At 47.0% G+C, this 118,912-nt stretch overlaps 5 protein-coding genes across 5 annotated transcripts; 3 read left to right on the top strand and 2 right to left on the bottom strand.

Annotated features, from left to right (window-relative positions):
- The first annotated feature begins 7,226 nt into the window (after positions 1–7,226).
- Positions 7,227–13,997, top strand: LOC144119567 (uncharacterized). Its single transcript, XM_077652147.1, has 5 exons — positions 7,227–7,349; positions 8,576–8,793; positions 8,941–9,072; positions 11,811–12,012; positions 12,902–13,997. The coding sequence occupies exons 1-5, from the start codon at positions 7,268–7,270 to the stop codon at positions 13,972–13,974; spliced, it is 1,707 nt and encodes a 568-aa protein (XP_077508273.1). The 5' UTR covers positions 7,227–7,267; the 3' UTR covers positions 13,975–13,997.
- Positions 13,998–22,410: 8,413 nt separating this feature from the next.
- Positions 22,411–55,564, bottom strand: LOC144119568 (glutathione hydrolase 1 proenzyme-like). Its single transcript, XM_077652148.1, has 13 exons — positions 55,360–55,564; positions 50,985–51,193; positions 47,033–47,155; positions 45,142–45,239; positions 41,376–41,568; positions 38,434–38,600; positions 35,061–35,211; positions 31,892–31,954; positions 29,814–29,883; positions 28,642–28,829; positions 26,656–26,893; positions 25,515–25,643; positions 22,411–22,810 (listed from the first exon to the last, which is right to left on the bottom strand). Exons 2-13 carry the CDS (start codon positions 51,167–51,169, stop codon positions 22,631–22,633), a joined length of 1,785 nt encoding a protein of 594 aa, XP_077508274.1. The 5' UTR covers positions 51,170–51,193; positions 55,360–55,564; the 3' UTR covers positions 22,411–22,630.
- A 3,126-nt stretch (positions 55,565–58,690) lies between these two features.
- LOC144118372 (glutathione hydrolase 1 proenzyme-like) lies at positions 58,691–85,631 on the bottom strand. Its single transcript, XM_077651323.1, has 12 exons — positions 85,404–85,631; positions 83,203–83,325; positions 80,172–80,269; positions 77,302–77,500; positions 73,972–74,135; positions 70,789–70,945; positions 69,807–69,875; positions 65,421–65,490; positions 64,320–64,507; positions 62,428–62,662; positions 59,826–59,951; positions 58,691–59,137 (listed from the first exon to the last, which is right to left on the bottom strand). The coding sequence occupies exons 1-12, from the start codon at positions 85,586–85,588 to the stop codon at positions 58,955–58,957; spliced, it is 1,797 nt and encodes a 598-aa protein (XP_077507449.1). The 5' UTR covers positions 85,589–85,631; the 3' UTR covers positions 58,691–58,954.
- Positions 85,632–99,717: 14,086 nt separating this feature from the next.
- Positions 99,718–108,573, top strand: LOC144119569 (scoloptoxin SSD14-like). The gene is made up of 6 exons (XM_077652149.1): positions 99,718–99,900; positions 100,987–101,188; positions 103,446–103,599; positions 105,815–105,880; positions 107,529–107,598; positions 108,382–108,573. Exons 1-6 carry the CDS (start codon positions 99,718–99,720, stop codon positions 108,571–108,573), a joined length of 867 nt encoding a protein of 288 aa, XP_077508275.1.
- Positions 108,574–110,561: 1,988 nt separating this feature from the next.
- On the top strand, positions 110,562–114,794 carry LOC144119571 (glutathione hydrolase proenzyme-like). The gene is made up of 3 exons (XM_077652150.1): positions 110,562–110,784; positions 112,308–112,433; positions 114,636–114,794. The coding sequence occupies exons 1-3, from the start codon at positions 110,566–110,568 to the stop codon at positions 114,792–114,794; spliced, it is 504 nt and encodes a 167-aa protein (XP_077508276.1). The 5' UTR covers positions 110,562–110,565.
- The last annotated feature ends 4,118 nt before the right edge of the window (positions 114,795–118,912 follow it).

The raw sequence follows: 118,912 nt of genomic DNA on the forward strand, positions 1-118,912 counted from the left end.
CTGTGCTCCAAACGTAGCGTTAAATGTGTCTCCTTTGTTGGAAAGAATTAATGTTTCTTTTTTAAGGTCACAGCTTGTTAAGAAGTTTGCTTGTTTTAAAAATGCAAAAGAAAGAAAATGTCAACAAATGCACTTTCTCCGAGAAGAAATAAGCTGCGGTGAGAAAAGATGCATCCGCCATAAAAACTGTGAGAAATGTTCTTTCTTAGTTACTACAGCATGGAGCATGACATTAATGTGTCGTTTATGGCGACCACTCCACGACATAGCTCGTACGTAGTTTGCTCTTGCTTTACGAGAATAAAGCTGTGTATAAGATGAGTATGCCAAATACGAGAGACACAGAAAATGACTTCAATGAAACGTTCTTGGTCTGTGTATTACTTCCATTCTCATATGATGAGCTTTACCAAGTAGCGTTCCTCTTAATTATTTAGTGTGCTTCCCCAGCCATGCATAGCAATTAATTTATGGCTCGAATGCTTGAGACGGCAAAGACATGTTCACAATGTAGTTATTAACTGCAGATAAAAACGCGAAATGGGCAGTGAGAATAAAAACATATACCGAGCCTTGTCATGCCCTTCAAAACGGCTACGCGTGAAACAATGAAGGACAGAAGAAATAGGATAAGAAAAAAAAAATAAGCTCATATCTCATGTTCCGATCTTCGCATGCAGTGCCTTCATTTTTAATTATGTCCGTGGTTAACATTTTTAATCAAATCAAATCTTTATTTTCCTTTAGATATTATTCTCGCCTGGCAGCTTCAGCTGAAGTTTGAAGCAACCATGCCTAATTTCTTTCATGCCAGCAGTCAATTCCGACCACAGGGCAGTCGTCACTGTCGGATATTTTCCAATAAAAAAAGGACGTATGGCTGGATCCCTTTGTAACTGTCATAATTTAAGCAATCAGCGTTTACCGTTTTCCTTCAAGACAAATTTGCCTGGCCTGCCTATGAGGTCTATTCAAAGTGGCACGCATTATCCGTTTACACCTCTGAGGTGTGGATGCTTCTCATCTACTTTAATTCTACCCAGCAACGAGGCCGGTAGAAGGCTCTCCACAAGACTTCAGCGTCACGCACGAGTCGAGTATGGGTCCTAGGCACTTCACAAACCATCGTATCAACAGCCTTCGCGCTGCCCCAGAGAAAGGGAAATTGTACACTTTTGGTGACTTCCAATCGCAGAGTTGGAGCACTTCTGGAGTAACGTTTGCAGCTCTTTTCGGAGCAGCTGTATTCCAAACGCAGATCTGAGGCACAGATCGCGTCTTCCAATCGTAGACAGGGAGCGGTTGCCGAGCCGAGGTTGCTCCGTGGAGCAGTCGGGACTGCTCCGCCGAAATCGGCGGATCCGGCCGGAAGTTTGCGTGGCGTTCTTTTTCAGCGGCGACAGCGGTGCCCTACATGCTCTGGCCAGAGCAAGTGTACTCCAATCGCAATTTCGGGTCGCGCGCTCTGTGCCGGATTCAGGCGCTCTGTCACAGAGCGTGCAGACCGCTCCGGGCCTGCGATTGGAATTCACCATTAGTCACTCAATTTACATACGGCTTTAGGCTATACCTTATGGAAAATCTTCTAATTTGAAGTTTGCAATCCTTAAGTTTTGGGAGACCTAATCACCGCTGAAACAGTCAGTAAGACACATCCGCATTAGCTCAGTCAATAGACGGATACTGATTTATACTGAGTGTTACATCAGCACTACGGGATGCGCAAGGTGCAGTTAAAAGGCTCAACGTTTTAAAAACGAGTTTTCAAACAATGTTTCGAATCAAAGAGCTGCGCCACGGTAGAAGACAAAGCTCATGCTCGCGCCGCGCGCTTCACGAGCTGGCTTGGAACCGTGCAAGCCGGAGTTCTGCGCAGTTCCTGAAGGCGCAGCTCAGGGAACATGGCCGTGAACTTGCTGGGAGCGCTCACCGTGGTCACCTACTACCTGACCGTCGTCTACCTCGGCATTAGGTCGGCACGCAAGGTGCACTCCAGTCGCTCCGAGCTCTGGCAGACCAGGTCCGGCCTCTCGACCAGCAGACTCAGAGAGGCGGAGAGTTCGGGCTACTTCGTCGAGCTGTTCGTCGCCAACCGAAGCGTGCCGCTGTTCATGAGCGCAATATCAATGACAGGTTGGTGTCGGCGCTCATCTGCTTCCGCTTCCGCCCATCAGCACTTACGTCAGCAACAGAACGACCATAGAAGTGCAGCTGTGGAAGAAAGGGAGTGAAATGAGGAGAGGAAGGGGCCGTTCTTTGACCTTGCGGTATAGCATATCCTTTTCACCAGGCTATGATACGAGCTGCGGCGCGTAGTTGAGGGCCCACTTGTGGAGCTTCTTTGTAGTAGATGTTCTGTAGAAGGGCTTGTCAGAGCTCGGTGCCTTAAGCGGGTTGAGTGTCTAGCCCGCGGTTCGTTGATACCGTTAATGACGTATACTTGGGCGCTGTTCTCATTTACCTGCAACTTATAGGCTTCAATTCCGGGTGCTGGTGCAGTTCCACAGCAGCTTTTTTCAAGACTGCTTGCGTTTGGTAGCATCGATCGCACGTGTATTCATTGACTTCGGCCGTTAAGAGTTATGTCCTGCAGGAATTAAGGGGACTGTCCTCGATAACGTTATCACTGACCAGCCGTTGAACGTCGACGTAGTTTATCCGCACCCAAAATAATCCTAGATACAAATATCGTAAAAATCAACCGCACCATTGCGTGGCTCTTACCTTTGTCTAGTGTTCTGCCACTGGCAACGAGGCAGAGGTGGGAGCCGCGAGAAATGGACAGTTCATGGCAGCGCTGGTCTTTATACTTCAGCCGCTAATTCAAAGTGATTGCAGTGGGCAGGCGCACATTTGATCCATGTTCTTGTTAATGGGCACTAGTTGACATTACGACATTACGAACCTTCGAAAATGTAAGAAGTGTTTCCTGTTTGCTTCCATCGCGCAGCAACCTGGGTAGGAGGAGGCTACATCAACGGAAGCGCGGAAGCAGTTTTCAACTATGGCATCCTTTGGTGCCATGCTCCGCTCGGCTACGCGATCAGCCTGTTCGTTGGTGAGTGCATCGCTGCGCCGAGTCTTTAATGTCGCGATATTGTGCTCATGATATCACTTGGTCGCTCCGCAGAAGCTTTGTTTCATAGAAACGGCATCCTTCGCAGCCAATGATAGACTTGCAAGCTATTTGGTATATCGGTAAAGTGAAACCTTGTGCTCCTCCTCCCTTCCACTGACGCGAGTATAATGCTCCTGCTTCCAGGGGGACGCTTCTTCGCCGGCAAGATGCGATTCAGCAGGGCACTGACGATGCTGGACCCATTCCAGCAGCACTACGGGCCCTGGATCGCAGTCATGCTCTGCCTACCCGCCGTCTGCGGAGAGGTCTTGTGGATGGCCTCCATTCTGTCCGCTCTAGGTGAGGACCAACGCGGCGTGAAAGTCAACCTTGACATTTTGATTTGGACGAGTCCGTTGTACGAAGCAGAGTGGTGCTTTCTAAGATGAACAACTTCAAACAAAAAAATTATTTAAATCCAGTTTCCTGTGCTTCGCACGCACACTGCTGCTGTTCAGACTAATGCGTGTAGGTGACAGAGAAAGGACTTTGTCTTCCTGTACGCCTGACTACTTTTGAGGCTCTTTCGGTTCGCGAAAGGCACCGTTTTCTTGCCGTGTGCGCCAAAGAGGAAAGAAGGAGCACAAATTCTCAAAGCTTAATTCTTGCGACATGGTCATTGTGACCAGAACTGTGCATAGCTCAAATAATTCCTCTTGGGCATAGAGTCTACACGCAAGTGACACTCTAAGCATTGTTCTGTAACGTAACGTCTTGCCCCGCTCGGCGTCTGAATTTACGCTGTGATGTAAGTGCAGTCGTCCCCAGGTGGTAGAAATATCCGGAGCCCTTCACTACGGCGTCCCTCATAGCCTGAGTCGCTTTGTGACATTAAACCCTCATAAACCATAGGCCGTTTTCTTTTGGTTAAACTATACCGCACGGCTATAGGATACACGCCATGTCTCGATGTGGCACAATGCATTTCAAAGCAACAACAAAAAAATTGAGTTGCGGCTCTTAATAATGAACTGCATTTCCTTGTGTGCTCATTTGAATGCACTATACCAGCTTGCAGATCTACTGCAGTTTGGAGTTTGATTTCGACATATACGTCGAAATCAAACACACCGAGCAGCCCTTTCCTCAAAGTGTGCTCGCGTTTGGGCTCGTGCTCTTCGAGAGCATAGAAAAAGCACTAAGCTAAATTAATTTTTTTTCGCAGGCGACACGGCGCAGTCACTGATTGAAGTGAACAGCACTGTGAGCATCATTGTGTCCGCGTCGCTTGCCCTGTTGTATACATTGCTGGGCGGGTACTACTCTGTCGTCTACACTGACGCATTCCAGCTGATGAGCACTTTCATAGGCCTGGTGAGTAGGTGACTTATATAAAACGGCGACAAGCTACAATCTTTCACGTAGCTGCGTGCACACAAGGGAAGCGGCTGCGTTATTTTATCTGCAGTATAGAGCATATACCCCGAGGGCATTCCTCAACAGTGTCACTAATCAGGAAGCTACTACTCCATAGAGTGAAGACGAATCAAGAACAATCAAGTATTCAAATGACATTCACCTTTACGCTCCTAATATCTATTTCAGAATAAATTTTCCCTCGTGTTTTCTTAGCTGCACATATTGCTTTCGGTATGCATGTGAGCAATGAGGACGGCGCTAGCGTTTTGCAGCACTTCAAGTAAAATGTGCTGCGAAACGGAATTTAGTGAAGAAAGCGCACACTACGGAAGCATTTGAAGTGACCGCTGTTAAAGGTACACCCGGCGGCCATATGCAAAGCTAGTTCTTAGGCCGCGTTTTCTACATCTTCCCAAAAACCATCCACGCTATCATCTTGGGATTCTTTGGATCTTTGAGAATCGTGGTGAAATAAATGTGTCACTGAAGAGCAATGATTAGCGACGATGAGAGGGTATATGGCCATCCTTAAACATGAACATGAGGATAACGATTGATTCCTGCAAAGATTTTTCGGAATAGTGCCTCTGGACTACATTAATCTGGCTCTTAAAATCAATACAGCTGCAACATAGGTTAGTATCTAAATGAAGCAATGTGTCCCAGTTTTCCACTTGCAAACAAACTCAAGAAGCACTCTGTACGAAGTCTGGGTAGGGACAACGGTAAGGCACCCTCTTCGAAATTTTCTTCTTCGATTCTCTAAAGGACGTTGTAATCATAGATTTCAGCTAATTTCTGCATATGATTGCAGTTCAGCTTCATAGACACCAAATCATTCCCCGGATCTTCACTCATTCAATTCATCGAACCTCGCTCCGCTTCATAAAGCACGAAATTATTTCATCGTCATCACCCCGTTCGTCATCAGCCAATTATAGTCCACTCCGTGCGAAAGCAGCAAGGATTCTTCCAATAGCTTCAACCTAATTTTATTTAGCTCTGCTCGAACCATGTATGTGTCAACGTCTGGTTACACGGTAGACGAACAAGGCTTGACCTATCGAACCTAACCGGATCTAACTATCACCTTTAACGTTATTTCTTGCTGCATGCAATTCGATATCATGGAGAGTATCACTTGATTTAAAATGCACTCCATTTAAACGTAGCCGGTAGCTGAGTGTTCGCTTTTTGACCACTTCAGTCGTATTCACTTTGTGCGTATTGTTTTCTTTAGTGTGTTTGTGCAGCAAATTCGTATTTCAAGACATTATTACCAACGGGTTCTGTGCCACTTGAGCTCTATCTTATTGCTGCAACACCTTTCCCCTCATTATATAATAGCTCGCACAACTCACGGATCTTTACCGTTAATTTTCCGTCACCTATTTATAATCTCAGCACGTGTTATGCTCGTCAACATTTTTATACACAGCTTCTCGTCAAGCTTTGGCAAATATGAGGGACATTTAAGGTTAAACTCTTGAATTTCCCGTCTCTGCCTGCGCAGTGGGCTTGCATGCCCTATTTCCTGACAAACAGCGCGGTAGGACAAATCAAGCCTCCCCGGGGCGACTGGATTGGCGTCATCGATAATATGGACTTCATTCAGATTGTCGATCAGCTGTGCATGACCATCTTCGGGGGCATCCCGTGGCAGGTACGTATGCGGGCAATTAAGTGCTACTGTGCAGTCTTAACTAAGATGATCCACTCACTCTCAACAGAACGGCGCGTGCCCTCAAATACAATTTGCGCCAACAGCGATCAAAACTAATTTTGTGCGTTGCGTTTGCGGCTCTTATATGCGTGGAGTGAATTAATAAAATGACGGCGTAAACTGTAGACAATGAAAAAAAGAGCAAAAATCACAAGATTTCCATTATCGATAAGTTCATCACTGACTCTTCATTCATGCGTTCCGGAATTGACACACAGCTTTCTTTAGATCATCCTATGCACTTATGGAACAAGACAACTTTTGTAGGAAAAGCAGGATGTTTCCAAGCAGCATTTTGGGAAATGCACAAGGAATACAAATCAAGGGGACACAAGCATACAAAATTACTGCAAGAACAGTACTCTCTTGTGCGTCGTGATAAAGGTCTGTCACGCTTTCATATGCAGTTAAATTTCACCTATTACTTTGCTGAAGTGGTGCATTTGTGAATTCCGAGATGTCTTAAATCTGATGGGTTTTTACTAGTCCTTTTCATAACATGACATGCCAGCAGTGAGGACAGCAAGTTTAATACTTTCCATGCTTGAGGGACAAAGCATGAATGCACGTTTTGCTTTCTTGGTATGCCTCATGCAATTATCTCTGAGCTTGTCTTGGTGACTAAAGCCTACTTTAATCAAGAAATTTACAGCACCAGTGATTTTTTTTTTTCACGCCATAGCAGCTGAACTTCAGGCTAAGTTGCAGTTGAACAGGAAAACTCCGTCAGTTATGTTGCTTCCAATCGGTAAACTCGTTTCACTACTGGGATGTGTCTACCTTTACCGCCGCATTTACTTGAAGAATGCCGCATGTGCGTAGACCTCCTGGCTTAGAATTAAAATGTCCTGAACAGCTCGGAAGAGGCTTGTAATGGTGGAAGAGGAGACTGAAGTGGTGCATTTGTGAATTCCGAGATGTCTTTGAAAAGCGGTTATTGTTGGGTCAACGCCGAAGCAACGCTTAGCGTTTCCATGGTCAAGCAAGTTTGTTCAGCAGTGGCTTCGTACGCGACGCAGGTGTACTTCCAGCATGTTCTTGGCTCTGAAACCGTCTTCGGCGCCCAGATGCTCTCCTACTTGGCCGCCATCGGTTGCTTGGTGCTTGCGGTACCACCCGTCGTCATTGGAGCCATTGCCAAGACTACTAGTAATATTTGTTTTGTTCCACTATTGCTCAACACTCACCGCACATAAAAAGCCTTAATTCTCATTCACAACGCTCATCCAACTTTCAGCGACTCATATTTCACGAAACATATCATGTACAGCGACCGGCCAAACTGCTCTTATCGGCAGATACACATAAGCATTACGTTTGAGCGCCGTAGAAAGCGTGTGCACTGATTGTACTATGTGCGCAGGAACCCGTCCGCTGCGAACGTCGGTTATTATAAAATCATACTAATTAAGCAGCTAAGAGCAGTGCAAATACTTTTTGATAACCGCAGTCGAATGGTTAGGGCCAATAGTGAGTCAGTAGCCACGGACAATACGGCGGCTTATCACTTTTTGAAACAAGCTGAGCCTATGGATAGAAAAAGCCGCACCCTAAACCCTAAAGCGCAAGTGGACTCGGTTTTGTAGCGATAGCTACATTACGCTAGCACTTGAAGTCTTCAGCGTGGCACCCCTTGAGCTCCGTGGCGGCGCCGTGGTTGGTCACGTGGTGCGAAAACGAGCGGGTGGGGGTGTGGAGATGGGGGAGAGAGTGAATGCACGTCCAAGGACGAAGGTGAAGTCGAACGACCAGCGAAGCGGAGCGGCGAAAGACTGACTTTGCAATTCGACTGAGCAAGTTCCACTCACCCAGGCGTAGCTATCGCATCACTCCAGGTTTAACCAGAGCTAAACCACAGCCATTTTTCCCCCACAAAAAGGAAACCCAACAGGAAGCCCAGTGCAAAGGCGATGTTCGCTGGCGACGTGTTGCCATTTTGAACCATTTTAAACCACCGGCCGGTTACGGATTCCTCCACTGACGTCATATCCTCCCCGTTCCATGGTCACCACCTTCTGAGTGGTTCCCATCGCAACGCACCCACGAGTTACGCCGACTACTACGACATACTACTACTATACTACGACCCGAAACCCAGTAACGGGTGCATAACAGCTGTCGCTGTAAAAAGAAACGAGCACCGCATTGTGTAATGGCTTTTACATCGGTGCTGGATCAGCTGCGCAAGTGCCTTTATGCGAGCTCATGCGCGTGCTCAACATGATCATAAAAAAGAAAATAGCTAGCGACCACAAAGATAACTCTGTTGTACCGATAATGGTCAGTTAACGCTATAATGACTTTCCAAATGAATTGTGTCACTTGTTTAGGTGACTAGAGGAGGGACGTGTCCTATGCTCGCATCTTTCCCGCAGACTTCACCGCGGCTGGCTATCCCGGCCCGTACAACTTGCACCGGGAGCACCGCAAGGACGTCCTGGCCACCGCCATCCAGTACATGACGCCTCCTTCGGTCTCCACCCTCGGGCTGACCGCCATAATCGCCGCTGTCATGTCGTCCGTAGACTCGTCCATGCTCAGCGCGTCGTCTCTCATCACCCGCAACATCTACCACTTCATATTCAGGCCCACGGTGAGGACACTCGTGCGAAACAAATAGGGTGGCCACGTGCGCGTGTGCCATCATCCCTTTTTTTGGGGTTAAGATTCCGTACAGTGGTAACTCCAGCTAGAGTCACTGGCAGATTTCTTGAGCTCAAAATCTGACCTGTGTGCTCAGCTTGAAAACTTGCCAGAAGAGGTCGAAAACCTTGTGCCAGAAGAGCTCCACTCCTTAGAGTACCTGTCAGGGTACATCGCAAGGAACATCACCAAGAAGCACAAGCTTTGTGAAGACTGTAGAGTTGCATTAGTAGATGAGAAAGCTGAAAACAGCAATGAACATTTAAGTTTGCTGCAGTTGAAAAAATATTATTCCAACAAGGAGGAAAAGGACTTTAATGGAACAGGAGACGTCTGCCTGGTTGTCGGCCTGGCATGCTACTCCGGGTCCTTCCAACAATATGTCACTGTATAGACCTTTCAAGGCTGTTGTAGGTTTGCTTGGGACAGCTGAGAGTTATTTTAGGTCAAATGAGAACTCGCTATTTAATGGGAACCCTGAAGATAGAGCAAGTTGAAAAACTGATGGCATCAATCCAGCAAAGATTTTGTGAGTTGCCAGCTTGCCATCATGTCGCCGAAAAAACTGTGCATTAGTTCCTGTTGTGCAGGCTGCCATTTTCACTGCGCAAGAAAAACGAGGAATTTTCACGAAAATTTCCCCAGTAGCCAAAATGTGGATCCAAAAGCACCGGCAAGCGTGCAGCGGCTGCTAGTGTGAAATCATTCGTTTTTTTTTTTCATTTCATGCCATGTAGATGTTTGTAGGCGGTTTTGTGTATGTCTGTGATAAGAGAGTAGCAATGAATATGTTTAAATATTGTCTCCGGCTTCTGTACAATGCAAAAATAATGTGCCGTCGTGTAATCCTTTCTTTGGGTTTGGCTACATTTACACTGTGTTCTTCCTGGGCGTTTCTTCATTAAGCGCCCAAGTTGCAGAATTTTTTTTGCAGGAAATTCTAGAAATCTTGAGTATGTATTTCACAACCAGGCTAATTATGACTATGACTACCCGTTATTGGAACTGCCATGCGGGACCTTTCAGCTTTCGTTTTCCAGTCAAAGTTTAATCCACCAAGCAAGTTCGCATTGTGGGACACTATTGAGCCAGACACTGGAGCATTCTTGTGTCGCCTCTCCCGCACAGAGGAGTATTAATCTCGCAAGATCTTTTCTGAGCCTTTTCACGCTTTTTTAGGCTTGCACCATCCAAAAATATTGACAAGAATCAAGTCAACTAAAATGTTGGACGAGGGAACAGTGGATGCTTTATTATCCTCGGCACAGCAAAGCAGTTTTGCATCGATGCTCATGTAAGACGGAACTAATTCGCTCCAAAGCGAAAAAGTCACGTAACAAAAATAAAAAGATCGGCTTCCTGTAACCCAGTTGTACAACATGGTACACCGGAAAGTAGATATGCTCATAGAAGGTCACCCGCCGCGGTGGCTCAGGGCGCTCGACTACTGATGCGGAGTTCCCGGGTTCGAACCCGACCGCGGCGGCTGCGTTTTTATGGAGGAAAAACGCTAAGGCGCCCGTGTGCTGTGCGATGTCAGTGCACGTTAAAGATCCCCAGGTGGTCGAAATTTTTCCGGAGCCCTCCAGTACGGCACCTCTACCTTTCTTCTTTCACTCCCTCCTTTACCCCTTCCCTTACGGCGCGGTTCAGGTGTCCAACGATATATGAGACAGATACTGCGCCATTTTCCTTTCCCCAAAAACCAATTATTATTATTATTATTATTATTATTATTATTATTATTATTATTATTATTATTATTATTATTATTATTATTATTATTATTATTATTATTATTATTATTATTATTATTATTAATGTTATTATTATTATTATCATCATCATAGAAGGTGATTAGAATGCGCACGCGAGTTTGTTTCCGTGTGTGTGTGTGCGCGGACATGTGTGGCGAGTTCGTCAGCAGCTACGCTGCCATCGGGAATTGCTCGATATGCATCTTTTTATGCTAACTTAGGAAGGAAAGAACGCCCAAGAGACAAACAGCACCAAAATAACATAATAATCGTGGGGGTGCAGGGTTAATACAAAGAGCTAATTGGCAGGGCTGGAAATGTCCTCACGAAAACTGCCGTGCAACGTTCCAATACAAGCCTACCTCATACAGTTAGCAACTTCTACTGTTTTACAAGGAGAAGTTGAACTCCTTAAGGCCGTAGCATATGCAAATGTCGTTGCTGCATTCATATTTCCGTCTACTTTCGGCTCGCATGTAGCCGCACCCGACGTGCGCTTCAGGCAGTTTGGAAGCTTCATGGGCGCGCCGATCACTGTTGCCAGCACAAGGTGGGACCTTCGCGGTGTCCTAAAGTTATCCAGTGACTCCGACGCGATGCTCGCGCCCCTCGCGGCAGAAAGGGCAGATCGGTCGGGAGACGCGCTGCGGATCGCGCCGCACTGATGCGGCGAAGCTGCCCGGGCGTGCGTCCCTTTCTTTTTCTTTCTTTCTTTCTTTCTTTCTTTCTTTCTTTCTTTCTTTATTTATTTCTTTCTTTCTTCCTTTCTTTCTTTCTTTCTTTCTGTCTTTCTCTCTTTCCTTCCTTTCCATTTTCCCCCTTTCGTTCTTCATTTCTTTCCTTCTTACTTTTTTATTTCTTCCTTTCTTTTCTTTCTTTCTTCCTTTCTTTCTCTCTTTCCTTCCTTTCTTTTTTCCTCCTTTCTTTCTTTCCTTCTTTCCTTCCTTCTTTCTTTCTTTGTTTCTTTCTTTCTTCCTTTCTTTCTTAGCGGCACTCTGCGGTCACACACAAAATGTTGCGCAGCAGCCTGAAATAGCACACACTTCAGCTTACATGACAAGGTTTTTAGCAAACCCAAACTTGCTCGACGAAGCGAAGTGACGAGCAAAGTTTCTTCGAGCTGCACACAGCACTTATTTAGTTTCGCCTTGTTCAAAGTTGACCGACACCGCCAAAACGCGAGGACTCCCCCTCGGACTTTCGGCCGCAGGCGTCGGACGGAGAGGTAGCGGCGGTGCTTCGCTTCACGCTCTGCCTCGTGGGCGCCGTGTCGACCTTCGCGGCGCTGAGAGTGAACTCCGTCTTCACGCTGTGGACTCTGTCCTCGGACCTGGTCTACGTGTTGCTTTTCCCGCAGTTCGTGTCCCTCTTCTTCCTCAGAAACGAGAGCAACGCTTACGGCGCTTTCGTCGGTGAGTCCGCGTATTATGCATCTTTCGCCTCGCGAAAGTCTACCTTCATCTTTCTTCAAAGTCTTTCAAGATGCATCTTCTATGCATCTACTATGCATCTTCTCGCGATGCCTCACCCGTCCAGCGCCCAGCAATGCTTCCGTAACCTCCTCCCCCATTCCTCACCGCTCTCGATTCAAAAGGTTACCGAAAAAAATTTCTGGCTGCGTGCCTGATACCACACCATACCATACCATACACAATACACCATACGCCATACGCCATACGCCATACGCCATACACCACACACCACACACCACACACCACACACCACACACCACACACCACACCACATCACACCACACCACACCACACCACACCACACCACACCACACCACACCATACCATACCATACCATACCATACCATACCATACCATACCATACCATACCATTCCATACCATACCATACCATACCATTCCATACCATACCATACCATACCATACCATACCATAACATGCCAAACGGCTTCCCTAGCAGTGCCGCCCACATAAACGAGCTATAGATAACCTCCGCCCAGACCTAAGCTGCATTGTACTGAAGATTTCAGAATCTTCAGCCCCATCCACCTAATGTCCGTTCATGGCAAAAAAAAAAAAAACCCGGTACCATATATACTTTTTGTAATGATTCATTTCTCTATCCATTCGTCTGCATTTTGCCTCCGCTTTTGCAAACGTAGCCGGCGAATGATATAGCTCGCTATAAACTGAGTTCGCAGGTTGCAGTGATGACTCATGAGTAAGAAGAAACAAAAGAAACGGGCCCTGTTTTAAACTCTCGGAACGAAAAGAAGGGCGACTTGAAACTAAACACTACAAGTAAATCAACTCCTGTCCGTCTCGCCGCAGGCTTCGTGGCCGGCATCGTACTGCGCGCCCTCTGCGGTGAGCCCAACGTGAACGTGCCGGTGACTATCCGCCTTCCTCTCTACGACAGCCAGCGGGGCCAGCAGTTCCCGTTCCGCACGCTGTGCATGCTGTTCAGCCTGTTCACCGCTCTAGTGACGTCGGCGCTCGCAGCTGCCGCGTTCCGGCGCAAGCTCATTCCTGAGCGCCTCGACGTCTGGAGCTGCTTCGTGACGCCGTGCGACCAGAGGTCGACGGTAGGCGACGCGCAGCGCACAGTCGGCCTTGGGCCCAATGGCCACGACGACGGACACACCGCCGGAACCGTCGACTCGAAAGGTGCCGCCAGGACCATCGTGAAAGGGGGCAATCTGGTGACCATCTTCCCCAGTAGTTCGAGTCTCACGAACCCCACGACTCACTCGGACGTGAGCAGCGTGCGGAAGGAGCTGGCACCTCTAGAGGACGAAACAGTCGGAGCGTTGCCCGGGCAAGAGTACGCGGAAATCGAGAGCAATACCGACTCGTCATCTTCTCGGGCGCCTGAAGACCAGAACGCAGCTGTGGGCTCGCAGACGCCGTCTTCACCATCTTCCAAGGATGACGCCCCCGGAGTTCCAGGCGTCAAGCCGCAACGGAGGCGCCAAAAGCGCGCCAAGCCAAAGCGCTCTAAGGTGGCTTCCAGAGATTCTGGAGGAGGAGGCATCGCCAGCGTTGATAGGAACATCGAGACAAAAAGAAAGCTAGGCAGAGCAAAAGCTGACAAAGACGGTTCCAGAGGGCATAGTAACAAACGTTCCAAGGTGACCAGGTCGATGTCACCGGATGCAGCGGTCTCATCCACCGAGCAAGCCAACAAGACACCGAACATAGAAACGCCAAGGGAAGAGACCACCACCGCTTTACAAGAAACTCCGCTCATTATCCCGGGCAAACCAAAGGTTGAGGCAAGGTCTACCGACGCCCGCGTGAGGCGGGAGGGCGTAGCTGGCTCCAGAGAAGGGGCAGAAGATAGCGCCATTGTGAGCAAGGACACGTCAGCGAGGCGGCGTAAGAAGAAGCGCCTGCAAGCTTAACAATTAGCAGGTGGCCTAGAGTCATCGGTATGCCCTCCTGCGCGGGCTGACGTCGCTGGAATCGCTCATATCGTCGACCTGTGGGCCCTTAATGCATTATTGGCCGACTGCTTTCATATCAAATACCGCTGCATTTAAGTGAAACTATGTTCAACGCATGTCAGATACTCTATGCGTGTCTTGCATTGTAGTTTAGTTCGTTAGTCAAAGGAAAAACTGCGCGGAACCGGTTCCTGCATTTAGTTTACTATATTGAGAAGCAAATGATGTGAAACTACTTTTAACGTGATTAGTTGCGCAAACGCCTTAATTTTAACTTCAGCTTTCGCCTGCTGAAACCATTCTTTGCAACCTTAAGGAAGTCGAGCATGCAGAGCGTTAACATAGACGCCCAGATGCAGATGGATTGATCTGCTGATCGAGAACATGTCCAATATTCGGCTTCTGATTAATTTTTGCCCTCACTTGAAGCCTCATTGAAACATGTCGATAATGTAGACAATTGTCACTCAGGACCTTCGCCGTCATGCTAATTTATTAGCGAAATTTGAAGCGCTCGCATTTTGAGTGTTCTTACTCCACCTAGGCACCGCATAACTGTATCTCAGTCCAGTTGCGCTATGGCAGCACAGTTATCTTTACGCACGAAAATAGCAACGAAACTGCCTTTATGCGAATTTTTCTTGTGTTTACTCGATTCTTCACTCTCGTACTTGAGTCCTTGTAATCGGAAGAACACCATGGCTCCTGCAGCGCCTGCCCTCGGCATCAAACAATATACCAAGGTGGTTTCGGAAAAAAAAACACGTTTCTGGGAGGCTACAATTTCCGTGTAGCGAGCAGATTCGAGGACTTTGCGTGAACCCAGAGTCCTCGCGCTCGAAATATCGCATCGTGTAGGATTAGTGTGAGCCAGAAATGTTCCACGCTTCAGTAAATGCGTATAAATCGGTGCGATTCAAGAAGGTGGGATGCTAGCAGCCTGCTGCATTAACGTCATATGTCCACTACACAGCTTTTAACAGCACAGCGTCCAGAGGCAGCTGTGTGACTCGTTTCGTGCTGTGTACAGAAGAGAACTTTTATTCGGCTTCTCCGCATTACGGGCAGTTAATGATGCAATGCACGCTTTACAGGCATTGTCGTTGGTGATCCGATTCGATGAGGGGGAAGCAGCATCAACCATCGCTGTCAATTCTGCAGTGTGCTGACAGCCCCAACACACCCTTCGACTGCACGCGTCTAAGCGCACCGTCCCTAACCGATTTACTCCACATTTCAGCCCGAAAACGTGGCCAGTCTGGTTAATCCTGGGTATCTATACACATATTAGTATAGAGAGGAATTTTTATCAGATGACTCCGCTCCGAGTGATTTAATCAAGGTGGTCTAATAGGCTGGAGTTCGGAGTGGTATGGAAGTTGTGCACTAGGCTTAAAATTTTGAATATTTTTTTCGCTCTAGATAACGTTAAACTGTCCACCCTCTAACGTAGTTGTCTTCCTCTTTCCCTCATCAAGCTTAACGCTGCGTTCTTAAATCTTTGCTCCGCTGCGATCCTCTGAAAATATCTGACGTCAAGTGTACATAACACGCCTGGGCATCCAAGCTGCTAAGCCAGTGGGTAGGACAAGCGTCGAAAAGTCGGCAAGAATGGCACAACATGACCACAAGAATGAAAGGATTTTATTGCGCGCACCAATGTGTGCACACTATACTTGCCACTCAAGACAGGTTGGGAACAGCAAAATGGCTCAGAAGGTGTAGGCATGATAGTGATGTACTGATTTTTTTTATGAGAACAGCGCAGAACAAGCGTGAACAAGACGCGCCTGCACATACACAGGACAAACAGCATTGTGAATGTTCTCTCCCTGTGCCTCTGTGCTGCGCCGCCCCCCGCCTTCATGCTGCTGTCTGTGGTTATTTGCGCTACTCGCGTTATCGCATGGTGGTGCTGCTTCGCCGTGCTCATAGGGGGCCAAATCATCATGTAGGATGTCTTCCCGCCAATGCCGCTTTTCAGGGTGCCGACAGGTTGTCCGGTTGTGAAATGCAAGTTTTGTGCGCTAAGATAACGTCATGGACCAATGCTAGAGACATAATTCATTTTCGAGGTAGGAGAACCCGATAGCTTCGTGAAAGCGCTAAACATGCTGCCATCCGAAATACTGTGGCGGTGCAACATTCTTCGTGTCAAAATGCCGTTACTGTCTCCAGCCTGAAACGGAGAGTCTGAGCATCCAGGCACCCTAGATCTCTATGAAACAAACATGCGGCAGAAACGTGGTAGGGGTTTAGCGTAGTTACGCCGAGAACACGTGCGGAAGCAGAGGACAATTAAGCTCCACCTAAAGGGCTTTAGTGGGTTAATTCCCAAATGTGAAGAATTGGTCATTCTCTACTTAACATTCCTAGATCGCGACGAGTCATCGTACCACTAGCATCCAGAATTCAAGCGCAACAGGACAGCACGCATAAAGAAGAATGACGGGACATGCCCTATACTTGCGACACTTTTATTCACTTCAGAAACAGCCGCTAAGATACCCTGGGGTGAGGGTGGAAACTAAAGGTGCCTGCTCATGAGCGCGATCTCGAAGCCCCCAAAAGAGGCGACACAGGTTGGACACACGTGTGTCAGCGGAAACTAAAACATATCTAAAAACTTATCTCATGCATCATGAGCGAAATGATGCTAACACAAGCACCCAAACTCTAATTTGGCGACCCTCTATCAATTCACCCACGATTGTGTCTTTGCTCTTCTTGACAATGCTGATTTCTTGTAGCCTTGGTTCACAGGTCTTCTTTTCTTCTTTTTCGCATTACAACCTGTTTCGTTATTCAGTGGCAATTTTTTCTCTCTCAAACGATCATTAATACAATGGCCTGTTTGACCGATGTAAATTTTTCCACCCGTCAGTGAAACGCTATAAACAAAAACGACCGCACAGTCCACAGAAGAGTTAGCATGCTTTGTTTCACACAATTTGTTCTTAACAATTCTCGAGATAATCAATTGGCACATTGATGCGAGTTTCCTGGGGGCAGAAGAAACGACGAGAAATTTATACTTGACGGCAATATGCTTCAGATTATGTGCCACTGTATGGGTATACAGAACTGCCACTGGTTTTTGGGGATTCATCTTGTTCCATCTTTATTCCTTTTCGTTCTTTTCAACTTCTTTAGTAATGATTCGCTGTTAAAACAAATGAGGGAAAGCCCGCCTGTCTCAGCCTACGAATCTGGCCGTTTCCTGCATTTCGTGATTGCACGACTTTTTGAGAGAAGATTTTAAGCACATTGTGGCAATGGCCATTTCTACCGTTTTCGAGTGCGTGGAATGAAAAGTCAATTCCTTACGGGCGCGAGGACAATATTTCCAGCAAGTACCTTCGCCAGTAATGGCAATGTAAATATCTAAAAACTGCAACTTATTTCCCTCGGAACGGAATGGATTCCAAGAGGAGAAGTGTAGTAGGGGCGACAGAAGGTAGAGTTAAAGGTTTTCGGAGATAAGGTCGCGGCAGCTGTACAGGACAGGGTTAATTGGAGAGGTATGGAAGAGGCCTTTGTCCTGGAGTGGGCTCGGTTATGCTGCTGGTGATGATGACAAAAGGTAAGTCGAGCCAGAATGACCAGTTCCATTACTACGAATACTGCCCAAAGCTGTTAGTGTCACCGACTGGTGCCCGGAAAATGCAAGCAGCCTCGCTCAGGGCGTGGCGCAATGCGTCTAAACGAGCATAAGGCGTAACGAACATTGTCTAGACACCTTTGAAGATTGCCTTCCTGACGGAATAGAGGCGCAGTAGACGCCCGTGTTCACGCCCTTTAAATCAAGAGGTGAAGACTGGAAAAGTGTTTAGCCCTGCACCGGAGCGACCAATAGATGTATCTTTAACGCTCGATACCAAGCGCAGCAATAGGTGCTACGAGCGACAGTGAAGCGGGGGTGAAGGGACTTTTTCCTTAGTCTTCTTAGAAGCAAGGTATACGTGCGATTCCACAATTCGCTTCTATAGACTTGCGACGGGAACCTGCTGCGACGAGTTAAAGCAGTCCGTGCACGTTGCCGTAGGCCTTTAAAAACGCTTCTGCTGCTTACTCTAGGGTGAGAAAGCATGACTTAACGCCGGGAGAAAAAAAAATGCGGTTTTATTTTGCCACGGCCACTAAACTGAAGAAACGTAACCTGCGGTAGTTATTAGAAACCCGTACAAACAGCGAAATCCCCTCATCATCCACTCTGCTATACATTTCATTTCATTTCATTTTATTACCTTAAGGGCCCCAAAAGAGTGGTGTTACATAACGGGTGGCAACAATTAAAAGCACAGATTCACAATAACAGGAAAGTTTTTACATTTTCAGCGAAAAGACTTTGGCAAGTGATGATGGCAACGTTGTTTGGAAGGCCGTTCCAGTCTGCGGCTGCACGAGGAAAGAAGGAATTTGAAAAAGTGAGGGTGCGTGAGCGTGGACGGGCAACTTGTAGGTGATGGCTGGTGCGATGAGATATGCGTGCTGGGGGAAGAATATAAGGTGCGACGTGCATAGGGCTGTGGAAGAATTTGTGGAATAAAGACAGGCTGGCAATGCGACGGCGGAGCGATAAGGGTGATAATCCGGATGCTGTTTTTAAGGAGGAAACGCTGATGTCATAAGAGTACGATGAATGAATGAAGCGAGCAGCGCGATTTTGAACAGATTCGAGGGCATTGATCGGGTAAGCTTGATGAGGATTCCAAATGGGCGGTGCAAATTCTAGTTTGGACCTGACGAATGATTTGTAAGCTAACAACTTGACATGTTTTGGAGCATGGTGAAGATGGCGCTTGAGGAAACCTAGCGTCTTGTTTGCTGACGATATTATGTTAGTAACATGCAAGCTCCAAGAAAGATCGCTAGAAATTGTTATGCCTAGGTACTTGTATGACTGAACTAGTTGTACGGGAACTTCTGATATTTCGTAAGAGAAAATTAGAGGATTACGGCGGCGGCTGATGGACAAAAGATTACATTTACGTGAGTTAAGTTCCATTAGCCACTTATTACACCACTCCTGAACAGCAATGAGATCATTTTGAAGAGAAGATTGGTCAGCAGTGGAGAGAATAGCACGATAAAGTACACAGTCGTCAGCGAACATGCGTACGTTAGATGTTACGGTTGAAGGCAGATCATTAATGTACACGAGAAACAGTAGTGGGCCAAGCACAGATCCCTGTGGAACGCCGGACGTTACTAGGAGTGAGAGTTCTTATTGTTAACGGAGACAAACTGCATACGATTAGTTAAAAACTCTTCAATCCACTTCAAAATATGGGGGTGCAGATTTAATTGGGAAAGTTTTATCAGGAGGCGTTTATGGGGTACTTTATCATAGGCTTTTGCAAAATCTAAAAATACGATGTCAGTCTGTAGATTACAATCAAGATTAGCATGCAGACCGTGAATGAACGTAGCAAGTTGGGTCTCGCAGGAATAACCCCGACGAAACCCGTGCTGAGCAGGTTGAAAAAAGTTGTTCGAATCAAGGAATGCCATGATATGGGTATAGATGACGTGTTCCATGATTTTGCAGGGAATACTAGTTAGAGAGATGGGAGGGTAATTAAGTGGCGAGTTCTTGTTACCTGATTTGTAGACTGGAACGACCTTCCCAATTTTCCAGTCTATGGGCAGTTGACCTGTGAAGAGTGACTGAGCGAATAACAAGCACAACAGAGATGAACATATATCTTTGGTATTAATCGGTATTTTAGCGTTGATATTGTCAGTTCCTGCAGAGGATGAAAGTTTAATGTTCTCAATTAGTGACGAAATTCCTGCTGAAGAAAATGTAAGCGAAGGCATAGTATCTTGAATAACTGGGGCGTTTGGAGGAAATGTCGGATCTGTTTCATTAGTAAACACGGAAGAAAAGGCTGCGTTGAACATGTTGGCGCATTCTGTTTCGCATACAGTTTCACCCGAACCATCGGTGAGGGAAATAGTGCGTGTGTGCTGGGGGTTAATGACTTGCCAGAACCTACGGGCGTTAGTTGACAACATTTTAGGCAGATCGGAGTTGAAAAAGGTGCGCTTGGCTTCTCGAATACTTGATAAGTACGTTTTTTCGGCTGCATAATATTTGTTCCAAGCGTTCTGACTGGGAAGCAACTTGGCCGATCGGAAAAGACGCTTCTTTTTATTTTCAAGGCGTCTGAGTGTATTTGTGAACCATGGGTTTGGAGGGTTAGTTCTTATATTTATGTTCGGAATAAACCTGTCGACCAAATCGTCGATTTTCCTCTTAAACAAGGACCAGTTATCATGAATGGATCTTTGATTAAAGTTAGATTGAAATGCTGGCAAAAATGCGCGAAGTTCATTATTTATTGCTGTATAGTTTCCTTTATCGTATAATCGAATAGTTCTTTTAGTTGTTGCGCGTAAGAATGGTTTAATCGTGAAGCCCGCATGTATGACGTGATGATCGCTGACGCCTGGTAGATACGTGATAGAATGAACGCATTCAGGGTTATCCGTTAGTAATAGATCTAGAATATTTGCGCAGTCTTCGGTTACACGACTTGGCTCGGATACAGTTTGAATGAGATTAAAATTAAGGCAAACGTCTAGAAATTCATTAGCATCCTTATTACCTGTAGCGGTTAGATTATTCCAGTCGATACTCGGAAAATTGAAGTCTCCGAATAGGAGAGTGCATGTGTTAGGGTGTTTAGCTTTAATTTCATTCAATGCGTTATTAAGTTTTCGCGGGAAATCTGGGATGTTAGGAGGCATGTAGCAAACGCCGATCACAACTGATTTAGGTGAAGCGTGGCATAAAACCCATATTATTTCTATATCTGATGAAAGGTTAACGGCTGAGCATGATAGGTCTCGAGCGGTGGCAATCAGTACCCCTCCTCCCCTTCGATCTGGGCGATCTTTGCGAAAAACACAGAAATTTGGCAAGTCAGCAAGCACTTCCCTATCGGAAATATCGCTGTTAAGCCACGTTTCTATCAAGACTAGTATGTTACTGGCAGATGAAGTGACGATATGGGAAACAGTGTCGCGCTTTGAGATGAAACTTCGCACGTTAGTAAAGATTGCTGACAATGAAAGGGCTTCTTGTTGTACATGCCGAGAACGATCTGTCGACAGGGGCTGAGATGGTTGCTATTTTACCTCTTTGACTGTTTGTGATGATTCATCGAGTATGTAGCGTTTAGGACCAATGTGTAATGTTTTGAAGCGCAAAGAGAACTTATCGGATACCGATTTGGCAAAGGCTACAAGGTGTTTGCGGGCGTTACGGACGGGAAGGGAGAAGTCTTCGCCAATACTGTAGTTGGTGCCTTTCAGCTTATTTCCTAAGGAAAGGATGCTTTCTTTAGTTTTCGATGACGTGAATTTAACGATGATTGGCCTGGTGCGATGAGTAGAGCGGCGCCCGAGGCGGTGAGCACGCTCGATTAGATTGGGTTCGATGGCAAAACCTAGCTGAGTGGAGCAATGGCGAATGACTGTTTCTTCCGAGTCTGCATACGTTTCAGTGGGGTTAGTGTCAGGAATATTGTAAGAAATGAGATTGTTACGGCGAGACCGATTTTCTGCATCGTCCATACGTGCTTCCAGTTTGTCGACCTTGCAGGTAAGTTCAGTGTTTAAAGTTTTCAGGGCGTCGATTTCAGAATGGAGAGTAGAAAGTGTGGCGTAGTGTGCTTCTAGTGTGTCCATGCGCTTGTTTAAGTTGGCCAAGGTTGTTTCGGTAGTTTTCAGTTGATGTTAAATGTCCTGCAGATCTGAAATTAATGTAGCTTGTCCGGTAGTTAGTTTATAGAGCTCGGAAAGTATGCTGTCGTAACGTTCGGGGCCTGGGTTAGTTTCAACATCGCCTGACAATAGTAAGAGAAAACGAAGAACACGTGAACACTCGGAAGCAATACTACAGCAGCACTGAGGGCTCGGCAGCTGCATTAAAAAGTAGTTACTGGTTTTTTTAGCAAATAGGGAAAACTTATTACTAACCTGCATTGTGAAAAGTATCGGATTAGTAGCCTGCGCTGATGCACAGCTACCGAGCCCACAGAGCGGCGGCGATGACAGCAGGGGCTTTATATGGCTGATAGAATTATCAGATGATGTTCTTGGTGATGGGACTGGCCACTGATGGTCCAAAATGACGTCCTCTGGCGGCGATGAGGGTAGGCGATGGGGCAGCAATGGTGATGGGGCAGGTGGATGAAAAATGCCTTTTTCAAGGAACTTCGGGGCGGCGGTCAAAACTGATGAACAGGAGGCAGACGGTAGAGCGGCGAAAAGCAGTTGCACAGCGAAGGCAAACACCTGCATTGTGAAAAGTATCGGATTAGTAGCCTGCGCTGATGCACAGCTACCAAGCCCACAATAATCTACATGCTTTGAGTGCCCCGTGCTCTGTGTCGCTGGTTTATTATGTTCTCAGCGCGTCTGTGGTCTGTGGATATGTGGAATAAAGTGTGCTTGATGTATTCTATGTTTTGCCGGTGGTCTGTTGCTGTGGAGTTGATGTGTATGATGCGCTCCACGTTCAAGTGGCAGTCCATTCAATGAAGTGGTTTTCGGGCGCGTATTGTATGGCTGTGGCGTCTGCGAGGTATGTGCATTATGTGGATTAGTCCCGCTTGTTTCGAAAAATAGGGTGTACGTAGTAATCGCCGGCGCTGCCGCCGTCGACCAAAGTCGTGTCAGCGACGCCCAGCCAGGTACCACGGCCCGACGCCATAATCCCGTTCACCGTCGAAGTCAAAGCTCCTTGGACTACGTTGTGGCCAAGCTCCTGAAGGAGTTTGCCCTGCACCAGGACAAAGCGAGTGCCACAAGCGAGGTTCGCGGCAAAGGAGCAGAAACGTAAAAAGAAGCTTTAATGTAAAAATCATAAGAAACTGACGCTTCCCCACAAAGTGCGGGGCGGTAGCAGCTGCTGGAGTCGCCGCCCAATCGTCGAAGGAATTCAAGTGAGCGATGGCTTCGAGCGCCTATCATTTGCTGGGCCGTTCACCGCGTTATCCTCGTGAAATTCACCGCGAAGTCAGTGTTACTCACTAAGCGCACGCATGTAACGTTGTGTACAGAGGGCAAAACGCTTGTCTAAAACCCGCTCTGGGCGTGTTTCGGGCTGAGTACGCGGTATCTGGTGATAACATTTGGTTAAGAATGATCTGTATGTAAGCACGTGCTGTTAAACTGATAAGATTTAATCGTCATTTTTTACCTACCTCGTAGCAGCGACTTTGGGAGCTGCGAAACTCGCAGTTCGGTCGTTCTAGATACGTGTTTTTCCCTCTGCACATACGCGCAGCGCTTATATATATCTAAGCGTTACTCTTATAACGTTTACACAGGTAACGCTTAGCGCACCCCCGACTATATAGTGTAGGTGCTGCCGCTCACTGGAAGATATCTCCGATGGTCGTGAGGGGCAGTTGTAGGAGCCCCTAGCTGCCCAAGGCCTATTGCGCTTTGTGCCGTTGGCGCCAGGCGTAACATTGTATGTAATGATTGAAATTTTTGCATTAAACAAAATAAATATGAAAGTACGCATATCCTGTCTTTGAATTTCGGCTCTGACCGAAAAAGGTCAGTACGCTTCGCATGTAGCTACAGCTGGCTGTTGAGTATGAGTTGCACTCGGTGAAAGTTGAAAATTTACGAATTAGGGAAGAGAGGGGCGTGATGAGACGGTGCCACTATTGGGTAGGAAGAGCATTTGAGAGATGTGATATATTACCCCGCTACCTTGCACGCCACATCCTCGCCGCCCGCTAGCTAAGCGCTGTTTGTACACTACCATCACGTGCTTAGAGAAGTTAGTCGGTTAAGTGAATTTATAAACTGCCCGTGAGGCACGAAACCGTTCATGGGGGCCACGAGAAAGCATGTTCGGGCTACCGGGACGACCGAGCGGCAATTCTATAGGTTTCATCCACACGCAGACCACGAGATTCCCCGTCCCGTCTCTATACTCAGCTTGTCAACCCAACGGTAACATGTCAACCTAGTTCTTAGAGGTGAAGATCCATTTGCGTTTACGTCTGCCGGTTATTTAATTTAACTTGCGTCACTATTTAATGCGACAACAATAGAGGTTCCGTTTCTGAGAAGAGCCAGCGTCGTGGCACATACGGCCCATTGGTCGAGGAGGTCGTGACGTAGTGACGCCAGTGCACTTTCATTGGCCGATAGTGTCGTTACGTCATTCAACTACCAATGCGAAGTGTCCCGGAAGAAAGAAATGCGCTTTCACCGAAAAGAAAAAGCGATCTAGTGAGAATCGAACCGCTGCCCATTGGGTAACTAGCCAGGCACGCTTTAACAGCTTGTGCGATCACCTCATACCATAGATAAGGCAACAAACAATTAGTTAATTGGACTCACAGTTATCGTCGCTAATTAAACGCAGCCTATAAGCACTGAACAAACGGAAGCGACGTGTGGGACGTGTCATGCTATCGCAATGTGCTAAGGTTAAGCGTCGTCCAAGTTTTTTTAATAATGACAGCAATTTATGCTAGGTAGGGCTTTCACATGTAATATACATTGCTCTGTTGCTTAACAGTTTTGAGTGGTGACAAGGACAAAACGAGCCGATTGGACGTCTCGGTTTCTGCAGAGCAAAACAATGCAATGCCAACTAGCCTCTTTTCGTCGCCTTGCTATGAAATATACGTGACTCCTATCAAACACATCACAGAAAGCAATATGAGTTTAGACTCTGAGTGAGTTTTGCCACGAAGGACCGCCGTATTAAATCATCAAAAAAAGTCAATCATTCATTTGTCGAAAATATAATTACCGAAAAATATGAGCGTTCTGAAATAAACAAATGAAAAGGTCCGCCAAGTTTTCAAAAGATAAACACCAAAAAAATTCAGGGGGCACTTTGGCGATCTAAGTTCGCGATAGCGTTCTGAAATAAACAAATGAAAAGGTCCGCCAAGTTTTCAAAAGATAAACACCAAAAAAATTCAGGGGGCACTTTGGCGATCTAAGTTCGCGAGGCGAAAGCTTTTCTGCGCCCACTTTGGCCGCTTCTTTTATTTTTATTTATTTTTCAAAATTTGTTTTTTGTTTTCTTTCAGTTTTGGTTGTGAATTTTGTATTATTTATTTTTTTTACATTTTATTTAGTTATTATTTTCATTTTCCATTTTTAAATTGTTATGTATTTTATTTTTCTACCTTTTTATTTTTCTTAAAATTTTTCATCCAGATATTTATTTTCATTTTTAACGCTTTTGTGTATTTTAACCTTTTTGTTATTTAACTAATTACTGGTTAATTATTATTAATTAATTACTCATTAATTAGCAATTGCTAAGATTATATGGGCATATCAGTTATGTCATTCATGACGTCATAGTGTGACAGACTTGGCGGACTGACGGACGGACTACGTTGAGCCATTAAAGGCTTTCGCCTTAAAACTCCAGTCCCTAAGAGAACAGTACCGATGTACTGTAACGTTGTGCTCAAGCAATGAAATCAACGTGCTCGCACCGGGTCATAGTCAGCTACCGAAGGTGGCGCAGTCATGACATTGAACCCTTTTTCTCCCGGAGCCACGCGTATTCGCACGTTGTTTCGGACACAGCTGAACAGCGGATAGCGGGTGAGGCAACTGAGGAGCTGAAAGACAAAGGCGGAGTTTAGTCGCATCGCCGCATCGTTCGTTTTTTTCATTGCGATATCAGAGCTGCCGTTCTCGAGTCATGAAATAGCAGGTGGCAACCTGCACACCATGGCAGGTGGCAATCAAATAAACTCAAATAAATCTATCTTCCCACCGTGGCACTGCACATCAGCTCACTGGTCGTTGACAGACAGCCTCCCGAAGCACTACCTGTGCAAAAATTAGCCTTACGGGACGCAAGCTGCGTCTCACAAGCCCCATCGATTGTTGTGTTTGAAACAGACGCCTGCCGGGGCAGTGGGCATAGCTTCGTCATTTCATTCCCTTCCTCCTTCTTCGGCCTATGCAGTCCACATGGAGTCTCAGGAGGCCCTCAGAGCTTTCCGCCGTAGAACTCTTCTGTCAGACTTCTGCACGGCACTAGATGACACACTAAATCAATTGAAACAATACCCTTTCAACCTTCGGTGGATTCCTGGCCGTGCTGGAATAACTGACACAGAGCTAGGTCATCAGCTCACCCGTGAAATTTCTCACCGGGCGCAAGTTATCCCACGGTCAGGCCCACCGCTGGTCGAAGAGAGGGTGGTCATCAAAAAAGTTAAGCTACACCACACATGCATGCCATCACACCTGGCTTATCTTTCTTTGTTGCACCCATCTCTCACGATCTGAAAACTCGCGTGTACCGCAGTATTCAATTCAAATTATTCCTAACCCTCGCTAGGCTATACCTGTGCAAACTTGTATAGAATACCCACTGCTCTAATCACCCTTAAACTTACGCCTACCTCCGATGCTGTCTCTTCTCTTGCCCCGTCGCTCTCACCAAATTCTCCTTCCGCTAAATGGGCCACCTGTACCATCTGGTTAGCGGACACCAGCGAGGACCTACAGCGAGCCGTGGTACGGCTTGCCATCGATATTCTAGGCGTCTAGATTAAGACTGCCAACAAAAATTTTTCCCCCTCCTCTTCCTCCTACCTGTGTGCCTCCGTGGAGTCTCACCTGCCCCATGGCCGAGATGGATTCTAACCCTCCGGTTGTGCCCAGGACTGCGAACAGCTCTCCAAGGTCTTTGGTGAGCGTGACTATGGTTGGAATCATGGAAGTCTGCGGCCTCTTCATCCGCAGCAGCCGGTTGTTCTGCGCTTCCTTGAGGCCATACTTGCCCCCGGGTCGAGAGAACACGTCCATGAAGTTGTTCATGATGATGCCCATGTTGGTCACGTATAGGGAGCCGAACCTTGAGAGGGTACAGCGCATGTCTGGACTTTTGTTTGCTCAACTACCGCAGTGGATTTTCGTGTCGCGCAGATGCGTGGATGGCAAGCAGGAAGATTCGTTACTTAAAAGACTAGCGCATGTAACTAGGACACAGACATAGAAGAACATAGGACTGTTTTCTTCTGCGTATGCGTCCTAGTTGCATGCGCTGGTCTTTTAATTAATGATGACGCCAACTAGCCCAGCTTTTCGCCTTGAGAGCAGCAAGAAGGGGTGACTTAAAAGTGTTGGTCATGATTTCACTCGTTCGAAGAGCGTGTTGCAGTTGTATTACCGTGCAACGCGTCCCCGATAAAGGCGACACTATTGTCTCTAAGAGCATGGACTCATACGGGAACAAACAGACGCGAAATGATAAGACAGGCTAAATTTGGGCCAAACTTGCGCAGACATATCAGCCGACAAATATAAAGTAACCTACTATCCCGAACTATACAACCCACCGTGATATTCAAAGAAGAGGGACAGGCCTGCGCATGGCAGGTCTTTCTCGTCTGGATAATTTTCTTGGTATTTGGAGCATAGATATTTTTTTTTCTTTCAAAGCCGTGCCCGCAGTGACGCTACGAGATGTACAGCTGAGAGGATCACGGTCGCCATGGCCAGAATGACGAGAAGAACAAAACAGAGTCCAAGAATAAAGTTTGTTGCATCAGGCCAGCCCAGCGTTTTACACAAGCCACTCTGTATACGCTAACTGAAGGGAACAGCGCAAAATACAGGAACGTAGCACGCCTACACAGACGCTGAACTAACAACTACGGTGTATTGTCAAAGAAAGGGGGAATATATAGGTCACACAAAGCAGAACACAAAAGTGCATCAGCCGGGCTTCTATCAACTGATAAAAGGCATAAAGGGAAACTTTAACATGGCAGACAGCATAGCATATATGGGGAAATTTTGAAGTCGTGAGCTAAGTTCAAACTGGCATTCGTCTCTTTTTTTGCGATTAATGTCACTTTTAACTTTGCTCACGGCTTCTAACTTTGCCCATATATGCCATCTGCCGCGTTAAATTCTCCCTTTATGCATTTTATCAGCTGATGGAAGCACGGCTGATGCACTTTTGTTTTCTGTTTTGTGTGACCTACAAATTCCCTCCTTGTTTGACTATGAACCTAAGTTGTTAATTAGTCCAGCGCCTGTGTACTCGTGTCACGTCCCTGTCTGGCGCGCTGTTTCCTTCACTTAACTTCACGCAACAACTAGTTCTCCAAAAAGCCCTATTGGCTGTACACGTGTCTGGAAAGATGTTTTGACATGAGAATTCTTCTGGAAACGTTTCAAAAGTGACGCTATAGCACTACAGGAGACATCAGAATGAACAAAAAGTCTGCGGGACGCGTAGTCGCGAAAAACAAAATGTACTCTCGTCGCTTACTTAGCTAGACTTGTACAAGAGGATGGATTGTGCCCGTTATGCTTTCACGAATTTCAGCGAATTGGTTTTACCCAAATATATATTTGTTTCCGAACTGGAAGAAACAATTTTTTTTTCTTCCATCGCCCCGCATCCCGTGATCTTTTGTCCATGGCCGGACGTGTTTCTACACTGCCTGAAAAGCGCTTCGTTTGATACATTCATCCAAAAAATTACAGGGGCCCAGAGCTAGCCTATGCTGACCGGGGCCCCAAAGGCTTGACTTCTCGATTCTAGAACTCCTTACAAACGTGTACTAGCCTTTAATTGTAAGCGTCACTCACTCCGCATTCAGGCTGGACACGATGGACAGCGCATTGCCGTACTTGTCACGAATGCCAAGGAAAGCTCCACCGAAATCTTCGGGGAAGGATTCGGTGGCTTTGTAATCGGCGTAGGTTTTGAGCGGAGCTTGTTCGTTGTAGAGGCTTTGGAATGCGGCGAGGATGTCCTGGGATACGAATTCTTGCTTCTGCGAGGCGCGCGCAGCGCAAGGATTCGTGAGCGCCTACAGCGAGGTGAAGGGGCTAATCACAAGAAAAAAAAAATAAGAAAGCTCTAGACTTTTGAAATCTGGATGGATTAACACAGTCAAGCATTAAAAAGTTGATTCCGATTTCGTGTTCTATTGTGATTTATGGAGGAAAAACGCTAAGGCGCCCGTGTGCTGTGCGAAGTCAGTGCACGTTAAAGATCCCCAGGTGGTCGAAATTATTCCGGAGCCCTCCACTACGGCACCTATCTCTTCCTTTCTTCTTTCACCCGCTTCTTTACCCTTCCCTTACGGCGCGGTTCAGGTGTCCAACGATATTTGAGACAGATACTGCGCCATTTCCTTTCCCCTCAAAACCAATTATTATTATTATTATTATTGTACTATTGTGATTGGCCAGCAGAGTAATACAGCACGCCGCGGACCATGGCCCAGTGTTAGAAACTGTTGTTTTCTAAAGTTGTAGCCTACTATAGTACTCTTTATGGTCGGGCAGTTCCGGTTCCCCCCAGAATTGCTCGCGATAAAGCAGTAACAGTTATTCCTAAAAAAATTAGCTATCCAGTATTACTTAACAAGTCTGCTAGCTAGCACGTCGTAGCTGCATTCTGATGCACTAAACCGCTGACAATACTAGGAAGAAAAACGCGCTGTTCTAACTCAGAAAGCCTGCTTTAAAGAAATTGCTGACAGACTTAGGTGAAATACCTCACAAGGAGTCTGCTCCCATACAAAGTAACAGAAAATGCTCGCAATGGTAGTTTACACGCGCACACACACACAAAGAAAAAGAGTTCAAGGATTTCAAGCTACTAGTCCTCTAACAGGCTTGCACACGATACTGCGCGCCCGATTTTGTAAAGAGGGGACTTTATCTCGTGCACCCCAGAGCGCGGCATAGTTCTCGTGGAAAAAGGCTGAGAATCCGAGATTTGCAAATGGGCATCACACCAGGCGCCTTACCGTTCTGCCTTCTTTCCTGTCGCCAAGCACGCCTAAGCCACTTATGGTGAACTTCAGCAGCTCCACTAGCCTGGAAGAGAAGCAAGAAAACGCGCAGCACAAGTTATGCTCATTACGACGAGTATAAAATTATAACAAGCAGTTATGCCCTATACAGGTACAATAGCAGGAACTGTACGTCAAAGCGAAGCGCCAGATTTTACAGGTACGCTGATCTCGTACGCTCATAAGTCTACCAAGCAGGTTTCCCGTAGCTACCTACGGCCAAGTAACCACAGACTTAGCTTCATTGCCTGCGACAGTGCTATCAGCTTCTTTCAAAATGTTTAACATTTACAAGAGCAAACCTCAACACTTTCCTGTTAGACCTCCGGAATTTCTCCGAAAAAGGGATCCATATATTAAGCACGGGAAAATGCCACTGTTTTCGTGGCGTAAATAGCCTTAGCTCCCTTTTTCCCCAGTCTCATTCCAACATCGTTCCCAAATCATGACGAAGTTGGCTTCAACACTAACGGCGTAATTTCCGCATGCCGGTTCCGAACCAGCGCTGGCGGCACGGAGAGACCCATAGAGTTTCTCAGGGTTGCCTATAAAGGGAAAGCTGGCGCCCCCGTCTACGTGAGTTTCTTAAAAAGCTCGTCATTCACCCCGAGAATGCCGGGAAGACGAGGTTTTGGACTTGGCTAGTTGGGCCAAAAACGTGGATGCTGCTACAGAATCGGCTGCTGCGCCGCTATACGCCGCGAAGCTCTCCTCAGCGCGCAGATGAAATTTTAATAATGCGTTTTCGCTTCTTCAATAAATTTAACACGTGTTAGGCTGGTATCGAAACTTCCACAGCATTTCTTCCGGGTTTGTTTGCCCGGAGAAGAGTCGTATGGTTTTGACAGAATCCATGTTCCGTGCCCAGCAGTATCCAAGCCACATACGAAATCTCATCTTCCCGGCATTCTTGCACTTTTCAATAAGCTAGTTCATATACACCTCTTCACAGTGGATAAAGTGCAGCACCGCGAGCTTTAACTCTAGGTCATAGTGATGAACTCTATGGAAATGGCCAGCTGACCTGATGCCACAGACTACCCCCGGCCATCGTCGTGAAGGTGTTAAAATTAGACACAAGTGTCTCTGGCACATCTTCTGTCTCATACCATAAGTTAGGGAGGCGCACCGACAACAGATGGCGATACAAATATCACACCGGTAATTACTTACCAAGCAAGGTTGCGCTAGCCGCCGCCCCGAATCAAAGACGATGCCAATAAAACCCATTCATCCATCCAGTAGCGGCTGAATGGAGAGACTATAGAAAGGCGTACTGAGCAGAGGTGGAGCTAGGTAACACTGGCAGAGTCTGAGAGTTCTTATTCACTGCAAAAATTATCCGCGTATCCAGGACGACATTGCCAGTCTCCTTGATGTTCTCGCTTTTAGATGCAGTGAAGCCAAAATTAACACAGCACCAATAGAAACGAGCAAAAGATGACTAGAGAATTGGTGGCGTAAAAAGAGAATGGAAAATTGTACGAGCCATCACAAGAATTACAAATAATATAGCTCAGAACATAAGGAAGATCAGAATAGGACTAAGAGTAAAAAAAATTCGAGGGCACTCAAGTCTGCTTACGTGCAGGAAGGCGAAAGCATGGAGCTTTCAAGAACGCGGGGTTTTTTTTCCACGGCGCCTGTAGGCATTGCATTTTTGTTTTTATTTTTTTCTGTTAATTTTTTGCTTATTTATTTCTATTTCTTCTTTCCTTTCATTGATATTTTCTTTTTGCTTTATTTCTAGTTTTGATTATTTTAATTTCTAAACTTTTTATTTTACTAATTACCAATTAATAAACAACAAACTGATTACTAATCGCCCACTACTTAGTAATTGCTAAGATTATATGGGTTATTGCAATTATGCCACTGATGACGTCATAGTGCAAGAGATTGTGTGTACGGACGGACAACAATGGACTATTAAAGGCTTTCGCCTAAAAAAAGATGGACGCTCATAGCGTGCTGGAAGAAACCGCTCGGCTGGTCGCCAACGGAAGCTTCATGCTGCCGCACGCAAGACTTACCTGTGCAGCTCAGCGGCAGTAAATTCTGGGACTTGCAGCCGCTTCGCCGTCAGCACAGGGTTACTGCGAAAGAGAATTCGCACGCTTTCGAGTGCGTAAGCGCCAATCCTACGGGTGCCAATCCCGAGCAAAATTGTTCGCTGTCTGCTTGCAGCTGACCTACAAGCGCTCCGTCCCGCGGCACTGCCCGCCCATCGTCGTCTTATACGTAGCATAAATCCGTACTTTTGCACTGAATCGAATGTAGTAAAAGTTCTCTGAGGATTTTGAAGCAAAAAAAAAACTTCACTGCGCTAGGTAAAGCAGTCCTCGCATAGGCGAGAGAATGACCTTGAACGACCTTCAGCCCAACCACGTTAGCCGTGTATGACCATATGTGGTACAGTTATGGTGCCGAACCCTTGACTCCTGACCTTGACTCATGACCTTTAGTTTACCTTTGACATTGGATGACCTTTGACCTTAAGAACATCCGATGGGGTGATGTGAAGCCACGTGAAGACATCCGATGGAGGTGTCGTAAGACCATGCGATTCCATGTCATAGTCCCGTGGGGTCGTGTGGGTATATATATAGATCTGCTGTCTCGAGTGTGTAGCAGAGCTGCCATGAACAAGCCTTAGACGCTTAGCAAGCGTCCTTGATTTTCGCTGAATTCCAGTGTTAGCCAAGTTAAGCCACTGCCAATATTTAATCGTGTTCAATGCCCCGTCACTCAGAAAACCCGGCGTCGGCGTTGAGCGAAAAATCACGAGTATGACTCTGACAGGTGGTGCCCAGAGAGAAACCTAGCAGGCAGGTGGGCGACCTACGTCACGTGACCATGTGACGTCATGCCAACCTGCCTACCGGATAGTGAGAAAACTGCCCACCGTGGCAGGTGGGTGTTAAATTAATGACTGGTCGCTCGGTGCCTGGTACCGCACAAGGCCCACCGCTGGGAGCAACTGCCATTGCAGGACAGCGGCGCATAACTTAACCGCTTCACCACAGCGCCAGAAAGGGTATGAGGACTCCCAGGGCTCTATGAATGCAAAGTAGAGAAATGACCTTCTGCCTATATGGGAATTAACCCATTACGCTATCTCATTGTACCCTTAAAATGGTACCCTTAAAACGCGTTGTACCCTTAAAAAAGTGTCCCTTCCAATTTTCTTCCGTACTTTTACTGGACGCTGGGCGCTCTACGCAGTTGAGTGAAACCCAGTGACTTGTTCGCAACAGCTGATTACAGTCCGCCGAAAAGCTCGCCATGCGCAAAAAGAGGCGGGCAAAGAACACCGCACCAAGGACTACAGCCACGGCGCCTTCAGGAGATGCAGTCAACTTTAGATGCCTTTTTCTCAATATAGTTCTCTGGCTTGTTGCTGCATTTATGCAGCCGCTTATTTTTCGAATGATTCGTTTATTTCGACCGCGCTTGCTCTGTTGCGCTTTTTGAACCACACTGGATTTCAAGACGTTCTTGCTTTACCAATTTCTTAAATTATAAATTTCATGTATGCATATATAGAGAATGTCCGCGCGAGTGGTCCGGTGACGACCGCAGAGTGGTCGAGGAAAATCGAGCCGCGTCTATATTGGAAACGACGTATTTTGCTTGCGAGAAAGTCACGAAGTGTTGTTTCCCAGATTCTCTGAATTTTCCCACTGCATGTCGATCAGAACCTGGCGAACCACGCCAGAAGCCACTCTGATCTAGCAGAAGGCGCGAACTTGAAAGAAAATTGTAGAATACGAAGCAGAATGATTTCATTAGCTCAGTAGATTGAGCGTAAATTTTGTTTTAGGTTTGAGGAAAACACCCGTGTATGCGCTGGTGCAACTCTCCCCCAAAGTCAAGAGAGCAAAAGGGGAGAATTCTGACGGACATCACCGCTAGAGCAAGACCACGACTCTCACCACAAATCTCTGCTCCATCAGGCAGAATAAAGCATTTAAGTTCGCTGCGAGCTCGACAAAGTTCACACACACAAAAAAATCGCTTTTTGCCTTAATCATCAAAGTAAATGTATGACTTCAGTGTTAAGTGATTTCCACGTTCTCCGGTGTGAAATCGCTCGGAGAAAATAGAAAAGTACATCGCTAGGTTCGATCCTCATGTAAAAAAGCTGCTTCGCGTCGTTCCGGTTTATGCACTAGAAATCGAGTATACTCTATGGATGTGGAAGTTGTGAACTGTAGACGATGTTTCCCTCTTTCCTACGCGCTTTCTCGGTCTAATTTAATTAACCAACGTAGTCGCCCCCATGTCAGCGCTGTACTTGCTGCCAACTAGGAGCGGGGAAGGAATCCGATAGCGCTACGCCCAATAACTCCGTCCGCCGAAGAGGCTGAAAAAGTGCAGTACTGTACTGTACAAGCACCATCAAGAACGCTTCTAACCGCAAGCTACGCGCACGCATTCTCACACGCCAGTTCGTTTCGAAGGCAGCATCGATCCACGCCTCTGCAGGAGGGTACTCCCGGAACCCGGCAGTGGTCTCCACAGAAACCAAGGAGTGCCAGCTTAGACGGCTCCAAACCGGGTATTTCTTAAATCCCGCCATACTAAAACACGTGGACCCTACATTCACGGGCAAGTGCAAGTTCTGCGGGCAGCATGCTGACCTATACCACATGGTGTGGATCTGCCAGTATATAGCCATTATAACCCAAGCAGCACAGGTAATTGGCCCAATATTGGAATCGCATTGGCAAAAGTCGGCCCTACAAAGGACCAAGATGGAACCATCCTGTTGCAATATTGGGCCGATTACCTGTGCCGCTTGGGAAGTCAGCCAACTAGGGAGGGCTGGGAGGCGGCCCTGTCCAGCTCGGACCTGGAGACCCAGCGGGCCCTGGTTCGGAGAGCACGGGCAGCAGCGGCGACCAATGGCGCTCCGGAATAGGGACTGCAACCCAGCGCGACAGCCAACCCCACCTCCCATTTCCAATTCCGTACAGTGCAGCAATAAATGTTTTCTCCTCCTCGTTCTTCTTTGGCGCAGCGTAAAATTGTTTTAAGAGCGTTAGCTCTTACTAACCGCATTCGTACGCTGCTTGTCCATCCGAGATTTCAAGATGGCGGCCGGAAATCTCGGGACAGCAAAATGTGATCACTCATCACGTGACCGCGGGCGCAGTCTTCGGGTCGGCAGAGCGGACGGTTTGTGGGTGTGGCACTTACCCGAATGGGTATTCGGCGGCCAGCGCTCCCAGCAGGGCTCCGGCACCAGGAACGGGAGCCGAGTAGATTCTCTTGTCCCCGACGTCATGCTGTATGGCGGGAAGCCACTGTGCCCGGTAGTGGTACACGTCTTCATGTGATATGAAGCCATCTGCGACAAGGCGGTGTGCAGGGGTACGCGTTCAAGCGGGAAGTTTCACCGCAGCGCACATCGTCAACCTAATGCGCATGGCAGGTGTCCGCGACGGGCAAGATGTAGGCAAGGTGCAGGCCACTTGCGAATGCACTTGCAGCCTCGTGACCATATGCGCGTGCTTATTTGAGGCCGACGGTGACTCTACGCTAAAATTTTCTATTACGAGTCCCTCGACGAAAAGATTGGGCAAGCATTTTGTCACGTGACACGGACTGCGCGCCGCAGAAATGCGATTCGATCTGTCGTGATTTCTCGTTATGTGGAACTTAGATACTTACAATTATACAGAATTAACCTATAGATAGCGCCGCTAAGCCTTGTAGCTTATGGCGCCTAGAAGAGAATAGCCGTGTTTTGCGGTATGACTAGAGTCCTTCATTTCAATGACTCTGGAACCCGCCGCGGTGGCTCAGTGGTTAGGGCGCTCGACTACTGATCAGGAGTTCCCGGGTTCGAACCCGACCGCGGCGGCTGCGTTTTTATGTAGGAAAAACGCTAAGGCGCCCGTGTGCTATGCGATGTCAGTGCACGTTAAAGATCCCCATGTGGTCGAAATTATTCCGGAGCCCTCCACTACGGGCACCTCTTCTTTCTTTCTTCTTTCACTCCCTCCTTTATCCCTTCCCATACGGCGCGGTTCAGGTGTCCAACGATATATGAGACAGATACTGCGCCATTTCCTTTCCCCCAAAAAAACAAATATTATTATTATGACTCTGGTATAACTAATCGTACAGATTACGGACTTTGTTTTTCCACAGGATTTAGGCTGTAGATTATCTCCCTGCACGTCAAACGCAGCGGTGTTTCGTTGCTTTGCCCAACATTTGTTATAAAACCATCTTGAGTGAGAAAAAATTTCATGCAAGAAACCTGAAATTAAAAAAAAATATAAACAAAGAATGTGGTGACCTGCGCCCTATGGCTCTAGCAGCGAAACACCGCAAAGGGGCTCAAAATAGATGAAACAGTCGTGACAATATCTGCTCAGGAAGATGAGTATCTAGGCGGAAAACTGTGGCGGAGAAAAACGCTTACTGCTCAAACGTATCTCCACAATGCAGAGCCGCCGTGTATCATGAAACAATTTTTGTAGAGAACTTCCGGGCCGACTTTAGCAGTGAGACTTCGGGACAGCATAAAAAGAAAGGAGGCATACGAAAGGATAAACCAATAATGAAATCAATTTTTTGGTATTTGTTTGGGGATTGCAAAGCTGCTTCTCCTAGCCTCCCCCCCCCCCCCTTTTACATATTTTTTCCCCTTTATTTTTTACTCAGACAGTGCCTAAGAGGAGGCCAAGGCTAAAGGCTAAGAGCCTGGCGAGGCCTTGGCCCCTTGTACATCCGGTTGCACCGATGAACAAATCTCGCAGATACACTTGGGTCAGTACAACGATTGCGATAAAAAATACAAGTTTTCAAAAGGCAAAAAAAAAATGTACCACCCTGTATACATCAGTCCGAAAAAATTCAATCATGCAATACAAAACAAGACTTCAGGTTACGCTCGCAAGTCGGCACAAAAAGCAAAGGCAACATTATGCATCAAATGCGAAACCCGCAATAAAACATCAGAACCATATACACCATGAAGGGGAATAATAATAATAATAATGATAATTGGTTTTTGGGGGAAGGGAAATGGCGTAGTATCTGTCTCATGTATCGTTGGACACCTGAACCGCGCCGTAAGGGAAGGGATAAAGGAGGGAGTGAAAGAAGAAAGAAAGAATGAGGTGCCGTAGTGGAGGGCTCCGGAATAATTTCCACCACCAGGGGATCTTTAACGTGCACTGACATCGCACAGCACTCGGGCGCCTTAGCACTCCGGATCAGTAGCCGAGCGTCCTAACCACTGAGCTACCACGGCGGGTAAAACGGGAAAAAGCAGAATCTCAAAATAATGCGGTTTTGGAACAATGTAAAACACAATACATGTAGAGTGGCAATACAATTTTCATGTAGACACCCCGAAAAAAATCTTGAATATGGTTATTCAACCGTTAAAGCAAGCCATTGAGCCGTGTATGAAATTCCGGAGTTAACCAAGATGCTTCTACATTCACTTTTAAAAATAGCAAAGGATTTGTTGAAGTTGACGTCTACTTCAGAGCGGTTCAACAGTTTAGTGGACTGAAGAATCATCGTTTGCCTACCGTAAGTGGTTCGTATCTTTGGCGCTCTCCTTTTAAGATCGCGGATCGGGTATGTGCTCATATTCTCTATCGGAGGGACATGCAGTTTATTTCGGTAGATCCATTGCACTAGTTTGAAGTAATAGATCTGGTTTCCTTTTAGCACACTGTATATAATGAAAAGAGGCCCGGTTCACAGGTCACGTCTCTCGCCTTTGTAATTCTCACACAAGCGTAGGATCTTTTTTTGAGCAACAATTAACTTATGATAGTTATAGATTGTGGTGGTGCCCCAAACTAATATTCCATAACTCAATCTGGAGTAAGAAAGGGAATAATATAGGATCTGTTTTAAGGGTGTAGGTATAAGGTTCCGGATTTTGTAGATGCCGCCAGTTATTTGCGCCAGTTCAGCTGCTAATTTATTAATGTGCGTGGTCCATGAAAGCTCTTCACTGAACCATATGCCCAAAAATTTTTGTTCTTTTACCTGCTCTATCAAATTTCCGTCATAGGTTTTATTTATTGTTGTGTAGTCTCGCCTATTCATGGCCTTGAAAACGTTCATGTTATTTTTGTGGAATAGGGTGCTGAAAATACATACACTTATGAATTTTCATATTGTTCTCGATTGTTTAGAACATAATGCGTATCTCAAAGGGTTGAGTTGGAGCGCAGGCGAGTAGTAAGGGTATAAACCGCGCCGTAAGCGAGTGGTCTAAAGCTAAATCGCACAGAGAGGTTCTCACACACAACCGGGCTACCACCAAGTATGTTTTTTTTAGCAAAAAATACAGCCGTTTGTTTCTTCTCATGAGCCGTGCAGTGGCACAGGAAATGAAATACAGACCGCTGTCCCGAACGGTCCAACGCGATACCTGGCGTATGGTTTTAGTCAGGCAGCAATTAATGCATTTTTGGCGACAAAAGACGATAAATGATAGACGACAGACGATAGCCGATAGACAACAAACAATAGACGACAGACAATAGGCGAAGGACCAGCGCACGATACAAGTAGGAAGGGTCCGAATGAGTACCATCTAAAGCAAGGTCGGCCACCATCTCCACGGCAATGTGGCTTGAATAGAAGTATCTCCGGTCCTTGGCTTTGGACATCTCTGCTAGCACCTCGGCGAGCAGCGGCTCCTGTAGTCCCTCGTTTGGGTTCTTCAACCTCCCCTCAGCGTAATTCCAGAACACGTGTCTGCAACAGAAATCACACACACAAAAAATTACTGGCCAGGAGAACGAGCGCACGGCTTGACACGTAGCCTGCACCGAGAGAGAAAAGGCTGCATATCAGGTTTAAACTAACGTGATTTCAGTTCTCGAAAAGCGTGGGCATGTAGGCGAAGATTGCTGCGACATTCGGCAATCTCCGATCGTCAAGCAACAAATTGAGATGACGTAGCCTCACTTAATATTGGCCAGGAATTGCTTAGCAAACTCTTTTTGAGAAAAATTCAAACTCTAGGAAGTCTTTCTTTTTTCTTTATGCAGTACGCACTTTATTTCTACAACGTTACTCTGTTGAAAAAGCCATGGCTCAACTACTGCTCAACGCTGAACGCCAGAAGTAACCGCCGTCCCCCTCCATCTGTCAAGGCAACTTAGGAGCTGTATCTAATTCCAGCGCACTCGTATAAGACGCAGCAGAGAATGCGGCGACAGCCCTTGTCAGGCATACTACGTCGGCCCATGCTTCCACTAAACTCTTGCGGTTTGCGGCTAAACCTAACCCGAAAGACTTGCAAAGGCAAGTCAGTCAACTCGTGCTGGCAAATCGTGGAAAATTAATATGTCTTTGGAAATATGACCACGGACCGAATGCACTAGACAGGGGAATACGAGTATCTGCAGCGAATCCGCAAAGCTTGTAAGGTTTGGTTTGGTTTATGGGGGTTTAACGTCCTAAAGCGACTAAGGCTATCAGGGACGCCGTAGTGAACGTCTCTGGAAATTTCGACCACCTGGGGTTCTTTAACATGCACTTACATCGCACAGTACACGGGCCCCTAGAATTTCACCTCCATCGAAATGCGACCGCCGCGGCCGGGATCGAACCCGCGTCTTTCGGGCAAGCAGCCGAGCGCCGTAACCACTCAGCCGCCGTGGCGGCACAAAGCTTGTAAGGAGCAAGCATTCTACAAACAGCCAATATACCATAAATTAATCGGTTTTCCGAGCTGAAATTCGTGCATTTTAAACGAGCACTGAAACATAGTCGTCACTACACTAATCGGTTTCTCGTTATACCACTAGACCAAATACTAATACTAAAACAAATAACCCTTATGCATACAAAATGATTGTATTAAGTACTCTTCGATTTCAAGGAACAATCCCTTACAGGAATAGGTTCACTAACGATGGTGTTTGGCAGCCAGACCTGACACTATTTTCTTTACACCTCACCTAATCGCAGCTGTTGATCGAATGCGATATTAATTTTTCTTCGCTGTACTTTTTGTTTAGTTTGTGCATTTTACTATTACCTTGATCTATGTGTGTTGTGTAAATAAATACCAGGCGTTTCAGGGAAGCCCGCTACTATTTTGTAAAAGTAAAAACTTTTTGAATTAGGCTTCTGCGTCAGAATAATACCAGCGTCAGCGGACGTCAGAAAACAGGTGAATAAAGTTAGCTAGTTAGCGGGTTAAATAATTTCTGACAATTCTTTAACTATTACAGTTAGGATAACTGGCTGCATTTAGATGTCCGTAGCTGGTCGTTAGTAGTAGCCATATCAGTTTTTAGAGTTTAGAGAACTCTATTACGCTCGGCGCAGTGGACCAGCAGATTTTGGCTAAATCGCCCAAAATCGCCCAAATCGACCAGTATTCACTGTGATTACCTCTTGTTTTAATTACAAGCCACTGAATGCCGCCAAGTGTTAAGGCAAGTGCCAGTGGCGTATAGTTAAGCTGTCACAAGACAGCTTTTACAGTGAACACCATGCCATCAAGTACTGCATGGTGGCGAAAACAAATATTATTATATATTATTGTTATTATTAAATTGAATTGGGCGAAAGCTACCGGAACCAGACTTGCTGATCCACCTCGTGCCAAGCAGGCTAAACCGTATGGGACGATCGCGCGTCGCAGCAGCAGCGTCGACGATCCCAGGTAACACCGAACATTAGAATAGTGTTATATAAATGTTATGCAAGTTGGAGTAATGTTACCTGTCTGATTGGAATGTTACCTTAACGTTAAAAATTAACATATAACATTGTGTGTTATATAGAAAACGCTATTTTAACGCTCAAAAGAAGATTGCTTAATTTAGTCTTCGTAACGTTAAATATAATATTAGAGTCATAACTATCGAACAACATTACAAATATATTTGCAGCACTGATTTCCAGAATCTTTCTCACTGTTTTACAATAAAGATGTTTTTCAACTAGCAGTTCTTTGCGCTCACATCCCTTAGATAGTACTCACCATATATTGCGACCACAGGCCCAATATTTTGTCAGAAAACTCTTGTTATTACCCATTCGCCGCTATCACTCATGGGACATCCCTTAGTAATGGGTATATAAGCTTGACTCCATGATATCCGTTCCGAGGCGAGTGATTGCGAGATGTATGTTGTGCTGTATAGTGGAACTGAAGTGTCGCCCTCCTTGCTTGTTCTTGCAAAGCGCTGTAAGTTGTGTGCCAGTACAGCCGGCGGGCCTGCATGCTTGTGCAGGGCCGCGTCACCATTTTCGAGAATGTTACATTTGTGTTACATTTATGTTGTTTACATGTTTCATTAATGTTCGGGGAAGGTTATTCTAACGTTCATATAGAACATTGAAATAACATTTGTCCATAACAAAAATGTCGTTACGTTACGTTACGTTTCGGTGCTACCAGGGAGAGCAGTAACAACGGCTGCGGCTTCAGTAACTAAATAAGACTACATGTCCAACAGGGCACAACTGCTGTTACTGTTACTGTTTCAGAAGACTGCTTGAGAGGCGTACTGCAGCTTGGGCTCGGTCCAGAGGCGCCCGTTATTCCTGATCAGAGCGGCAGAGAGCTGGGGACTAACGATGAATCCCTTCGTCGCGTAGTCGAGGGCCGCCTTTAGAACAACCTTCCACTTCAACCTGCCCAGCCGCCGGTGCAGGGACCCCCAACCGGCCACTGCGCCAGGTACTATGGGCGACATGCGACCTGCGAAAGCACCGACGGAGAGCTCGGAACAGGTTTCTTACGCGCGAAAATGAGCAGCTATAAAGTCCGAGTTCTCATCGCTTCACTAGAGAAACGGTCCCTTTTCAGAGATATTTCGATCTAAAATTAGGCGCCAAAGGGAATCATATCCCAATAAGTTCCCTAGAATGAAGAAAGTTCAATGGTGCGGTAACCTCATACAGGCTTCGCCATACAAATGTCATACAATTTGTATTATACTGTATGACATTTGTATGACATATGTACGGTGTTGCAAAGATGAATTATATTTGTATGACAATTGTATGATGATTAACTGTATGACATTTTACGGTCAAATGTATGAGGCTATCGCACCATGAAGCTTTTTTCACTAGGGATTAATCTGCACGGAATTTAAAGGATTTGTAGAGAAATCGGGGGAAATTTTTTGGAAGAAAATACTTTCGGCTGAAGATGAAGATTACGGCCAGATTACAAACACGGCTCCAAATGCGACGGAAGAAGGGACCGCAGCAATCGATGACAGTGCGGAACTTCATATACGCTTTCTCAAGTACGACAGCTGTTACTATACAGCTAGGTGGGAAATGTTTAATGCGCCTTCTGCTTTTTTTTTCAATTTTTTTACATTTAAAATGCGTTTTTAAATGTTCAGCATTTGCAGGAATATATATACCAGTAGTGAATCTCCGGTCACTGACAGAGCGAGAACGGTGGTTCATGTTCTGGCTTTGTCTGTGAAACAGGTATTGCAGTAGTGTACATACGGAAAGGAGCAGAACACTCCGCTTCGTCGCTTCAACAGACGCTATCACAGGAAGTTTGAAAAATGCGCCACTGAATACACCCAGCAACTGAGTTGGTGTATGAAATGGCCGCAATTTCTGGTGTGCAAAATTTAAAAATTTCCTGAAAATTCTGACATCTCTTTGAAGGATGTTCATTTGCGCCAATAACCTTAATTCCAGTCGAGTGAGCAAAGCCACGCATAGAGGTACTTGAGAAAAATCTTTTATGACGCCCATGACGGCAGGGAAGAACTCGGAAGAGGCGGTTACGTCACAGTTGTTGAGGCCGTCTCCCCCCTGCTTGGCCGCTGTCTCAGCGCGTTTGCGCCGCTACGCCCAGCGTTCCCATTGGCTGCGGCAGCGGCCATAGAGTTTCATACTATTAACTAGAGGGAAAGCTGGCGGCGCTGCACCTGCACCTCCATGGGCGCGCAAAGCATCATGGGGCGATGAGCAACTTGGTGCAGGACAGTAGGTTTTACTCAGGAACACAGAGTGGCGTTTCTGAGATGTTCCAATCCGTATCCACGGGGCGCTCTGCGCGCAGACTTCAGCGTAAAAGTAGTGTGCAAAGGCCATAGTAGCAAAAACGCAAATGCACACGACGCCAATAAAAGGTTTTTGTTTTCCGAAATGCCGAGGAAAAACATTTTAAAATGTAAAAGCGATAGCATTTTTTTTTCAAGAACATATTTCTTTTTAAAAATGCGCCTGTTAAGCACGAAATATTGGCTTTTGTGGTCTGTAATGCTTGGCCAACAGGAGAGCAAGCCATCGCTTATTTTGATCAAAATTCGCATTTACATGTTTTTCTGCTCGTTTGTTAAAATTTATAGACATGATATTTAACGATAGAACATTCCTAATTATCAGGCAACGTTTGTTTTTCATCATTTTTCAGCCAAAAGTTGTGTTCTGCAGTCGGTAGCTCTCCGCCCCATGATGCTTAGAGCGCCCATGGGGGTACAGGTGGTCTCGAGGAAGCTTTACGCAAACTCCCATAGGCGAGGCGCCAGCTTTCCCTCTAGTTAATAGTAAGAAACTCAATGGCAGCGGCCAAAGACTCAAAGTAGTCCTTGCGAAAGCGCGTGACTTACAACACACCGCTTCTGGTGTGCGGCTCGGATAGCGAGGGCCCCTCCTGTGTTACCCTTCCTCCGCAATGCTCTAACGCCCTCAATGTGGTCGACCTGCACAGTCAAACGTACGCAGCGCAGTTTGTTTCGGAGACTTTCTTGTACAGGGCGTGCGAATGTTCGGAAATTTCGAATACCGAATCAAATATCCTCTTATTTACTTAACCCAACGAATCAAATAGTGTTATGGTCAAAATTATTCGAAATGAATCCCCCAGTGCCGCCGGGTACCCACCGGTTATACAATGGGTACAAGCTTCCTCTGGCCTGGCGCTCGGCTTAAAGGGTGAAATGCTTGGGAAATTGGTCTTTGACCCCACCGTGAGAAGACGAAAATACCTTGTGTCATGGCGCTCTTTGGCCACAGATGACCTTGCGCCATAAAAATTCACTATCATCATCATTCGAAATGAATCGAATATGTCCTTACTCTTTTCGAATACTTTTCGAATAACTGGCACGAAGCTCCAATAAGGACTGCAGTATTTTACTTTTTCAATAACATCGCCCATACAAGCCGCGTACCATGTTGCCGCGATCGGTATGCTTGGGACGCATGGCTCAGAGCCGGGGTGCCGTCTATTCACGTGGCGGTGTTCGTAATCCTAATGCATGGCCTCAGAGATTTGACGACGCGGCAGTGCCCAGTCAGGTTCAGCTTGTCAAGCTCGGAGGCCATGCCTCATACGTAGTCATCACCCGTCTCATGCACTGAGACGTGACGCTAGTTTGTCATATCCCGTTAAGCCAAGCAAAATATACTTTCCCATGTGCATAACATGACAGTGATGAAGTTTATGCACTGACTTCGTGTTGCAACCCCTCGAATGGAGATCAGTGTTGAGTCTTTTGACACATACAGCCATAACTGCGAAAGTAGTGCTTCACCGTTTCTCGCGATTTCCCATTGAACGTTCGCACAAGTAAAGAATATTCGTAAAAAATATTCGATTCGTATTCGATTCGGTTTGGAAAAAGTACTATTCGCACACCCCCTACCTTTTTGTACGCACCTCGTGGAGGCTAGCGATGCTTCGTGAGGCATAACCGATTGAAAGCTGCTATAATTTTTAGTGCGAATCACTTGATGCATTCTATGGAGAGCAGCTTGTCAAGTATTGATGCAGTAAATAGGCATCAAATAAAATCTAAGAATCAAATACAAAATGAAATAACCGGAATGCGTGGCACCTGAGAAAACAAAGGGCAGATTATGCTACGCGTTCTTATAAGCTGAGCAATTATTCCGCTATTTCAGCTTTTACTTTGACCGTGAAGAATTTCTCAACTCCGCACAAAATGACCTAAATCATAACAGAGAATGCTATGAATATACAAGTTCGCGCATTTTACCTAAACATTGCGAAATAATCAGCCATAAATTCCGGAGAACACTTTAGATGAATTATTGTAAAAATATTTATGCGTATTAGTAGCATTGTGTTCGCTCTCTTCCATCAATAATAATGCCAAATAGTCTTACACACTGCGACTGTAAGAACAGCAAGCAACAATGCCTGGAGTATATCAGCAGGACAGCGTACCCCAGCCGCCTCGTTTACTAGAGAAGATGGGGAACTAGTGCTAGATAATATTCTTCCACTAGGCATAAAAGTTGCAAGAGCCAGAGCAAGGGACATACTCACCAATACTCGCCAGTGATTCGTTTCTAGCAAACAATGCCGCGCTTGCGTTGATCGACGACAAACCTAGGGCGTCCAGAGCCTCCACCTCGCGGCTGGAACTGCAATCATAAGAGCGACGGAGTGTACACAAAAGTGTTATTGTACCACTATGTGCCACTGATGCCAGATCTGTGTGTGTGTGCTGAGTGTGTGTGCTGTGTTGCCCTCGCGGATCCCTCCTCCCCTACTCCCCCAACCCGGCTCTGAGCAGTGATCTCCGCAGGGAGCAGCAGAAAAAAGAGCCGTTAATCCCCCTCAACATTGAAGCGACCAACGTACACAAAGAGCCGCACGACGCGCCAGCGATACGACACAGACACAACGCAACAACGCTAATGGAGCGTATTTCGCAGCCACAAAGCTCTACGTAGCACGTACTATGGAAGCACTCCGCGCCGTCCGACGTCGCAGAAACTGTCACAGTCAGGTGACGGCTAAGCGACCACCGTCATCATTCGCTAAATGTGTATCGCGTGCTCCGTACACCCGTAGCGTTGAATAAGAGCCTTCCTTCAGCAACACACGGCAGGAGTGGCTATAGTACATCTTACGATAGGTATAATCTAGGGTCCTCAGTAGAAAGTTATCGCATAGCGCGATGAGCTACTGTGACCCGCTTCCGCGGGGCATCCCTGAGCGTGCGCAGAACGCCCGCCAGATGGCGTCACGCTCCCGTCAGCTGCGCGCGCCCCTGCCGCGTCGGCATTAATTCGCACGTATACGTAGTGGTGCCCATTGGAAACGTATCACGGTAGCGGATCGTGGATCGCACTGTACTAGACACCGTGTACCGTGTTACCGTTACCGTGACCGAAATACCGGGAGCACGCGCGCCGTAGGAACTAAAACATGTTTGCCTCGAAGCAGAAGACGCTTATCCTTCCTAAGAAAATTGCGTTTATATAAATTTTCCCGCCAGCCGATTTAAACTCGCGACGTCTAAACATATATAACTCCGGCATCATGGTACTGAAGTGTATGGTGGCGTAGCCTACCCTCTGGGATCCGCGCCCAAAAATATGCGTCGACGCCACCAGTTTTCTTGCGAAATGGACCGGTGGTGGTGACATCTGTCAATTTTTGGCCAGTAGTGGCTTATAATTAGAGCTCCTTAAAATAGAGAGTGGCGTCTTTGTCGTTAGAACGCGGTAATTTATCTAAATAGGCCAACTTCAGTTTTAAGAGCGTTAGCTCTTACTCATCACGTTTCTCGATTTCTTGGGGTCTGCTACCACCACCCTTCAGCGTGAAATTTTCAGTCCGAGGAATTCAAGATGGCGGCCCCCATAGTAAATCGATATAGCAACCCACTTGGTGATTGATTGGTGACGTCATTAGTGTATCGAATTGGTGATTGACTACTGACGTCACTGATATATCCAATTGGTGATTGATTGGTGACGTCACTAATAAATCCAAGATGTTGGTCGATAATGACAATTAATTGAGATGTCATTAATTAATCTAACATGGCGGCCGACTTGGGCCACCACGTGACTAAGACGCCATAATCAAAGATGGCAGCCAAATTCGGGTGCCAATGATGACGTCAAAATCCAGTGTGGCGGACAGAAGTGAAAGCACGTGATTATGACGCCATACAAATTCTAGTAAACCGAACAGCTAACGCTCGTGACTTCGTCTACCAGACGGTGGCGGCAACTTTTTTTTTTAACGCCGTTCCTTTAACGCGCACCAAAAGAGCATCACACGGAGCAGTTGCGTTTCACGTCCACCGAACTCGCAACTGTCGCGTGCGAGTTCGCGCGAGCCCCTGAACGGTGCGAGTTCGTCGCGGGGGCACTCTCTCCGTGACCGCCCTTCGATCGCGTTCGAAATGCGTGCTGCTCACTGGTTGTAGTAGAGTGCCACCAATCCTCCTCCGATGCCTGACCGATGGGGAAGCACGACGGCCATGCAGGCCAAAGCGGCCACGGCGGCGTCGCCCATGAGGCCTCCGGTTTTGAACATTTCCCTGCGCCGAGAGAACAAACGTCTTCTAGAAGTACACACACGAGGAAGCGCCTTTTGAAGCGAAAGCTTCACCACGCTACGTCGTGGGTTCGGGTCCCACCGGCGGCTTGGTATATATATATAGGTTCGGGTCCCACCGGCAGCTTGGTATATATATATATATATTCGGGTCCCACCGGCGGCATGGATGTTTTTTCTGCTGCTTTATATAAGTCATTTTCTTTAAGCGATTTATTAATCTAAGTAATATTACCCCACTGAAAAGCATAAAACATTTAAAAAAAACGTTCCCCTATGCACCTTGGTTTCGGTGACTGTTGGCTCCCTTCATAAGTTTGTCTAACGGGCCCCTCATTTCCTTTACCTTGTCTATATATATATATATATATATATATATATATATATATATATATATATATATATATATATATATATATATATATATATATATATATATATATATATATATGTGTGTGTGTGTGTGTGTGTGTGTGTGTGTGTGTGTGTGTGTGTGTGTGTGGGTTCGGGTCCCACCGGCGGCTTGGTATATATATATATATATCATAGTATTTTGCACATTTTTAGTTATGTAGCTGAGTACAAAAATTGAGCTGCCTTCGCTGCCTTTTGCCCGACTTCGGCATACCCTGAGTACATGCCTAAAGGCTCACTTCACCGCAGGACATCGGCCGTATCGGACCTTGCGTGCTTGAGGAGCAAGATTAGCGCCGGTGGGTTTATATTTATGCGGATAACGAACTGCACTGCTGGCTACTCCCTAACGACGCAAATTTGTAAGAGACCTTTCTCTTGTTATGACAGCTGCACCGCAGCGCACCGGGCTATAGCTTAATGGCGGAAAAGCAGACAGTATGCATACGTACTCGGGTGGCGCGTTTTATTGACAGAATTATAAGCGTGACGGAGGGGGCTGAAGTCTAGAGTCGCACGAAAACACCTCCGGTTGGGAACTTTCACTAACAAACGTGAAAACGCCGACGCCGACCATAAAATAAGCAAAAACAAGACGTTTAGGCTCCCGCACGGGAGCTGCGAACGCGATGAAATGAAACGAGTTGTGCCATAGGGTTTGGATACCTTTGAACAGAGCGTAGCGTGTGTTAGGTTTTGAACGGAGCGGAGCGGTTAGGTTTCCATCGCCTGCATTTAGCGTGCGATTGTAGTTTGCACGATTAATGATGCGCATGCCCAAGCTTCAACAAGCGCTGGTGAACGAACGACGTCCGTTCAAGACAAATACCCTGGCGTCGTTTACAGCGTCTCACGGTCATGTTCCGGCACCGTCATCGTCACCGGATTTTCTGTAGAACGTTAAAATGTCCACCCTTGTCTAACGCTGTTTTTATTGAATCGCATAGGCCAGTGAGAGCACAGAATTTATCGTAGATCATCGTCGTTGCACAAAGAGTGTCAAACAACCAGCGCCGGTGTGTCAGCCGGGCTTCAGCAGCGGATTCTAAATGATTCCAAGTGTGCATCTCTTCACGCGTCGCCAACTTCCGACACCAGTTTATTTATATTTAGATAGCTTTCTCGATGTCAAGCAAGAAGTGTTCATGAAGCAACGCGCGCGAGCTGGCTGATAACGGATGTAATATTACGCAACAGTCCTTCGCAAAGAAACGTCTCAATCTACGCCTCGTCCTCTGAAGTACAATTTTATCCAGCTATCCAGCTGGCACAGTTGTCTTCAGTTTAATAATAATAATAATTGGTTTTTGGGAAAGGAAATGGCGCAGTATCTGTCTCATATATCGTTGGACACCTGAACCGCGCCGTAAGGGAAGGGATAAAGGAGGGAGTGAAAGAAGAAAGGAAGAATGAGGTGCCGTAGTGGAGGGCTCCGGAATAATTTCGACCACCTAGGGATCTTTAACGTGCACTGACATCGCACAGCACACGGGCGCCTTAGCGTTTTTCCTCCATAAAAACGCAGCCGCCGTCTTCAGTTTCAGTTTAATAATTGATACTCTATTATAGCGATAGCATTTTGGTTGTCTCACAAAACAATATTCGGCTTCTCTGTCACGAAATCCTCTGATTGGTCTAGAGAGTGCACGTGACCTCGTGACGTCATCACAACCTGTCCATCATGGCAGATGGCAACCTGTCCCTTGGACTGTGAGCAGACTGCCCACTGTGCGGCGGTGGCTCAGTGGTTAGGGCGCTCGACTAATAATAATTGGTTTTTGGGGAAAGGAAATGGCGCAGTATCTGTCTCATATATCTTTGGACACCTGAACCGCGCCGTAAGGGAAGGGATAAAGGAGGGAGTGAAAGAAGAAAGGAAGAATACGTGCCGTAGTGGAGGGCTCCGGAATAATTTCGACCACCTGGGGATCTTTAACGTGCACTGACATCGCACAGCACACGGGCGCCTTAGCGTTTTTCCTCCATAAAAACGCCGCCGCCGCGGTCGGGTTCGAACCCGGGAACTCCGGATCAGTAGTCGAGCGCCCTAACCACTGAGCCACCGCGGCGGGGCGCTCGACTACTGATCCGGAGTTCCCGGGCTCGAACCCGACTGCGGCGGCTGCGTTTTTATAGAGGAAAAACGCTAAGGCGCCCGTGTGCTCTGCGATGTCAGTGCACGTTAAAGATCCCCAGGTGGTCGAAATTATTCCGGAGCCCTCCACTACGGCACCTCTTCTTCCTTTCTTCTTTCACTCCCTCCTTTATCCCTTCCCTTACGGCGCGGTTCAGGTGTCCGCCGATATGTGAGACAGATATTGCGCCATTTCCTTCCCCCAAAACCAATTATTATTATTATTATTATTATTATTATTAAATACAATGCATTTGCCACCTGGCCACCAGGGCGCTGCGCACGAGTTTTATGGGAGCTCAGGAAAAGCAAGTCCCAGCGGTGTGGCTGTGCTAGCACCTGCCGGGGCAGTGGCGCGTCGCCGCTGCGCCAGTAGTGGTTCCAGGACTGTCAATGCGACTGAGAGGGTCGTGACGTCATCAACACTGCGTGACCAGCAGTGGGCCAATCATAGGGCAATGCGAGATTTGAAAATCTGAGGACCCCAAGATTTGAAAGTTGGCGCGAAAGCCACAAGAACGTGAGACACTCATTGTAGACATTCCAGAAGGAAACCTAAATGCTACCGCATTCTCTTCTTTAAAATTGTGGTTAAGAAGGCTTCTAAGTTTTTAATACGTGTTGAATACTTCTACAATGAACAATAAGAGCACAGACGAGGGTTAAGGAGTCGCACACTTAAATGGGACTCTGCTGCAAAGTGCGACATTTTCATCTTGATTTTGGCTGGTACAGATCTTTTCCACAGACCGCTTAGTAAGCGGCCATTGGTTAAATGCACATAGTTTGTTCAAGAAGAGCGTTTGAAAGCAAGCTGAACTGAACCAAGCGCACCAGCAGCTGCGCGCCGCTTATGCAACAGGGTAGGTGCCGATTATTAACATAATTAAGGGCCTGTTCAAGGTATAATGTCTACCCTTCGGTGTCTCCATATTAACCCCTGATTTTCCAACAATTCAAGGACGCTCACATGCTTGGGTTGGATGGTATCGTCGCCTATGTGGACGATATCCTGAATCACAGATTTAAAAGCTTCTCTGTTAACACCAAGTGCACTGCGAAGTAACGATCACGAAATTTAATACGCAGTATTCGCCCATGAAAATATCTATGGTACTGCTAAGCAGACACCACTAATGGAGCACTGATAGGCGGTACTCGTGAAAAGGGTGATAAATTTGCCGTGCTGAAGGCACCAGCCTCTGTGGCACGCCGCATGCGAAATAATCCACAACTTGCGTTCAACATTTCACATCTGACTCACCTGGCTGCTTGGGTGCACTCCTTGGCGTCAGAGACGACAACCCAGTCTTTGTACTCCCACTTCTCGAGCGGGAAAGTGAGCCACACGTAAGAGTACACGTAGGTATAGAACGAGGAGATGGCGGAGGATATGATTATCAGCAGTAAGATGAACACAGTGAACAGGAAACCCGAGGTCGTTTCCATCCTTCCGTTACGAAGTCGAAAGCGCTGGAAAGAAACGACGAAAAGTTTGGCAGAAACCCGCATGCTTATCACAACCTAAGAAAAAGGGAGTAAAAAGAGAGGCGCAACATTTTTAACGCTTAATCAGTTCTCATAAAAACAAAAATCAGTGGGCACTTAATGCTGCTTACCCGCGGTGAAGGCAAAAGCATTATTCGTTCGACCTCGACGCAGGTCGCGCCCTCAGAAATGAAACGTAGACTCGCCTCCGACCCACCGCTTTGGTGGTTCAGTGGTTAGGGCGCTCGGCTACTGATCCGGAGTTCCCGAGTTCGAACCCGACCGCGGCGGCTGCGTTTTTATCGAGGCAAAACGCTAAGGCGCCCTGTGCTGTGCGATGTCAGTGTACGTTAAGGATCCCCAGGTGGTCGAAATAATTCCGGAGCCCTCCACTGCGGCACCTCTTTCTTCTTTCACTCCCTCCTTCGTTCCTTCCCTTACGGCGCGGTTCATGTATCCGCCGATATTTGAGACAGATACTGCGCCATTTCCTTTCCCCAGAAACCAATTATTATTACTAGACGCGCCTCCGAGTGAAACTCTCGGACACTCGCTTCGAATACCTGTCGCAAGCTAGCGTCTAACTTGACTAGAACATTCATAAAACAACGAAATGGAATATGTAAGCTATACGCAAACCGAAATCGCATGAAACCACCCGGAACACTGTACGACGAACGGTTCCTCACAGTTTTGGTACGAATGCGGTCTGCAATACTCGCACGAAATTGAGGTCTGCCAGTGGGGGATACATAGGAAGGATCAAAGTTATGCGATCATCTGGAATTGCGGCGCTCGGCTTGCTATGTGCGTCCTGTGGCTGCTTGATGACGTCACTCTATCTTGTCATCTCTGGGATTTTCTTTGCCTTCTACGAGTTCACACACAAGCTAACATGCCGCTGGCTTTTCTCGTAATAGTAACAGTAAGGCATTCGCCTCAGTAACTCCCTAATTCGAGAAATAGGGTCGCGTAAGAGAGCCGGCACTGTGCTGTCTTCAGCGATTGCGCTCTCTGCTAAGCCTCGCCCCATCACCACAGCTCGAAAGAAAATAAAGGGTCCTATATGTGTCAGCGCCATACTTTCGCTTGCAATGAAAAGCCATAAGCTGCCACACATGTGAAGTTTTGCAGAGATGCTGCGGGACTCACCTTTTCAAAGAATGCGCCATATCGATTCTCTTGAGTGACCCTTTTTGCTCCATAGACTAGAGGTTAAAGTTAAGGAGAAAGTGAGGATCAAAATGTTTGGGCTCTTTTTACTTCATTTAAAAAAAGGCAAAACAAAAACAAACAAGTAAAAACCACACACCCGGGTAAGTCGCTGGATTATGTAGCCATCGCACACAGGATCTAAACGCGGGAAATCTTTTTCACAATCGCGCGTAGTTGAACAACATTTGCAAACGATCAAGCCACGAGGAGTCGAGTGTGGTTCAACGTAAGCTTTGAACCACACCTTTCCGTGAAACTTTCAACGGTGGTGGAATTAAACGATCCCACTTCAACGGATCGAATACTTTCCGAATATAGGTTATAATCTCAAAGTGGCACTGGCAGAGCTTTGAAAAGCCCAGTAAAAAACCACGTCATGCAACAAAGCCCGCTGCGATGGCAGAAGACATATATTGCCTTCGACCGGGAGCTGTGTCCTTCACCGTTAAAAAAAAAAAAGAAACTGAATACCTTCATAGCGCGTGTTTAAGTTCCTGTTTTCCTGTGTAAACTTATGGCTCGACTCGGCTGTGTTCTTTCTTTGTCTAGCAACAGTGCATTGCCACGTAGTCTAAGTCTATATATATATATATATATATATATATATATATATATATATATATATATATATATATATATATATATATATATATATATATATATATATATATATATATATATGTCCCTGTTCCGTCCAATAAATACTTTTTTCGCTGTCATTCCGCTAATGAGTCTCGGCTCTCATCACTGAACACGCCACGGGCCGCAACCACAGATACCATCAGTTAAAATGACTTCAGACCTCTTTATTGCGCGATGGTTTGTGCGTATGTGTAAAAAAACTATGGGGACGCTCAAGTCACCTATAGAGTGGAATGCGATAGCATCAGGTTTCGCATAAGTCGCAGCTTATTTTCGATGAGGTAACAAGGCCACGTGACCTCTCTCTACCAATCAGGATGGCCCATCAGGGCAGGCTGTGGTGACGTCATAAAGTGACGTGACCTGTCATGACCAATCAGCGAATTTCGTCACATCGAACGACGGATTTTATTCCTGACGCAAACACTATCGCATAATAGTGCACACAGCTCTACCGTTGCCTTTTCTTACTATCGCTCATATCCATGTCGTCCCTCCGTCTTCATTCTCTCCGTCCATTCATTTCCGCCAGGCGTAGCTCGGCGCCGAAGATAGTAGATTGCAATTGCAGCGGCCGGCAACACGCTTTTATTCTGTCACTTCCTTTATATTATCAATAAGACGTTAGTGATACAACTACCGCTTGTTATGGCTGCTCATCGAGCCGTGTGTAAAGGAAATCAGAAGGCGGCCGCGGTGGCTCAGTGGTTAGGTGCTCGACTACTGATCCGGAGTTCCCCGGTTCGAACCCGACCGCGGCGGCTGCGTTTTTATGGAGGAAAAACGCTAAGGCGCCCGTGTGCTGTGCGATGTCAGTGCACGTTAAAGATCCCCAGGTGGTCGAAATTATTCCGGAGCCCTCCACTGCGGCACCCCTTTCTTCCTTTCTTCTTTCACTCCCTGCCTTACCCCTTCCCTAACGGCGCGGTTCAGGTGTCCAACGATATACGAGACAGATACTGCACCCTTTCCTTTCCCCCCAAACCAATTATTATTATTATTAAGGCCGGCTTTCTGGCTTTTGGTTTTTGGGAAAAGGAAATGGCGCAGTATCTGTCTCACATATCGGCGGACACCTGAACTGGGCTGTAAGGGAAGGGAAAAAAAAGAGAGACTGAGAGAAGAAAGGAACAAAGAGGTGCCGTAGTGGAGGGCTACGGCACCATCGAAACGCGGCCGCCGTGGTCGGATTTGAACCCGGGTACTGTGGGTAAGTTTCCGAGCGCTCTCACCACTGAGACACCGCGGCGGGTGCTGACCGCCCCCAAATCTAAATTTCGCACTCTTGGATGAACTGAAGCAAGCAAATTTCAGTAAATATAAACGAACTGGACATCTGCTAATTTGTAGTGCGAATGACCCAGAGTTAGCTGGCTCGTGAGCCTGAAGGAATGAAGACACATTACAAGGGATGCTTTAACTCAGCATCGCAAGAGTGGCTAGTGGCTACCGCACCCGCATCGTATTCGGGAGGTGTGCGAGGTACTGGGTTTTAATGATTTTTTTTTCGGTGGGATACCCGAAGGTACAGTTTTAACCATGGGTTCTGCAAGCCTCGTAAGCAGGAGATGAATTTTTACCGGTAGGTTCATTTTCGTCGGCGGGCTGTGAGGACGGCGCCCAGTCGGGCATTTACGCCGGACCCTGACATTTCCGCGGTAATTACTGGAGCTCATCTTATCGCCTTCCTCCTATTCGTCGCGAAGAGATGGAGACATATTAGGCCTGATATGCATTAGCCGTGGATGCTCTAACGACTCGCCGACCGAAGCGGAGGCCTCGAATTCGAGAGGTTCTAAGAAGAGAGGAATGTGCCGGATGCTGGTGGGCAGCTCCGCCCTTACAAAAATTTTAGACAGTCTATAGACTGTTCATAGAATTCTTCCTGTAAAGTCTATAGACTATAGACGAAGCCTAGAGAACTGTCTATAGGCAATACAAATCTTATAGACAGTCTATAGACCATGTTTATGGCCATACACTTTTAGTAGACATTTGTCTATAGACAGTGGTAGACTGAGTAGACAAAAGGAAATATCTACAGAAAGGTCATAGAGTCTATAAGAAGTCTATAGCCTGTCTATACACTATTTTTATAAGGGCGTTGCGTGCAGCCCGTAGTGGGCGCGCTGTGCGGATGCCGCCAACGCTACACATTTCAGTAACGAGCTGATAACTGGCAGCGATATAAAATAAATATAAATAATGGGAAAGCCTACTTCCACACGTCAAGCGGGTAAGCCTTGTAGGCAGCGCTCGCCAGCTAACACCTCGGATCGAAACCCCAGGCTTACCTGTCTGGTAACCGGGAAGAGGTAGAGACGAGAATTTCTTCACGCAAAGCGCCCCAGCTGTTGATACTGAGCTGAAGTATTCCAGGTCGAGGAATGTGCCGGCTGAACTTCAGACTCTACGAGACCACGCCGTCTTTCTCCCCGGATCGCTTCTTCCACTCAAGATTCGCAGCTTTTCGTTGTCGACTCAGCGCGCGGACGCGTGTCCACGAGCCATCGAATTGGATTGGATTAGATTGGATTGGATTGTATTGGATAGTTCCTTGCAACACGGCAGGCATGCGGAACAAAGAAAAAGGGATGTAAGAGAAAGAAGTCAGGATTATGATGTTTTTTTTCCAAAAATGCTCGATTCTATGGTAATTCATATTTCTTTAATTCATTCGACTGTTCCAATTTTTATAGTGATTTAGTCTTCTCACGCCTATTTTTCCCCGCGTAAATACTTTATTGCGATTATATACTGAACCTTGGCCAATCCACCTGCGTGGGTATGTGCCATGCTTACTAAGGAGAAGAAGAAGAAGAAGATGTTTTTTCATTGATGCATTTTTCAAAATTCACGCTTGGCGCTAATATTTGGTCGTAATCTCCAATGTAAAATTCCTTGTTTATGCCACTACATCTTGGCCAATGCCCCCATGGAGAATGTGCCACGTTTGCAAAGGAAGAAGAAGGAGGTGGCGGAAAAAATTCGGTCGTCGGTCCAAAAATCCGACAATACCATTTGTTGGGCGAGTTGGTGCTCACGAAGATCCATAACAGCGCGACAGACAGGACAGAGTCCTCTCTTCTCTGTCCCGTCTGTCGCGCTGTTATGGATCTCCCCCATTCCGAGAGTTCGTTGGAACTTGCAGCCGCTCAGGTCTTTAGGTAGAACAGTACGCCACTGAACTCTAAATAAAACACGATGTGTTTGCACGTGCACGCCGGGAAACATCAGAATCGCCGTTATTCTCTGCCGCAACCTGATAATGAGAGACAGCTGCAGTAGTTTTTATTGGTCCGGCAGCGACCTGCAATCGGATAGAACTAGAAGGAAGAAAAGGCAGGTGGGCCCTGCAACGATGACCATCCAACCAATGGTGTGGACCGCTTACCGTGACGTTGCGGTTAATCTCCTTGCAACCGTAAGTGCGATATCACAAGAGGCTGGTGAGTGCGAAGGGATTCAACGCAACTTAATGGGAATCGGTCGGCGCCATTGGCTGGAGGTCCCCTGGGACATTTACTGCTTCGTTCCTGAATTGTATAGCATCTGAAGCCTACTGTGTAAAGGCAGGACATCTGGCCTTCTTAGAGCCTCACTGTTTTCGGTCATCATCACTTGTCGTACTCACTTTCTCGCTATTCATGTCTCTGCCCTGTCTCCTGACTCGTTAAAGCATTTCTCACTTTACTCAAACATTAAAAAATTTCTCTTGCCCTCTCACTATCATAAAAACTCTGCCATCACTAACGCTTGATAACCATTCCCTGTCTGTCTCTGAAACTTCCAAATTTCTAGGCGTCACTCTAGATAGGCACCTAAAGTTTAATCGCCATGTTCAATCGATCCTGCAAAAAGTTTCCTTCGGCATTCATATCATAATCAAAATGAGAGCATATTTTCAACCACATATCATTCGTTCATTATGTTATGCTTATATCCATAGCCACCTTAATTACTGTTTGTCTTGCTGTAAAAATACCTACTTCACACACCCTGAGAGACTTCAGCGCCTTCAAAATCAAGCCGTCAGGCTCATGACATTCTCCTCATTGCAATCGCCCTCTTCATCGCTTTATCAGAGCTTGAACATACTTCGCCTCCAACAATACATAATTATGTACAAGTTAATTCATCATCACGCTCACACTGACGGTGTCACTGATCAACTTAATACTAACCCTACTAGGTTTCAACAGCGTAATAATTTCCTTTTACCTAAAGTTAGGACTAATTATAGAAATTTACTACCGTGTTTGCTGGCATATCCCATTGAAAATCCTTACCGTGTTAAATTAAAACATCCAGTACCGTTGCTTTCTGTAGGTTGTATCTTAACAGTAATTACGTGCTTCACTGCTTCCCATTATTTACTCTACCCCACTTTTTTGTTCTAGGTGTCCCCCCCCCCCCCCCCCCCCCCGACAGTCATGCACTATGGGACCTCCTGCTGTACTACTTTTATTGTATTCATCATTTTCACATGCATTCCTGAATAAAATTGAATTGACTTCCTTCTTTCCTTGGTGAACCGCAATAAAGGCGCCTTGGCAGACGCCGAGTAAAGTACATGCACTATCGGCAAAATTCACGCTTGGCGCTTAAGACTACTTACTTACGTAGTAGTTTGAAGACAAATTCATTTTTTATGGTTTAGATCTTGGCAAAACGGGAAAACAGCTGGTGAGGTTCAGGTGACAGCAAATCTGTTGGACGGAGAGGAGATTGGGCAAGAAAAACTAGCCGCCTTGTATGCGTAACGCCTTATGGTCTCGAGCGTACCAGAGGCTTGGAAGAACGCTGTCATCATCTTAATTCATAAGGAAACGAAACGTGAAGAACTTCAATAATTACACCTAGTCAGCTTACGATCAGTTGCCTATAAGGTGTTTACTAAGGTAGTCGCTCATAGAGAGAGCACATCCTTAGACTTAAGTAAAATTATCAGGCAAGCTTTCGTAAAGGATACTCAACAATAGACCATATTCACACGGTCAATCAGGTGATAGAGAAATGTGTAAAATATAACCAACATCTATGGACCCTTCACAGATAACTAAAAAGCATTCGACTGAGTCGAAACTTCAGCAGTCATGAAGGAATTCGGAATCGGGGTGTAGAAGAACTCAACTAAAACTAATTTTTACAATAAAGAAGCTACAAGAAACAATACTCATCCATAGAGTCAGCAATAAAATTCCAATAAGGGCATCAGGCAGGCAGACGTGATCTCGCCAATTCTATTCACCGCCTGTTTACAGAAGGTATTCCGAGGCCTGGACTGGGAACAGTGGGGCATAAGAGTTAATGAAGAACACCTTAGTAATATGAGATTAGATGATGACATTGCCTTGCTGCAGGATATGAGGACCAGATTCAGTTGGTCAGGGCGTGTTGTGGTCATGGAACGTTCACCCACATCCATTTTCAATACTTGTTTTATTAGACTCAGTTTACCGCATAGCACAGTGCTTCAATAATAAGCTTATAATCACTCCTTATGATCCTCTTAACTGCTTCCTCTTCGTAGGCATCACTGTCACCCTCAGCATATGTAATGTCTCATGTAATGTCTCAACCGAGACCTTTGAGGAAAAAAATAAAATATCGCATTCATGCATTTTAACTGCTCACTCCAAAGTGTTAAAAAAAGCATTGGGAGAGTAAGATAAAAAATTGTCGCAGAAAATAAAACAAGCATCGAGGGATTACTAAATACATAATTAACGAATATCACTCTGGCACAATCATGCCTCCAATACACGCCCAGTGAAGGTCGTTGGGCGCATCAGGCATTAGAAAAAAAGAAAGAAACAAGCGACAACGCCGACTGCACTGCGCGTCCATACTGCAGGCGCCGTCCGGCAGCGTGCATAGCGTGCGTGTTCAGTTCCTGTCGTTCTTGTAAACCGGGTGCACGTATCCGACACCCGCTGAGCTTCCATCGGTGCGCTTGGTGTCGGCGGGCGCCATCCACGAGTCCCGAGCGGTGGTCATGATCGCCGTGGCGGCTGACGTGAAGCTCACGTGCTCAGTGGGCTGTTGAAACCTCTTGGACAATATTTCCCCCTGCACGCAGACCCAACAAGGCACCTCGTAATAGACCCGCCGTGGTGACTCACTAAGGCTCATGACTCGCCAGCGGGGATGTTCGCCGAAAAGTGTCCCACTATAGCTGTCAATCAAACGGGGTTGAGGTGTCCACCGAGATCTGAGAGAGACTGCGTCCTTTCAAGAACTTTTCCTTTCCTCAAAACACATGTTTTCGCATTCCTCCAAGTAAGCAGACAAGTGTCCTCGCAGTTAAAGATTAATTAGTTATTCAGTGATTAATTAGCTAGTAAATAATTAGCAATTTGTTGGTTGGTAATTGGTTAATTAGTAAGTTAGTAAATAGTTCATTAGTAATAATACTGATTAGTGTAGCATGTCGCAACTGGGAACTCAGTGTATGACAATGCACCTGCGCTTCAGCCTATTGCGCATGCATGTATCTCCAGCAACCAAGCGTGCGCGCGCTAATGAACATCAGCCAAGGTGTCGTGAAGCGACCAATCGTGTAGTCCTTAACATCTTCACCCCACATCAGCGACACAAGCAGCAACACCGCGCGAAAGGCTTTCGCCTCACCGCACTTTAGGTCAACAAACTGCCCCCCCCCCCCCCTGAATTTTTTCATAAGGGGCGAATTTGACGCCGAACGCCCGTGTGTCAACGAGACAGCGTGAGAGAGAGGCTACAACCCCGTGGCACGTACCGGGCTGAAGGCGGCAGACGCGTGGCCCACCTGTACCTTGAAATTGATGGCGTCGAGTTTCGTGTGCACGGGCACGTTGTGCACCACGCAACTGATGAGCGGGAATTTTTCCGCGCACTTGAACATCTGAAACAACAGCGGCAACTTTTAACGAGCAATTGCGCGCACGGACGGTCCTGCAAGCTTGAGAGCATACACGGAAAGTATGCTCCTTCTAACGCAAGCGTGTCATCATATTCATTTAATGCGAAAGCGTTACTACTCCAATTACGAGAAAAGCTAGCAGCGGGAAAACGTGTGTGTGTTATGTGTACTAGTAGCGGGTACAGAAAACCCTTGCGATGGCAAGAAAAATAAGATGACGTCATCAAACGGCCGTATGACGCATACAGCAAGCCGAGCACCGCCACTTCAGGACAATCCTATACATGTTTCTTCGTTTATATATACTTGCCACTGGCCATGCCCTTATAAAAATTTCTTTAGACAGCCTATAGACTGTCGATAGACTCTCTATAGAGAAAACCCTAGAGAAGTCTATAGGCAATACAAGTGCAATAGACAGTCTATAGACAATGTATAAGATTTATGGCCATACCCTTTTAATAGAATTCTCTACTGGCGGTCTAATAGACTATGAATATACAAAAATAAATATCTATAGGAAGGCAATAGAGTCTATAAAACGTACATAGACTGTCTATAGACATTTTTGTAAGGGCAATTACAATGTAGCGCCAGTTTTTCCGACATTTGGAGCAAAATTGTGACGCAACCGCACGTCGCACAGGTGTCATACGGTTTGTCGTTGCATATAACTCACTCGTGCTCGGTCAAAACTGGAGGCTAGCTTGCGACAGGGATTCGAACCGATGACACATACACCTTTCTACTTCATCCCTTCTAACACTTTCGCATCAAAATTGCGATGCAACCGTTCGTCACACACCGTTCCGTGTGGTGCCTTGCATCGCGCCACCCGAAAATGGCGCAGACTGGAGAGCATTGCCTCAGCTTTCGCATTCCCACACACAAGAAGTGTTGCGCCCGACTAGAGACCTTTCCATCGGCCAGGGAGATGTCGAAACTCCTGCTTTCTGGGCTGTTGCAAATCAGTTCCGCTGCTGCTTCCACCGCGTTGGCGCGGGCTGCACACACTTATTAATGCGAAAGCATTTCCAGGCTATGTCGACGGGGTCGTGTCACCAAAGCGTGTCAGCAAAACGTGTCCGCAGAGATTGTGACGTCTTAGAAGGGATATCATCAAACTAATGATTGTGGTCGATAGAGGGCGATGCGAGGATGATGCGCAAAGAATTTGATGTCAGTAGGATGATTCGTTAATTAAATTAGAGCCAATAATGTAAAAAACGTCGAAATAGTGCGGACGTTGATGTCGATGTAGTGAGTGGACGGGAAAACAGCTGTGGACGCAAATATGGAAAAAAATAGGCAAAGAAATGAAAATAAAGTTCAAACGAATTGAAATGTGTTTGATGAGTGTAATTGATCGAACAAGAAAGTTTGACCAACATAGATTATTAATTAATTAAAAGCAAATGTCAGGGGAATCAAAGGGGGCAAAGAGATGCGACCAGTGTCGAGAAGGCGTCAATGCTTTCGCATATCTGCAATGTGGGTAGCCGCAGCGATCTCTGACGTTTTTTGGAGAAATCTATAGAGATGGAGCATGTTAGCGAGAGTATAACGAGAGAGGAAACAAGGGAGGAAGTGTCCAGTGTTGCCAGATGAAGATGCCGTGCAAAAAAAAGAAACAATCTCTCTACAGCACACCACGAGGAGAGAGTCGTTATGCTGTCTATATCCGGAGGCTTCTGTAATACCGTGAGTTTATATGCCCTATCCAAGTGTCTATATGCTATATATAGGCGAGACCCGCGTGGTGTGGGCAATCTTGCCGGATTACCTACCAAAGCAAAGCAATGACATGACAGGATGCGTGACCGGCATCCTGTCATGTCATACAGTGCTGTGTTTTTTCGGCTGAGAAATTTAATTCTAAGCAGGCCTCAGCCTTCACGGCAAATGAGGCATCCGCAGGCTGCAGCCTGCAAGCCGCCCTTGCCCACCGCAAATCAAATCAAATCTTTATTTCGTGCTCACACGAACATGGGTGGAATGAGAAAAAAGCTTAATAATTAATAATTGGTTTTGGGGAAAAGCAAATGGCACAGTATCTGTCTCATATATCGTTGGACGCCTGAACCGCGCCGTAAGGGAAGGACAAAGGAGGGAGTGAAAGAAGAAAGGAGAGAAGAGGCTCCGAATAATTTCGACCACCAGGGGATCTTTAACGTGCACTGACATCGCTGTTTTAAGAAGCTTGACGAGTTCCCATGGTTTGTTGGTTTTGGGGAAAGGAAATGGCGCAGTATCCGTCTCGCATATCGGCGGACACTTGAACCGCGCCGTAGGGGAAGGGATTAAAGAGGGACTAAGAGAAGAAAGGAAGATAGAGGTGCTGTAGTGGGGGTCTCATCCAATCATGTACAAAGGACAGGAGCGGCGTACACAGTGAAAAGCACTATGCGCACCCGAAGGCTTCCATCTGAGCGCTAGCACAAGGTCACTGATTGCGCACCTGGGCGAGGGCCGATATGGCCGCCAGTCCTCCGCTGGCCCCCAGCACGGCGTGCAGATTCATTTTCTTGCTGGTGTTGGTGACGATGGCGGGCACCATGAAAGTCAGCGGCCGCTTGCGTGGTCGCAGCAAGTTGACCGGCGACTCGGTCCGGCCAGATTTGCCGCCAGCTTTCCCGAACGCATCCATATAGTTGTTCATAAAAATGCCCGACACAAAGTACTTGCCGCCGAACCTGTGGCAGCCGAAAGGGCAGTCAGTCAGTGACACACGGGCGTATAAACAACACAGCCAATGCTGCTCATGGCAATTATAATGTAAGGCAGTTGGTTGACTAGAACAGAGTTATGAAAGCGGCGCTGAAGCTCACAGAAACGGCAAAAATGACGCAGAAGCTGCAACTCATCTATTTGTGCGATAACACAGCGCAAGGAACAAGGAGAATATAGGAGACACCAGTGCCTGAAGGAGGGGATTTAGGAAAAGACCAAAGACGAAGACTACGGTTCCCATGGAAGCGACATAATGTCCTTGTTCTTTGCTCCGTGTTTGCCCACAGTGGAGCCCCAGTTAGCCCATCATCTCACTTTTGTATACTCGCACACAACGGAACGTAGCTCTACCATTTTAAAATTCTCGATCTAGGCACTGGGGACCCTCCCACGCTCTCCTTAATATTATTCTCCCCTGCATTATGGTCAGAGCAAGTAGACAAAAGGGACCGGTTAAAAGACCCGCTTAGGCTGCGTAACAGCGCCTCTAACTGTCGCTTTGTTGGGAAGATGATTATGACTATCTTCTGCTGCTCTTTGCGGGGATCGCATAACACCGTCTCTGCTGCCTATTCCAGTCACGCAGATGGACGACACTAGTCCATGCAGCTCTTCGAAGTCGCTAACACGCGATGTAAGTTTCTGCATGCACCGAGTGCTTAAAGTCTGGCTCCGTCTAAGGGGGTCTTAGTGAATCGAGCACTAATGGAGAGAGAGAAAAGAGGAAGAAAGAGAGAAAGCAGCTGGCAGGCTGTTCTACACATCGTTTTATACGAAACTGAGAACTAATGATAAGGCAGTTTTCTGCTCCGTTTATGTCACAGAAATGAAACAAATGATCGCCAAGCTCTGCCAGTGTGCTGGTTGTTGTGTATAGTCTTGGAGCTGAGCGGCCAGCTCTGAAATGACTCGTGGTGTGAGGACAGGAGTTTCAATTTTTCTTCCACCTGTTGCGATTGCTGCCAACTGTGTATTTTTCTCCGTCTCGGGTTTGAGAAAATATGTTAAGGATTCTTACTAAAAAGCACAGCGAAATTTTCGAAACGGTAGAGAAGAAACGCTTCGACCAACACTGATAACAAGAATACAAAATGGCTGCTTGCTTCAGATTCATGCAGCATATACATTACAGCACGGGGCTCTAGTCTGCAGACTAGTACGTTGTTATGCCCAGCAAAAATGGAGCGGGCCATGCAGACACTACGGAGAAGTTGCTGACAGCTTTCACATGTTGGGGGAATGCCAACAGAACCCCAACATTCCCTCTACTTCCAACTCCACTCAAGAGAACTGGAAGGCGACCCTGCTCAACAGCTTTCGACTGGAGGGCCAAAAAGCTTTGGTCCATCGAGCGCGAGTGGCGGCTTCTACCAATGATGTCCCGAACTAAGGATGTCTCCCAGCGTAATGGGGCATTGCGCCCCGCCATATCAAACATGTGTCAATAAATGTTTATCCTACATATAGATTCCATGGCAATATTAAAGGGGTGTTTGAGAACCCCTTGACTTTAAGCACTGATGACACCTAACAGCGGATCACAAGAGAAGTAACCAGAGGAGGAAGAAATGCACATTAACAAGGGCCGCTGTAATCCCCGTCCAAAAAATCTGCGCTCACTCCGAGTTTAGGCCCGTAGTGACCGAGAGCGCGTTGCCAAGGTGGTCCCGTATTGAGAGGTGTGCTCCGCCGAAGTCTTCACCCACGTCATGTACAATGCCGTAGTCCTGGTACTTCTTCTTCGGGTAGTTAGAGTTGGGTGCGTCTTCAAACCGCTTCAGTATATCAGGAGAGACCTTGGATTCTTTCTGCGGCGACGCCGGCGAGAAGAAAGCAGGGCTTCATTCAGAGGAGAACAAACAGCCGCTAGTTGCGCTGGAATCGCTAGTGGGCGAACATTCATGACGGAAACAAGACCACCGTACCAAAGAGAAAGGACAGCCAAGAGGAACACGGTGGTATGTTTCAGTTGCCAGTCATTTTTATTCAGAATGCAGGTTTTTTTAATGCGAAAGCATTTCTAGGCTAGGTCGACGGGGTCGTGTCACCAAAGCGTGTCACCAAAATGTGTCCGCAGCAGTTCTGGCGTTCTCAGAAGAGATAACATCAAACGAATGGTTGTAATCGATAGAGGACGCTGTGAGGATCTTGCAAATTACAGCGAAAAATTTCGCAAATGTAGAGAATAGTTTTGAACATATATATTGAAAGGTTGTGAAAACAAGTAGGTGGGCGGGAACGATCCATGACGCGAAATTTCAAAACGAATCGTGACGCCAAATTTCAGAACTCAAAATGGGCGATCGAAATTAAAAGAGGATATAATCAGAGTAAACATGATTAATTAAGGCGATTAATTACAGCAGTTGGGGAAATTCATGAATTATAATCGAATCTAGATATAACCAGAGAAAATAAATCAATCAATAACTAATCAATCAGTGGATAAGGCAAAGAGGGGCAAAGAGTGTCTGGAAACGTCAATGCTTTCGCATTGTACAATGCGGGTTGCCGCAGTACCTCTGACGTTTTTTTCCCCCGCCATGTTGCTTATCACATCTCGCCCGACGAGTTGTGAGCATACCAGAGACAGTGCGGCATTTCTGGAAACAAACTTTGTTGTTGACCGCAAACACAATAACTGCGGACCCAATCACGGACCATGAGAGAATATTTGGGCCATGATAGCAGGCGGAGTCGAAGTCGTTATTTTCAACTTACTTTTATGGCCTCTTCACTGTCCCCAAGCTCTGCTCTCCCGGCGAAGATGTACTTCAGCTTTTCCACGAACCTAACAGGGCAAACATTTGCCGTCAGTGAATACTCGCTCAGAGTCTATAGTCACATGACGAGCAGGAACATACAGCCCCAGCAGCGGAAACAGGCGAAAGTGGTCATGGAAAGCTGGTATCAGGGTAATAGAAAGCATGCGCAGGTGATGCAGCTAAAGGAGTCGCAGTATGGCTTGACTAAAGACCCCTCGACACGGAACTATAGCTCTCCGAATCGCTTTTTCGGCCCAGAGGAGGTCGAGCTGATGAACCCTGGTTTTGCGTTGCTCGGTAAAGCGCCCCGCGGGTCAAAACGCGAGACAGTTCTCAGCTTCCTGACACGTCGATTTGTCACAAGGTCGCCACATCCACCACAGGTTATGCGGCGAAGAGTCCACCGCAGAAGCAATTGAAAGAAGTTAGTTTCAACTTTCATGTATGCAAGACAGCTACTGAAACACCTGATGTCAGTTTTGTGGAAAAACCTGCTTCCCCCTCCGTCTCTACGCTGCTGACCATCATCAGGGGGACAGCACCGGCTGGGCGAGGGGTAACCTCCCTCTTGGGGGAAGTCGCGGGAGTCGCGACGGGAGCGCCATCTAGACGGCTACGCGGAACTCCGCAGAGCCGCGGAGGCTCTTCGGTGTCCGACCAGCGTTGCGAGTGGCTGTAGTCGCACGCTCTCTCCGCCTCCCCAAGCAAATGTCCGGGGACTGCATTGCACCAAGACTGCGGCGCGTACGGGAAGACCGGGCCGCCATACTCAGCGCGTGCAAACGTTAGCCGCCGATATTGCCGAAGTCGCGGTTAAGTCGGAAGCCCTTCTTACGCAGCCTTCTACTTCCGAGGAATGTCTTGTTGATGTTTTGTAACAAGCCGGCCGACTCCGTGTATTATTTCCAAACGTAATAAATATCGCCTGAGTGCACACGGTCTGTCGTCCCTTCCTTTGTTCCAGTCGAGCACGAACCCTTCAGCGGTTACCGGGCGAAGACGCTGTATCCGCGTAGTTGTAGCGCGGAGCGGAAGATTGCCCCTTTGTCACCACAGTTTTTATTAACAGAGAACGCCGCCCTTGAATGTATATCGCAAATCATCTCTGCATTTACAGTCGCCTAATAACTCGGTACTCGAAGGGTATACCAAACGTTTGCGCGGACTTCGAATTAAAGGGCGCTTTCTTAACAAACTATCTTGACGGGAACTATGCCGGCAGCTCGCATTGTGTGAACTAAAGCTTCCGGTTAATTGAAGCCGATGCCTCAGTTCAATTCACGCCTGTTCGAATTTAAACGACAGGAAACGCACTCTCAAGAGCGTACGCGACGGTTCGAACAGGCCGCGCAGCCGACTTGCACCGCGACGCGGGCAGCCCGACAGCGCAACAGCTTGCCTCCTGGCCCAGAAGCAAACCGCCACGCACCCGTAACCATGGGAACCGATCACATGACTGCCCGGACGGCCCCTCACCTCGCGACACGGGTTTTATCGCGCGCACACGCCTTGTAGGGAGAGAACGAGACGGGAGAACACGTGACCATGCCCTGACGTCACTCTTTGAGAAGCCGGAAAAGCAGACATCACTGGCGTAGCATCTGCAGGTATACAGCATACAGCGTGGCAGTTGCTAAAAGCGCGTGCACAAGATGAAGTGGTAGGTGTCTAACGTAGTGAAAGCGAGGAGACGTGCGAAAGGAGGTGTTCATTCTTCAATTGCAGGGGACCCTTAAGCTCCGACTTAAGGGTATGACACATTATATTTAGTGGGTTAATGCCCATATATGCAGAATTGGTTATTCTGTACTTAACACTCAAAGATCGCGGCGAGTCCTCATAGCACTATCAGCGCAGTGGCACAGCGGTTATGCCAATTCGCCACTGCACTGAAGGTGGCTGTTTCTATCACAGCCGCCGGTAGGGATTGTACAAGCCATGTTGCTCTTCCAGAGGTTAGAACTGCCACTTGCCAGGACAGCTTGCGATGACGTCACAAGGTTACGTGACCGAAATGGCGAAACGCTCTCCTCCCATTGGCTAAAGGTGGCGTGACGCTTCTCCGAACATACCCGGGCTTCCTCCCATTGGCTGCAGCTTGCGCGACGCTCCTTCGAACTTACCGGGGTAACTCGGGTCGGTCAGCTGGGGTTAGTTCGGAGCGCAAGACAAGAGCAAAAGTAAAGACAAGATGTTAAAACTAGTTTTTTTTTAGTTACATGAGTGTTTCTTCGGCACGCCATGGTCAGCGGTGTAGTACACCACAATACAGCTAGGACGTTCTAACTAGCAGGCTGGTTAACTAAAAACTTCCTACAGTGGGTTTCAGCTAAGACTTACACAGTTTTTTAAAACTAGGTTTTTTTAGTTACAAGAGTGCTTTCTTCGGCATGCCATGGTCAGCATTAATATTACTGTTAGGATCCTTAATCATTGAGAAGCGCGTAACCCATCATAAGTAATATCCATATCAGTTCTTAGAATATTGAAAACGCGGTTACACCAGGCGCTCTGGCCCAACAATTTTTGGCTATTTCGACGAGTTACGTGCTGTGGACAGGTTGCTTTGATTCCAAGGTTCTCGAAAGCGCATGTATTTTGGTGCGATGTAGCTAAAATTTGTTGGGCCATGGCGCCGAGGGCAGTCGCATTTTCGAAATTCTATACAGTGATATGGATATTACTTACGGTGGGCTACACGCCTCTCAGTAATTAAGATGCCTAGCAGCAATAGTTAAGAAGCTAACTATTCAATATTAATCAACCATCCTGCTAGACAGCACCTCTTAGCGGTATTCTGATGTACTACTGCGCTGACAATGCAATTGCAGAGAAAAGCACTCTTATAACTCAGAAAACCTATTTTTAAAAATTGCGTAAACTTTTAGGTGAAACGCCCTGTACAGTATTGTGCGTTTTTATCGCGAGGACTTTCAAAAATTTCGCAGCCTCAACCGCTGGCTCATTTGCGGTGAAACTGCACATAGGGCTTGTGTATTATGGTAACCTTTGTATCGTAGCAAGCTTTACAACGGCACTTACTTACTTGAGCCGTGCATGATGCGTAAACGTAATCATCTATGTAGAGATCGGAGAGCCAAAATAATAATAATAATAATAATAATTGGTTTTTTGGGGAAAGGAAATGGCGCAGTATCTGTCTCATATCTTTGGACACCTGAACCGCGCCGTAAGGGAAGGAATAAAGGAGGTAGTGAAAGAAGAAAGGAACAAATAGGTCCGTAGTGGAGGGCTCCGGAATTATTTCGACCACCTGGGGATCTTTAACGTGCACTGACATCGCACAGCACACGGGCGCCTTAGCGTTTTTCCTCCATAAAAACGCAGCCGCCGCGGTCGGGTTCGAACCCGGGAACTCCGGATCAGTAGTCGAGCGTCCTAACCACTGAGCCACCGCGGCGGGTAGCGAAAAAATGTCGTTTGCGGGCTTTGGCGGCGGCTACATTTTTATAGAGGAAAAACGCTAAGGCGCCCGTGTGCTGTGCGATGTCAGCGCACGTTAAAGATCCCCAGCTGGTCTAAATTAATCCGCAGCCCTCAACTACGGCACCTCTCTCTTCCTTTCTTCTTTCACTCCCTCCCTTATCCCTTCCCTTACGGCGCGGTTCAGGTGTCCAACGATATATGAGACAGATACTGCGCCATTTCCTTTCCCCAAAAACCGATTATTATTATTATTATTATTATTATTATTATTATTATTATTATTATTATTATTATTATTATTATTATTATTATTATTATTATTAATTTGGTTCGCCGATCTACACGTAGACGACTACGTTTTCGCATCATGCACGGCTCAACTAAGTACGTACAGTTGTCAAACTTGCTACGATACAAAAGTTACCACAATACGCAAGCTCTGTGTGCAGTTTCACCGCAAATGAGCCAGCGGTTGAGGCGGGGAAATATTTGGAAATCCTCACGATAAAAATGCACAATGCTGTATATACTATCGTCCATCAAGTGTAGACGCCAACGCCAATTGCTGCCATAGCGGCCGCAGGACTGGAGCGTCGTATCGTTGAGATGGAAACGTTATGCAGAAACAAAAGAAAGCTGCATCTCCTAGCAGGATTTGAACCACCGCCGGCGGAAACAAATCATCTTCGTTTCCCGGTGCGTGCATATGCGATGATTCATTTTTAAACATCATTCTCCCCCAGCCACCATGTGCGCTGAAGTAGTTGAAACCGAAACTAGCCGGAGTTTTCTACTCCCGGGGTTGAACTCAATTCTAAAAGATTTTTACTTGCTGTGCCACGAGAACTGGAGTTTTCAGCTGTCGCAGAAGTGTGGTACGCATTGTGGCACTTACGCATTTAGATGGCTTGGCTTCATAAATGGAAGCGGCGGAGTATTGCTTGTTCCCTGCAGCACCGCGTGACTGTAGTGAAAAACGAGAAATGAGGTCTTCGCGTAAATTATTGAACGTCTGCGGCCTGGACACCGATTGCATCATCATCTCTGCACCACCGCAACATGACGGCAGCCAAAAATACAGCCGCACCAACGTTGTCGCCTGGTTAGCAAGGTCTTGCTCTGATCAGCTAGCCATTTTTATCGCCCACTATCTTATCTCAATGGATTAGTACGGATTGCTCTGCTGGTGTACTTTCCTCGCTATTGAAAACTAAAACATTGACAGATTTGCCTGTCTGGTTGGGCTTAATACTTTATTATATAATAAACTCTGCATATCTCCAATCAAGAACTTTAAACCCAACGCTTCGAAGCCGGCTCGGCTCCTTCATCAGGGGTGACGGGGGGTAGTAGCTAGCGCCTTTAATTAAGCATGGACGGGAGGAGGAGGTTAAGAGAACGAAAGCTGTGATGCGAAAGGCGTGGGGGAGGGGTGAGGAGGGGGGTTAAGGCTGTGAGTCGCGTTGTCGCACTGTGGTGAGGTGTTCAATGGCGACTTTTCTTCTTTGAGTTACAGAGCGAAGTCCCTGGGCATATACTGGGGGCATGTTTCGTTTCGTGCGGTTGGTGTTGTTCGGGGTAGATTGCATGTGCCTGGATTCGAGTAGGAGCCTTTTCTGGTAATTTGTTTCAGTTCCGAGGATGCTGGTTTCGTCGAAGTTGATTCTGTGGTCTGAGTCTTCGGAATGTTCGGCTACAGGATTGCGCTCTCTTGAAAAACTGCGGTGTTGACTTGCGATGTTGATATGTTGACGATGCACAGAGCTGCAGACGCATATGCGGTGAAACGAAGGACGATCTAAAATCACAGCCTTGGCCTGAATAGCAGACCGTCGATATAATCGAAAGAGAGGGGCATGAAACAAGGCAGTGCTCACCCGATGGTGACGTTGTCAAGTAAGGCTCCCACGATGGCTCCGCTCGCGGGGAACGGAGCGGTGTGGACAGTCTTCTTGCCGTTAATCTCGGCCGCGAGAGCCGGCTTCCACTCCGCCTTGTAGGACGAGAAGTCTTCCGGGGTTATGATGCCGCCGTCTGTGAAAGGCATAGCAAACAGGAAAAAAAAAAGAACTAGGCAAAGGCTTAACCCGGCTAAACCTAGTAGCCAAAGCGAAAGCTTGAACGTTAAGCCTGGTAAAGCTTGGCTAGACTTGGTTGTGTCTAGCCTGGATCATCCATGACGACTGCTGCCGTTAAATTGTCGAGAGCTGTTGCAATCCGTTGGCACCGGCTGAGAGTCAGCGGAGGTTCTATGAAGACAGATCGAGCGCACGGCTCCGGTGTAGCTGCGGTTGAGTGACGTCATGGTTGTCACGTTACAAGGCAGAGGCGAGCGCTCGGTTTCGGTGGCGGCGGCCGCAGAGTGACGTCATAGCTGTCACGTGGCTTCTCCTCGGTTAAAGGTCAAACTCGTGCACACAGCGCAGATGGCGAAGAAGCTAAGGAGGGGAGCACTAAAAGCTTTCCCTTTTAAGAGACATGCAGTCCGATTCGCTCCCATGGCTCCTGCTCAGTTTGTCAGCTACAGAATGCATTTAGCGACTGTAAACCGGCATGGCTATCGTAGGTGCACTTGGTTCCACGGTCGATCTCAATATATTAGGCTTGGGCGATGTCATCAGAATCGTCGTCGCCATTGCGCTAGCGATGCTTAGTGCATCGTTCAGAAAAAAATGGAAAACTCAGAGATTCCACATGCTTCTGAAATAAATACAGCCATATGTTGTATGTATGCGTGTACTATCTGTAAGTGAGCTTCTCTTTTTTATACCAGCTCTTTGCTGTACTGCTGTACGTTGCTCCTTTTGTTACGGGGGCAGAGACCTCGTCAGGCAACCATGCCTTCAGTCTCTGCCACCCGCAGGATGATGCGATTTTCCTGCAAATAAAAACTGACTGACTGACTGACTGACTGACTGACTGACTGACTGACTGACTGACTGACTGACTGACTGACTGACTGACTGACTGACTGACTGACTGACTGACTGACTGACTGACTGACTGACTGACTGACTGACTGACTGACTGACTGACTGACTGACTGACTGACTGACTGACTGACTGACTGACTGACTGACTGACTGACTGACTGACTGACTGACTGACTGACTGACTGACTGACTGACTGACTGACTGACTGACTGACTGACTGACTGACTGACTGACTGACTGACTGACTGACTGACTGACTGACTGACTGACTGACTGACTGACTGACTGACTGACTGACTGACTGACTGACAAACATGAACGAACGGAGCAACAGCCTATTAAAACGTCACTTCTCCCTGCGGTCTCTTATGTCGCCAAACCCCGCCTCTTCACATTGGAGAAGATTGATGCGATGGTCGTGATTTAGCTACGATGGATTCGTGAATGAAATCACTAACAAAAAAGACCTCCACAATATGCGTGGTGGAAACATATATGCTCCCCTCGGTAACGCGCCGAGTGATTTCGCTATTACCATCATGTCTTAAATTTTTAATTAGCCAGGTCAGTTCAACAGGAGTGTAATGAGAGATTTAAAATTGCACAAATAGTCAACGCTAAGATTGCATCGGGTTCACGCCTCAGTGACCTGAGCAGGCTTGTATTGGAGCGCTCGAGTGGTCCTCTGAAGAGGAAATAAATAATAATAATAAGTGGGTTTGGGGGAAAGGAAATGGCGCAGTATCTGTCTCATATATCGTTGTACACCTGAACCGCGCCGTAAGGGAAGGGATAAGGGAGGGAGTGAAAGAAGAAAGGAAGAAAGGTGCCGTAGTCGAAGACTCCGGAATAATTTCGACCACCTGGGGATCTTTAATGTTCACTGACATCGCACAGCACACGGGCGCCTTAGCGTTTTTCCTCCATAAAAACGCAGCCGCCGCGGTCGGGTTCGAAGCCGGGAACTCCGGATCAGTAGTCGAGTGCCCTAACCATGAAGAGGAAATGCAGTTAAATTTTACGGAAGGTACTGCGTTTCACGGCCGGTGCTCGCGCTGAAGACAAGCTTCATTGAAATAAAAGCAACGAACGAGCACACTACCCTCAACACAGCACTTGAGCGTTATGATTTGTTCCGCAGCACACCGCTCCAGCACTCTAAACAAGTCTGCTAACGAATGTAAGTACATACAAGGACGCTGCCTGCTCAACTGAAGTGATGGCCGCAGGTAAATGCAGCTGGCGTTCAGCTTGCTGAGTTGAAATGCAAGCACAAGACGGTCGAAAGCGAAACCAATAATAATAATAATAATAATAATAATAATAATAATAATAATAATAATAATAATTGCTTTTCCGGGAAAGGAAATGGCGCAGTATCTGTCTCATATATCGTTGGACACCTGAACCGCGCCGTAAGGGAAGGGATAAAGGAAGGAGTGAAAGAAGAAAGGAAGAAAGAGGTGCCATAGTTGAGAGCTCCGGAATAATTTCGGCCACCTGAGGTTTTTTCACGTGCACTGACATCGCACGGCACACGGGCGCCTTAGCGTTCCGCCTCCATCGAAACGCAGCCGCCGCGGTCGGGTTCGAGCCCGGGAACTCCGGATCAGTAGCCGAGCGCCCTAACCACTGAGCCACCAGGGCACCATGGCCGTTCTAGCTTTCAGCGTTATGCCGTGATTTCGCAAAGCGTTCCTTTCCATAACAATACAACCGTAAACCCGAGACATCCTTGCATTTTTCTGGCTTTCACTCCGTGTGGGAACTCTCAGCACTGGCGATCTTGACACCGCTGAAAAGGTCCTGCAGAGGGCGCCGATAGTACGCGGTTCTGCTCGCACGGCGGTCGTTTGATGACAGAGGCAGACGATCTCCCGTTTTTCATCGGTTCTGTGTTTAAGACAGACTAATAAAAAGTGTTTTGCTAAAACTATAGGCGCTCATCTTCGGTGAAAGAAAACGTGACTGATTCGTGCAATCAAGAAAATTTGTTAAGCGACCGGGCTGATCGCAGACAACGGTTGGGCAGAGTCCTCATTACGGTTGCCATCTTGGCTCGACTACGGCGCCGCCTATATTTAATAAAGATTGCCAATAGCACGTGTGTGCCACAGCGGACACACCTGTTTGGAACCGGGCCGCGATCGCCTTGGCGAGGTCTCCGGTGTAAAAGATGTCGGCTCCTTTCGATGCGGCAATCTTCCTGAGTGTGTCTGCCAGCTGCGGCTGTAAGAGCTTTTCATTCAGTTTCAGCCAGGTGTTGGTAGCGCTGTTGAAGAAGATTCGCCTGAAAGAGGAGGAGGTGGAGACCCATGAACACCGGTAGCCGTTTTTCCTTTTTCTTTCTTTGAGGGCGGGAAGGGGGGGGGGGGGCACGGAATACTGAGACGAAAATAGGAAGCACAGGACAGCGCTTGTCCTGTGTTTCTTCTTCTTTTCGCGTCCGTCTTTCGCACTAGGGCCCCTAACCGTCTTCCGTACTAGGGCCCCTAAGAATGTATAGCTCGCCTGTTTAGCTGGAGAGTCGTTTTTCAGAACGCTGTAGACCACTGCACAATTTCTACAATTTTTTTTTCATCGCGATTTTGCTTCCTCAAGCTTGGTCTCGGTGTAAGCATCCCGCCGCGGTTTTTTAGTCGGTTAAGACGTTCAGTTTGGTATAATGGCGCCAAGGATAGACGGAAATATAAGGGAACATAAATTAGCGTTGTTTACTCCCAGGGGGCGTACCCTTGTTTCTCAGTCTACCAGTAGCGCTGTGATTCTAGAATTAGCAACCTGCTCAGCACTCAATTGTCATTAGTTGAGGCTTTCAAATGGCGGTCAAAAATTGGTTCAAGTTTTAAGCCCTCAAACATGCCTTCGGCCAGGCCGCAGCGCTCGAGTGGTCTGGCTGAGATAAAGTCGAAATGAAAATCGAAATATATATCTGTCCTTCGTTTATACACACCACGAGATATTCGTATCCCCAAAATTTGGGTATTTCATGAACTTCTATTTATCAGCCTAATCGTTGAAAATCACCAGATAAGAGTTGACTGCGTGAAAAGTGAAGCCTGAGCGCCTCCATCTCTACAAGGGTTAACCAGTGTCGACAAATCTTCCTGGCTATCTGCTAATAGTACAATCTAGTCCGCATACATTAAACGGGGGAGCCGGTGCTCTATAGCCTTTCTGCCTACGCAGATGACTTTCTTGTAGACGTATTTCGATATATCGTACGAGGAGTGTTCGAAAAGGAACCGAACCTTTAAATAACGCGAAAAGAAAGTGAACTTTCGAAATAGCGAGCCAACCTGCAGAGAGAGCGCGCTGCGGACACCGAACGCACGTGACGCCAGGTTTAGACATAATTGGTTTTGGGGGAAAGGAAATGGCGGCAGAAGGTTAGGTGGGCGGATGAGATTAAGAAGTTTGCAGGAAAAGGGTGGATGCAGCTGGCAAAGGATAGGGTTAATTGGAGAGACATGGGAGAGGCCTTTGCCCTGCAGTGGGTGCAGTAAGGCTGATGATGATGATGATGATGATGATGATGATGATGATGATATCGTTGGACACCTGAACCGCGCCGTAAGGGAAGAGATAAAGGAGGGAGTGAAAGAAGAAATGAAGAAAGAGGTGCCGTAGTGGAGGGCTCCGGAATAATTTCGACCACCTGGGGATCTTTAACGTGCACTGGCATCGCACAGCACACGGGCGCCTTAGCGTTTTTCCTCCATAAAAACGCAGCCGCCGCGGTCGGGTTCGAACCCGGGAACTCCGGATCAGTAGTCGAGCGCCCTAACCACTGAGCCACCGCGGCCGCGGCGGTATACATCAAACTTGCATTTGCCGAGTTTATTCTGACCGTTTGGTGACGAGCTGTTGCGGCTGAAGTGAGCGCGTGCACTAGCTGTTCGTCGGATCAGTGCCATAGTGACAATAAAGAGCTTGAAGACCAACGTGTATGTTTCAAGTTTTGCACCAAACTTTGTAAAACTTTTACACAGGCATTTCAATTCTTAGCTAAGCGTACGGAGAGAACTGTTTGTGTCACACGCTGTGCTGTGAGTGGCTTAAGCGTTTTTAACACGGCAGAATGTCGGTCGGTGATTGTCCCAAGCCTGGATGACCTTCCACATCAACAGATGATCACCATTTCAAGAGAGTTCGTGCTGTGATTAGAGAAAATCGTCGTTTAACTGTTGGAGGAATTGCTCACCAAGTGGACATCAGCATAGGATCATGTCATCAGATTTTATGTGACAAACTTTTGCTGCGTCATGTCAATGCAAAGTTCGTGGGCGTTTGCTGACTGCCGATCAGAAACAGACCCGTGTTGAAACACTGCCAATGACAATGAAAGTTTCCTTAAGAACATCGTAACAGGCGACAAGAAGTGGTTTTATGGCTATGTAATCGAAACGAAGGTAGGGGGGGGGGGGGGGGGAGTAACCTCGCAACAAAAACAGCTCGCATGAGCCTGTCAAAGATCAAGGTGATGTTGGTGTTTTTTGACTGCAAATGCATTGTCCATCAGGAATTTGTACCGCGTTGTCAGACGGTAAAGAAGGAAGTTTACCTGAAAATTGTGGGAAAACCAGGCTTCGACGCTGAATCATGACAACGCGCCGGCTCACGCGTCGCTCCTTGTCCGCCGCTTATCTAGCAAAACATCAGACTCCCGTTGTGCACCATCCACCGTACTCCCGGGACCTAGCCCCAACTGACTTTTTAACTTAAAACCACGTTGAAAGGACATCGAAGATTCAGGACAATGCGAAAAAGTGACCTGCGCGCCATCCCAGAAAGTACGTTTCGGGGTTTTTTTTCAAACATGGAAGAAACAACGAGAACGGTGTATTGCCAGTAGAAGGGACTACTTTAAAGAGGACAATGTTTAGAATGTTGTACAATCAACAATAAAGATGTTATAGCAAAACTTCGGATTCTCTTTGAATACACCATATAAAGCATGAAAAGTAGAGGTGATAGAGGACAATCCCGCCTTAACCTTTGCATGCTTCTACAGTTGTCCTAGTTCTTATCTCCTCCAATGCAATTTCAACAGTATTATATCGGTACATTTCCTGTAGGAAATCAATTATGACCGATACCTTCATCTTCTAGTACGTTCCGCCGAAGTACCCTGCTCACGTTATCGTATGCACCGCTCATGTACAGGAATGTTAAATACAAAGGTCTGATTTCCACCCTAGCTATTTAAATGCGTTTTTAAGCATGAACAGGCTATGATCTGTGTGTGTATTTTTAGCGTTTGCTCCGCTAAATCAAAAACGAAAAAAAAGAAACGCATTTTCCATTTTCCCATCCTTTTTTTTTCCCGGCCTTCACACAACGTGTGCGTGGTACACTGATCAAGTTATACGCTGGTGTGCTTAGAATTTCGGGGCAATGTTTGGAGCCGGGAACATTGTATGGGCAGGCCGGCTTGGCGCATGCAAAACCCGTACCGGCCGACCGGGTCGCTTTGCTTTTCGAGGAGATTGTAGTTCCTCAGCACAGCATCGGCCAAGCGGGGTCCGATGGCGAAGCCTTGGTCAGCCAGCTTGATGGCCTCTTCGAAAAGCTTGGCCCACTCCAGGGTACCAAGTTTTCTGTGCAGCGCCTGGTAGCCCGCCAAAGCGCCGGGAATGATAGGCGCCTTGCTACCTGCAAAGTCGCAGCAATCGGTGTCATAGTGTGTCGCAACAGCCGTAATGTGTCCTTCACCAAAGATACTGATTTTCGACGCAGAACCTCGTCTATTCTAAAAGCGAAAGCTTTTACTACTTTAGTCGGAGCGATTTAGCCGTCGCCGCACGGTTGACCTTGAACGTCCTTCCTGCGCCGCTGCCGTAGCAACGCATCACGTGACTTCGCCGCGCCGCCGAGTCTTCGCCGTTGCCGCGTCGGGGCTCCACAGCCACGGAGCGGCAGCGTGCCTGACCACGTGATCAATCCGAGCAGACGCGACTTGGCGTCTGTAACGTTGAGTGCCTTCCGCACACTGGATTGACAGCGCGCCCACCCTGTCACCCTGGCAAGTGGCAGTTAAATTAATGGTTGATCGTGAGATATTGGTCACCCAATGAAAGCTGCGGCCTATTGCAGCAGTGCCACGTGTCTGCCACAACGTTGTCAGCGCTGATGCATGCAGCCCACATCTCTCTCTCACCACCGCCACGTACCTAAAAGCGTGATTGAGGCGTCCACTGGACCCTGGTGGCCAGTTATATGCGGCCTTCCTTTCCACAAAATCATGGAGTCTAGAACGTTGTCAACGCCAACGCCAATGAACACAATGAACGCCAATAGCTTTCCCTTTGTATATCCCGGATTAGGTGAGCTAATCCAAAACTTAGGCTTTTTTATCTTACGCGATTTTCACAGCCCGCATGGAATATTTCCTTCTAACCCTAAATATCACGCCTGATCCGATCACGATGAGGAGGCAATCGACATTTCTGTAGTCGGATACGGCTCAAAAAAGAAGTGGCAGGTGCCCCTTAAAGGAACCCCTCCAGCCAATGCCGTTGACCGATCCTCCCCCATGACCAGTTCTTCTCTGTCCCTAGACCAATCCCCCTGGACATGCTAACTCGAAATTGCAGGAGGTGACAGATTAATGGAGGAATGACCACTGCTTAATCCGATTAACTGCGGCTTCATGAAAAGCGGTCAACGTCATTGGCTGAAGGACCTCTTTTGAGGGGCAGCTGCCGCTTCTTGCTTGAGTTGTATCTGACTACAGAACAGCTTATGCACGCTTACGTACGCCACGAGCAACTATTTTTGCGGGACGTTACGCTGTTTGCCACATCCGCACTTCTAGTTCAGCGTATTGAAACTGAGATGCGACGATAGTGGATTTGATTGGACGGGATACTGCAGCCTAGTGGTGACATCTAGTTTTAAAAAGGGGAACAGCTTTGTCAGCAAACCGACGCTCCTCTTTAAACCTAGAAGCAGCAGAATCGTCAGTTTAACTGAAAATAAAAGCAAACTTATCGCTTATACGTTTTTTGTAGGCCACATGAGAGAAAGCGAAAACTCGATTCCTCATTTATGGCCAGTGCACTCAATGGAAATCGCTGTAACGATGAATTCATTCCGGAGTGACGAGTCCTGCTTCGAAGCGCGCAGTAATGTTGGGACGATATTTTAGCGTACACAAGAGCCACGCACACTAAATTCGGAAAAATAGCGACGTAACGAGAGCCTACGTTAAGGATCAGAATTCCCGTTCGAGCAAGTTGGTGACTGTTCATGTCGACTTCACAGCAGCGCACTCGTCCATGTCGTTTCGTGTCATTCGCCCTTGTCTATTTCGCGCTGTGAAGTCCACATGTGCAGTCGTGCGCAAAAGTGGTATACAACACGCAGCCGGTGGAGAAACTCGGGAAAACTGCACCGAAACGCCATCTAGCGACAGCAAAAGGAGTCAGGATAGCTGAAGAGGGACCCATCTTGTCTGCAGACATGTCAGTTGGTTCCTTTCGGTGAGTCGCGCTACTGTTCGGTGAAATGCCGAGCATTGCTGCAGCAAAACCGTACCTGTTAACGTTGAATTAAAGCTGGACGCCACAGACATGGCCTTTCGTTCGACGAACGACCATTACGCTAGCGATATCGCAGCGCGGCCGGAGGCGGCCATGCGCCGGTTGCCTTGTCGTATTTCGACCATGCAGTGAAAACAAAACTGTGAAAAAAAAAAGAAAAACGCCACCCACGCAACTTTTATTGCGTCGGAGCATTTAGGCGAGAACGAGCGCGACGCATTGAGCCGAGCTAACTGACATGCTTGTCGATAAAAGGGGGCGCCGGCACGATTGTCTCGATCCAAGATAGCTGCTGCTAGATGGCGTTGCAATGCAGTTTTCCAGAGCTCCGCCACCGGCTGCGTGTTGTATACCACTTTTGCTCACGACTGTACGTAAGGATCGATGTGAAATAGCGTCTGGAGCATGCGCACTACGAAGCACTAGCGTACGCTATCTCTGTACGTATGTCTGCTCACGCTATACTTAAATATTGCCTCATATTCATTACTTCAATTAGTTTACATTATCATCATCGTTCGTTGCCGCAGCAGGTTTTTACTACTCATTCAAGAAACAGCGCCAAAACTCCCGATTAGAACAACACTGAAAGAGAGAGAAAGAAAATGAATGAAAGAAAGAAATAAAATGAAAGAAAGGAAGAAAGGAAAGAAAGAAAGAGAGAGGGAAAGAAAAGAGAGAGAAAGGAAGATAGAAACACAGAAAAAAAGAAAGAATGAAAGGAAGAGAGAGAAAGAAAGAAAGAAAGAAAGAAAGAAAGCGCGAGAGGGGAGAAACCGTACCCAATTTGGCGAGCTCTGCCTCTGCGTTGAACATGTCTGGCTTCGTAGCAGCTGGCGAATGACCAAGGGCGTCCAGGGCTTCCACTTCGCGGGTTGAGCTGCCACGAATAGAAAAGCGAAGGAGTGGTGACAGACTACGGCACACCAAACTACCTGGCTGAGTCGGCTAATGGCCGCGTTGATTACCGCAGTGAAAACCTGAATACACCTCTGACTACACTTCTGGTCTCGAGACCCCCCCTTCTGGCCTCGAGATCTGAGACCACCCCTTGCTTGAAAGAACGTGGAGTTTGCAAAAGATCCATTCCATTTTTTTTATTCTTCTCAGTGGTGGTTGCGACATTTCTTCTCTATATGTTCGAAAATTTCGCTGTGATTTTCAGTAAGAATCGCTAACATGTTTTCTAAAACTTGAGATGGAGGAAAATACGAAGTTGGCAGCACTACACAAAGAGTGGAAGAAAAAGGGGAACACAGGCTCATACCAAAAGTAAGTCGAGAGCTGACCGCTCATCTCGAAGGCCGCACAACGACGAGCACAGTGCAGAGAGTAGGGGTAGTTGGTTTCAGGTCTTTGACAAACTGAGCGAACAACGACCTTCTCTCGTATATTTCCCTCTCCACCCGTGCTTTAAGTGGCGAGCCAATGAGGCAGTGAGAGATGGGGCGAATATATTGCCAAGCGGTACTATTCCTCCGGCGTCTGAATCCCGCAGATGCCTCGATGAGCCGGATGCGCGACTTGTCTGGCTACGGATATTGGCATGTTTAAGTGATTGGCTGCTTTTTTGTTTCTTTCAGCATCGGAATGTGGGGCACCAATTTCATTCGGAGCAAACTCTCACGGAAGAAGTTCATGGTTTGTATCAGTACTCATCTAAGCAGCCCCCCCCCCCCCCCCCCTCGCTCATAGACGAAACCCCGCTAGAGACCCCCCTTTCGACGGAGCCAGACTTTAAGCACTGGCCCTAGGATTCTTCAGGCTGATGTTCGGCCCTCTAACAAGATTAATTCTCTGGTAGCCTCACAGTTTCAATATGAAACGGAACAACGCAAGGTTCGGCATAAGCTTATACATTTACGGCATTGCATTCGTCTATGTGCAACTCTGCCGAGCAAAAAAAAAAAAAAAAACTGGCGAAAGAGAGAGTTTTGTGACAGAGAGAAAAATATATATAACGACAACTCATGTTACAGTCAGCGACCTTTGTAAGACCCCAATCCCCACAATATAAGTCTGATTTGTTTATTTGTTTATTTGAAGTTTCGGCAAATACAGTTGTTTGCGCTGGAACAGAGGCAAAAGGTGACATACAAGTCACCTGACTGGGACCTTCGGTATCAGATAGGTGCAGTGTAACAACTTTGACAGTAGTGGATCAAACAACCTGTTGTCTGAACACAGTTACATTTATGTCTAGGGAAGCCAGAGCGGGTCACCAGCACGCACGCGAGCGTAGCTTTTTTAGCTTGATTCCGGCAAGGCTCCTACAGATAGGATCTGGTCGGGTTGCCACGATCCACCCTTTCCACCGCCTTAACCCTCTGCCCCCTCCTGCTGCACTCCGTCTCTCGATTGCCAGTGTGAACCTTGTGCCATGGCGCTCTTTGGCCATAGATGCCCTTGCGCCATAAACAAACAATCACTAACAAATGATGGGCTACCTTTTCTACGTTATTTGTTCTGTCCGAGTCCCGTCCTTTTCTTGTTTGTTTAAATTAGGATATAGTTAACCTACGCTTGTTCTCGAATTATCGCAGGTGTTAATTCCCTCCTTGTAATTTTATTTTCCACACGCCGCTGTGATGTCAATCTCATTTTATTACCTTTCGTTAGCCCCCCAAATCACAGACCCATAGATGAGCAGTGGTGCAAACCATACACTTTTTCCGTCAGAACGCGTGCTCCTAAAGAAACTGGCGCCCGACATTCCGATGCTGTGTGAAACAAAATAGTCTTCGAAATAAAAGTAAATTAAGATGATGTCTCAGCATAATGGGGGACATAGTCGAAGGACTCGAGAAGCTCGCATTAATGGAGCCAAGCTCGAACGCTGCAACTAGGCAACGAGCTCACACCCTTTACTGTGCAACAATGAACTCATCTTTCATTGTCTGCTTGCACACTGTAATTAAGTACAGCGCACGTTTGTAACCAGTTGCGAACGTTCTGAAACTCTACCCATGGGCTTTCATCCTGTACAAGTCCACATAACTTTGTCTGATCTGTATAGTTTAGATCGCAAATTGGACCTTTTTCGGGGTTGCCTTCCTCCCCCTTCCCCTGAAAGTTTACAAGAAACGGTTGCCCCCCCCCCCCTACCCCCCCCCCCCCCCCCTGCAAAAAGTTCTCCGGATATCCTTGGGGAGGAAAAACGCTAAGGCGCCCGTGTGCTGTGCGATGTCAGTGCACGTTAAAGATCCCCAGGTGGTCGAAATTATTCCGGAGCCCTCCACTACGGCACATTATTCTTCCTTTCCTCTTTCACTCCCTCCCTTACCCTTCCCTTACGGCGCGGTTCAGGTGTCCAACGATATATGAGACAGATACTGCGCCATTTCCTTTCCCCAAAAACCAATTATTATTATTATTATTATTATTATTATTATTATCCTTGGGGATATTTATAATATGTTCATAATTTGAGCATTGCTGCCATTCACACACATTACATGGACATGCACAGCTGAGCCCAACCACTTAAATCCGCCAGATGGCGCTAGTCGTCGCCGCCAAAGCGTCGGTGGAAGCTACTGGAGTCGTGGACTGAGGACCCCACCCACAATCAGCTCCGGTCTCCTTTTACATAATAAACGTTTATTATCTGTCTCTCTACTGCTTTCCGATACTGCGTACGCTAGTTCTACTGCCGAGACTTGTGCCGTTTTACGAGTCACACATGGCAGAATAACCGCAGGATAGGCAGACTTAGTGCACGCATTATTTCGAACGAGTGTCTAAAGGTTTATTATCTCGACGCCCAGCAGAGCAGGGACTGAACTACCGGGACCAACGTTATCAAGGGCTCACCCGTTGTAGAAGACCGCGATCAGTCCGCCGCCGATTCCAGACAGGTGCGGAGCGGTGACACCCATGCACAGCAGCGCAGCCACGGCAGCGTCGCCGATGGCACCGCCTTGCGTGAAAATTTCTCTGAAAGAGCGCCATACCTACGTTAGAAGCCCACAGGAATGGTGTGGGAAAACACGGTGACATGCCCAGCGCTCGGGGCGTGGACGTGGTAGGCACCGTAGTCCACTTTCGGCAATTCCTATATGCTTACGAAAGCCGCCTTCTTCAACGGGAGCTCATGTATTGCCCGAGCACTTTATACCACCCTGAGTTGGCTCTGTTACGTAAGTGTTCCAGTAGTGAAATGCCCCCAGCAGCTCAATCTTAGCAAGAAAAGGGAAGAAAGACCCATTCGGCTGCATTAGCTAGAGTTGTATTAGAGCCCAGGTCTAACATTGTCGTACACGTTTTTTTTAGTGCTGAATATATCACCCTTCCTGCTGACTAACGTTTCGGCATGAGGACAAGCTTCACCTGCGGTAGCTCTAAAGTAAGAAAGCCCCCCTTGACTTACGGCTGAACATTGCAACAAACATGACGGGAGAGGGAAGTAGAGAGAACAAAATTTTGGACGGCCTACTCGCCAGTGCCAGCGGTTCTACGTCGTTTCATGACGCTTGTTACCAGGGGAATACTGCAGCGATAGCTGACACCTGTCCTCGCCTATGTCCACAGAGGGCGCTACTCGATGGCACAGAGAATGGCGCAGTCAACCAGCACTTCAACTGGCGCGTATACACAAACGAATACTGAATACAGGACCGGCTCTTAGTATATAAGCTGTTTATTGTCAAGGAAGGGTCACGAGACAATCATGAAGTCAATAGAGGCATCTTAAAGCAAGCTCATCAGGCGCTGTTGTTGGTAGTCAGCGCCCGTCCTGCCTTCATTCTGAGCTGGTTTCTTACGCTTCAAGTATGAACCAACTGGTCGAAACAAATTTTTATCAAAAAAGATCACGAGTTCAGCACCGAAAACAGCTGTCGCTTAATCTCGCCTTATCAGGTGTGCTAACGGCGGTCAGCCTTTTTAACGCAACAGCGTTAAGGAGCTCGTGTCGCAGAAAAGCCGGTGTCGTCGGCGTCTTTGACTGTGAGCGAAAAATGGCGCATCTTGGTGGACACCTGAATCCATATAGTTTATGACTATTAACGTGAGGGAAAGCTGGCGGCTCTGCACCTGAACCTCCATGGGCACGCAAAGCGTCATGGGGCGATGAGGTACTTGGTGCAGGACCGTAGGTTTTTTTCAGGAACACAGAGTGGCGTTACAGAGATGTCCCATTCCGTATCCACGGCGCGTTCCGCGCGTAGACGACTTAGGCGTAAAAGTAGTGCGCAAAAGCCATAGTATAGTGAGAACGCAACAGTACACGACGCCAATAAAAGGTTTTTGTTTTCCGAAATGCTGCGGAAAAACCTTTTAAAATCTTAAAGCGACAACATTTTTTCCAAAAACATCTTTTTTTTAAGTGCGCCTGTTAAGCACGAATTATTGGCTTTTGTGGTCTGCAATGCTTGGCAAATAGGAGAACAAGCTATCGCTTATTTTGAGCAAACTTTGCATTTACATGCTTTTCTGCTCGTTTGTTGCGATTTATAGACAGCATATTGAATGATAAAACATTCTTGGTTATCAAACAATGTTTGTTTTTCATTATTTCTTGGCTAAAAGTTGTAGTTCTGCAGTCGGTAGCTCTCCGCCCCATGATGCTTTGAGCGTCCGTGGTGGTACGGGTGGTCTCGAGGAAGCTCCGCGCAAACTCCCATAGGCGGGCGCCAGCTTTCACTCTAGTTAATAGCAAGAAAAACTATGCCCGAACCGCGCCGTAAGGGAAGGGATTTTCTTTCCCTTACGACGCGGTACGGGTGTCCAGCGAGAATTGTGAGACAGGCGTCATTTCCTTTCCTCAAAACCAATTTTCGTTTCATTGTCCTTCTGTTATGGCCCGGTTCGGGTGTCCTCCGAGATATGTGAGGCAGGCGTCCTTTCCTTAAATTGTCCAACAGGCTCCGCGTCGCGCCGAACGGGCGTTGGCGTTCCGTGGACTCCTTGGCAGCGCTCCAACACGCTGTTGCGTCTCACTCTTAAAGACGAAGCTTAAGTGTCCTCCAATTTTTTTTCCCACTCTCTAGACGAACGTGCGTAATTGCACTCACTTGGCTACTTCGGCGCATTTTTTGGCGTCGCAGACGATGGCCATGTTCTGGTACTCCCACTGCTCGGTTGGCCAGCTGAGTGAGGTCTCCACCAGGAAGTAGACGAACACGGACGCCACGGTGCCCGCCACGATGGCGCACAGCATGAAAAGCACGCAGATGCAGTAGCACCAGTCGGCGTTCATCTTCCGGCCTCAAGGGGGCACTGGCTGCTGCAAGAAGACACCGATGTCCTGCGTGTCGCAGTGAAGGAAAGTTCATCGTGCGTCACACGCGATTACAAACATCGTGCTGCGATGAGCTCACGCCAAGATGTAAGGTTCTTTCTGCATCATTCTGCTATATTCAGGGTGACAGAGACTTGCGTATGCTGCCACAGCTGTCACAATGGGATAAGTTCACTGGATGATAAGAGCTTGTACGTAGATTTGGTGCTAACCTTTTCCTACGTGTGAGTACTTTTGAACACATTGATGTGAGGATTATTGCTATGTCGGCTTCAAACAACATCGCAGTTGAACATTTTTGCACACTACGTGGCGAGGTTACGGGAAAATCCGGCAACTAAGTGCGCTTACAAAGGCTTGCCAATTTGGTCTAAATGTGATGAAGGATCTGAGTAGCGTCTAGCGCCTGTGTCGCCACTATAAATTAATGACCAGAAATGTAGCATAAAAAAACCACAATATTCGAATGAAATGGGAAGCTACAGGCGACAAATGAGAGCCTTAGCGTGGCTCAAATGATATGGCACCAGTGACTCATGATGCAAGCGCCACCTCATTACCATCATCATGAATGGCGTATGTGACGCCATCGATCCTGCCCTATATGTACAGGTTAATTGTGAATAAAGATGGTTGTTCGTGGTACCCCGGTACGGGTGGGATTTGTAACCCTTAGGACGTTTCCAAGTTCGTAGCCGCAGAGGCCTTGCTTGCACAAAATTGACGAGAACGGGTTCAAATAGGCTGTAGACCTGTTTTCGCCCAACATCGTTTACACTAGTCACTAAATAAAATAAAATTTTTTATTTATTTAGTGACTCTAGTTTGCACCAGCTAGCCAATGCGGTCGAGCTAGTCTGCTTAGCTTCGCAGGCTCGGATTCACACGACTTTCCCCGACGCCGACTAAGCCCTACACGCTAGCGCCTAAGCGCTTACAAAGCCACCAGAGCCAAATTGCACCCAAAGTCTCCTGGACCCCCCTTCTGCCAGGGTCGCGAAAGCTCCATCGGGAATGTATGGCTTAAAATATCATTCCTTGACCTGCAAGCTGCAAGCTGCGACAGCAGCTGGCGGGTAGTCACTAGACTCACCGAGCGGTCCGATCGCGAGTGATGGCAGGGACACTTGGCTCGCTGCGTGACTAGCTGCGCTGTAATTCGTGGCCGGTTCCGCGAACGAGGTGATTGGGACTGGCCAGGAGGTTACCGTAGGCGCTCCACCGGTAGTCCTAACGGTGGCACACGCGAACGGGCTCAACGCGGATCGTGAGCTTCTTCACGCGTTCCTCCCGCACCACTTCTTCTTCTTCTTCTTCTCCTCAAGTAATATGGCACATACCCACGTGGGGGGATTGGCCAAGGTATAGGGTAGAATGCCAATGAAGCATTTGCGCGGGGAAGGAAACGTCAGAAGACTGAATCAAGATAAAAAAAAAAAAATTGGGAAAAATAAAATGAATTCAAGAGGTATGAGTCATCCGGAATAGAATCAATCTAGCCTTTTTGGACATGCGAAAGAATTTTGTGTATAGCTAACAGGATAATCGATTAGTTGCACTTATGTAATCGTGAAGGTAGCCGCATACACTGCTTAACGGGAATCCCTTGGCACTCGCACCGAACGATAGAAGAACTGTAAGAGACAGAGGCAGTCCTAGTCTCGAAAGAGGAACCTCCAGATATTGCTTTCTCTGAACCGCGAACCGCCGGCAAGAGAGGAGAAAATGATCGATTGATTCAACTTGCCCACATGATACACAAAGGTTTGTCGCAGCGAACCCGCACCTGCATAAGTACAAGTTTAAGTGAGGGATTCTACATCGCAGGAGCGTCATGGACACTTCACAAAGCCTTGACTTACACCACCGGATATTCCATGGGTACTTTAGGTGTTGAAAGTCCACGGTATTCAGCAACGGATCACTCAAAGTGGCTGAAATATGTTGGAACCGCTGGAAACGTGAAGCTGCTAACAGAATGAGGTGAGGGACGGGATATATTACAGGTGCGCTGAGAGCTGACCTTGCCAATAAATCAGCCACCTCGTTAAAATAGACGCCTGAATGCCCAGGTACCCAGACCAAACGGATCTCGCGCACTGTGCTCGGAACAAAAAACCTAAGTGAACGAGTCAAGAAAGATTTTTCCGAATTTTGGAGAGAGACAATAACTGAAAGGCAGTCTGTGAGAATAAGAACCCGTGCGACATGTCTGGGAATTTTGAGAAGAGCCAAACCAATGGCCAAAAACTCTGCGAAGAATATAGGAGTATAATCAGGGATACGAACGGAGTAGCTCCAATCTAGATCCTGCGAATATATGCCAATCGCCGCCTTCTCACAGCTGCCGGAGGCATCAGTGGAGAGAACAGTATGATGTGGAAAATTCTGTAGGTGTTCAGAAAGAAGACCATTTAGGGTATGTGCGGGCATATGCTTCGCATGGGACGGGAAAATAAAGTCGTAATAGAAGACGGGATCAGCCTGCGTGTCAGCAACTCGTTGCAAGGAGATCAGATCAACCTGAAGCGGAGCTAACAGATTCTGCGTGAACCTAACTTGCGGAAGCTGATAACGTGGCCAGTGATTAGTCAAAAAAAGGTGTGGTTGGGATACAAAAATTGGAACACTAACGCCTGGGGCCGGGTCAAAAGACTTGAGGAAAGTACGCACTGTTAGAAGTTGGAAGCGGGAATAGAGGTTGGGGATACGCGCTTCCAGATAAAGGACAGCGTTGGAAGCTGATTTTGGGAGCCCGAGGCATAGCCGTAGGGCACGTCTTTCCAGTAAGGCTAATGGCTGCAGCTTGTAGTTCGCGCTACCAGAAAACAAGGGGCAACCAAATTCCAGAATCGGTCTCATATAAGCCTTATAGAGCAACAGTAGCGTGTCACGACGCATGCCAAACTTTTTATTGCCAACTCGGGTCAAACGGCCCAGTGCACGTTCCCCTTTAATAACATTATTCTTAATATGGTGTCGCCAGTCCAAATTTTGGTCATAAGTAACACCTAGGTATTTAACCGACTCCACCTGCGGAATTGGAGTGGAGCGGTAGGCTAGCGAGATGTACATAGGAGCGTCGGGTGGAAATACCAGCACGCCGCATTTGCTGACATTAAGTGATAAATTGATTTGGTCCAACCAGACTTCAAGAGCATTCAGATATGCCTGCAAATACCCGTAGAGCACATGAATATCATTTGCTGATGCGAAAAAAGCTATATCATCTGCGTATACATAAACTGTAACGTTAGGATGAATGGGGATGTCCCGAACTAATATGTTGAAAAGCAGCGGAGAAAGAACAGAGCCTTGCGGCACACCTCTTGATTGACCATAGGTATTAGAACAAAAAGATCCGTCTGTACAGAAGAAAAATCTATCTTTTAGAAATTCACAAATCCAGGCGTAGAGGTAATGCGGTGGTTGTAGTTGAGCAAGCTTGTTAATGAGGACTGTGTGCTCCACGCTGTCATAGGCCTTCGCAACGTCAAGCGTCACCAAGGCCGAAACTTCTCTCTGGCGCATTGAGAGTCGTATTCGGCTCTCGAGATCCACATGCGCGGACCATATGGAACAACCGCGACGAAAGCCAATCTGTGCGGGGCTGAGGCCGTTAATATGATGAACATGCTTTGTGAGGCGACTGTGTACTACTCTTTCTATTAGCTTTACTAAATTTGAGGTTAAAGCAATCGGCCGAATATTGTCTAATTGAAATCCATTGTCTGCATTTTTTAAAAGTAAAATTATTTTCGCAATTTTCCAACTGTGAGGAATCCAAGAGGTTTCCAATGACGCATTTACAATATCTAGAAGGTGAGTTGGAAAGTCGTGCGCTAAAATCTTTAACATGCCCACAGTAATCCCGTCAGATCCCGGAGCAGCAGAGTGCACCGAGGAAACAATTTGCAGGAGCTCCGACACGTCGACCTCAGGATAGTCCGAGCTGGGGGTGAGAGTGTGCAAAGGTTCTGCTTTCTGTACCTGGAAACGTAAGGCCAGCCCCTGCGCGATGCGTTCAAGGTTTTGCTTAGCCTCCTGCGGAGACATTACCATTGACCTTATGCGATTGGAGGCCGGAGAGCTGTTATTCTGCGCCATGAATCTGTAGAGAGCCTTCTTATTCTGGGGTTTTGAGAGATACGTGTTTAAATTTTGATTATAATCCTCCTTTGCCTTTTTAACAGTTCGTTTGAAACATGCAGAGAAGAACTTATAATTTATCCAATTAGCTGGGCTCTGATTATAGGAAAGGCTTTTCCAGGCTGCTTTTCTACGACGATAAGCTTTCTCGCACTCCTCCGTCCACCAAGGAGACGGCTGTCTGGCAGGAGCAGTAGTGCACACCGAGAATACAGAACTCTCAGCAGCATCTTGCAGAAAGGTAATTGTCCGCTGAGCTCTTTGTGCTCGACCTGAGCTAACTATGGAGGGGAGTGAGGCAGATATCAATTTTTTGTACATAATGTGGTTTAGAAATTTCATGGTTGCACCACCTTTTCTGATAGGCGAGGAAATAATAGAAAAGGTTATTGGAAAGTGGTCACTAGATGTACCTGATTCTTCAGTTGACCATGCAGATACGCCAACCCCACGAGATGCTAATGTTAAATCTATGATTGAACGGGATCCTCCACGCATAAAGGTTACTGCTCCGGAATTACAGCAGCGCACTGCATTCATTGACATCCAGGACCACAGAAGCTGGCCGCAGGAGTCAGAGCGACTATCCCAGGCACTGTGGTGCGAATTAAAATCTCCTGCGATGACTGTGCTGTTTGCGCCGCTCAGTAAGGTGTCCAAACAGTCTGTCCTGTGAACACCGATTGGGAAGTAGACGTTAGCAATAGTGACTTTGGCGCACTGTGGAAGGGAGATTTCAACCGCCAACAACTCACAGTCAGGGCGCATAACTGTCTGCGAGATTGATGCCCGGTGACATATTTTCGTAGAGATCATAGTTATTAACCCACCACCCCTGCCATTAACGCGATCTACCCTGAGACACGAGCTTCTTCTTCTTCTTCTTCTTCTTCTTCTTCTTCTTCTTCTTCTTCTTCTTCTTCTTCTTCTTCTTCTTCTTCTTCTTCTTCTTCTTCTTCTTCTTCTTCTTCTTCTTCTTCTTCTTCTTCTTCTTCTTCTTCTTCTTCTTCTTCTTCTTCTTCTTCTCCTCAAGGAATATGGCACATACCCACGTGGGGGGATTGGCCAAGGTATAGGGTAGAATGCCAATGAAGCATTTGCGCTTCTTCTTCTTCTTCTTCTTCTTCTTCTTCTTCTTCTTCTTCTTCTTCTTCTTCTCAAGTAATATGGCACATACCCACGTGGGGGGGATTGGCCAAGGTATAGAGTAGAATGCCAATGAAGCATTTGCGCGGGGAAGGAAACGTCAGAAGACTGAATCAAGATAAAAAAAAATTAGAAAAATAAAATAAATTCAAGAGGTATAAGTCATCCGGAATAGAATCAATCTAGCCTTTTTTGGACATGCGAAAGAATTTTGTATATAGCTAACAAGATAATCGATTAGTTGCACTTATGTAATCGTGAAGGTAGCCGCATACACTGCTTAACGGGAATCCCTTGGCACTCGCACCGAACGATAGAAGAACTGTAAGAGACAGAGGCAGTCCTAGTCTCGAAAGAGGAACCTCCAGATATTGATTTCTCTGAACCGCGAACCGCCGGCAAGAGAGGAGAAAATGATCGATTGATTCAACTTGCCCACATGATACACAAAGGTTTGTCGCAGCGAACCCGCACCTGCATAAGTACAAGTTTAAGTGAGGGATTCTACATCGCAGGAGCGTCATGGACACTTCACAAAGCCTTGACTTACACCACCGCATATTCCATGGGTACTTTAGGTGTTGAAAGTCCACGGTATTGAGCAACGGATCACTCAAAGTGGCTGAGATATCTTGGAACCGCTGGAAACGTGAAGCTGCTAACAGAATGAGGTGAGGGACGGGATATATTACAGGTGCGCTGAGAGCTGACCTTGCCAATAAATCAGCCACCTCGTTAAAATAGACGCCTGAATGCCAAGGTACCCAGACCAAACGGATCTCGCGCACTGTGCTCGGAACAAAAAACCTAAGTGAACGAGTCAAGAAAGATTTTTCCAAATTTTGGAGAGAGACAATAACTGAAAGGCAGTCTGTAAGAATAAGAACCCGTGCGACATGTCTGGGAATTTTGGGAAGAGCCAAACCAATGGCCAAAAACTCTGCGAAGAATATAGGAGTATAATCAGGGATACGAACGGAGTAGCTCCAAGCTAGATCCTGCGAATATATGCCAATCGTCGCCTTCTCACAGCTGCCGGAGGCATCAGTGGAGAGAACAGTATGATGTGGAAAATTCTGTAGGTGTTCAGAAAGAAGACCATTTCGGGTATGTGCGGGCATATGCTTCGCATGGGACGGGAAAATAAAGTCGTAATAGAAGACGGGATCAGCCTGCGTGTCAGCCACTCGTTGCAAGGAGATCAGATCAACCTGAAGCGGAGCTAACAGATTCTGCGTGAACCTAACTTGCGGAAGCTGATAACGTGGCCAGTGATTAGTCAAAAAAAGGTGTGGTTGGGATACAAAAATTGGAATACTAACGCCTGGGGCCGGGTGAAAAGACTTGAGGAAAGTACGCACTGTTAGAAGTTGGAAGCGGGAATAGAGGTTGGGGATACGGGCTTCCAGATAAAGGACAGCGTTGGAAGCTGATTTTGGGAGCCCGAGGCATAGCCGTAGGGCACGCCTTTCCAGTAAGGCTAATGGCTGCAGCTTGTAGTTCGCGCTACCAGAGAACAAGGGGCAACCAAATTCCAGAATCGGTCTCATATAAGCCTTATAGAGCAACAGTAGCGTGTCACGACGCATGCCAAACTTTTTATTGCCAACTCGGGTCAAACGGTCCTTCGCTTCTTCCTCTAGCAAGCAACACAGGTTGACTCCTCAGAAACCACTTGATGGTTTTTCACTAACACGCAGAATGTTGACGGCACTCTGGCTTTTATTGAAGCTAAAAACTTCACTACGCTATTGAAGCAGCGTTCGGGTAGGCAGCACAACGACCTTGAACGCCCTTCAGCCGACCAAGGATAGCAGTGTATGGACCATATGTGGTACAGTTATGGTGTCGAACCCTTCAACAATGACCTTTAGTTGACCTCTGACCTTTGACATTGGGTGACCTTTGGGTTGACCTTTGACCTTAATAACATCCGATGGGGGTGTCGTAAGACCACATCTAGCTACGTGGCCGTGCGGATATATATATATATATATATATATATATATATATATATATATATATATATATATTTGAGTGTGTGTTTGTGTTCTGTTTCCTTTATTATTTTTTGAATGTGCATATTATGAAATGTTTCGTTTATTGTTAATTGATATTTATTATTGTCTATCATTAACTATTTTCTATTGTGATCATGTTTGCTCATTGTTTTTTATCTTTTGTCCATTCGGCCCCCGTTTTCCATGATGTGTGATCGGGGTGTAGGCCTTGTCAGGAGGTATGCTTGGTCTACCTCCTTTAGCCTCACCTCGAGGGCATATTGTATATAATATGGCCAAATAAACATACTACTACTACTACTACTACCTGTCGCGAGCGTGTGGCGGAGCTGCCATGGACGACCCTCAGACGCTTAGCAAGCGTGCTTGCTTTTCGCTGAATTCCGGGGTTAGCCAAGTTAAGCCACTGCCAGTTTTTGTTGCTTATTTCTTCCTGAGATGGCTTTTTATTTTCCTGCGAGCATCAACTGAATGTCCTTCAAAATGATGTCACTTCGTTTTCACCGCTACGAGCGTTTGCCCCACGGCAAGCCGCATCGAGACATGCCTGCCAACCGCTCGTCGTCGCGCGCTGGCGCAAGGAACAAAGAAGAATAAGAAGACGGCGAGCTGCAAGGACGCGACGTGGTCTGCCGAAGAAGCCACACCATGGAGCCTCCACCGCCGCCTGAGCTGCAGCCGCCGCCCCGGAGACTCCCAACATGACCAGTCCCGGCACCAGGTGAACGGGGCTTGTGTATTTCTCCGCTCCGGCGAGAGGCATATAGCTCTTAGGCTGAAGTCAGCGTACAAGTGCTAACCGGGTTCCGTCTTCATGTGACGGGTCCCTGTTATTCGGTGACTGCACTCCACTAAAAGATGGAAGTCTCAGGCTGCACTTACGAAGACGTATAAAGAGCTGCATTAATCTAGCCGCTGCGCAACAGACATGATGTGTTGCCAGAGATAACGAGTAAATACTCAGAGCAAAGCAACTGTAGGAAGGGGCGGAAGAGTAAGGGGGTGGATTAAAGAGGGAGTTTTCTGGGATAAGGTAGCCGCAGGTGGCAGAGTACAGGCTTAACTGGACGGACATGGGAGAGACCGTTGTCCTGCCGACCCAAAGCCACAGACGAGTCCACAAAGGACGACCTGAGGCAGCTACGGAACGGATTCGTGTACTGTCTGACCGAACATAACAGTTGAAAAAAAAAACTACCAGGAAAAAAAAACCTGTCCTGACAGCTCACGCATTGTTCATGCTCATCATCGGTTAAACGAGGGTCTTCATGTCAACCTCTTTACCTCATGCCTTCAAACTGACCATTAGGCTTCCATATCGATTCCTTACTATAACGATTCAAGGATTTCCGCGTCAGGTTTCGGCAACACGCGATTGATCATTGTAAGGATTAGTGCATAGCTAGCGTTTTTTTTTCTACTTTTCAGCTTGCGACTCTGATTTTGTGACAATTACACATTCCCCAGCATTGTATCGTCCACCAAATATTTGCTTTCGATTTTTGTTTCAACTGAATTTGGCAGGGCCACATTTAATGCTTATTGTTGGTATGCAAGCTTCGTTACTTAACACACTATATAGCGGGCCCTAGAGGTGTAACAGATAAATGAATAAATCCAGTCTTGTTCGTCTTGCACTGACGTCTTCACTGATGGCGATCAAGGAAGGAGGAACAATTTTCGCTATGATGAGCACGCATTCACCTGTGCCACCCGTCTCCTCCAGCTCGATGAGCGAGTTCAAGCTCGACTCGAGGACCCTGTGCACTTCGGCTGCCGCCTGCGTCTGCTGCTGCTGCGTATTCTTATTCGGAATCGGCCTCGTGACGTCCTTCCTGATCAGCATCTTCGGTACCCCCACTACGTATGCAGACGAGTACATCGGCTGGGCCATCGTCGTAGACGCTAAGGAGTGCTCCCAATTGTCAGAGTGAGTTGACTCCCGCCATTGCGCTCCAGCGCTGACGTGTACGAATGACGTCAGCGTTTCGCTGGCTTTTCAGGTCGCAGTATGCTCGAACACCTGCAGTGGTGTATACTACCACTTCGTGTTTCTGTTATTGTGGTGTCACTCTAGAGATGGCAAAGATAGAACGCAAGCCTTCCCCTAGACTCCCATACCAAATTATTTGCGCAATTCGAAAAGGAGAAAATTAATGCTGCCACTAGCAACAAGGTAACATTCACTCGCACAGTTATAAGACGCATAACTCTGCATATGTTAGTGTTGCTGTGACACGCGAAAATCTCTAGATTGACCAGTCCAATTCAGGGGTCAGAAGAGATAATAGTAAATCAGTGCGTTGTAGGGCTTCGGTATGGCGTGGTAAGGTGTGGTATTACATGGCATGGTATGGTGTGGTATATGGTATGTTATATGGTATGGTATATGGTATTGTATATGGTGTGGTATATGGTATGGTATATAATATGGTATGTGGTATGGTGTTGTATGGTATGGAATGTGGTACGGTATGGTAGGGTATTGGTTGGTTGGTTTTTTGGGGAAAAGAAATGGCGCAGTATCTGTCTCATATATCGGCGGACACCTGAACCACACCGTAAGGGAAGGGATAAAGGAGGGAGTGAAATAAGAAAGGAAGAAAGAGGTGCCGTAGTGGAGGGCCCCGGATGGTATGGTATATGGTATAGTGTTGTATGATATGGAATGTGGTACAGTATGGTATGGTATGGTGTGGTATGTATGGTATGGTACGGTATAATATGTGGGGTGTAACGTCCAAAAGCTGCACACAGACTGCGGGCCCCATAGTGGAAGCTTCATCATTACTTCGCTTGTACAAATAGCAAGGTATTAGCTCGTACTCAAGGCTTTCATACACATGCAGTAAATATTTCTAGCTTGAAAAAAAATTCCATGAACTTTCGCAATATTTATCGCTTCCCAAATTAGTGCTGGAAATCTGCCGTGCCAAAGTGCTTAATAGTAAGGCCTTTGCAAAACGGCTCCCTTACAGGACACCGAAAAGTATAAATTGTCTTTCACATTCGTACTTTGTTGCGCTAAGCTACCTGTTGTCCATTTGCTCTGTAGAGCCTGATCATGTGATTGATCAGCTTCATCCAAGGTGTCTTCTATCAATAGCCTTTTGTTGTACCCGTATTTTATCATAAAGTGTAAGAAACCGGCCTAAGCAACACCTGTGTGCGTATAGAAGGCCGCTTTAGAAAGCCGTCCTTCATTAATGACTTCGACATTATTCACAACTTTTGTGTTTCTAAGCGGAACATTAAAGGCCAGCTTGTTAGTCCTCCTTTTTTTTTGCATTGAAGCTTGTGTGTGAACACAATGCGTGCACTCATAATTACAGATACTACAGTTACGATCGAGTTCTCTCTGCCGTAATTATGCCCATGACAGCCTTTATAAGGCCCGTTCATGGCCTCTGTGTCGTCATATGTCCAATATTGCGTATGTGCTCGTTTCATCCGGTATTCCAGGAAGATCATAGACGAAGGCGGCGCCATTGGGGACATCGCCGTGGCCGTAATGTTGTGCATGGGCATCACAGCTCCGCACCTCATGGGCATCGGCGGTGGCTTCATCGGCCTCTTCTATAACCAGTAAGGAAGGTTAACGCTTCGTGCGCTCTGCTATAGACGTGTGTCAGTAATAAAACGAAATGCGAACATGAGGATGCCTGGTTAATAAATATGTAAAGGTAGTGCGGTTAGGGCATAGTGAACGCGCCGAAAAGTTAGCTTTGTGCTTCTTGTTTCTCTTTATATTTATGGTGTCAATCTGCGCTATATATGAAGCGGCAACCTACAAACCTCATTCCAAACGCCCGTGCAACATGTTGCTGCACCTGTCTTCGCTCTAACGCGAGCCACAATCATACCGAAGCTTTGGTCTCGAAGCGTGCAGACATTAGGCACAAGACCAGTCAGAATTGTTTCTCGATGGGCGTGTCGGAACTAGTCTTTTAAAAACGCATCGTAACAGGTTTTTCACAGGACAGAAACAAGTCGTCAGTCATTGAGACTTTGCTTCCTTCACTGATGTAAGAAACACTGAAAGAACAGTTTTGTACTTCCTTACTTCTGCTATCTCAGTTTGTCGTAAGCCGGCACAGTTCGACGTGTCGTGGCTGCTCTTAAACGCGGTGATGCCCACAATAGGAGAGAAAAGTGCAAAGAGCGCAGTTTCACGACTGCGCGGGCTGCATTTTCGCTCGTCCCCACAAACTCGGATCTTAAGGCTCAAAGCAGTCACGTTATCCTCAAAACATGGTTCCTGTTTTTCTTACTAGTAGTCTTCCATTGTTATTTACCACGGAAAGTAACTCATTGCTCACTGCGCACGCAATTATGTCGTCGTTATTAATGCGATGTATGTTATAAGCCTAATAGGAGAAAAAATTAAACGTGATATCGGTCATAAAACTAGCCCATTGGCTGGACGGAAGTGACGTAACCAAAGCAGATAATTCCCATTGGTTCGAGGAAAGTGACGTCATCAGACCGGAAGTGACAACTATACGTCTCAGTGTGTTTTCACTGCCTCCGTGTTTGAAAACCTTCTCCACACCTTCGGGAAAACATGTAATCGCCTGCTAGGTGACCGCAATAGATGCCTGGTTGCGGGAACAGATGTGTATAGGGGTCCGCAAACACAACCATAAAAGAATGACACGAACACTCTACGTAAGGGATGAACAGCCTCTAATGCTGCCCCACTGTCAACGCATAATGTAAGGTGTAGTTGAGAATTTTTTTGACTGAGTCTTCGGGCCGCACACTAATTGGATTATACTAGAAAAGCGGTTGTGTATGTAGGTCTAAAATATCAGTCCAAACCAATATATCTCTCCCGCATAGAGCTCGCGCTAGATGACGCCACAGCTCGCCGCAAAATCATAGGGCAGGCTTTTATAAAATAAGCTTTCTAGATTGCTCAATTATGAGGGCAACCCAGCATCTCTGCTACTTTCGGTCGAAACCACGGGCATTGCGCAACCATTTTACAAATCCGACGCTTCTTCGTCTAATCCACGGTAGCGAGACTTTGCAACGCAAGCTGTAGATCTGAGTGATTTAGTGTGGCGATGTTGGCTTCCGCTGTTTAATACGACAATAATGTAAATAAATGAAGTCAGAACCAAAATATAATTTGGTCTGAAATAAGAAACACGGAGATAAAAATGTTACTTTACGGGTTTGCGTATGTCTACGTGCGCACGTGATTACTTGCTTGCATTGGACATGTGCAAGCTCTTACTCTGAATTGCGATGTTCAGGCATGATCTTATATCTGCAGGTCGTCCCAGCAAGTTCGCACCTTGATGTCTCTCGGCAGATCGCCTTCCGCTGCCAAACCCGACATGTTCGGTTCCAATAGCAGAAGCTACAAGACTGGTGAGCGCAAGGTTCATCGCATTACCAAATTTACTTATTTGATGCATTCTATAATGGATAGGGAATGAGCGCACATTTTCTTCTTGTGCTTACATGTTTCGTTAACCCACTAAGAAAGACACAATGAGCAAATAATTGGATACTAATTTATACGCTTTATGTAGTCTTCAGATTTGACCAGAGCGACCAAGGAGACTGACTGATGAACCGATTGTTCTACTGCATGGCCAGCATAATAACATGTACATGACTTTCGTGATAAAATTATGGCTTATGGGGGCCTAACGTTCCAAAGCGACTCAGGCTACGAGAGACGTCGTAGTGAAGGGCTCCGGAAATTTCGACCACCTGGGGTTCTTTAACGTGCACTGACACCGCACAGTACACGGGCCTCTAGAATTTCGCCTCCATCGAAATTCGACCGCCGCGGCCGGGATCGAACCCGCGTCTTTCGAGTCAGCAGTCGAGCGCTATAACAACTGCTCTACCGCGGCGTATTATTTTTAATTAATAAAATTCTAATACGCTTCGGGCAATAGCAGTTCAGACAGACGCCGGCTCTTACAGGAGCTTCTTTCCAAGTGGTTCTGACACTTAATTTACGAAAATAATTGGCCCCCGCTCTGTCAATGAATAGGTTTACTGCTTTGACGTTACCAAAGAAGTGTGATTTTTCTTTGGTAAACTGAATCACCGCAGTATTATGTCATAGCAGAGAACGTTCCCGTTCAGATGCTCATTAGAGAGAATTTCATTCATTTATGGCGGGCAATAGGACCTGAGTAAAATGTTCCCTATCTTATGTCCCCATGGGTTCTGACCTGGACGCTGTCGTGCTGTGGGATCGTGCCTCACTGCTGTCGTCACCGTGGACAAAGGTAGATTGACAGGTTATATGGTGTTGCATTGTGTGAATCAAGAGCTGTAAAGCACGGGACGCAGAGGAGACATAGAACCCAAAAAGAAGCACTTCGTCTTATGAATAATAACAATAATTGGTTTTGGGGGAAAGTAAAGGGCGCAGTATCTGTCTCATACATCGTTGGACACCTGAACCGCGCCGTAAGGGAAGGGATAAGGGAAGGAGTGAAAGAGGAAAGGAAGAAGAAGGTGCCGTAGTGGAGGGCTCCGGAATAATTTCGACCACCTGGGGATCTTCAACGTGCACTGACATCGCGCAGCACACGGGCGCCTTAGCGTTTTGCCTCCATAAAAACGCAGGCGCCGCGGTCTTAAGCTTATTGTCCTTTTGCGCTTCATTCACGCCATGCTATCCTCTTCCCACCTACCTCCTGGAAAAACTGAAAAATCTCAGTGCCCTCTTCTTCTAGTATAACGACGGAAATATGGTCGCTGCCCATAGGCGCCACGGCCGTCATTGTTCCGGGCGCGATGGACGGGTACGAGGTCATCCACAGTGAGCTGGGCGCACTCGAGTGGTACAGGCTGTTCGACCCCGCCATCCAGCTGGCCACGGAGGGTTTCGTCGTCGGGCGCCACCTGGCGAACGCCCTGGAGAGGCACAGCGCCGCCATCGAGGCTAGTGCCGACCTCAAGTGGGTCCATTGCCTGCGGGCACTACCAGCGAGGTTGCTTTTAGACCTTAACTTTTAATAGTTCTACGAGCAGGAATTGGCAAGTGGCTCTTACAGTCCAGTTGCGAAGAATGAATGAATGAATGAATGAATGAATGAATGAATGAATGAATGAATGAATGAATGAATGAATGAATGAATGAATGAATGAATGAATGAATGAATGAATGAATGAATCCTTTATTGCAAGGAAAGGATAGCTCTCGGTCACTGCTAGGAAGTTAGGAAAGATTGAGATGTAGCTGCAGGGGCAGCTTCAACTTGGTCTTTTTCACTCCCTTCAGAGCTGCGTGTTGTAAATCAGTCGACCTCTCTTGCGCTACTCGAAGCAGGCCGCTCTCACTACCGCATGCTGCGAGGGCATGTTGTGCTGCGGAGATTGATCGTATCTGGTCTACTAGGGAGGTCATGCCATCATGTGGTATGTGCTGATTTTGGTGTCTCTCTCTTACGAGAAAGATGGGCAAGCCCATATAGGATGCTGCAGGTCTGCTCTAAAGTGTTCTTGGCACTGGGTGCATCTGTTGTGCAAAAGGTCTGTGGCTGGCAACGGCCAGCTGTTGTAAGATTACCTGTTCAGGTGTCGCTCTACCAACATTTTTCCGCAGTAATCAAAACACTGCGTGCAGAAAAACACACCCTAAAGTTGTCAGTAATCTTCGCAGCGCTGTTTGGGCAGAAGGGGCGTTAGTTGCTCGCTTCTGCTTAAAGCATGTGAAACGTATTTTACAGTCATCCACAGACCTGTCTAGAGCGCTCGAACTCCGTGCCATCTGCGCTCTGCAACGAGCAGAGCGACGTCTAGCGGCAGCGCCTGGTTCAAGATTGCGCATCTTTGAGTGTTGTCTGAGCATCAGACATGCGCTCTCTCGAACCAGGCGCTGCCGCTAGACGTCGCTGTGCGCGTTGCAGAGTGCAGATGGCACGGAGTTCGAGCGCTCTAGACAGGTCTGTAGATGACTGTACAGACATGGTCATCCTTAGGGCTGCGTTCCTCGCTTTGTCCAGTGCTCTTTTTGATCGCTGAGTAAACCTTCATGTGAATGCATAACGCTGTCCGCTGTAGGCATCCGCCTATTTTGGCTTCAAGAGTCACAGTCGCAGGACCCGCTTCTGGAACACGGCGACCAACACCGTGTTGAAGGAGGGCGACCTGCTGGTGCAAGGCACAATGGCGAACACGCTAAGCGACCTGGCCATCAACGGCGCCCAATTCCTGTACGAAGGGACACTGGCTGAGGACATTGTGGAAAGCATCAAGGACGGAGGTACGCGGTGCGATAAAGCGGTGAGACGTTAGCGACGCTACAGATATCAGCGCATCCCATTCCATGTCCTCACTCATCGCGGCGAAACAATCGGACCTGCCTTCGCTTATGAAGCCTTCACTTGGGAAGCACCGGCTTCTAACTGTGGCGGATATTTCAGCATTTACACAACACATATATGCTAATTACTTAAAGCTGCTCCGTATATCAATGTCGCATTTGTATCAAAGGAAAGGGCATGGTCATTCATCTGTTAAAGTAGGCAAGGGATGTGTAAAGTACATACGTTAAGGCGATTTTACTGTACGCTGCCTCCGCACAAATCGCTTCACAGTATAGACTGCGTTTGGTGGCGTTTAAAGTTTGTAGTGATTTATTCAGATGACAGCTGCATGAGATTTTTGCTGTGAGTAGTGATTTATTCAGATGACAGCTGCATGAGATTTTTGCTGTGATTTATGATTAATAGGTAAATAAGAGAATAAAAGTCAAAATTACGGTATATTCGGTTCTATAAAATTTTATCAGTGTGCAAATAAGAGGCTGTGTCAGCAGCAACAAAATGAAAAGTATATAACTGTCTCAACTGAGTAAAATCCGAGCTGGAATGGAAGAAGAAGAGAAAGAGGCTTCGTAGTGGAGGACTCCGGTTTGTGTTCAAACAGCTCGGGTAATTTCCTTTACCTTCTAACAGAATTTTTTTTTTTCAAAAATGTACCTAAATGATACTTCTGTCGGCAAACCAACAAAAAATGGCAGTGGTTTAGCTCTGGTTAAACCTGGAGTGACACGATAGCTACAGCTGGCCGAGTGGAACTTGCTCAGTTGAACTGCAAAGTCAGTCTTTCGCCGCTCCGTTTTGCTGGGCGTTCTTCCTCCATCTTCGTCCTACTTTACACGGCGCATGCGCACAGCTGTGGCAGCTCGGTTTCGCCGGCGCGCCGCGCCGCCGGCAGCAGCAGCTGCTCCGCACCACGTGACCAACCACGTGACGAACCACGTGTTCAGCCACGGCGCCGCACTGCCGGCAGCTGCTCCGCACCACGTGACCAACCACGTGACGAACCACGTGTTCAGCCACGGCGCCGCACTGCCGGCAGCTGCTCCGCACCACGTGACCAACCACGTGACAACGTGGCGGCGCCGCCACGCTAAATGCTCGAAATGCTACCGTAACGTAGCTATCGATACAAAATGCTTTGGCTGAGCCCTTCTTGCCTTATACCGGACACAGTGTCCGAATAGAAATGGCAATTGGCTTATGACAAGCCTCGTTCGTCTATGTGCACATGGGCTTCTTTTGAATTCTGCCTCTAGCGAAACACGGCTACCACGGCTGGGATTCCCGCGTGCTCAACCGTTGGGCCACCGCTGCATAGTATACTGCAGGCTAAGGTGTCAGTGTATATAAGCATAAAATAGAAAGGGGTTGAACACGATAACTGTACTGTGTGGACACGTGAATCTAATGATGGGATATCTCTGAAGAGATGAAGAAGAGGGTGAAAGAGGGGAGGGTCGATTTTTTTTTCTCACAGTGATGTGCTTCACTTCTCGAGCAACACGCTTCTGAGCCTGTGCAACGCCTTAACCAGTCATTGCCAATGTGTTTCAGCCTAAAGTTGGCCCTCGTTACCAACGAACTGTGGCAGGAGCGACATCCGTGTGCTGGAATAAAAAGCAGCGTTTAAAGTTACGTAATATTACATAATCTTGAGCCGATCCAGATCATATTCAGCATCATAACTATAAAGGGGCCCTGGCAAGTTCACGTCCCGACCGAGAACTCGTAGGGGGAAAACGTAGGCCCACGCACCAGACGCGGGATCTCGCACATTTACGAAGCATGCTTCACAGCTCTACGACCTTTCCGAATTTCTGAGCACAGTCTGCCCAGGCCCGCTTTTTTAGTCGGCGACCGACAGGGAAGAAACTTCACATATCATTACTGAGAGGGCGCAGCATTTTTCAGTCTTATTTATTTTGAAACGCTGCAGACCAGATATGGTCCCAGCCGTAACACAGTGATCAACGCAATGATCAATCTCCCCCACTGTGATCAACACACTCTGGTGGTGCGGGCCGGGCTAGTATCTTTTTAGTTCTTTTTCTCGCCTATCCCACTCTTTGTGATCAGTGCCTGCTTCAATCTTCCCACAAAACTCAGCCTTGGGAAAAGGCCGCGGATTTACCCTAGCATGCACTTAAGATACGGGACAGGCCTCTTTCTCACTGGACACTGTATTTCGCTGTGCAGGCGGAGCCATCAGCAAGGCAGACATGCAGGCATACGAGGCCGAGTGGCTGGACGCAATCAGCCTGAACCTCACCAACGGCCTGGTGTTCCACTCGGCGCCCGCACCCGGCAGTGGTACACTGTTGGCTGCAGCCGTGTCGCAAGTGTCACTCGAGTAAGGACGATCGGAGATAACAAACGCACAAAGCGGGTATTGCCCCACTACGACCGTGCGGTATCGTGACGGCTAGATCTGGTCAAAACCATGGGCGGAGTTCGCACGGTTGTTCTACGTGCTGTTTGTGACTCGCCGACGGTTTAACCACTGGCTATCGCGACTGGCCAGCTCACGAAATACGAACAATGATGGGCGCACTGATGTAAGAATAGTCATTGTTGATGCACTACTTACTTTTAAAGATGCCTCATCAGTATTTGACACTGCTTCCTGAGAAAAACTGTCCCTAAACCGAGTCGTCCGTATTAACTAATCGGGAAGAAAAGCAACGGCAAAAACAAATGTTCAGAGAACTCTCTTCAAATTTTATGGTCTGCTTCTGTGTACAACAGTTAAGCAAAATGAAATATACTGAATCTTGTGAGCTCCTAATGCATTATCCTGGTTACCATGCTCTTTAAATTAATGTTGTGCGCTTTGAAGCGTCGAGTTGTCCATGAAACCCGTAATGACGTCGCCATTGCTTGATGACTCATCTGCAACTACAGCTGTTCACATCTCGCCTACCAGTGGCACATTACAGTACCCAGCTGTCTGACAGCTTCTCAGTACGGCTTTCAACAGAGCACAAGCAGCGGAGAGGATTTTATTCTCAGCCATTTAAGTAATGGCAAGGCACGTCTGCCGGGTACCCAGGTACTGCAAAGCACGAACGACAAAAAGAAAGGGTCATCAAACAAATATCTGCACTTTCGTATTAACTTTCGTAGGAGTGCTGTACCGAAAATTACTGGAAAAGAAACATCTGGTTGGGCCAGTCAAGACATTGTTCTCGTCGATGTCCCTATTAAATCAACAGATATAAACGAACGGCAGTCAGCTCTGAGGATTTCTTTTCATGTTAATGACGCGCAAATGCGTTGAAAAATGTCTGGTCCCAAATAACTTATGCATAATTCGAGTCGTTCATATAAACAAGGGTCGTATTAATGTGGCGTGACTGTACAACCGTAATCATAAGTGTCCTGCGCACAGCGTTCGCAGTTAAGCCGTGTATTGGGACGCTTACCGCATCCCTGAAGCTCCGGAGCTCTTTATAGGCGAAGAGGAGCGGTCTGCTTGCCCTGCGGGCCTTTAGGGCTGCAGTGGTGCCGTGGTTGCACTGCTGCACGGGAGTGATACCATTCAGCCGGACAATTTTGACCAAGGCTGTTTACCAAGAAACCACCCGAGTCCTTCTCCTTATTTCCTGCTTCGATTATAAATTGAAACTGGTATAACTGAAATCTAACCGGAAGTATTTTTTTACTCTAAAGTGCAGTATGCCGAAAATGTAAGCCGCCCCCAAACAGCGTAGAAAAGCGCGGTCAATTAATTGTCTTTGTTTTTTAATCCCTAATGGTAGAAAACCAAACAAACACGTACTTCAAGAATGCTCCTACTTATGGTGCCCCTCTATACAATTTAAATAAAAAAGCCTTAACCCTAAATTAAATTGGCATTCTCGTAACTCACTTCAAAATAACTTCCCATCGACCTTCGATCTACACTGTGCTGTGCACAACGAAACAGGAAAAATAATATTGCACCCAAAATTATACAATTTTCTTCTCTTCCTTGCGCCACGTACAAAACCGATGGAAGCGAGTGCTATTAGTTGTGCTTTCATCCGATTTTTTTTTCTTAAATTTCATCTACAGTTGATCCTCGTTATAACGAAACTGAAGGGGTCCGGCGATAACTTCGTTATAGACGCGTAGCTTCGTTACAGCCCATGTTGGCGACTTTTCTGACGGGAATTGTCATTCCTTCGTTATATCCAATATTTCGTTATAAACCGTTTCACTATAACGAGTTCAGACTGTATTCGCCTCCAACTGACGTTGCTTACCCGTAATCATGCATAATCATCTGTGACACTGTAGCGTTGAGAGAACGGATTCATGCATCTAGCGCACAATGTTACATTCGAGTGGTAACCGAAGAGCGCACATATGGGGACCTCATGACCGAAGGGTCCTGAATATATTTTTCTGTTGGGCAACACATTCATCACTGACCTTGCGTTAAGCGTGAGGTATGGTGAACAAGAACTTGACCAGACGTCTTTCGACTGTGAATGAGATGCTATGAGATTACGTACTCCAGAGGTCTTCGGAAGTGAGGTATATGGTATTAACACGCAGCGCTTTCTTTATCCCCGATATTTTAGGTACACTCACAGCGAGGAAGAAGGTGATGTCAGCCTTTCGCTGATCACCAGTAAAGAGCTCCACAAGTGAGTGCATGAATTTTTTGCTACACCTTGTCAGTGACAACATGCAGGACTTTCTGCTTTCTCATTCCAGTCAACCGTACTTAGTGGCTGAACGCATGAGTGCTACTGAGCCGGAGTTCCCGGGTTCGAACCCGACCGCGGCGGCTGCGTTTTTATGGAGGCAAAACGCTAAGGCGCCCGTGTGCTGTACGATGTCAGTGCTCGTTTAAGATCCCCAGGTGGTCGAAATTATTCCGGAGTCCTCCACTACGGCACCTCTTCCTTTCTTCTCTCACTCCCTCCTTTATCCATTCCCTTACGGCGCGGTTCAGGTGTCCAACGATATATGAGCCAGATACTGCGCCATTTCGTTTCCCCCAAAACCAATTATTATTATTATGAAATAGTGTTGGAGTAGATATATTTCCTTCCATCTGGTAATAAACAGTGCTGCACCAACAGGAAGTGGTGGTGTTATTTATTAAGACATATGGCTAACTGTTAGCCCTTCTGGCCCTGTATTTTTCTATTTTGGTAGCAGACTTTTTGCTTTGGCTTTTTTTTTAATGTCCAAGGCCCTGTAACCATGCAGTAAAACTTCAACCGAATTTCTCGCGCAAAAAGACGAGAACACAAGAAACGAAGTGGACAGGAGCGCTGTGTCCTGTCCACTTCGTTTTTTTATGTCCTCGTCTTTTAGTTCGCGTTGATCACCAAACCGCACACCATTCGGAGCTTCGTGGGTTAAATTAATGCCCATGTATGCACAATTGATAATTCTCTTCTTAGCAATCACAGATGGCGGCGAGTCCTCATACATCTACCATCGCAGTGGTTAAGCGATGCTCCGCTGCACTCGCAGGTGGCTGTTCCTTTCACAGCCACTCGTAGGGATTGTGCGACCCATGTTGCCCTTCCCGAGAAACTTCTCGCGCAGCTGGTGCGACGTGCCTCCGAACTTACCCGAGCTACTACCCAGTAACTCGGGTAAGCTCGGGTAAATATCGACCCTTTCTGTGCACACTTTCCGTGGACGCCACGCGTGAGCCAAGTAATGCTTACGCATTAAAGAGTGTCTTATTTTGCAGTGTGGACAACTCTAAAGCGTCTTTTTAACTTTGTAAGGGATTGAATGAATTTGCACTTGCCACGAAAGATGCGGCGGCGCGGTTGAGGTGTCCGCCGAGATGTGAAATAAATACTGTGCCATTTCCTTTCTCCAACAACCAACAACAACGAAAGATGTCGCTCTCTCCGGTTCAGCTTGCATTGCGTATCATTCTTCCTCGCTCTTGTCCCAGGCAGGCGAAATTCGGGTGCAAATTGAAGCAGTGCAATGCCACCGATCACCTACAGAAGTAGTTTGTGTATTCTGTCGAGGATATATCTTCTTGACGGAACCCTCCTCTTGTTAATAAAAGCGCGCCTGTACAACATGACTAACCTATCCTTATACCTACGTAGCGATGTATGCACCATGATATGCTGTTCTCAACTGTTGCCATTTATATAAATGTACGCCTTTAAGGGGGGCCCTGGTGTTCGAAAAAAAATATTGGAGTTACACTTATTCAGGGAACATGTATTTTTGCTTGCTGACTCCAAATATTTCATTTAATTTGACGCAAAGAAAAAGTCATTATGCACTTATATTTTCCTTTTCGTCCAGGCTTGTCGAAACACTGAAGTTCGCATATGCCAGACGCGGGGAGCTGGGGGACGACGCGGAATCTAGAGATGTAAGTTTGCAGTTTCGCGGTTACTTTTATCGCTTTTCCGCCTTCAATGCGCTCTTTTCTTATGGTTGTTGTCTACCTTCTTTTCGCTACTTTCGTGCTTTTTCATCCTAGCACAAACCACGTAAATAGGTTTCTCCAAGGAAAAAAGCAATCTCATTTTGATACCCACTATACAGTGTTGACAGTTTTCGACGATGCTTCGTATTTCACGTTAAGACGAACTCGTGACGTCACGCGTGAGCCCGCAACCGAGAGCCATGATTGGACCGGATCGTATGACAGTACAAGTGCGGTTTTTTTTTGTTGTTCGCCGGTCTGATACTTTTCTCTCTTTGCGCTCGTTGTATTTCATCACAGACAAAGAAAAGAAAATATGTTCATATATAAATTAGCGTTATGAAATTAGATTTCAAAATTATGTATTTTCATTAGGTGTAAGTGTTATTTTTCAAAAAAATACAATCTACGAGTGACAAAAATGAACTTGCTCGGTTCCGAACTCTCTTATCTGGGAGTGGCAATAATAGGCAGTGTGGGTTTTTGACTATTTCACTATCATTCTTATTAACGCAGTTTGTTTTTGCCGTAAGTCACATATTTCATATCCTTGATAAACAACCTGTCAATATATACTCGGTAATGAAGGTTAACGTCTTCTCAAGCGCTTTCAATATGGGACCGAGTTGTATAACTGTGTGTGGAATATCACAAGAAGCTAGCGACATCTTTTATGTATTTCCATATCACATGCTTTACTGTTGCTATAACTATGCTCTTCTACAGAAAGAGAAGACACTGCTTCAGGAAATTATTCATAAAATTGAGAACTCTATAAAAAGCGATGGCCCGCTGTCAAAGCCCGAGGACTATGGGCTTAAACACCCCTTTGCGGAAGATTACGGCGGCGCTCACCTGTGTATCTTAGCTCCCAACGGCGACGCTTTCGCCATCACCTCCAGCCTGAATGACGAGTAAGTGCTTTCTACGTTAAAACTGCTGGTTGCTTTAACAGATCGAAATAACTGGAAGTCAGTTGCACCTTAGTCCTGCAGTGAAGCTCTTCGCACATTCATCACCACCAAAAAGCGTTCCTCCATGAAAATTAAGGAAATTGCTCGCCGTTGAAGGCTTTCTTGTTAGCTTAGCGAGAAGATAATCGTTAGACATAGTTAACACCGCCAACATTATGATGCCGCAGAACTCTTTAATAATTAGAGCGAAGTACTGATATATTGATTTCATTTCCTGTTGAGCTTGGCTAACGGAGTAGTACAGCATCCTGCGGACATGGGGTGTTGTTTCTAACTGCTGCTTTCTTTTTTCTTTATTTGCGTGTCACTATGGCATCGTGAAGGGGGTTTGCATTGATCTTCATGCTGCTAAGCGTCTGTCCCAGTGTTTCGCGTCGGCGTAGTAATAGTAGCAGTCGGCGTAACCAGTGGTGGCTGCCATAGAAACTACGGGGGAGGGTGGTCACCAAGGGAGAAAGAGGTCATGGCGAGAGCGGTGGAATGCGCAACCGGAGGTCGGTTGCCAAGGGCGCCACCTTCCATGTGGTAATTGTCGAGGGAGGAGGATATTGCTAGGTACAAAGAATGTGCAGTCGGAGAGGCGTTGCCACGGGAACTGGCGGGAGGACTACGGTTACCCTAGACGGAGAGAGTGAGGAGGGCGGAGAGCATAACCGGAATGTTGTTACCGCGGGAACCGCACAGAGGGTGGTCACCATGGCAGGAGGAGGGTGTGCCGAGAGCGGAGGAATGCGCTAACGAAGGGTGCTTGTCACGGGAAGAACTCGGAGAATGGTAGCCGTGGAAGGAGGAGAGACAGTAGTACCTCATCAGCTGTCCAGTAATTTCGCGTGGCAATTATTCTGTCAGTTTTTTTTTTGTACAGCTCATCGCATCACGGCCAATATTAATCCCTTTCTATCAGGTATTATTTTCCTCGGGCAGAAAACCATTTAAAGAAACTGCCGTGAAAATATGCACCGAGAATCCTACAATGCGCCAAGTTCATGCCGCGTGTTTGCGTCCCATGTGGTAAGCTTTTTAATCACCTCGTTACGTGCGCGACAGACATGCCTCCGTGCGTAACGAAGCCATTATTCGAAAGCCCACCTTTCAAAGGCAGGACCGTTGCGGTGGCTCAGTAGTTACGGCGCTCGGCTGCTGACCCGAAAGACGCGGGTTCATCCCGGCCGTGGCGGCAGAATTTCTATGAAGGCTAAATTCTAGAAGCCCGTGTATTGCGCGATGTCATTGCACGTTAAAGAACACCAGGTGGTCGAAATTCCCGGAGCCCTTTACTACGACGTCCCTCATAGCCTGAGTCGCTTTGGGACGTCAAACCCCACTAAACTAAACCAAACCTTTCAAAGGCAGTTCTGGGATTCCAAAAAGCTGTAGGTGGATACAACTGGAAGGGAGGCCCTCCAGCGAATGACGGTGGCTGATCGTCATGACGTCGCGGTTAATACGTTTATCAGTGGATAATCCCCTCGAACCTGCCAGAGCTCTGCATTGTCGCGCTGCCTGGTCAGAGCGGCTTTTCCACGGCATCAGAAAAACCGACTGATAGATAGCATGCTAACAGACACAGCGCGAACCAAGCTATCATGTTAAGCGGCGAAATAATTCAGCTCACAGCCAATATTCGGGGCCCCGCTCCCACATCTGGAGTCTTTTTGTTCACTGCTATTCCGTCTTCTTATCGACGACCTCTGTGGAAAAGTTCCCTGTTTTTCAGATAAGTCTGTCGACAGCGCTTCAGTCGCTTCGATCGAGTGTCGCCAGGGTAGGCTTATGTCATCCTAGCTACAGCCTATAAGCCACTTTTCTTATATGCACATATACCTCTCGCGGATTTGAAGGAAGCCAACAGTCACTGAAACCAAAGGAAACACAGGGAAATATTTTTTTCAATTTGTGATGTTGAGCAATGGCAAATTTCTCTAGGTTCGGCAGCATGTTCACGACGTCATCGGGCCTGCTGCTCAACAACTACATGGATGCTTTCCTCAAGACAGCCGAGCCGGACGCACCGACGGCCAACCTACTGGGTCCGTCGAAGACGCCCATGACCTCGATGGCACCCGTCGTCATCACCAAGAGGTCTTCGGTCTTCCCGCTGCACTCACTCTTCGGGGGAAGCGGTGGAATGGCCGGACTGTCGGCAGTCGCACAGGTATACGTCACAAGAAGCGCCGTGGTTCAATGTGCTTCTATGCTTTCTGTACCAAGCGCTTAACCCTAAATACAGTCGCAGGTAAATTCGGGACAACATTTCTAGAAAGGCTTTAACTCCAGACTGTTTTATAGCAGCAGCTAAACTGTTGAATTTACCGGGTAAGGCGAACTTTGCACGTCACTAGTAGCACTGAATTTCGTCTTCACTGTCGTAATTGTAGTACTTATCACCCACACAACGAAGTGAATAACAAAACTACACCTAGTGAAGTCGGTCATCTAGAAATGAAAATCATGCATTCATCAGAAACGCCTCGACGAAAAAATTTTATGTCGCCTTCCTACCGGGAACACACGTCTGACACGCAGCTTCATTCTTATAAAACAAGATAAACTGAAATGTGAAAAACAGAGATGGCGCCACCGTCTGGAAGACGGTGAAGTAACGAGCGTCAGTTGTTTGGTTTACTAGAATTGATATGAATTAGATTAAAGTGAGGTACACCAATGGAAATACGAATCTGACATCTTGGATTTCTAAGTGACGTCACCAATCAATCACCACTTGGGTTGCTATATCGATTTACTACGGGGGCCGCCATCTCGACTTCCTCGGACTTTGAATATTTCACACCAAAGGGAAGTGGTAGCGGACCCCAAGAAATCGAGAAACGTGATGAGTACGAGCTAACGCTCTTAAATGTGGAGGAGCTTGCAATCAACCACTTCGTACTTTAAGGCACAAAAGTCGACAAACCAAGGAAAAAAATTCACGCAGCTTTACAACGAACAGTGTCCTTTCTACCCCAGTATGCTCTTAGGAGTAAATACACGTGTCGAAATATCCTATGTCATAAGTTTCTAAAAAGAAGCAACGCTCCTTAACTAGCGATAACTCTTTAGTCCTTATCAACAAATGAAACACAATCAATCTTGCTTTGGTACGTGGTAACCATAGTCGTTTATTTGCAAAAAAACAAAACACAACAACGCCACAGTACTTCATAAGCAGCAGCAGAAGTACGATGCTTGCAACGGCGGGCGGTGTCAGCCGGAAAATATTCCATTCCAGCGGCACCCGTTCTCACGAGTGTACAAAGCACACCGCTTTTATGTTACAACTCAGAGAAAATGAATCTTGACAGCTATAATCTTTACAGATGCCTTTGTTCAAGGTAGTTCTCATCCAAGCCTGTATCCAAGCCATTGCTATATTTATTTGCGCATATCATAGTGGGTTTTAAGCGGTGAAAAACCAAAACTGGTCCTTGCAGCTCTATCGTTTATTTCGCGCTTTCTAGAACTAGAAGTCAAGCCAGCCACTGTGGTGCATCGGTTCCTTTTTCCCGCTGAAACTCTGAAAAGAACAAATGCAGCAGCCGCTTGCTCCGCATATTTGTCTAGCATTAAAAGTTCACAAGAAGGGTACCACAATAGATGAAATACCGCCTTACTAACCTGTGAGGCGCTAGAAATACAAAGTTTCATATCGCCTAAGCGTTTCCTCTCGTGCACTTGCAGCTAATCACGTGCGCTGCCGACTACCCCTACCGTGAGTGCGTCCTCAACGAAGCCAGGATTCACCCAACCCTGGTGGGCAACGCATTCGTCGTGAACGTCGCAGGCAACAATCCAGAAATTGACGTGGTAATTTCACACTAGCAAACAAGCCACACCTCAAAGAACACACTACTAGGCGAACACAGAGCATAGCGTAATTTCTTCACATAAACCATAAACAGTCTTCACATTCATCCAAACCGCACACCTGAAGGTGCGACACCTGAGCTATATGTAGAAAAAGGTGATCCGAGTTACTTTTCAATTCTCCCTTACAAATATGGTCTATCGACAGTCTATAGGCTTCTTGTAGACTGTATTGCCTACCTATAGATATTTCTTTTTGTCTATTCATTGTCTATACACTGTCTATAGACAAGTCCACTAAGTGTATGACCATAAATCTATAGATTGTGTATAGACTGTCTTTAGAGTTTGTATTGCCTATAGACTGTTCTTTAGGGTTCGTATATAGTCTTTAGTCTTTATAGACAGAAGTCTGTGAACAGTCTATAGACTGTGTAAAGAATTTTTTGTAAGGTTTATCAGCGTGAAGGCGATATGTGTGGCTGCATAATACGCTGTAAACCTTTAAACTTGAGCCAATTGGCCATAAAATAGAGGTGTCAAATAAACCTGGACTCAAGCTAACTCATCATATACCCATAAAATGTATAGCCATAATCCTAATTTTTATGCATATCATTACAAACATGATCGCTGTCATGTTCCAGGGTAATAAAATATAACTACAATTTTTTCTTCAAGTCCGAGTCAATCGTTGCTTTATATAACTATTTGTAACAGCGCACCCTCTGGTTTGCAAAGTAGGCACGATGATTTGATGACTCAGATACGTCAACATTTTCATTGAAAGGTAGGAAGCGGAACTGCCTTCGTTGCTGTTCGGAATTTTGCAGTTTCATTTTTGTTTTTGATTTTTGCAAAGAGATCCTGTAATAATAACCCATAATAATATTTACGGAGCTAAGTATGCCCATAATGAGTCACATATCATACATGCAAAGGATTGTTCTATGTTACCATCTGTTAACGTCACATAATATTTTCATAAGCATCCTAGACACACAAAACAAATTATACGGATATTAGAACTCTTCAAAACCAATGCGTACTACGCGTATGAAATTTCATATAGATGTAACGAGAGGCCAAAAACACGAAATAGGATGCGAAAACGGAAACAATGGCCAGACTAGCGGGAACGGGAAAACGTGCAGTAAAGTTTGAAAGCCAGAATTTTTATCATGCAATTAAAATTACTTGGAACTTAACCAGGATAATCTGGATCGTACTGTGAAGCACAGAAGCGTACTTACACTATCCAGCGCCCAGTTACCCCTCACGACCACTGTGGGTAGACTCGCTCGTGCTCAGCGCACGCATGCGCTTCGACTGCTGGACCTTGTTTTCGTCTGTAGCCAGACGACGATCTCTGGATGCACTGATCGTGCTTGATGTGGCGAGCTCGTCTAGAACGTATTGAAAATTTCCATCGCACCATCTCGCATGAAAACTGCCATGTGCGGGATAGTTATCAAGGCAACAGTGAGCAGTGCTATGACACCCACCTCCAATTTGCAGTCAAATATCCAACATGCGCATGAGCTTACTGCATCACACTTAGCCGCCCACGCCGCTTTAATTCCGTGTATATAAAGAGAAACCGAAGGCGTAATTGAAGGAACTCTGAGGACAGTTTGAAGTCATTAGAAAGCGGTAATCAATCGATACGCGCCAAATGCAGTTTCTCCTTTTAGTGTACCTTTGACAGTATTTTGACAGCGAAGCACGCCAGGCGATAGCCTGGCGTACTTTGCTGCCGAAGACTGTTGTATGTATGGTGTAATGGTAACAGGATTAGACACCTTATTATATGCAGCGGCCAGTTCCGAAGAACCGTCCGCTGCCGCTTTGGTGCCAAACAGGTTAGGCCTATAAACGCCTAGAGAATGGTGCGCTGCCAGCACAGCGGCGGGTGGCAGGTTGCTGCCTGAAGCGCATCGCTAGCGGGGGTGCAGTGTTTCCTTGCATCTAGGTAACAGATAGACTCACTTACTGCCACTTTTGATATAACGAATTACTTGTATATTGAACTCAAAGGGGAGCGCTATATAGTTCGATATAGAGCTACAGCAATTCGTTATTTGCCATGATCTTTTTAATGATAAAGGAAGCGTGTGTAACGATTGAAGTGCTGTCAAGAAAAAAAAGCACTGTGTTTCAGAGCGACACGTGTCCTTAACCAGCGCCTACTTTCCGACGCAGAAGAGACTGATCACGCTGCTTGGCCACAAAGTGACCGAGAAGCCCGTTCCCAACACGGCCATCGGTGTGATGCCCACGCGTCGTGGGAGTTTCTTGGCCATCAACGACAGCAACCACGCGGACGGCGGCAGCGCGGGAGGCCTGTTTAGCATCAGCTGACGGCCGCCTGCGCTAAATAATGAAAATAATAGCGCTATTAGCCATTAATATAAGCGCGAAAAACTACTGCAAACACCATTTTTCTTTCTTGACGTAAGGCAAGGTGCACATGAGCTTATGCCTCGTTGTGCCTTGCTGATTTGTTTCGAGTCAAATTGTTTGTCCCAATAAATGTCTTGGGGGGGGGGGGGGGGGCATTTGCTGACAGACCGACGACGGAAACGCCTTTGTCATAAACAAGGGTTTAACGTTACGTATACGATTTTTGTATTTTGTGTTCTTTCCTCTTCTCAACTACTGAGCAGAAGAATTGTTTAGTAACAAACTGAAAGTCTTGCACCCAAAAATAAAAGCAATTATACCTACTCGTAGAACTGACATTACATACTCCGAATTTCCGCACATCTCCAAATTTCTGTCATTACAGTAAAACCTCCTACGCAATACACATCAATATACCGAGATAATTTCATTTAAATAACTTCAAGAATCCTTTTCCAAACCATAAATAGTATTGTTGATGTATGTTAGCTTCACTGATCTATTTCTCATACCTTTACGTTATCTTGGGTTGAGTAATGATTATATAAATCTGCAGTTTTATTCAAATATAGATGCATGATGTATTCTTGTGTTTCTAATAATATTGGAAACAGCTTGTTCGTGTTTTGGAAACATCTTTTCATTGTTTCTGATAACTACTGTTAGTAACTATGTCGGCAGTGACTTGTAGAGGTTTTCTGGGTCTTGTCCATAAGCTGTGATTTACAGCTTTTAGCCCCCCAGCTGTCCTTTGAAACTTCTGGTAAAATGAATTGAATAGCGTATACTGCTTCCACTGCCGTGCACCTCACAGTCAACAGCACATGCGCAGATGTTCCAGGTGACTGGCCTCTCGGGGCGGCCTGCACATGAGCTTCAGCGGCTGTCTATGCGAATGAGCAGTAGGCAGTATCATAGTGATCGCTCCAACTACGCCCACTGCAACGACAAAGGCCTCTCACATATCTTTCACATTGCAACTATCCTGTTCCAGCTCCTACGACCGTTTCACCGAAATCTTCCTTATCTTGTTCATCTATCCGACTTTCTGCCTCTCCCCTGCTATGCTTGTATTCTCTTAGAATCCAGTCCGTTACCTACTACTCCCTACTACACTCCTACCTCCTAACTAGCGAGCTGCCCACACCCACCCATCTTCCACCCTCGAACCACCTTCGCCCACCTTCATCATCTAGGGTAAATCCCAGTGCTTTCACAGAAGTGTCGCCTGATTTGTCCCGTATTTTTTTTTTCATTTTCGCACAAACTGATCTGCCCACTGATACAGTAAGGCAGGTTTTCAAGCCTAAAAACTACGGGACCCCTGACCATAAGGACTCTCAAAACACTTACACTGTCAAATGCAGTCTGTCTACTATGGTTGTCACAGCCCGATACTTGGTCAGTTCCCCACACTGGCAATGATCCAATTCCCCTCCGCGGCTTAAAAACCTCATCCATCTGATGACTAACAGCTCCCAAGGGCGCGAGCTAGTGTCACGAGGAGAAGAAAAAGAAGCCCCCGACACGCCCTACACGCGACCACGAGATCCCGGCCGTCTTGCCCCCGATGACGGATTCCGACCCTTCCTCAAGGGCCGCACGCCTCGAGCCCGACGGTGCCTTCCAGGCCCCAACTCGGTCATCGCAGCCGTGATGTGAGCCCGCTCTTGCCCCATCTTGTGGAGTTCTCAGTTGAGCGAGAGCTGATTTGGCCAAGTTAGGCGTAGCACCCTCCGTCCTTAAGACAATACCCTGATATTTTTCCATCAATGACGTGCAAACCAGCTACTGGCGATGTCTTTGAGTATGTGGGACACAGTGGCCTGCAGCATCGGACCTTGCTGGGATTGCTGGGAACAGGCGATCAATTACAGCGCTGACGAACAGTTACGCGGAAGATTCTAAAGGCAAAAAAACAGCGCTTGGTTGCAACAAGGGACGAGGAAGGAGATAGGACTTTAGCGCTGACTCCTGGTTCTTGCCTTCTCACAGCGCTGTTTTGTTGCCTTCAGAATTGGGCCAACTAGCTCAACTCTCCGTTTTAACGCAGAAGATTGAGACAACACAGCGCCGTAAACTCCTGCATTCATGCTAATGACGAACAGTGACTGTTCCACGCATCAAGGGGAAAAAAACAGTCCCGTAGTCGCCTTGTCTGCAGCCACGTGCGCAGCAAATTAGTAACGTGTGTGCGCATGTGCAGGCTGGACATCCCGTGGGAGTGCATGGCGCTGGTGCTGCTCCTGGCGGCCGGCCTCTGCACGGTCTCTCGCTGGCGGTGCACGCGCTGTGGACGCGCTACACCGAAGGCGCGACCCGCGGGAGCGGTCGAGGCCCCGCCTCTCGAGCAGCGGGGACTTCCGCTCGTACGCGGCCGCCACCGACGCCGTCCAGTGTGCACCCGTCACACGGTATGTTCGGATTGATCGAGCGCTTTGGCCGACATCGGTACGCATTACCAGAGCGGGTTGCGTCCGGTTACATGCGCATCAACTGCTGGAACAATGGTGCAAGGAAAGCTTTTGCCAAAGGAGCGCCATGGCACAAGGTATTTTCCGTTCATACAGAGGACGATGTGAAAGACTCGTTTCCCAAGCATTTCGCCCCAGGAAAGCCGGGAACCAAGTTAGGTTGCTCCCGATGTAGTCGTATCACCGGTGGTGTATCCGGCGGCACTGAGGATCGAACCCTGCGCCTGAAGCCACTCGGATGCTCAAAAAAATTGGGGCCACAGCTGTGGCGACCAACAACATTTCCAACATATGGCGGACACACACGCGTACTGTAGATATCTGTTTCCGTTGCAGTGAGGATCGTAGCTGCTTAGAATACTTCAATTCTGAGCGCAGAAAAATGTGCCCCCCCCCCCCCGATTTTTTTTGGAGGGGGCTAATTTAGTAAATTTAGTTCTGCATAGCCAAGACTCTTTGAGAGTGCCCATTTGTTCGTGATTACGTTGATGGTCAAAAGGCGGCTGGGCATTTTGTCCACTAAGTTAGAAGCGTAAATTTACAGAGAAATGCGTAAAAGCAATGAGTTATGTTTTGAACTAGCGCGGCAAGAGTTTCCAAAACATACTTTTAGACATGCCGGCACTGAGCATTTCCTCTCTTCCGTGTCGCGGTCCCGTGCTCTGGACGCAAGTCGTGGTAACGAAAGGCGCTATGACTTCCCACTTGTAATCCTGATCTGCACCACGTAAATCAAGTCCGCCGCTTTTCTTATTAAGGCTGATTCTCATCGCTTGAGCTTGAACTTTGCATTCACTCGCACAGTGCCCGAATAGCTAACTTCACTTGGTGCATGCGAAGAACCGTGGCGATAGCGCACCACTGATGTCACGGTCACCGCAGGTTTCGTCTTCGAGCGCAACGGGTCGGTGGGTGGACGCGGCCATAGCGACGCTGCTGTGCGCCTGTGTCGTGCTGCCCCACGCGGTCGGCATCGGCGGTGGATTCATCGCGCTCATCTACGACAAGCTCGGTGCCATTTTCTCCTTTCTGCCCATTCCCACACAGTCGAATCGTTGCAGGGTCCCAATCAGGCTTCTCTTAATGCACATGATGTGATGGGACCAAAGCGTCAATTCGCATAAACCGGAACTTCGAATTAAGCGAGTTCGAATTAGCGAGATTCCCCAGTGTACGGTTTCATTTCTTACATTCCGTCCCCAATGCGTTCGCGACGTCTGTCTACGCAGGAAGGGGAACACGACCCACGTGCTTGATGCGCGTGAAGTGGCGCCGTTGGCATCCAGGCCGGGACATGTTCATCCAGAACACGGACGAGGCGCTGTCGGTACGGAAACTCTTCGTCAAATCTATTCAAGTGGCAAACCAGCTTGGAAGGGCGCAAAATTTAACTGGCATCTATAGGGAAACCGGCACTTGTTCCCTCTGACCAGGATGCACCGAAACCGGTAGATAGTAGCGCTCGTGTCGTCCCTCTTCTCGTATCGTCCCTTTGCGCTACATTATAGTCATGCAAAATCAAGTAACCCATACTTCTTGTTATGATGATAAAAAGTTTTAATTTCTTCAAGGGAATTTCAGGTTGTTTATAGCTCTTTAGGT

Source organism: Amblyomma americanum, chromosome 2, assembly GCF_052857255.1.
Source record: "Amblyomma americanum isolate KBUSLIRL-KWMA chromosome 2, ASM5285725v1, whole genome shotgun sequence".
In the NCBI taxonomy this organism is placed as follows: Eukaryota; Metazoa; Arthropoda; class Arachnida; order Ixodida; family Ixodidae; genus Amblyomma; species Amblyomma americanum.

Excerpts from the sequence above, each read along its gene's own strand:
- LOC144119567 (XM_077652147.1), top strand. The coding sequence starts at position 7,268 with ATGCTCTCCTACTTGGCCGCCATCGGTTGCTTGGTGCTTGCGGTACCA. Across the intron at positions 7,350-8,575 it reads AGCCATTGCCAAGACTACTA|ACTTCACCGCGGCTGGCTAT; the intron begins GTAATATTTGTT and ends TCTTTCCCGCAG. Across the intron at positions 8,794-8,940 it reads ACTTCATATTCAGGCCCACG|CTTGAAAACTTGCCAGAAGA; the intron begins GTGAGGACACTC and ends CTGTGTGCTCAG.
- LOC144119568 (XM_077652148.1), bottom strand. The coding sequence starts at position 51,169 with ATGGAAACGACCTCGGGTTTCCTGTTCACTGTGTTCATCTTACTGCTG. Across the intron at positions 35,212-38,433 it reads GGCCGACCTTGCTTTAGATG|ATGGCTTCATATCACATGAA; the intron begins GTACTCATTCGG and ends GCCTTGTCGCAG. Across the intron at positions 31,955-35,060 it reads GCCGCCGAATACCCATTCGG|TAACCCTGTGCTGACGGCGA; the intron begins GTAAGTGCCACA and ends TCTCTTTCGCAG.
- LOC144118372 (XM_077651323.1), bottom strand. The coding sequence starts at position 85,588 with ATGAACGCCGACTGGTGCTACTGCATCTGCGTGCTTTTCATGCTGTGC. Across the intron at positions 80,270-83,202 it reads ATCGCGGTCTTCTACAACGG|CTCAACCCGCGAAGTGGAAG; the intron begins GTGAGCCCTTGA and ends TATTCGTGGCAG. Across the intron at positions 62,663-64,319 it reads ACTACGGGCCTAAACTCGGA|GTTCGGCGGCAAGTACTTTG; the intron begins GTGAGCGCAGAT and ends CGGCTGCCACAG.
- LOC144119569 (XM_077652149.1), top strand. The coding sequence starts at position 99,718 with ATGGACGGGTACGAGGTCATCCACAGTGAGCTGGGCGCACTCGAGTGG. Across the intron at positions 103,600-105,814 it reads GTGTCGCAAGTGTCACTCGA|GTACACTCACAGCGAGGAAG; the intron begins GTAAGGACGATC and ends CCGATATTTTAG. Across the intron at positions 107,599-108,381 it reads ACGACGCGGAATCTAGAGAT|AAAGAGAAGACACTGCTTCA; the intron begins GTAAGTTTGCAG and ends GCTCTTCTACAG.
- LOC144119571 (XM_077652150.1), top strand. The coding sequence starts at position 110,566 with ATGTTCACGACGTCATCGGGCCTGCTGCTCAACAACTACATGGATGCT. Across the intron at positions 110,785-112,307 it reads GACTGTCGGCAGTCGCACAG|CTAATCACGTGCGCTGCCGA; the intron begins GTATACGTCACA and ends GTGCACTTGCAG. Across the intron at positions 112,434-114,635 it reads ACAATCCAGAAATTGACGTG|AAGAGACTGATCACGCTGCT; the intron begins GTAATTTCACAC and ends TTTCCGACGCAG.